Source organism: Heloderma suspectum, chromosome 8 (assembly GCF_057233095.1).
Source record: "Heloderma suspectum isolate Gila_16-S chromosome 8, 16-S_ref, whole genome shotgun sequence".
Lineage (NCBI taxonomy): Eukaryota > Metazoa > Chordata > Lepidosauria > Squamata > Helodermatidae > Heloderma > Heloderma suspectum.
The window spans coordinates 40,333,159-40,477,337 of record NC_139465.1 but is presented as its reverse complement, the minus strand read 5'-3'; the positions used below and the strand labels follow the sequence as shown (position 1 = coordinate 40,477,337).

Genomic DNA, 144,179 nt, shown 5'->3' with positions numbered 1-144,179 from the left:
TGAATAATACTTTTAGAAGAGCCAGTAGAAAAATAGATCAGGGTATTATGTGGACTAAACATTGAGATTTTTTTTAAAAAACCTAATCATGCCAGTTGAATGTTTAGGGGTTTTTTCTTTGACAGCGGAGTCTGAAGCAGGGCTATCAAACCTCTTTCAGCCCAGTGTCTGAATTCCATTTCAGAGAAGCTCTCAGGGCCACATTCCAGTGGTGGGCAGACCAGGGCAGTGCAGAAGTCAAGAGGGGGCAGAGGATGCCTTCAAACAGAGGCCTGTCCTATGTAACATAGGACCCTTGTTTGCCCATATCCATGCTGACGTGCTGTTAGCTGGTTTTGCAGTGCTGGCCATGGCTCCTTTTCTCTTCCCCCTTCACTGAGAAGATGGGTTTAAGGATCAAGGGAGTTTTGTAGGCCCACACCAGGTGAGGTACAGCCGGTGGCTACTGGAAAAATTGCCTTTTGGTGGTGGCACCCTGGCTGTAGAATGTCTTCTCCAGAGAGGCTCTCCTGGTGCTTACCTCAATGTCATTGTGGCACATTTTGATGCCTCCAAGTCTTTTTAATCGGTGCTAGTTTTCATTGATTGTTGGATTCACCCTTCTTCCAAGTGGGAAGAAGTTGCAAGGGTACAGTAAGTACCCCAGGTTGATTACTTTTTAAAGGATGGGATCGCAGAACACTTCTGGTGCTTTCTCAAATTTGAGCTTATGTATAAATATGCAGGTTGAGCATAGGTGGAGGCAGAGAGCTTAACACTTCCACAGACAGCCAAATTACCGGCGCCACCTCCGATCTCCAGAGACGCAGCCTGTTCTCTCCCTCCGTGACTCTCTCAGTCTGTCTCATTCCCCAACTCAGAGCTGCCGTCTCTTTTGTTTCTTTTCACACAGAGACCTAGCTTGCATCACCCATAGCTGGGGAGAGGGAGGTATACCCTCTACCATTTGTCTGTTTGATTTTTTCCTATTCAAAACATCCCAGAAGTGTTCCCGAAGAGGCAATCTTCTAACAGTTAGCTCCCATTGAGAGACATTGCCTGAATAACCTTGGTTATTAATCTTCCTTTGAAAAGTCAAGAACTCTGGCCAAAGATGTGTTGGATGTCAATTCCCACTATTTCCAGTCAGCAGGTTTACTGGCTGGGAATGCTGGGAGATGCAATCCAATACATTTGGAGGGTAGTTTTTCTGAACTGCTCAGAGAGCTTCAGTATAGAAATGAAATGAAATGAAATGAATAATAAAAACCACGTTGGGAATAGGCAAGTGATAGTCCTATTCTCAAAAATCTGCTAACAAACCTGTAACACTATGGGTTATCTTTATCTTTGCCATATGTTTTTATGCCGGTCTCATGTTTTCTTCTTCTTTTAGTTTGTTGTATAAAATGTTAACCTGTTCTTAACTTTATTATAAGCCATCCTGAGAACCTGGTTATAGGGCATTCTATAAATACTGGAAATCAATCAGTCAGTCAATCAATCAATCAATCAATACCTCCACCTCACCCTTCTTCAGCTAGGTAGGTGGCTTGATGTTACCACATGTCTCACACTCTGTGAGATATATCTGGCCCCATCTTGACTGTGCTCCAGATAGGGGGTGTGCCCTTGGCACACTGAGAAGCTGTCAGGATCTGTGCCAGCATGTGCCATATTATTCCTGTTTAAATAGGAACCATTTATTTAGCTGCTCATATCTTCAGCTCCAGCCAGGATGGATGGAAACATGACAGCCCTGCTGCAATCAGATACAGAACTGGCCTGACAGCTATTTGCCTCCTTTCATGCTCACTCTCATGAGTGTTGAAAAGTGCACTTATTGCAAACACATGTGCATTGTTTTAGCGCCATTCTTCTGGATGCCATTTTCTGTCTTCTTCTTTGCCCTCACTCTCTTCAGCCCCATTTGCCCTCATGGCCATTTTGTCCTACTGCCTCTGGCATCCTTTGTGATTTTGTCCATGATACGACACCTTCTCTGTCACGATAATATCATGGATGCTCATAAACAAAATCACATAGGTTGGCCAGGGGTGCAGAACACAATTGGTCTGGGGGGACAAATTGCCCCCCACCAGAACCTCTGTGGGCTGGATGATGTCAGTGGGTGTGGCTACACCCACCAACATAATTCCCCCCCCCCAGTATTTCACCTTTCCTCATGCTGGGAGAGGCATGGACTTCCATGGCTCTCCTAGCATGAAGAAAGGGACTCATCCAGCCTTGGGAGGAGAAGCCGCTCCTCCAAGTGTCTGCAGCATCTTGAGTGGGAAAGTTGGAGAAATATGCAACAGAATCAAATGATTTCAGATTTCTATGAATCCGACAAGGATTCTGCAGTGGACCAGCTTTTCCCAAGTCATGGATGTCGTGGACTTGCGGACCGGTTTTTTCACTTTCCAGAATTTTACACATTTACAAGTTTAGTCATAGAAAAATACGTAAAATAAAAAACACCAGAGGAAAATGTGCATTTCCCCCATAGGATAAAGCCTGAAAATGCATATTTGGGGGGGAGATTGTGCATTTGGGGGGATTTGCACATTTTTGCCAGGGGGAGTTGCGCATTTTGCAAGGGCAAATTTGCACAAATTCAGGCAATGGGGGGGAAATCCTATTCCATCAATATGGAGTGAAAGGCATTCCTTGGAATGAAAGGCATCTGACATTCCAGGAAACACAAATGGAGCAGATTTTACAAAATCCATACATCCCTAGACTTGAGTGGCTTCGCAGGGCACACACTGTCCCCATGGGGGATGAAGCCAAGGAGACTCCACAGGCCGGATGTGGAATCCCTATGTGCCAGATTAGGCTCATGGGCTGGAGGTTCCACATCCCTACTCTAGCCAATCAGGTTTTAAAATTTGGCAAATGAAGCAGAGGGCAGTAAGGGCAATAAAAGGGGAAATGGCACCATGCTGGGATGGATGGGCCGGTCTGTTTCCAGTCCATCTCAGTTTTGCCTGCATTCCTTCATAAATCCATTCCATCCCATTTCCAAACTAATCTACACATTTTAAAAGGAAAATCTCCAGGAACATTTGCATTCAGGTATTTTTGAATTTATCTTCTCACAAAATAAGCACTTCTAAATGTACTTCCTCTCAAAGTATGCGTTTCTAAACTAATTTTATCCTAAAATCTGCATTTGTATATGCATGCTGGTACCCGTTTAGAGTGGAAAACTGCATTGCAAAATTTGGCAAAGTGCAAAATCTTGGAGGCGTGGATCAGGTGAGTTCATATTGGACTTTGGGAAGAGCAAAGTTCCCAGATATCCCTATTAAGAAGCAGCCAAGGAAACAAAAGGGGGACCAACAGCATTGAAACAATGGAACTTCTTGGTGAAGGCAGGTTTGGTGTGGGATTTTCTTTGGTAGTACATCTTGCAGTGTTGAATGCGCTACTTTCAAAATGAATATTCAGTATGTCCATCATCTAAAAGCTAATTAAACTATGTCCTCAGGACATTTTCTTTGTCTTTTATTTTAGTTAACCAGCAGCACATTCCCATGAAAAAGGGATGACCTTCTTCGCATAGGACCTGGGGATCTCGCTGAATTCAAGCCTGTTCCTGGTTCACTTGCCACCTTAGTATCCAGTGCATTTCAGCTGCTGCAACCACTTGTCTGCTTTATGGCTCCTTATCAAAGGTTTCCCTGGAATCCCAGTAAACTGTAGCAGATGCCAAACCTGGGATGTAACGGCTCAGGCATGCTGAGCAATGAGATTGTAACCTCTTTAACGTTGGTGCTGCAAACACATCAGCAACATATACTGTATGAATGGGAGAACCAGGGATGCTCAGGTTCACTGGGGTACTCCAAACTCCACTTCGAAGCTCAGTTCAACTTGCTCCCATTTTCATTTGCAACCGGCTTTTCTTTTTGTTTGAAAGGGGAGTGTGCACATTTTCAATAGGAACGCTGCGCATTTCCATGCACATCCTTTTCAAAAGTGCATCCTTCGCCACCCCCTTGCCCCCAATTGACTAAAGCGTGGAATGCATATTTTTAATTTTTCTGAAAAAGTGCATTGCTGTTGGTGTTGAAATTCAGGGTTTCGAATGGGGCAAAGTATGATGATTTGCAAACTGAAATGAAACTCTCATGCATCCCTAGTGTGAGAGTCCTGACGCTGGAGGCTAGGACCCAGTCTGGGGTGCTTAGCACTCAGGTGCAGATGAGGATTGGGGGTGGAGGGGAAACGCAGAGGGACTTTTCAAAGCAGGAGCACCAGGGTCATTGATGGACCCTCCTTGCTCTGGCCTGCAAAGGAAGTGATAACGTGGCTTTCAAGTTTTACCAGTGTTTGTAACAGTTTAACACAGAGGATGTCAGAGGCTGGATCTTTCTTTGTTTGGCCCCAGTTCTGATGCAAAGCCAGTTTGTAAAAACAATCTGTAACTGGTGATGGGTGAACTTGCCCAGGTTAATTTATTTCCTTGGAAAGTGACGAATTCACCCATGTGAGTTTGGAAGAGAGTTCTCCTTTAATAGGACTTCTTGTTCCATATATATGAGTTTTGTGCATGCACATTATCAAAGTGCACCTTAGGAGCTGTAGTCTGGAAATGCGTAGTGCAGTATGACATCAAGCGTCAGTGTGCATCATGTAGTCCCTTGCTGATTGGTTGTTTTCACTTGTGATGTTTACTGACCATTGTATATCAAGGGGAGAAGAAGGTGGATTTGCAGAGTCATCCTCCTTCTCTTCACGGAGCAAGACCTGCAGTGGCAGCAGTGATGAGAGAAGCAGATCATTCAAGGTTTAAACCAGCCAACTCTGCACATGTGCAGAAAAGGCATTGTTTAAATCCAGATTGTGCATGTGCCAAAGTTCACAATCAATTCTGAACTTAATAGCAAATTCATGATACAGCAATCCAGACTCACTACAAAGGTGAGCATTACAAATTGACAAGTTCCAACCAATAAGTCAACTAATTACAAAGTTCTATAGCATCATTAACACTAGCATCTTAGAATGGCCTGACTCAAATAGTTCGATCACATTAGTACAAATATGTATAGTCCATAATATCACTGTAATAACACTCTAATGAATATCCTTTAAAATTATAATCTGCAGTCTAGACTGTAGATTTTAAAAGATATTCATTGCTGTGTCATTGGATACAGCAATATTAAGGACTTTATGTAGTTGCACTGACAATAAAAGCATAGGGTTTAACTCCTTGGGGAGCACCATTGATTGTTTCTGCAGTTAATTGTGCTTTGCTTCAGAATTTGAAGCTCTTTCTATTCACCAGCTTTTCTAAGCAAGTTTACCCACATTTCAGCTCCTGTCCAGGAGTGCCTTTGGGCTTGAATTGCCACCCAGCCAGAATTTACTGGCCTGACCGGAATTTCTTCCTCTTGGACAGTTGCCAGCAAAGAGGATATAAAATCAGAGGGGGAAATTGTGTGTTCAATTGTTTGTCATTTCTTTACTTTCTATGAGATTTTTTTAAGGAAAGAAAAGGTCGGGGGCACTCTGTACATGCTTGAAGGAGCCCTATCCTTACGTGAATTTTTGCAAATGCCGTTTCCTGTCTGAAAAGAAAGGAACTCTGCATGTGTTCAGAAAACCTCTGCCTTTCATTTGTGGGGGGGGGGGTTGTATGTTCTACTCAGGCAAGGCATTCTGCATATGCTCAGAAATATTTGATCTGTGGTGCCAACCACTATATGTGTCCTTTTTTGTTTCCAAAAAAGGACACATATAGGAAGTGGAAAGAAGGCCAAGCAACAAAGGAAGAGTACAGGCAGGTAGCACAGAATTGCAGGGATGGCGTCAGGAGAACGAGCTGAGGTTAGCAAGGGATGCTAAAAGCAACAAAAAGGCTTTCTTCAGCTACATGCATAGTAAAAGACAGAGGAAATAAATGTTTGTTCAGCTATTAAATAAGGATGGCAAAATGATAACAGATAACAAAGAAAAGGCAGAGGTGCTCAATTCCTACTTTGGCTCAGTCTTCTCCCAAAAGAGAGTCTATGACCCCCCCGACAAAGGCCAAGTACAGGCTGAAGGGGCAGGACTGCAGCTTGAGATCGATAGGTATATGGTCAAGGAACACCTAATTACTTTGAAAGAGTTCAAATCTCCAGGGCCAGATGAACTGCATCCTAGAGTCATAAAGGAACTGGCAGAAGAACTCTCACAGAACCGCTGTCTATTCTCTTTGAGAAATCATGGAGGACGGGTGAAGTGCCAGATGACTGGAGGAGGGCTAATGTTGTTCCTGTCTTCAAAAAGGGTAAAAAGGAGGAACTTGGGAACTACAGACGAGTCAGTCTGACATCAATCCCTGGGAAAATTCTGGAGCAGATGATAAAGCAATCCATCTGTAAGCACCTTGAAAACAATGCAGTGATTACTCGAAGCCAACATGGATCTGTCAAGAACAAATCCTGCCAGACGAATCATTCTGATCTCATTTTTTGATCAAGTCACCTCCCTTGTGGACTGTGGGAATGCTGTAGACATCATATACCTCGACTTCAGCAAAGCTTTCGACAAAGTGCCCCATGATCTCCTGAAGAGCAAACTAGCTGAAAGTGGGCTAGATGAAACAACGATCCGGTGGATCCACAGTTGGCTACAGAATTGGACTCAAAGAGTGCTTATCAATGGGAACTTCTCAAACTGGGGAGAGGTAATGAGTGGGGCACCGCAGGGCTCAGTCCTGGGCCCAGTGCTCTTCAACATTTGTATTAATGACTTGGAGGAGGAGGTGCAGGGAATGCTGATCAAATTTGCAGATGACACAAAATTCCCCAAGCAAATTTGAATATGAAGAGTTTGCATTTTTGTTTTTATTTTGCAAATTCATCCCAGTGCTCTCACCCCGCTTGTTCACTCCCAGCATTCTGCGCTGACTGTGGCTGATGGGAGTTGAAGTCCAAAATACTTGACCTAAAGACTGCAACCTTCTCATCCCTAAAGGCCTGCAGGGTTGAAGCAACATTTTGCAGCCTGCAAACTGAACAGAAGAACAGAAGAGCCATGTTGGATCAGACCACGGGTCCATCTAGTCCAGCATTCTGTTCACACAGTGGTCAACCAGCTGTCGACTGGGAGCCCACAAGCAGGACATGAGTGCAACAGCACCTTCCCGCCCATGTTCCCCAGCAACTGATGCACATAGGCTCACTGCCTCTAGTACTGGAGGTAGCACATAGCCATCAGGACTAGTAGCCATTGGTAGCCTTTTCCTCCAGGGATTTGTCTAAGCCCCTTTTAAAGCCATCCAAATTGGTCTCTCAAGAGAGACAGGAAAGTCAGCCCATGTTCACATTTAACCATAAGCAAGGAATCCTGGCTTAATAAACCATGCACGCAGCCCATTTGCTTCTGCTTACACATGAGTGAAGGGGAGAGCTTCACTGATATCCAAACCCAGGGTTATGGTTAAATGCACCCAAATAAGCCAGAATTCGTAAGCTAACAATAAACCATGGTTCAAAAGGATGTTGCTTTTCTGTATCTGGTAATCTCTGGAAATAAAATATAGAGCAGAGAGATAGTACAATGTTTAAAAGTTGCCTGCAAATACCTCTAGGCAGCTATGGCACAATTCATCAGAGACTCAACGTATCAGTGTAATATATATCACAAAGCCCAACTAGATTGATAGGAGAATACATTTCAGTGATGTTCATCAACACCCATTTCTAAGTTTTAGGGAAATGCCTTTGATTAGCATTCCTGAAGTTTAAAGAACTGCTATTTTAGATTCTCACTTTTTAATGTTGTTCAGCAATGAATAGAATTCCGTGAAGTTTTTGAGTGCACATTTATGTTGTAAATTGGGCTTTTTTCTCCCCCCCCCCTCTTTTTTCTGTTCGTATTCACTGTGCTGAATATTGATGAACACTTGGGAGTTAATAGAGGTTATAGAAACCTTGAATGGACTCCTCTTATTAAGGTAACCCGATTCGGTTGGTGCCCAAGTTTTTCCAATAGAAATTGTGGTATCATTTCAGAATAGGGATGGGTGAACAAGTGACTGGGAAAATCACTGAGAATCTCTAAACACCTCCTTGAAGTTCAGCTCATCTTGTATCCCAATTCTGATTGCATTCTTTCCCCAGCTTTCCCCCTGTTGGGTGGATTCCACAGACGTGCAGACCAGTTTTCTAACTTTCCTGAATATTGTGCACATTTCGTCATAGGAAAATATGCAAATATGCAAAATTTAAAAAGCTGGCCAAAGATGTGCATTTCCCCCATAGGCTAAAGCATGAAAATGCGCATGGGGGGATTTGCTCATTTTGCGTGCACATTTGGAAACAGGAAAAATTCGATTCCATCAATGGGCGGAAGATAGAATGAAAGGCACCTGACAATCCATGAAACACAGACGGAATGGATTTTACACAAACTGTACAACCCTAGGCTCTGCAGTGCAGGATGCACCCCTGACACATGGCAGCTATCCATAAGCATTTCCTTTTTAAAAACAAATGTTGAACTATACAATGGATCTGGATGTATTTGTTACAGAATAGCTGAATGTCAAACACATTCAACAAAAATTTCCCCCCTGGATCAGTGCCTATTGGGGTGAGGGATAGAAAAGAAATAGTGTGCTGGTCTGTGCACTGGGGCTGAGGGTGCATGCTGAAACACGCTTACGAGGGAGACGGTCTCAGAGAACACAGCAGGACTTGCTTCTGAGTAAACATGCATAGGATTGTGCTGGACGAGCATGTTGGTACATGCTACCAGCTTTTTTAAGAGTATCCCAAATATCTCTCCAGTAGGCAGAACAGGGGCAAAAAACAGGGATTAGCCCTGGAAATGAAGAGAATGTTGCTCAATTAGGGACGGAGTAGAAATCTATTTGGTTCACATTTTAAAGTAAATTTACCTAATTTGACACTTCCAAAGCATTACATGAACCAAAACTCAGTTATCCTTCAAATGTTGCACTTCTTTGAATTTCCCCATTTTTAACTCATCCCAAAATGCATACAAAATGTGCATGTTAGTGAAAATAGGGTTCACAAATGCATTATATTGGGGAAATTGCTTGCAAAAGAAAAATGTGTCTATGAGGCAAATTGAGTACAAAAATGCAAGTATTTGGAGAAATGCGCACAAAAGTGTGTAGAAATATTCCGGTTGTTGTTGTTGTTGTTGTTGTTATTAATTCTCAATGTTCAGGACAAGCTGAACATAAAACTGGGAAAATAAATAGCTGGGAGAAATTGAAATGGACAGACTCGTCCATTCCTAAGCTCAGTAGCAAAGCATGGACTTTGCTTGCAGAAAAATCCCAGGTTTGATCCCTAGCATCTTCATTTTGGGAGACACCCTGGAAAGCCGTGACAGCTGGAGTCAAAAATACTTGGTGGACAAATAGCCTGACGGGGTGTAAGTAAGCTTCCTATGTTCTGGTTTGTTCTGGATGTCCTAAAATCTGGTTTTTAGGATATGAACCATAACCCAGTGGTAGAACACATCCTTTGCATCCAGAAACTCCAGTTAAAAAGCATCAAATAGTAGGTGTTGAGAAAAACACTACTCTCTGTCTGAGTCCCTGGGGAGCCACTGCCAGTCAGTGCAGACCAATCTTTCCCAGCCTGTTGCCTTCCATATATGTTGGACTACAGCTCCCATTATCCCCAGCCATAGTGGCCTAGATGGACCCATAGTATAATCTGGCATAAGGCAGCATCCTAGAGACAGTTGGGAGGATAGGCTGTCGTTCGATTCGAGAGCTGAACAAAAGAACGGCCATCCACACCCACTAAATAAACTTGATTAGGTCAACAGTGCAGAACCTGTAGGCAAATATGTCTCTGACAAAAGGCGCCTGGGAAAAAAGTTTGGAGAAACTGCCGTTGCCAAAGTCACCGAAACAAAGGAATATTGTGTGCACACCTTTAAAGTCACAACAAGCCACAGAGCACAGGACACCGGCACCGACCACTATAAAGAACGTAAGAAAAGCCCTGCTGGATCAGACCAAAGGCCTCTCTAGTCCAGCATTCTGTTCACACAGTGGCCAACCAGCTTCCTGTGAGAAGCCCACAAGTAGGGCAGGGGTGCAACAGCACCCTTCCGCCCATGTTCCCCAGCAATTGGGGTACATAGGCTCACTGCCTCTGATACTGGAGGTAGCACATAGCCATCAGGATTATAGCCATTGATAGCCCTCTCCTCCAGGAATTTATCTAACCTCCTTTTAAAGCCATCCAAATTGGTGACAATCACTATATGTTGCGATAGAAAATTCTATAGTTTAAGTATGAGCTGTGTGAAGAAGTCCTTCCTTTTATCTGTTCTGAATCTCCCACCAATCTGCTTCATGGGATGACCCCATTGGGTTCTAGTATTATGAGAGAAGGAGAAAAATGTCTTGCCATCCACTTTCTCCACATCACACATAATTTTGTAGACCTCTACCATGTCTCCCCATATTCTCCTTTTTTCTGAGCTAAACAGTCCCATATGTTGTAACCCTTCCTCAGCAGGGAGTTGCTCCAGCCCTTTGAGTTTTGGCGGGTGGAGGAGTGGATACTACAGGCCATTGTTCTTTTACATACTTCTATTTCCAGTCCCCATTTGAAGAAGAACTTACAGAACAGAACAGAGCCAGAATAAATTCACTGATTAAAAATGGATAAAAATTAAGTCATGCCAGGGATGCTTTTTTTTATATTCAGGGTGGGGATTCACAGTGTAGATGCAAAAACCTGCTCTTAAAATATAATGAAGATGTGTTCAGTGCAATCCTAAGAAGGTTTACTCAGAAGAAAGGCTCTCTGAGTTCAATGGGATTGACCTCCTAGTTTAGCATGCACAGGATTGCAGTCTAAACTGCTAAAAAGCTGAGTATTTCAAAAGCTTGGGTTAGAGTTGCTTCTATACTACATGACAGCTATAGCACGGGCTTCCAGACAGGATGTCCCTCCCCTCTTTTACTCCTTCTTCTTTAAGGAAAAGAGGTTTGTTTGTTTTTTGGCATGTTTATCTAGTGTACAAGGTTTTAAACAGTACAATCCTTTCCATGTCTACTCAGAAGTAAGCCCTGTTGTGTGTAGAGGATTGCAGCCTGTTTTATAGCAATCGTGTGGCGATCTAGTCAGCAGGCCACAAAGGTGGCTACTCCTGACAGATAATCACCTGGAGTCTGAAATTTAGGACAGGGTTGCTCTCCTGCCTTTCCCAAATGGTGCCCCTGTTCCGTAATTATGGCTGTCCGAAACCAGCTAGAACATCAAAATTATAATGGCTGTAGAGTGGCCAGGTGTCCTATTTTACAGAGGACAGTCCTCTATTCAGGAGACCTGGCAGAGGAGAAACTTCTATCTGAAGGTACCCTCTATTTGAACTGGTGTCCAGCCTTAGTCTTCTTTAAAGTACAAGAACCATACGGAGGGTGAGCAGGCCAGGACCTTGGAGTTGCCCATCCGCATACCTGGACTGCGCAGGCACGAAGGTCACCTGATCAGTCTTCTCCACCATGGTGAGATGTATTGTATTTCTGTTTAAACTATAGTTATTATTTCTACATTTGCAGGTACACATATACATTTACATATGTAAAGTTATGCAATTCTAATTCTTCTTCTTCTTCTTCTTCTTCTTCTTCTTCTTCTTCTTCTTCTTCAGCAGTGCATATATGGCCACCCTACCTGGGCCTGATTCTATCATTACAGCACTGGTGCAATTGCCACTGAAAGCTATTTCCAAGTGGCAGGACTCCACATGCCTACTTTCATTTGGGGGCCTGCTAGGCGTTTGACCTCAGGAATCAAGCCATAAGGCTGAGAGCCTCACTTTTACTGCTGGAATTGGCATTCTGCGCTCCAAGAGAGAATTGGTAACATCCTTCAAATGGCAAAGTTCCACCCTAGCCTCTTTTTATTCCCCTCCCCAATTCTCTGCAGCTAATTAAAACCACATTTTTCTTTGTTCTCCCTCACACATCTCCTTTTCTGCCCTGTGGATGAGACACAGACGAACGATGAGATAACATTTTGTTGCCCAGACAAGGCCAGTTAAATTGGAGCTGGCTCGGTAGAGCCACAGAGAAACCTTGAGTCATTGTCTCCTTTTCTGTGTTACTGGCACCTGAGAGAGGCAGCTCAAATTGCCTCGGATTTCTCAATTGATGGCAGCAAAGCTTCTGACCTGAAGCTTAAAGATCAGCAGGAAAATATTTACAGAAAAACTCCTCTGGAGACCCTGAGGTAATGAGTCATGACATCCCCCAAAGCTCCATCTGCAGTAACGCCACAGTGGCACCTCTGCTCGACTGATTTATAGCTGGGGGGAGGCCTTTAAGTTTCAGCACACAGTTAACTTGCACTCAAAGGCAAGATTTGCCATTCGCAAGATTTGCCCTAGGGAAGGCTACCACATCAACCCTGTGGAGATGGGCCTGACATGAGCAGAAGAATGCCCTTCATTGACAAAGATTTGTGAATGGGAGCAGTCATGTGAACTGGAATAAATGGCCCTCAAATACACAACCAAATAAAGCAGGTGTAACTGAAGCCCATGAACAGCTGCATGTTTGATTTTACACTAGAGGTTATAGCTCAGTGGCAGAGCATATATTGTGTGCAGAAGATCCAGGGTTCAATTTCTGACTTAAAATCAGAATTTCTGTCCGTAATTAAAATTCTGATCCAGGATTCAATTTCTCTCCACTTAAAGCAGGGGTGTACAACCTTTTCAGCTCTGAGGGCTGCATCTGGCCTCTGCTGTAGTGGTGGGGGCTGCACGTGTGTGCACACAAATGCACACACATATACACACATGCACATACAATGCGCACACACACTTCCCATTCACTCACTCACTCAAATCCTACTCCTGTATGGCACCTGCTTTGATCAGATAAAACCAGCGCTCCTCCCAGAAACCTCCATTCTCAAACCACCAAGGCTTCGTGGCTCTTCTCCTTCCTCTAATCCACTCTCTTGCTGAAGGATCCTGGCATCTCTGTTACTGGGATCCTTTTCGGAGGGTGGAGGGAAACCTCTAAGAACAGGTTCTACGGTTCTTGCCATAGAAGTCCCAATTCCTAGAGCATCCTACAAATCAGGCAGGAGCTTCCTAAAGGACACTCTGTGGATGCTCTAGGTATGAGGCTTCTATATCAAGAACCATAGAGCCTGTTCCTATAAAGGTTGTCATTCCCCCTGCCCTGGGGTTTTCAGGAGGTAAGGGGGCCTCCAAGCAGGGCTTGGGGTTTTCACTTTTCACACCCTTGACTTAAAGCATTCTAAGCAGCAAGGCTGGAAAAGACCTTTGCCTGAGGCTGGAGCTCATACCAGCACTAGGTGGGGCACAGCAAGGGGGGAAAGGGTTAAACTTCCTTTCCCCACATATGCCAGTCCCATTGACCCCCTCCACCTGCTATTATTATTATTATTGACATGATTTGAAGTGATGCGTTTAATTTGACCCTAAGACTTCACTTATAGTTCAGTCCTATGCATGTCTTAACTGGAGATTAAGTCCCATGGAGTTCAATGGGACTCACTCCCAGGTAAGTGTGTACAGTCTTAGTCAACTAACTGTGTCTATATATGCTCAGACCGCATCACTGCTGCTCTACAGGATGACCCATCACTCAGACAATTATCCAAATTTGTTAAATGCTGCTGGCCAGGATTAGAGCTGAGCAGAAATTTCTCAGAAGGCCTTTTTTTCTGACAGCATTTCTCAGATTTATTTTTTTTTTGCACACCGCAGTCTGTGAAAGCTTACGCCATGATCCATGTGTTAGTCTTTAAGATGCCAGAGGACTTTTTGTTGTTTTTACCCAATGGCTACCCCTCTGGAAACTAGAAAAAAGTGACCACTTTGCAGAATATTCGCTGAATATTCCCCACCATTTGGGTGTGTGTGGCATTTTTGCCCTGCTGTGCTCCAGAATGATGCTAGGTCCTGAGCATTGTGAAGGATGCAAAATGGTGGGAAAAAATGCTGCAGCTACTTGCAGTGGCATCAAAGGAAGCAACAACACACCTTAGGAAAAGAAAGAAAGAAAGAAAGAAAGAAAGAAAGAAAGAAAGAGCTGTGCTAATGCCACTGCTCATGGTGACCCCACCCCTGAGAAACTGTTGAAGAATTTCTCCTCCACCTGGAGAAATTCAGTTAAATGGTCCCCCCCCCCCATCCCAATTTCTCTGCCCGCAAATAGGGTGGAGAAATTTGCTGTTGGCACACAGCTCTATACTAGATACATTTGAAATATCATCAGCCCTGAATCTTGCCCAGCGATGCTGGATTTCTTTCTTGGCTCGAGAAATGGCTTCCTCTGGGTTGCAACAGGCATGCAGTGAGAGTTTACATGCTCCAGTTCAAGGAAATGTGGAGCCATCATTTAAGCTTTGTTTAATCATGGGGGCGGAGAAAGAGATTGTGCCGAGGATAACAGTGGGGAGCGCATGAAAATAAATGACATTTGGAACAGAAAAGATAAGCAATTGTAAAAGAGGGGGAGAAACAGCACCCACCCATCAGACACCCCCATGTAAGGGCAACCCCACCCTGCACCCCCAATGCCACACTCAGGAATGCAACATTGCAGTCTGCAGATTCCAGTAACTGCAGTTTAGGTTCCTGGGTCTACTTAATAATTCAGCTGCCATTGCCAATAGCATCTTCTCTATAGCTCTATTATGGTTTTCCTCTCTTCTTTGTTATGCGTAAGTCAAAGCACAGACAAAGAGGCACCATGTGTATATTTAAAAAAAAAACTTGCCACATCTTGCCCTAAGGCAGCAAATTTGAAAAAGAAAAAGTTACAGAACTTGCCACTCAGCATTTGCTTGCCGTGATCACATGAATGCCTCACAAAGTCATAGCATCTGGGTGCATTCAGACCCTTGTTCACTTGACCCAAGCAAAAACATGTAGTTGGAACAAATCTAGATTGTCCCAAGGAGTAAGGGCCGGGCGGGCTGTGAACACTGAGACATGGGAAAGGATAAATTATCTAACATGGTGCAATGATGAGCTTGTTAGACTTGGATCAGGGAGACCTAAGGAACATAGGACACTGCCTTATACCTCCTCGGACCCTTGGTGCATCTAGCTCTGCATTGCCTATGCCACAGGTGGGCAAAGTCTGGGGGTCCTAGGAAGCAATGTCCGTAACTGTGGAATCCAGTCATCTGGGGGCTCAACGGACTTCTGGTGAGTACCCGACTCAGCTCGTATTTGTGGGCCGAGTCACAGGGATTTTCCCAAGGTCTGCAGGGGGGAATTATTTACGTAAATAGAGATGTGTGCAAATAGTGGGGTGCAATTTGTGTGATTTACGCAAATTTTGGCCATGAATTGCATGATTTGTGAAAATGTTGGCCAAAATTTGCACAAATTATATGAGTCGTGGCCAGAATTTACGTAAATCATGCAAATTGCGCCCCACAGTTTGCACACATTTCTATTTACATAATTTTTAAAAAACAGGAAAGCAGATTGCGTGGGGCCAGGTCGCAGGGAAATGAGCTGAAGTCTGGGAGGCTGAGCTGATGAAACCTCAGCGAGCTCCACCCCCCCCAGCCAGATTCCTCTGACATCCCTAGTCCAAGGGCCAATCCCCCCCCCCCGCCCCACAAGAACCCAAGAAGCTTCCAGGTGAGCCATTCTGCTTCAGAGCAAGATATGTGCTCACTGCATGCCTTGGTTTAAAGAAAAATGCCACTTTGGGGCAGTGGGGAGGGAGCAGTGGGGGCACAAAAAGGGCCAGGGTTGCATTGGGCCATGAGTCATGTGTTACCCAGCCCTGGTGTACACCAACTGACAGCAGCTCTTTAGAGTTTCAGACACAGAACTTTGCTTCAAAACAAGGCTCCCTGTGCATTTGTTGTTGTTTTAAGCTATTTGCCAGAGCACCACCACAGTTTGGTGGCAAATTCAGCAACAGGGCAGGGGGCAGTCCAACTCAGCAGCTTCTGCAGGGGGGAGGAGATTGGTCTTTGGAGGCCCAGACTTTGCCCAAGCCTGGTGCAGACAATGCAGAGCTAGACAGAGCATGGGTCTAGCCCCTAGCACTGCTTGGGGATGCCAGGAACCGAACCTGGGCAAAGCAGGCGCTCTGCCACTCCACGATGGCACGTTTGGCAAAGCCTGAAGCTGCAACTGCATGAAGTGCGTTGAGCGGCATTGGGTCAGCTCGCATCTCCCTCAGCCTACCATACTTCGCAGGGTTATGATGAAGACAAAAAAAGGAGTGTGTGGCCCTGAGTTCCTCTAAGGAGGGATTGGTTGCAGTTGTGACAGTGAGATAAATGTGAGAGAGAGCTGAAGAAGGAGGGTCAGGGGAGACATGATAGACGTGCACCAAATTAAATTATGCATGGTATGGAGAATGTAGATAGGGAGACATTTTTCTCCCTCTCTCCAAATACTAGAACCCAACAGGGTCATCCCATGAAGCTGGTTGGTGGAAGATTCAGGACAGATAAAAGGAAGGACTTCTCCACACAGCGCATAGTTAAACTATGGAAATTGCTGCTTCAAGATGTAGTGATGGCCACCAATTTGGATGGCTTTAAAAGGGGGTTGGACAAATTCCTGGAGGAGAAGGCTATCAATGGCTACTTGTCCTGATGGCTATGTGCTATCTCCAGTACCAGAGGCAGTGAGCCGCTGTACACCAGTCACTGGGGAACATGGGCAGGAGGGTGCTCTTGCACTTGTGCCCTGCTTGTGGGTTCCTGGTTGATGGCTGGTTGGCCACTGTGTGAACAGAATGCTGGACTAGATGGACCCCTGGCCTGATCCAGCAGGGCTCTGCTTATGTTCTTATGTTCTGAAGAGACTGAAGATCGCGCCCACTAGATAGGATGCTGCAAAATCAGGTTTAGACATTATATTCACCAAAGGGTTTGACACATCAGTGGTTGGAGAGACTCTCCCACAGTGCAGCAGATTGTTCTAAAAATATTTCCCTATGCCATCGGGGTTCCCAGTCACAGGAAGAATTCAATGCGTTTTCAGATGTACACAGAATGCTGGTGTGAGGAACCTCTTTCAGCACAAGGGGCACATTCCATTTCAGAGAAGCTCTCGGGGGCCACATCCCAGTGGTGGGCGGGGCCAGAGGCAAAAAGGGCGGGGCCAAAAATGCCAGCATATTGTAGCTTAAAGTTCTTGCTGCCTGGAACTGTGTAGGGGCTGTGGCTCAGCGGTAGAGCACCTGCTTTGCGTGCAGAAGGTCCCAGCTTCAATCCCTGGCTTCTCCAGGTAGGGCTGGGAAAGATCCTGCCTGAAAGTTTCCCTCAAGAGCCACTGCCAGTCAGTGTCGACAGTCCTGGGCTAGATCAACCAACAGTCTGACTCTGTGCAAGGCAGCTTCCTGTGTTCCTAACTAAGCCTTAGGAAAAGCATTTCAACCTTTTAGAATGGGGAAAAAATGCCACTAAAGCTGGGAAAGCCCCAAAGAATCATTGCTCAGGGTGTGGCCATCCGGGAATCCCCAGAAGGCTAGATTAGGACTCCGGAAGGGCCAGGTTTGGCCTGCAGGCCTCAGGTTCAACACCCCTGACTTAGAAGTTATTTGAAAAATGACTGTGGCCATGATTGTGTGTGGGATGGTAGACAGACTATTGGACTTGTATGGAAAATCCTAAGATGCTTCCCAGGTAACTGTGGACTACTCCTTCTTTCTCAGCCTAACCTACTCACAGGGCTGTTGTGAGGGAGGGGGGATGAGAAAACCCAGCAGTATAGGCCACCCTGCGCTCCTGGGATGAAGAGCAGGATATCAATATTAAACCAAATTACCAGGTTTAAACAAACACATTAGGGACAATTTGCCAGATTTCTGCATACCCTGACTTGTGTCATAGAATAAGCTGCAAAGAGGAAATTGGAGGTTCTTTCGTGAAGCCCAGTTTTCAACATGGTGATGCTGTTGCCTACACAGCTTCCCAGCTGTTTCCAATGGAGATCAAATGCTTGCTCCGTGTCCCCAAAATCAGCACTGACACACAGTTCTCCGTTCCAGGAAAAGCTTATAGACATTTCAATTACTGTTTTCTTTATGGCCGAGGGCTGTTTATGGAATGCAAGGCAGCTAGCCAAGACCCAGAGCTGAGCACAGACTTTAAGGAACGGTATGGCGTAGGGTGGCCTGCCACATCGCATGCACTTTGGCCCAGAAGCTGACACGGGCCACGCTCTCCCGGTGCTTTTCCTGCAGCTACTGTACACTTTGCTGCAACCATGCGAATTGGCCTTTAAGGAAGGCAGATGTAGAAACTCCTGGCCAGTTCACACAGGTACACACATCGCTATGATTTCTCATCACTTTGATGACTTGCAGCTCAGTGTGTGAACTAGGCGATGCAGTCACCTCAGGTGGCAGATGCTGGGAGGCGGCAGCAACATTTTGGAGGAGAAAGCTCTGGGGCATGTTGCCTGCTCTGTGACGCCTAAGTTAGCTTGCTGCCTTCCAGTGCTGTAGAGGACACTGTTCCATCATCAGTATCAGGCCTGGCATCAAGGGTCAGCATGGTTGGGCACCTGCCGAGGGCCCACATTCCAGCACAGGGCCCACTGACAAGAGCCCCTGGACTGCTCCTCCTCTTCACCATTGCAACCTGTTTGTTCCCCCGCCTCTTGGTTTCCCCAGACAACAGTGGTGGGGTGGAGAAGGAGCAGTAGATGGCAACATTCTGTGCCTATTTGCTCACTGGCTCTCTGCCTGTCAAACAAGGAAGTGGCAGCAACGATGAAGAAGAGGAGCAGCAGCAGATGACAATGCTGATGAGAAGCTAGACTCACTGAGGGAGAGGGGCCCATTGAGGGTGTCTTGCCCAAGCGCCCTCCAAAACCTGGAGTCGGCATTGCTCAGGGTTAAAGAAAGATTCATTTGCCAGCCCAGTCAGCTTTCATGCATGGAATGGGAGGGGCACTACTGTGTTTTTCATGTCAGGCAGCAAGATGTCTTGGGCCAGCCTTGGAAGCTGCCTTTTACCAGGTTAGACTTCACCCAGTATTGTCCAGTCTGCCTAGCAGCAGCTCTCCAAAATCCCAGGCTGAGGTCTTTCACATCACCCGATCCTGTTTAAAACAACAACAACCTGGAAATGCCAAGAGTTGAATATGGGGTCTTCTTAAAAACTATGTGCTCTACCACTGACCTACAATCCTTTATTTAATTTATTTATGCATTTATTTATTTACAATATTTATATACCGCTCCATATCTAGAACAGGTTTCGGAGCGGTGAACATAAGAAATAAAACAGCAAAAGAATAAAAAGATTAAAACACCACATTAAAATTATACTTGTTAAACAAAACAAACATACAGTGCCAATAGAAACTGTGACTGGTCAATTAAGGAATGCCTCCTGAACAGTGCTGTTTTCAGGAGGCAAGGGAAACAGCACAGTGTGGGTGCTTGCCTGACCTCCAGGGGTAGGGAGTTCCAAAAAGGGGGGGCCGCCATGCTGAAGGCTCTTCTCCTGGTGGACTTCGATGGACCATCCATGTGGAGCCACCAGAAGCAAGCCCTCCAATGACCTCAATGACCGTCTCCATTTTATGGACCCAGCTACCTTTAGATCTTTTATTTCTCCATTGCTATCAATGGGAATTTCTCTGTCAACCACGGGGACATTTAAAATATCCTCTCAGTGTGAACCAGGAACTGACCTATCCAGATGTGATTATTCTACCGTGTGTGCCTACGTATCCCTCCCCCCTCCTTTTCCAACCACTCCATTCTATTCCCCCTCCTACCTGGTTATAACATTTTTTTCTTCTGAGTCAGTCAATGTTCTGTGCCACTGAGTTCTTATGGGGGTGATTTGTGAGTTTCTCCACACCCTATGTTTTTTTTTTCCTAATGATTTTTTGAGCATCTGCAGACTATAAATCTTGGGGTACCCCCCAAGTCTGCCAGTATGGGCATGGGTGGTGTAGTTACGGCTATGTATGCACAAGCACAGGAAGACTTGAATCAGTATTGAAGGAATGGTTATTATTCTTCGGATAACACATAATTAACATGTGGAGTCCACTGCCATACAACATGCTCATAGCCCCTAGATCAGGGGTGCATAACTTCAGACCTAGGAGCCAGATTTGGCCCACTTGGGGTCCCAATCCTCTTGGGTACCCTAGATGTCCATGCCACATTTACCTGGCCAAACCTGAATTCAGCTCTCAGGCTGAAATAAATTCAAGACCCCCTGCACTACGCTGTAAGGCTTTTTTTAAAGGATTAGACAAATTCATGGAGGATCGGTCCACCTGCCAGGAATTAGCCATACTAGGTGGCATCTCAGTGGTCAGAAGTGGATATCTCTCTGTATTACCTGGTGCTGTGCTGAAAATTTCATCCACATTTCCCCCCAACCATTCTTGTTCAATTTGATTGAAAAGAAAATGCTTTGGGGGGGGGGGGATCAAAGGAGAGGACAAATTCAGTGAACTTGTTGGAGGCATGCAGAGATTTTGCACTTACCTTAGTTACGCAATGGCTGAGGGATGTAAGTGACTGTCCTCTTTCACTGTACAATCCTCTCTTCAATGGTCTGCAGCCTTCCTGGATTCCCATGGTTTAGTTAAAGCCCAGGGGAGGATGCCATGAATAATTCTTCCCATGAAGCTTTCGCAGATCAGGAAGTGTGGGCAGCCAGGGAGGCTGCAGAGTTGCAGAATGACAGAGAACAATGTAATGGAAAAGCACCCAGCACCCTCGGCCATCTTGCAATGATAAGGAAAGCTCAAAAACACCCACCCACCCACCCAAAAAACCTTTAAAAGAGATCCTAAGCACCCTGAAAATGATAAAGAAAAATGGAAGCCTCTTCTGTGAGGGAAGAAAACTTTCAGAATATTGGAGGAGAGCACTATAATTACCAGATGCTGGAATAAAATGTAGGGAAGGATATCACCATGGGATCCTCTTAGTGGGCAGAGGTATCTAGATAGCCATTGCTGGAGACAGACCGCTGGACCAGCAAACTAATTTTCACATGCTTAGGTTACGGTCTTTTGGAGGAAGCAGTGATATGACATATCTACCATTGCTGCTAGGATGTTGAATCTCTTCTCTTTCACCTTCCGCCTTTCTTTCTTTAGTCATTTTAACGTCCCTGCATTGTAGAATATTCTAGAAGAGCTCATAATAAGGTTGGACTGTTTTATTTTTAGTCTGTTGCTAAGCCAATATTTCAAAATGAGGTTCCCAGCGGACCTATGGGGTTGGGATAGAAATAAAGAGAAGATCATTTACGAGAGAACAAACTTCCACTCCCATAGCAATTGTTACGACTGCAGTCGACACACTTAGAACTAGCTGCCAAATGGACTCACACAAGAAAGCTGCTGTCAAAATGATTCCAGTGCGGTGTGTATCCATAAGCAAATATGACACATTTTGCAAGGAGCATGCCACGTCTTCTTCATCATCTTGATACACGTTGATCCACTGTTGGTTTTATATTGACAAGAGATTTATATACTCCCCTCTCTTGGGGCCGGGGGGAACACCAAAGGTTCTGACAGCTGTCTATATAAATTGTGGAGTGTAGTGACAAAATCGGTGAGCATTTTTTATTGTAATTACATTAAGGCCTCCATCCTAAGCATCCGCTGCCATGGTGTCGCGGAGCCAGGCGCTCGGGGACAAAGCACTCAGGCTTTTTGATTAGCAGGGATGACGTCATCTGCCACCCCCTTCAGACTTCCCTGTTCCTTCAGCGTTTAGCAGCGATCCTCACAGTAGCTGGGAAAGGATGTGGGGAATGGGTTTTCCCCAGCAACAACATATTGTTGTGAGCTATCCCTCTTGTGATGCAAAATATTTGGGGGCAGAGAAATTGGAGGGACAATTTCACCAAATTTCTCCAGTGGGAGGAGAAATTCTCCAACAATTTCTCACAGGTAGGGCTTGCTACAGCCAGAGTTTATTTATTTATGTATTTATTATTTACTAAATCCCTTAATCGACCATCTGGCCAGTCACCCGGCCACTCTGGGTGATGTACAACAGTACAATTTAAAACAGTAAAATCACACAATAAAACATCATCTAAAAATACCCTAACCCACCCGAAATGCCTGCCTGAACAACCAAGTTTTCAATGTGTGGCAGAAGCTCATTCAAGAGGGGGCATGGCGGAGTTCCCTAGGGAGGGAGTTCCACAGAGTGGGGGCCACCACAGAGAAGGCCTTCTCCCTCGTCCTCACCAGCCTAGCTGTCCTGGCTGATGGGACAGAGAGAAGGCCATCTGAGTCTGATCTTGGTGAGCGGCCTGCCTGGTGTTGCTGGAGGTGCTCCTTTCCTTGTCTCTTTTTTAATAAGGGTTTGTTGCTGCTGTTGTGCAGTGCCACCTCAAGTGGCAACAGCAGCAACTTTGTTGGCAACCTGGCCCCCATTTTGCATTCTCCACAATGCCCCATACCTAGCATTGTTCTGGGGCATTGGTGAAGGGGGGAGAGGGAAGGCAAAACCCACCCAAAATTGGGGAAGAAATTTTAGGGGGATTCTGCAAAGTAGCCTTTTATTTCTAGTGGGGTAAGAAAAGAAAAATCTCAAGACATTTCTGAGAAAAATGTCTTCTGAAAAAATTTGGCTCAGCTCTCCTTATCATTCTTTAGGGTTCAGCATGTTCCTCAGGATCTTCCAAATGATCAGTTTCTGAGGATTGACTGTGGACTCATCTTGTCCCTAATTCAGGTGCAGAGAGAGGATTGTACAATGAAAAACAGGTCACTTGTACACACTCCTCAGTCACCTCATAAGTAAGGTAAACACAAGAACCCTGAACCCAACCCATGAGAATTTCTCCGAAATGTCTCCTCCTTTGAATTTCTTTTCAAAAGCAATTTCTCTTCTGTCAAATTAAATGAAAATTGTTGAAAATAAGGTGGAGGAAATTTTTGGAACAGCATTAATTAAAACTGCCAGAACCTGCTTGTTGATATGGATCAACACAGGTGCTAGAATTCTTAGACTCTCCCCCAGTGTGTGGCTGCAGAGACTGTCATGATGAGTGTCTTAACTTCAAAATTTTCCACTACACTACTGATCTGCCAGAGTTTTGAAAGCAAGGCCACTTGAGAATCACCCAAAAGGAGGGCAAAAACGGACACCGACTTGCAGAACATTTGCTTATGCTAAGTTATACATGCACACGCACATTCATGGCACAATCCTATACATTTTTAGACAGAAAGAAGTCCTACAATTCCCAGCATGCCCCAGGAAGTTGTAGGACTTTGTTCTGTCTAAACATGCATAGGATTTCACCCTTAGAAATTATTATTATAATTTAAATAGAAATACAGTGCATCTTACCATAGTGTGGGAGACTGTGGCCAGGTGACCTGTGTGCCTCCCTGCAGTCTGCTGGCCAGGTGCTGCTGATGGGCAACTCCCAGGCCCATCTCTTCCTTCTGCAGAAGCACCTTGGAGAGCTCCTTTAGAGTTCTGACAGGTTCTGACTGAAATCTGCAGCGAATTCAGCACCCCGCTGACATTGGAGCCACCAACCTTCACTGGAGTTGCCCATCCACAGTTAGCACCTGGAGAGCAGATTGAACAGGCACATATGGGTCACCTAGTCAGCCTCCTAACACAGATTTGCATAACGTTTGCAGGTGCTAGTTTATATGTGTAGAACCATACACACACCCCAAAAGAGGGCAAAGAAGGACAGGAATTTGCATAATATTTGCATATGCACGTGAGTGCAACCATAGAAATACTATCCTTTAAATAGAAATCCAATATATCTGATCTTCATGGGGAAGACTGTGGCCAAGGAACCTGTGTGCCTCCCTGATCAGTCTGCTGTCCAGGTGCGAAGTATGGATGGGCGACTTCAAGTCTCCTGCACTTTTTACGGTTCTATATCTTTAAACTGTTGGGAATATTGCAATCTTGTCTGCAAGTTACAGGAAGGGGGCTGTGTTGCAGTTAGTTAATGCATGGGAACTTTGGGCACAGCTAGCCTTGGGATCTCTATAGCCTACAGCGTGGTTTCCTGCTCCTCCCCCACACCTTCTCCACTGCTGGGAGCACATGTGTTTGCTCTCTCTCCTGCCAATATTATAGAACACAAAGAAATGGACTGAACAAACTCTGATAGAAACTATATGCCATACCTCCATTTTTCCGCAGGAAATTGTGAGTAAACCAATTTACGTTTTCTTCATTAAAGAAGGGCATGGCCTCTCTTTTTTAGCCTTGTGTTTATATGGGATTTGTAAATGCTAACTCTGTTCTGCCTTTTGTTTTTCTCTGCTAACTGCCTTTCTAAAAGGAGGCAGCAATACCAAATAATTCCCATCATAAACAAGCTTTGGACTGAACATCCCTTCATACAGTGGATTGTCCTCTGATGGCCCTTCGAACAGAGAACTGTCCCCTGTAAAGTATGACATCTGGCCACCCAGGATTCATGGAGGAGGTGTTTAGACCCCATTGAGCTTCCAAGGATGTCACCAACAGAGACTGAATTTCACAATAGTGCTTGGGGTGTTGGTGATGGGAGGAAGAGGATTCCTGATTATTTGGAAAATAGGTCACTTTACTGATCCCAATTCTTGATCAAGCTAAGGGGAGTCTGCCAGTTACCAGGCTGAAGTAAATGCTTTGGGGATTAATAAAACACTTTATTGATTGTCGCTTGCCAGGTTGAACTCCTAGAGCCGAGAGTAACAAAACACTGATCAGCTTCAGTTATTCCACATAATTTCCTGTTCATTTTCCTGCAAAACATGTCCAGGAGCCTTCTAGATGCTTTGGGAAAGTGTTGGATCCATGTCAGGGTATTTTTCTCCTTGAAAATTCTCCCACAGGACACTTTGAAAGGCTCTGCATGCCCAGCCCTTTGTGCAAACAAATACTTCCTGAAAGAGACCTCTGGGTATCTCTGGGCAAGCCAGCTCTGCTGAAAATTATAGCAGTTATATTATTAGACTACCCCACCTAGGCAAAGCACCAGGTTCAGGTAGCCTAATGGGGGGAAAGATTTTTTTAAAATGGCACTCTTGGGATCTCTGCAACCAATTATTAAGATTATTAGGCTTGTTCACTCATGCATTCAACCAAAGGCAACTCTTTAGAACTCCATGGTCTAACCAATTCCTCTCCTTTGCAGCAATCCAGATAAAACTCCACACCTATGTGCTTCTCCTTTAAGCCCACACCTCAGACAACCCTCAGCACAGGGTTAGTTTGGATGGCACTGGGCCAGTCAGATTAACATCAACCAATTTAGGCAGAGTCTTCAAAATTGCAGACAACCTTCCCAAGCATGGCATGTTCCCATGTACTGATAAGCAGCAGGGCTCTCACTGACTTGAATAGGACAAGAGCCAAGCCTCCATTTAATTCCATTGGATTCCTTTAAAAAAAAATAAAGACGCCTTTTTTTATCAGGGGTGTTTCAGTTGGGTTGTTCTTCTGGTAAGAGGATCCCTGGAACATTTCCCACTTCTTTCCAGTTAGTAGCTAAGCTCTAGATTTATTTATTCTGGTGATTCACCCAGAAGCAGCTTATTTCATAAAATACAGCTAACTGGGTAGATGATTTCAGGAGCACTGGAAGCTGATTTCTGCCTGGTTTAGGAATGGGTGAATGAGTCAGTTTCGCTTTCTCCCACATTCGGGGTTTTTTTTTGTTTTTTTTTGAAAGCTCAAGTTCTTTCTCTCCCAAATATGAAGAACTTCATAAATGTTGGTAAATTCTTATCAGAAATGGACTGATATTCTCATCCTTCTTCACCAGCCAAATTCAGACAGTACAGCTATTTCCAGCATGGAATGGACCATGTTCTACCTGCCTGCCATGCAGTTGTTAAAGATGAGGAGCCTGTCAGAGAAAAGAGGTGGTGACCCTAATTCAGCACTAGTGTGCTTGAATACACTGGGGTTCAAACCCAGACTTTTAAGGGCTAAGCACTCAAAGCCTTGGGCCTGGATGGACAAATATGTCAGTTCTGGGTTCTCCCACATTCAGAAGTTTTTGATCTGAAGTTGTTTTTGTCCTGAATATGGGGGAGTTTGCAAATGTTGGTACATTCTTATGAAAATCAAACTGAAACAGAATTCTTACCCATCCCTACCCTGGCTCAGTCTCTAAAAATCAACTGTTATTTGGGTCTATACTTTCAGTATCAGTCTGGGTATCCCATGTCTTTGCCATTCTGGTAGCATTGTGTATTAATACTAATAATAATAATAATAATAATAATAATAATAATAATAATGTTTATATACTGCCCAACAGCTGAGGCTCTCTGGGCAGTTCACAGCAATTAAAGCTATAAAATACAACATGTTAAAACATAATATAAGGCTTTACGAGTTAGAGGGAGCCATCCTATGGCCGCTAGTCAGCGGCTAGATGGCCAGAGGATATCTGGTTTTCTGGGAACTGACCTCAGAGACCATGCTCCTAGTCAGTGGCTAGATGGCCAGAGGATATCTGGTTTCCCGGAGAACCAAACTTCCCCCACTTCCGCTCCACCTCACAGGCAATGCAGAGAAGCCCAATGCTCCGTGCTTGCAAGAGGAGCGCGAAGTGGCCAAAATGGGGTGTTTCAGGGGGCGTTCTGGGGTGGGGAGGGCGGAAATGCTGGTACAACACATCCAATGTGTCATCCGGCAGCCTCCTGCCCCGCTCCACCGTCCCATGGCTAGACAGCCAAAAGCGGCTATCTAGCCAAAAATGCAGGGCAGGAGGAGCATGGAGGGAACAATCCCCTCCGTGCTTCTCCTGCCCTGCATTGGATAGGTGGTTGCCTCCAAGTTTAGAGGCAGCCGCCTATCTGCATAGGATTGCTCCTTAAAAGTAGCATGTAAAATCAAAGTAAAACCCGACAGCAGTTTCAACCCAGGGAAAGCCTGGGTGAAAAGGTGAGTTTTAGGAGGTGTTTGAAAGATGCCACATTTCCTGCCTCCCAAACTGCATGGAGGAGGGTTTTCCAGAGGGCAGGTGCGGCTATAGAGAAGGCCTGCTATTGGGGTTTTTCATGGCAGTGTTCCTTCCGTTTTGCCATGACCAGCAAGGCCTCCTCTGGTGATCTTAGATGTCACCTAGGTATATATATGGGAAGGCAGTCTGCTAGGTATCCAAGCACCAAGTTGTTTAGGGCTTTATATGATCATAACATAACCTTGTACGTGGCTCGGTACCTAATAGGCAGCCAGCACAGTTCTTTTAACACAGGTGTTATGTGTGCATAGCTAGGTGCCCCAGTGGTGTGTGGTATTCCTAAATAACATAGCTACTTCCCTAAAATCACTTACATGCTGGTTTTTTCCCTCTGATATGAATCCTTGTAGAGCAGTGACATCTAAACTTTGCTGTAATGCAGGGCAGTGTTCAGGTTTTCTTGTTTTCTTGCTAGGATGAATTTAGTTTTAATTTAGCATCCATCACTGTTTCCTCCAATTTTGCTATGACCTTGGGAACTGCCAGCAGTCAACAGATCAAAATGTTAGAATCTCCAGGTTGGATCCTGAGTAGAAATGGACGAATCTGTGCAAAATTAGGTAACTTCACATTAAAAAGCCAACCAAATAGATTTGTCCCTCATCCCTAATCGAGACCTAAGCTACTTGAACCTCGGTCCCTTGAAATCAATGAGAAAAGTTAGTCATGACTTAATTTTTAAGTCCCACTGATTTCACTGGCAATGAAGTTCAACTAACTTAATCTGTATACAACTGGCTGTTACGGAATTAAGTCACTCTCATTACTGTTCCCTATGATACCACATTAGAACTGAAAGTAATTCCCCCACATTCAGAGAAATCCTCTCCAAATTACCCTCTGTGAATGCTGATTGCGAATATTCTCTGGGTTTGCACATATGCATCTATCAAACGTTTGGTTGATATTTGATCTTCAGCACTTGACATGCAAATATTCTTTAGTAGCAGTTAACACTGGACCACATAGGACAGCTGGCTTACAGTAGGAATTAGAATTTGACAGGGCCTGATTTCTAGCAGTCAGTGTCAGACTATATTTGACAGCTGTCATGCAACACAAGCCAACATTTAATAGTAATTTCTGACAGCTGGCATGAAATAGCGGTTTGAATTTGACAGGACCTGGCATGTAACAGTCAGCATTGATAATATTTGGCACAAGACCTGCAGAAGCAATCAGTAATTCACAGCAGATTTGCCACAGAACTTAGTCAATGTTACCTTAACTTCATTTGTGCAATACAAATAGTTGTATTTTGAATTTTGAGTTCAGATTTCAACACTACATTTAAAATGTGAAAATTCACCCACTTTGGGAATTGGGATATTTATTTATTTATTTATTTATTTTTATTTCTATACTGCCCAACAGCCGAAGCTCTCCAGGTGGTTCACAAAAATTGAAAACAAAAGGTGAGGCATAAAACAGTATAAAATATGAAAGCTTAAAACCACAATATAACAGTATGAACAGAATAAAACCTAGAAGCAATGCAGAGATTTAAAATACAGATTTAGAAAACCTAGGGATGTGTTAACGTACCCCTGCCCGGGTTCTCTGGGCACCCACCCAGCCCCTGCCCCTGCTCACCAGTCCCCGGAACATGCTCAAGCCCCTCCCATGCTCAGCGAGCAGCCCGCACTCACCCCAGCAGCTTCGTCGAACTCTGTGGTTGCCATTTTTTTAGAAATAACATGGCGATTGCAAAAATACTCATATTTGTGTGTGTGTGAAAATGCGCATTTTGCGAATATGCATTTTGTGTGTGTGTGTGTGTGTGTGTGTATATATATAATATTTGCATAGGCAAAATGTACATTTTTGCGAATGCGCATATTTGTGTATTTGCGAAGTGCGCATTTTTCCAGAAATGCGAATTTCACGCATACACAAATATATGTATTTTTGCAATCACCATTTCATTTTTTGAAAAATGGTGACCACAGACCTCAACAAGGCTGCCAGGGTGAGTACGGGCTACTTGAGGAGCAGGGGCAGGGTCTTGGTGAGCGGGACTCAGGGGCGCGAGCAGGGATGGAATCAGGGATAGAATCAGGCACCCGCGCCATCCCTAAGAACACCAGAGCTAAAAGACTAGGAAGCTAAAATGCTAAAATACTGGGGAAATAAAAAGGTCTTCACCTGGTGCCAAAAGGAGTACAACATAGGTGCTAGGCAAACCTCTCCAGGGAGCTCATTCCACAGCCGGGGTGCCATAGCAGAAAAGGTCCTCTTTCTGGTATCCACTCACCTCACTTCCTTTGGCAGGGGCTCCCGGAGGAGGACTCCTGAGGATGATCTTAGGACCCAGGCAGGCACATATGGGAGGAGGCGATCCTTCAGATAACCTGGCCCCAAGCTGTTTAGGGCTCTGAATGTTAATACCAGCACTTTGAATCAGGCCTGGGAATGGACTGGCAGCCAGTGCAGCTAGAAAAGTACTGGCGTAATGTGATCTCATTGGCCAGTCCCTTTTAACAATCTCGCTGCCCTGTTTTGGACCAGCAGAAGTTCCTGGACCGTTTTCAAAGGCAGCCGTTTTTCAGTCTATCTCTGAAAGCACACTCAATAACTTGGATGCTGGCTAGTTCCTTAATCCCAGATGCATGTTGGGGAGCTGTGGTTAACCAGCAGGAAGGGAAACACAGAGGCATTGTATTGTTGTTACTCTGCATGTATAGAAACCTAGGAAGCTGCCTTATACTGAGTCAGAACATTGGTTCCATCTAGCCCAATATTGTCAACACTGACTGGCAGCAACGGCTCTCCAAGGTTTCAGGCAGAAGTTTTGCCAACACTACCTGGAGATGCCACGCACCAAACCTGAGACCTTCTGCATGCAAAGCAGGGGCTCTACCACTGAGCCACAGCCCCTCTCATAGTACTCCAGCCGGTGCTTCTCAAGCCCCATTCCAACCTCCTCCAAACATTTGCCTGGTGCTTGTTTATAGTCTCACATTCCTCTAGCAACGACGCCCTGAAGAAGTGTGCCAGCTCGCCCAAGCATGGCTAGCCCACCCTTTTCTCTCAGGCTGGCTGTGTCTTTTCTCTCCCCAGGGCAGCAAGAACTTGTGAGAACAGGGGTGGCAACGTGTTGGTTAAGAGGAGAGATAGACAGCAGGCATAGCAAACCAGCTACAGACGAGGCGCCGTAGGAACTCATCCTTGGAGTCAGGGCCAAGGTCAGTATCTGGCACCCTTGGGTCCCACCAGGCCCACCGCTCTGGGCAGCTGGGTGTGAGCCACCCACCATTTTGATTTCCCACAATGCCCCTGAGCACACACTACTTTGGGGGCATTGTGGGAAAATTAAATGGCAGGCCCCACTGGGCCAGTAGCCCAGCACAGATCACAGCACTGCTGCGATGGCTTCCACTACAGATAACCCCACCCGGGAGGGGTCCCACCACCAGATGGCACTGGAGACTAGCAGCAGTACACAGGGCTGGTCCTACCATTAGGCAAAGTGAGGTGGCTATCCCAGGCAGCAGATGCTAGGGTGGGAGCAGTGGGTGTTGGGAGGACAGAGCCGTGTGTGTGTGCCACACGGGGTGCCCTGCGCCCCCTAAGCATGCCTGGTGCTCCCTGGTGCAGTGAAGGATGCTGTCCTGTCCCCAGTGATGAAGTAAGGCTCGACTGCAAGTCTGATCGGCTATTGCCTTGGGCAGGCTTTGCAGGTACAGAGGCCAATGGGGTGGCTGAGTCACATGAAAGAAGGGAAGTGGCAGCTCCAGAAATGAACCCAAGTGCTACCTCTTTCTGTTACCTTTTTCAGTAGTTTTCCCATTGCTCTTTCATCTCCATAATAAAGTATTGCCATCACCCTTTGAAGAGAGGAGGGCAAAGTTTTCGGTTACTGGACAGGATCCTTTGGGGAGGTTCCCACAGCATCTACCCCCTACACCAAACTGACCAGGGAACATCTCTCCCTTCTACATTCCTTCCCACCTCTGTGGCACAAGCTGCAGCCACCCTGTTACAGTGGTGCCATGCATTCTGGATATTTTTCAGGCACAATAAGCTCCTTTAAGGAGCTGAGCACCCCAATGTGGTTTTCATTCCATGTTGCTTGTGGTTCTCAGCAGACAGGAGGAGCCTGTGTGCCAATGGTTCTGAAGTCTCCTCTTGTTCCAGCTCTGCTGAAAATGGGCCATCCTCCCTGCAGGGTGAGATTGCTGGTTGATTTAAAGGGGTGGTTTGTGATGGTTGTAACAGCCTGCTTGATGAAGCCAAAATGCCTTAGAAAGAGCTAGTCTGGTGGAGTAGTTAGCATCTCAGTCTAGGGCTGGGGAGACCCAAGTTCAAATCCTGGCTTGGCCATGAAGCTCACTGAGGGGCCATTCACATTCTCTATTATCTTTACCTACCTCACAGGGTTGTTGTGTAGATAAAATGGGTAGGGGCAGAACCATGTTTGCCAGGAGCAGGGGACTGCTTTCCTTCCTGAGGGCCAAATTCAAGTTCAGAGCAGCTTTTAGGGTCGCATTCCAGTGGTGGCCAGGGCCCTAGGCAAAAATGTGTGTGGTCAAAATTACCAAGAATACCCCCCCAAAAAAAAAACCCTGACTGCTGTAGCTTAAATCTTTTATTGCCAGTAACTAACCTTTAGGAGAGGCATTTCAACTTTTTAGAATGAGGAAAAAACTTCACAAAACCCGGGATATCACCAAATGATTGGTGGTTGGGGAAAACAGGGTGGGGCCAGGGGAAGGGGCCAGGCAAGGGGAAGGGGCCATCTGGGTAATGCCGGAAGGCCAGATTTGGTACCGAGGTGAAGTTCCCCACCCCGATGCCCGATATTCTGAGCATTGCAAGAAGGGCAAGTTAAACATGTAATAAATTGAAATTGAGGACAGATGGCATAAAAGCAAAACCTTTCAGGAAAATAATGTATAAAAAGGATTCTTTTCCTACAGCTAGAGACAGTTATTGTGTGGGCTGGTCAGGGGGTGTTTGCTTATTTCTTTTGTCTCACTATTGTTTCTGGTTAAACAGATTGGGATAGTGCTTTAAGAACCTGCAAAACCTGCTTAACCAAAGACAATAGGCTGAAAGAAATGTGTGTGCATGCTCAAAGAATGCTCTACCCAGTCAACTTTAGCCTTATGAAAAACTGACTGCATCTGCCTAACAGAGGTGTCTTCCAATGGTTTTGGTCTTCTGTTATATGGACATGGTATGGACCATTGCAAAGGACCCGGGGATCATTGGAGGCTGCCATGGGAAAGGGGCCCAAGCAGGGGAGGTCAAGGACTCGGCCTTTGGGAGTGGTCAGAGGAAAGTGTGTTCAGGGGATCCCAATCGCATGGCTAAGCATGTTTCTCGAAGAGTGACACACATTTTTATGGCCAGTTCCTCCAGTTAGGGCAGGAGTGGACAACCTCAGGCCTGCGGGCCAAATCTGGCCTTCCTGAGGTTCCAGTTTGGCTCTCCAAGGTTCCCAGATGGCCACACCCCCTTCCACCAGCCCCGGCCCCTTTCACCCAATCCCCGATGGTTTGATGGTTTCCCAGCTTTTGCACATTTTTCCCATTCTAAAAAGCTGGAATACCTCTCCAAAGGTTCAGTTACTGGCAGCAAGAGGTTTAAGCTACACTGTGCTGGTATTTGGGGAATACCACTGGAATGCAGCCCCTGAGAGTTTCTCCAAACTTGAATTTGGCCATCAGGCTGAAATAGGTTCCTTGCCCCTGAGTGAGAGTCTGGCCATTTCCAGTCATAGAGGGGAAGCCACGCAACCGAAGTCTCCTGACTGTCACCACTCACCTGCCAAAATGGAAAGTTACAAGCCAGTATATACAAAATGTGCCTATCAGGGTTCCCCTTATGACCTGGACCCCCTGAGCAACTCTTTAAGGATCTCTTGCCTCCTTAAGAGACCCACCTTCCTTCTTTTACCTTCCCCTTTCCAGTAACGTGGGGTTTAGGCTGTAGACATGGGGTGGTTGACACTCTAGACACAGGGTTTAACCACAAACGTTTACTGGTAAATCAATAAATAAAGTGAGCAAATCATAAAGGTATTTGCACAATCTACCTGAGTGATACAAAAGCCATTAAGAGAGAACAAAAGTTGCAAAAAGCAAGTTCCTTTACCCTAGCTGTACTTAGACTTCTCCAGGCTGCTGCTTCCTGCTCCCTCTTCAGGCTCTGGACTCTGCTCTTACTGGCTCACTCTCTCTCTCTTTATATATCCTCCTCCCTCAAAACTGAAAGTTTCAAACCTAAAGAAATGAAATTTAACTGGAGAAATGAAACTGAAACTTAACCGGGGAAATGAAACTACTCCTCTCAGGGATACCCCCTCCCAACAAAAAACTCCAAACCCCTAAGCCTGACCATTTTTCCCTTTGCCTCCATAGGCCTCAAACCTTCACAGTGCCCCAAAAAGAAAAGCACAGAAAGCTGATGTCAAGAATGTTTTTATTTATGAATCTCCAGCTCCTGGTTGTAGACACCAGGAATCGAAATTCAGATGAGAGTTACTGTATATTGTGCAGCCAAATAAATAGATTGCAAATGATGGCAGCGGTAGAGTTGCCAAGAGGAAGCCCGTGCTCAGGGCTCCATGGTGTGGACAGTTTGTCCAGGGTTTAGGAGGGGCTTAAGCCACCCCGTCCAAACTCAGGCATCAGGAGCAGGTTGGCATCTGAACCTTGGAAAGAAGTGTTGGTGTTCTGGGAGATCTTCTCCACAACTGATGAATGGAAAGGTGGCTTAGTCTTATGGGGAGCATCTAAATTGGACAGGGCCTGCTGGAATCCAGCAGCGTATTTCTGGAGGTCATTATTCAGCCAGTTCGCCACACTGGCTTCCTCAGAAGAGCCTTGCTTGAAAAGGCAGACTGTGTTGATGGCATTGTTCCGTTCATTGTCCTTGATGACAATGACATCTTTCTCTTCCAGATTCTCCAAGGCCAGGTCAAAGTCGTTGGAGGAAACGGAAACAATACTGGACTGGCTAGTGGTTTTCTTGGCTTTATTCTGATCTTTCTCCTTCATGTTCAGGGTGGACACATCGATAAAGCAAACCACTTCGCAGTTCTTGTCTTTGGAGACATCGTGCTTGTACAGGTCGACATGGCACAGGCCCGCTTGGCTGTTTAACCAGTCAATTTCCTGAGCCATCTTTGTGACTTGAAAGTGGAACGATAGATGCCTGGGGCCCTAGAAGTGTTCTTCCTTCAGTTGACTGGCCTAGGTGACTCTGCCAGACTTAAGAAGCTGCCTCCTGTCTCTGCTTTCTCTGCTGCTCTGAGCAGAGGGCAAATTGTTCCCTTGGGTGGACACATGATCTCTACAGCAGCAGTGACATCACAAACCATCAGTATCCTCCACCAACCAATGATGTGCTGGCAATGCTTGAACAAGAGGGTGCTGTACCATTTTGTTCCAGAACCTACAACCAGTAAAACAAAGGCCAGTGACAAAATCCTATATACCTCAGGTGGACAACTTGTGGCCCTTCAAATGTGTTGATCGTCAGTGTCCATCAGTCCTAACCAGCATAGCCAATGGTGAGGGATGAGGAGGAGTTGTAGTCTAAAACATCTGGATGGCACCAGGTTGGTGTGTGTGTGTGTGTGTGTGTGTGTGTGCGTGCGTGTGTGTGTGCTGTAGAACACAGTAGTACACTACTCTGGACAGTGTGCTAAAGGCCCTTTCCTAGAACTCCACTGACTTAGTACAAGAATTGGTCCTTGGCCTCTTGGACTCAAGACATGTCAAAGACAGTTGAAAAACTAGTTGTGGAATTCTTCATTCCTCCCCCCCCCCCCAGTATATACCAGGCATCCCCAACCTGGTGCCCCTCCAAATGTGTTTGACTACAACTCCCAGCACCCCAACAGCTGCAGGTGCAGTTTGAAAGACACCATCTTAGGAGGCTGAAGCATAGCTTGAGGTCTGAACAGGAGTTTTACTAGTGAATACTGTTTCTAAGCATTCTGTTGGGCTTCTGTAACAGTCTTGGGACGAATCCTGTCCTCTGTGTGCTTAGCTGCCTAGAGGAAGGGAAGGCACTATCAGTTGTCATGCTGGATCGTGTAATGTTTGAGAAAACTTGATGATTTTCCCTCAAAGTGAATAGGATTACAGCACTTAGATTTCTCACCTGAGAACCCTTTGGAGCAGCTAAAAAGGTGTCTCCGATTAATCAGGCAACATGTTCTTTAAAATCAAGTTTACTATAACCACTGCAGATGTTGGGCACTGTCTTGAAAGGATCATGGCTCCTGGTATCACATATACTGTAGGAGGGAATGCCTGTTCTAAGTCAATCCCTCCTATGTTACATACATGTATCACCTAAGGTCAAAGAGAGAGTGCTTTTTTCCCATCAAGACAGTTGTTTTCTCCATATGCAAGCATATGTAGATTTAACTGATCATTTAACATTCATATGATCGATTGACTAAGATTCCTTTCACCAGGTGAGAACCTTACCTTCAAGGACTAAGACATTGTTGATTCAGCATTTATATCTCCTCTCACGGTCCACATCTTCCTAACTTAGATTTGTCGAGATGTTCATTTCAAGGAAAGCATTTCAGCTCATCCATCGTCTGCTGCTTTGGGCTTCTGAAAATATTTCCTGAGACCAACAGAGAGCTGGAAAACATTATATGCACATTACAAACCAACTGTGTCTTTCTGCATGTTAAAGATACATTTGACAGGGATGGAGAAGAAAAATTATTCAGTTTGCATTTTAATACAAACTTACCTATTCAGACTTTCAAACCACTATTTCAAAAAGGGGGTGCCGACTTGCATAACATTTTCATATGCTGATTTGTATGTATGAATGCCAATTTCAACATTATGGCTATAACTAAAATAGAAATACAGCACATCTCACCATAATGGGGAAGACTGTGACCAGGCAACCTGTGTGCTGCTGCTCAGTTTGCCCATCATCAGTTAGCAGCTGGACAGTAATTTCAGGGCCCCTCCATGTTCTCCCTTCTCACGCTTCATTATCTTTAAAGCAGACTTGGGCTGATCAGCCTGCCAAAAAGAGGGCTATCCTCTGTAAAGCAGGACTCTCAGCCACCCTGATACCAAGGAAGACGTCGTCACTTGCTGTATTTCTGGCCAGCCTGCAGCTGTGAAGGACACAGGGGACTTGACAGAGAGAAGAAGATGACACTAAAATGTTCTGCAGTTCTAAGGACCTATGCCTCACAGATGCTAAGTCCTCCCCCTGAGTAATGAGGCAGCAGAGACTCACTGTGCAGTCCACAAACACTTTATTCAGCTAATGGCACCTCTTCACCTCTGTAGTGACTACAGAAGCTTAGAGCTGTCTTCTAGGCCCAATGTGCAACGTAAATCTTTTGGTAAGGATGCTACTGAAAGCAAGTGAGTTGCCCTTCAACTCCGGATGGGTTTCCCGCCGGGCTCAGCTGGATTTTTCTGAGCTCCTGCCTTTGGGGAGGATCCTCCTGACCCAACTTCTGACGGACAGCCAATCCGGTGTGATGCCTCCCACCTCCTCCTCTCAACTCTGCCTGCTTAACTCAGCAACGAGCTGTGGCATCTGTCAATCCCGAAGCTCCCTCCCCCTCTGACAGAGCCTGGGTTCCCACGGGGAGGGGGGAAGAGAATCTCTGAGCCTGGTTCTCCTCCTCAATAAGCCCTCGGGAAGGTTCTTCACTGGCTCCTGAGGAGTCTTGTGGAATGTCCTCCCCTACAGCCTGTCTCTGCTGGGCTTCCTCTAACTCCATCTCCGAATCCGCATCAGAGTCCGAAATCAAAACAGAAGGCCTGGGCTTACTCCTGATGCTAAGTGACTAAGCATCCTATCAGTTGCACCCTCACTGCTCGGAAGCCTCTGAACCCGGGAGCTTCCAAGATCTAGGTTGAAGCCAGCAGGGCAGGAGGAGGAGCAGAGGCAATCTTCGCCTCCCGTTCTCTATCTTTGGCAGGTTTCACTAGATGGGCTTTCAGCCGGTCTAATAAGGGTGCTTTGGAGGGGGAGGGAAGGAGGCTGGAGGAGGCTCAGGATATCTCGTATCCTGGCCTCTCTGATCTCCTCTCCTCCCCTCCCCACCCACCGTATCGCTCCCTTTTCTCATGCTCCAAGGTCATTTCTCTGACCTCAGAGAGGCAGCTGGCATGGTTCGCTCCATGTTGGCTGTGCAGGGGAGGGGGTCGGATCTCTGACTCTCCCTTCCAAGATCAGGGTGCCTTGGAAGAGGCACTTCCAAAAACCTTGGAAGAGTTTTTCCACACAATCCTATGGTCCCTGGGAGAGCGTCCCAGGGACCATAGGATTGCTCTCTGAGAGAAAAGTGAAAAGTAAAATAAATAAAGGTAATTTTTTTAAGTGAAATAAAGTAAAAGTGAAATATAATGAAGTTAAAATAAAATAAAAGTTAAGCAAAATAAATAAAAGTTAATGTTAAATAAATAAAAGTTAAATAAAGTAACATGCCACATCACAAAAATACCTGTGTGTGTGTATGTGTGTGTGTGTGTGTGTGTGAGAGAGAGAGAGAGAGAGAGAGAGAAAGAGAATTCTCTTCAGATGAATACCAGATGAATATATTGCCAATCAGGTGGAAACAAATGGCAGATGGGCTGAGGGCCAACACCTCTAGGAAACAACAAGTCTTATAAAGTACAAAGCTTTGCTCAAGGCAGACTGGGGGGAAAATTGCAGACAGAGCGTCGAATTAATTGCACTACAAGAGACGGCGTGGGTTTGAGCCACATCTAAAGATAAACTACCTGAACATGGAGCCAATTAAGATGAGAGAAATGCCTCACATATTAAAAAGAAAAGCATTAAATACACACACACACGCACACACACCACCACCATCTCTAAGAGAGCTCTGTTTTCTTGAAGGGAAGACTTATTTTGTAAATGAACACAGCAGCACAACAATGGCTCGTTTTGTCGGAAGCCCAGGGGTGATGACATGTGGAAACCTGTGGATGCTCAGGGTTGGCCCCAGACTAAGTTAGTTGCATTTAGGCCCCATTTAAGTCTAGGGATGGGTGAGAAATTTGTTTCAATTCGTTCTTCTTTGTGGTCTCTGTGCATCACACATATGGTTTCTACACCTGCACAGAGATTTTGTTGGAACTTTCTGGAGTGGAGATGTTTGAGTGGGAAGCCCACCGTACCGCCTCACAGGCATGCCCCAAAGGCAAGCCTCCCGCTTTCCCCTCAGTTTCTCAAAGGGTACCTCAGTAGCAGCATTGTTAAGAGCTTTCTCGTCTAAATCGTCTCCTGGGAGGTGACTGGGTTGTGTTGTCTTTCTACTTCTTATTCTATTTGTTTCCCCTTTCCTTGTTTTCTCATGTTATTTCCCTTTTTTTGTTTTGTGTTTTATTTTTGTCTGACATGTTTGCCGTGGATACGCCTTTCCTTCAACAGCCTATGACCCTCTGGGCCCCATTCCATAAATGTGTGGATTGTGGAAGAAAATTCTCTTTTTTATCCAGTCCACATCTCCCAGAACTGAATGTGGGCCTGTGAAGAAACTGAGGTAAAACTGAGGTAAAAATTTAATTCTTATGTTTTATTTCAACCACTGTTCCCCAGGGTTAACAGTAGAAGAAAAATGTATGGTTTTTACTCAGGGCTTGGGCCTGAGGGGCGTTACACTGTAGATATGGGGTGCTGGCAAATTGGCAGTTACTGTTAGCACTAGAAGGTGAAAATGAAGCCAGGTTCTCTCTATTTATATGGAAAGGTAGGATTGAAATTGGTACCATCTGATTGGGGAATCACTGAACATTCTGAAGATGCCCATTGGTCAGACGTTTACCCAGAGATGGGGTGATGGAATGTTGGACACCCCAAAGCTGATTGGCTGGTGGGTTCTGACTGGAACGAATATAAGGAGCTGTGGAGAGTCTGACAGGGGAAGTCAGTGTCTGACAGGAGAATCTGTCAGGAGGTGTCTGTGCTGCTGGCTAGGGCTAGTGGGAGTTGCAGGCCAAAACATCTGGAGGGCCACAAGTTGCCCACTCTGGTATTATAGATAGAACATTAAGGGCACGATCCTATACATGTTTAGACAGAAAAGAAGTCCTACAACTCCTCGTATTCCCCAGCCAGTCATGCTCGCTGGAGAATGCTGGGAGTTGTAGGACTTTCTCTGGGGCTCTCCAAAACCTGAAGCTGGCATTGCACACACTAGCTGTTTGTAACTACTCAGCAATGAGGGGAAAGCACTCTTCACCTGCCCAGAGTTACCCTTTTCTGTAAATATTACTCAACATCTTCTAGGACTGAGTGCTGACATTTTAAATGGGTTCCAAGCAGAAGCCCTGGTGAGCTCAAGTAATGTTGAAAGTTCTCTTCACACCCCTGTCCATTAAAGCCTTTGACTCTGGAAAGATTCCTGGCTACATATTCCAGGAATGGGGCCACCACCAGGAGGTCAGGTAGGTGAGCTGCTTTTTAAGGGATCCCTCAAAAAATGTATCCCTATCAAGTTGTATCCCTATCAAGGCTGCCCACTTCAGCTTAAAGGAGAGATGAGGTGGGTGAAGTCTGTGGAAAGAATACTCTTTCAGAACCTGATTTTGTTCCTCCCCTAAAATGCACAAAAGAAGAACAGGATCTGCGGTCAGAAGCTTGGTTAGATTAGGACTTAAAGTTTGAGTTCTGTGCCAGCTTTCCCCTGGGTAACTGCCCAAGCTTAAGTTGAGTACTTCCAAAGGAGTTTAATGATAGATTTCTGATCCATGGATTCCCCAAATAGAGCAAGTGAAGAAAGGCAACATTACTATGTAAGACAAGTCTCTACAAAGCTTTCCGCTGAATATGCCGTGATGCATGCTATGTGAGGTTATAATAACATATTACCAGTCCCCTCTCAAAACCCTACTTTTATGTGAAGCTTGGCACAATCCCCATTTCCCATGTCCTCCAGCTATCTCCAAATATGTGCCCTCCAGATGTCTTGGACTACAAATACCATAATTCCCAGCTAGCATGGCCATTGACCTACAAAGCCTGAAATGACTTGGAGCCCAGGAATCTGAAGGAACACCTCTCCTTGTATCAGCCCGTATCATGCCCATAGATCTCGTCCCTCCATTCGGGGGGACCCCCCATTTCTTTCTAATTCTCATGGTTACAGAGGCACATCTAAAATGCAATGATGGGAATCCACGAAGGAGTAGAATGATGGTATAGAGCAGGAATAAAAATAACCCTAAATTCATGGAACTCTTCCAAGAATTGGAACCATCCATGTGTGCGCTGGTGATGATATGTTAGGATCTTGTACGTATCAGTGCTGCCCCATTCACTTACATATTGGGGGATGTTCTACAGCAGAGCTGCAGAACCTGAGGCCCAGGGCCCAAATCTGGCTCTCCTGAGGTCTCAATCCGATCCTCCTTTCCCTCAACCACCAGATGGTTTCCTGCATTTGTTAATTCATAGAAGAGACACAACAGGCCCTGAGCAAGTGGCACATAATGCACATAGCATTGCCCTTGCATGCATACAACAGCTGCTAAATTGGTTCAGTTGGGTTGGATCCAGATTTAGTCATATTTAGAATAAACCCACTGAAGTCAATGGCATTCATGAAATTAACAGCACTCATAAAAACATGCGACTAACCCAAGTCTCGTTGATTTCAGTGGTTCTGCACTAAGTATGACTAAATCTGGATCCAACCTGCTGTTTCCAATTCATAGTTTGCAAATTCAGGAATCTAAGAACCACCGCAAAGCAGTCCTGCCCATACCTAACTCCGACAGACGTTCCAGAAGGATACCGTGTGTCAGGGTGGACACTGAGCCCATAGCATCCCAGAGTAGTTCTGATTCGGAGGAAGAGCAGTCACTCCTGGGAGAGGAGCGCGCCCCTTTTTCCCAGGGCCCGCAGCTGACAGAGATTCCTCCCACCAACATGCCTAGATTAGAAAGCAGTCCAGGGAGTGACCTAGCACCGATAGCAGACTGGTTGGATGCGTGGCGCAGACGCAGAGAGCGGCGCCAAATGGAGAGCGCGGAAAGGAGGCGTAGCGCCCGGTTGGCGCTCAAAGAACGGTTGCGCCCAGAGGATCCAAGGGAAAAGGGGAGGGATTCTCCCTAGTCCTTATATTCAGGGGTCTGCCAGTAATTGCCTTTCAAACAGGGACCAGCTGTTCCAACTTAGGGCATAGAGATGCTGCTGCTCAGCTCTAGTTGCTACCTGTAGAGTTGTAAGTTGTAAAAGAAGAATAAAGCTTTGAAAATAATCCCTTTGTCTGCGTCTGGACTTGGCTACTGGATTAGACTGAGAGATCCCTCCAAGGAGCCCTTGACACCATGGTTGATGGTATCAGAGGTCAAGGAGAATCAACAGGGTTATACTCCCTGTCTCTCTCTTGACTAGGGATGTATGAAAGTCACTTACCTTTTCGATGGGGTGATTTGCGGTGGGGGGGAGGCGCTCTGCACCTCCCCCCGAAATCCTAACTCGGCCGGCTCCGCTCCGCTCCGTGGCAACTCTGCGGAGCCGCCGGCCAGGTGCATTCGCAGGGGCCGTGTGGAGCCTGTGGACGCAAATGGTGGTGGCTACAGCGGCCGCCATTTGCGTTACTGTTTTTTTGCCGTGATAGGCTACATAAATATTGATGTAGCCTATCACGGCCTCCGCAGAGATGCAAATGGCGTCACTGCATTAGCTGTGATAGGCTACATAAGTATTTACATAGCCTATCACGGCAAAAATAGGGAAGCGAATGGCGGCTGCAGACGCGGCCGCCATTTGCAAAGCAGCGCAAACGGCACCAGGTAAGTGTCCTGTTTTGCACGCCTTTAGTGGGGGGCGGCCCTTTGTTCCGCCATGGATTTCGGGGGGCCGAATGCACTGGCATTCAGCCTCACCAAGATCCATGGCGAAATTCTCTGACATCCCTACTCTTGACAGAGGTCATCCCACAGGGTGACCAAGGCTGTTTCAGTGCCATAACCAGGCCTGAACCCCAACTGAAATGGACTCAGAAGATGATTTGCACATTCAAGAACTTAAAAGTCCTATCCTATACATGTTGATTCAGAAGTCCCACTGTGTTAAATGGGGCTGACTCCCAACAACTAAGGGCACTTAAGTCTGTAGACACTTAATAAATTAGACTTCATTCTGAGTATATTGTGCAGGAGTCCCTGGGCATCTGATTAAAATCATTTTCCACCAAGTGTCCTGGATTTTTTATGTAAATGTCCTTTAAACTGGGGTGGAGGTATTCTGCCTTCTGGCCAGGGGTGTTGCTAGGGTCTTAAAAGATCCGGGGCACAGGCCCATAACACAAATGTGCATATATGAGCCTAAGCGGACATCTAATATGTGTGTGTGTGTGGTGTGTACACGCAGTGTGCTTGCATGTGTGTATAGATTACAGACAGACAGACAGACATTTGAAGTATGCACTGACCCCCCCCCCCACCCCACTTAAACTCAGACCCCAATTCAGCATTTTGGAAAACATCCCGCTTCTACTCTGGCCAATTTGTAGTCGGACCACTTCAGCTCAGCACCAAACCTGAGTCAAGGTTTGAAAAATGAGGCTTTATGCTTCCTGTTGACTACCATGGGAAATTAGAAAAAAACTGTAACTTTTTTCTCTGGGTCAGAACTGGATGATAATTTCAGGCATAGTAGCCCTCTAGAAGGGGATTACACCTGCCACATGTCAGAAAAATAGGTGTAGGGTTTATATTTTGATTTTCTTTTAAAGGTAACTGCCAATAACATTTTAATTCCTTGGAAGAATTGGATAAAAATTTTGGGATTCATTGCCCCATCACAGGAGATCCTGTCTGCCAAATTTCAGAATGCTAGCCACAAGGAGTTTTGTGCAAGAGTGGCCTTGACATTGTGAGGGCATACTTATCTCCCCATGTTCCTTGTGGACCATTGTTCTGAAAATTACAGACAGCCTACAGTTGCCTCTACGTAAGAAACCAGCAAAGTTTCAGAAGGATAGGTGCAGCAGTTCATGTGGAAGGGGAGTTCTCCAGTTTGGGGGAGGGAGTGATTTGCTTTCCCTTCCATTCACCCCTTCTCCAATAGTTTTTGGGTAAATTTGTATGAAAATGCACAGGTCATTAGAGGTGTCCCCCAGGCAAGAAACCTGCAAAGTGTCTGAAGGATATACATGCATTCTAACTTAGAATTACTAGAATTTACATTTCACCAATGTTAGCAGCAGGGGAACATGGGTGGGAAGGTGCTATTGCACTCATGTCCTGCTTGTGGGGTTCCAATAGGCATCTGGTTGGCCACTGTGTGAACAGAATGCTGGACTAGATGGAGCTTGGTCTGATGCAGCACGGCTCTTCTTATGTTCTTAAATAGAGATTGCCTCTGAACATATGAAGAATGTTCTTATTTCACCACTGAGCACTTGCATTCTCCCCCTACCAATTCTATTCCCCTCCATACAACCATCCCTCCTCATCCTACCATCCTCCAGCAACTTTTCATAAAAACAGATGTCTTGTTTTGTGCAACTCCTCTCTATGCACAAGCTCTCATTGTATCTTCCTCCCCGTAGCCTCATTTGTGCCAAGACTTCACCAGGATTCAGCCAATGAGTCTGTTTTCAAAACTAGGGCTCAGTTATGGAGAAACTCTGAGCGTGCACTAAGTGCCTTTCTCTCACCACTGAAGCTAGAGTTGTTGCAAAAAACAAAAAACAAAAAAACCCACCAAACCCACAAATGACAAAACATAGCATAGGACTGAGCTGAAAGGGTAGTCAATTCATTAGACGGAATTGAGTAGGCACTGTATTAAGCTTGCAGTACCATGCTCACAACTCAGGACTTATTTCTGAGTAAACATGCAGAACATCAAGGTGCAAACCTCCCTGCAAAAATAACTTGTGCTGGAATCCTATGCACACTTTCTTGAGGGTAAGCCTCATTAAACATAGTGGGACTTCTCAGTAGGCATACATAGGATTGCTTAAATTAGCAATATTTATCTCCCCTCCACTTAAAGCAAACAAACCCCGAACTCCTATTTTTTAATTAAAGCTTTCTGTTCATAGGAACATAGGAAGCTGCTTTATACTGAGTCAGACCCTGGGTCCATCTAGCCCAGAATCATTGACACTGACTGGCAGCAGCAGCAGCTCTCCAAAGTTTCAGGCAGGATTCTTTACTTGCCCTGCCTGGGGATGCTGGGGATTGAACCTGGGACCTTCTGCATGTCAGGGTGGAAACTGAGCCCATAGAGCCCCAGAGCAGTTCTGATTCTGAGGAGGAACAGCAATCCATGGGAGAGGAGCTCACTCATCTCTCACAAGCACAGCAGCTGGCAGAGATTCCTCCTGCCAGCATTCCTGGGATAGATAGTGACCCTGGCAGCGAGAGAGTGCTGGAAGGGGGCTTGCTGGACGCTCGGCACAGATGCAGGGAGCGGTGACAGATGGAGGGCGCCGAAAGGAGGCATTCCACTCGTTTGGCACTCAAACAACGGTCGCGTCCCGAGGACCCAAGGGAAAGAGGGAGGATCTCTCCCTAGCCCATAAGTTCAGAGTCTTCCCGCACTTTTCCTTCAAATGGGGACCAACTGCCTTACCTGGAGCTTAGGCTACTCTGCTATCTTTCCCCAGTGCTGTTCCTTGCTTAGTCGCTAGTGATTAGTATCTGTAAGAGTCATAAAGGAATAAAGCCTTGGAAAGAATCCTCGTCGTCTGTGTACTGAGTTGGCTATTGGAGGGGACTGCAAGAAGCAGCTGGGGCGCTCCTGACACTGCTTGCCAAGCATGTGCTCTACCACTGAGCTACAGCCCTTCCTATTGCTGGATAATGGCAACTGACAAACAAAACAGCCCCAGATTTGTTTCTCTGCAAACTGTGTGAACCCACTCTTCTCAAAGACTTGAGTGAGAAGGAGAAAAACTAACCACCTTGTCTGTTTGTATAAAGTCAAATACAGTTCAGAACTCCTCTTGCCCACCAAAGAGAATTCTCTTTAAGAATTCCACAAGATATGCTCTGGGTGGAAGAAAGAAAGAAAGAAAGAAAGAAAGAAAGAAAGAAAGAAAGAAAGAAAGAAAGAAAGAAAGAACAGGGGAGGGGAGGGGAAGGGAAGGGAGGGGAAGGGAAGGGAGGGGAAGGGAGGGGAGGGGAGGGGAGGGGAGGGGAGGGGAGGGGAAAAGAAGAATGGTGATTGGAAATGTGCATGTGGGTGGGGGTAGAGAGAATTCCCTAAGCCAAGTGGCTCCTTTCAGAGAGGTCGTACTTCAGGGGAATTTAGGAGGCTGTGCAGGATTTGTAAGGACTGCACGTACTTAAATGAGCTTTATGAGGTGAGGTGGCTGAGGGATTTTTCTAGCTTTTTTTAAAACTGTAGAACCTATTTAGAAGCCCCCACAGTTTCTTGATCATGATGCCACATAGTCCTAACCCTCCCTTTGGGATTATTTGAGTCCTACAGCTATTTAGGAGAAATTAAAGTGGAGGGGGAGAAAGAAGTTTGTGGCGGCTGATTGGATCCTTTGCTGTACTGAAGCTACTAAACTTCTGCAGAATCCAAAGGTTCCAGTTTGGGCCAGTAAAATCAGATGCTGTGTGAAATACCAGTATCTCACATGGAGCTCTTTCTTCCCTTCCTTCTCCCTCTTCAAAATTTCATTGCAGGCAAGCTCCCAACAGTGGGCATGTAAGAGCAGAAAAGAAAAGTAGGGGGAGAGAGGTTTTTTGCACTTCAGAAAAAAACTTACACCAGAGATTAGGGATAGTGACCTCCTAATGGTCACCTTAAACACCTTCTGATTAGGATCTCTAATCCCCTGGGTGACTTGACAGTTTTTACATTTTGTTTTAGACTTTGAGAAAAGGAAACTTTATGCATGGCTAGTGCAAAAACCACTGGACCTAACTGTCTGAAATTTGGTAGGTTCAGTCAGCTCCACAGGGCCTGCTAGGTCCCCAAATTCCATGCATGTATGTGGAAGCACAAATAAAATATATCTCTTTGCTTTAACACATTTTCTTGAAAATAGCAAATTTTAGCTGTGACCAGCACAAACGTCACTGGACATAACTGCCTGAAATTTGGCAGGTTCCATCAGCTCCATGGGGGCTGCCAGGTTTCCCAATTACATACACCTATGTGGAAGAGCAAAGAAATTATAGCTCTTTGCTTTGACACATTTTCTTGAAAAAAGCAAATTTTACCTGTGGCTAGCACAAAAGCCCCTAGGCCTAACTGTCTGACATTTGGCAGGCTTAGTCAGCTCTATGGGGGCTCTCAAAATTCTATGCATGTATGCGGAAACACAAAACAACTATAGCTCTTTGCTTTGACAGATTTTCTTGAAAATAGCACATTTTACCTGTGACTAGCACAAAAGCCACTGGACCTAGCTGCCTGAAATTTGGCAAATTCAATTAGCTCCATGGAGTCTTCCAAGCCTCCAAATGTCATGAATTTATCTTACAAACTAAAAAAAGTTATGGCCATTTTTGTTTTCCAATGCAAGTCAATGGGAATATGTAAAAAAAAAAAAGGCAATTAGGATAGCTCAAAAGATCCAGGCACAGCTCAAAAAAGATCCAGGGCCCGTGCCCAGGTAGGCCATTTTATAATGACACCCCTGCTTCTGGCTAAACAGGAACAGAAAAGAAAGGTTAAAAAAGCCTGATAAATGTGAATTTCTGACAAACAAACCCGTTCTCTCACCTACCTCTCCGATATTAGCCACAAGTTTAGCTTGGATCAACGTCCTCAAACCAGAGAATATTTTTAGACATTAATGATCTGCAGATATTTGCAGATGGCCAAAGGGGAACAAGATGCAAAATAAGGCACAAATATAAAACAGCCAAACAACTCCTGCTTTTAGGTCTGTTAGGAAAACAAACATACACAAACGGCACAAATTATATTTCACTATATTTGGAAACGCAGACATGGTGTCCACCACGGGCTGTATCAGGCTGGCAGACTCCCCACCCTGATGAAATGTAGACCTCCTGCCTGTGCTGGAAACTGTCCAGCTATCTGAATTTATGGCAAACCACTGACCACCCCTTTCCTGGCAATACGGGGAGGGAAAATGATGGTTTCTTCTCCTTGTTGCATTTGAAATTACTCCAAATGGCTAATTCAATACGGGTTAGGAAAGGAATGGGTTAGGGGGAAATGGATAGACGGGGGGGGGTCTTCTCCCCTTCACATTGACACTAGAACCCAATGAAATTGATGTGCACTAGGTTCAATACAAGTTGAACCTGCAACTAAATGTTGCAGTGTCTCCGCTCCCTGCCCCCCATCACCATTCTGTGGCCACTTTAGCACACTCAGCCTTTATTGGACTGTTGGGGGGGGGGGCTAAAGGTTTTTTTGTACTTTTGTGATCTTTGGGGTTCCACCACACCTGCTGATGCCTCTCTCTTGTGCATGGGCGGTGCCATGTTGGCTACTTAATCAATAGCACTCACTGCCTGAACATCAGAAACAGAGAGAGAAATGAAAGCACTTCTACACACAACACATAATTGACATGTGGAATTCAGTAGCCACAAAGTGTGGTGACAGCCACTAGCTTCAATTGTGTCTTCCTCCTCCTCCTTCTCCTCGCTCCACTAGGGATAGACAGATGTGTCATTCTCGGTCTTGCTGAGACTATCAGGGTTTTTTTTAGGTCAAACTCATTTCATCCTGTTTCTGCACAAGCTTGTGATTTTTTAAAAAAAAGATCTGTGTGAAAACTCATACACTTTTTTCATGATGTACACATTAACGTATGCATTTTTGTGTGCATTTTTAAATATACACATTTTTATACACATGCACCCATTGACTAAAGCGTGTTTGCGCACATTTTGAAAATGTACACAATTTTCTTTGCACATTTTTCAAACTGACTAGGAAGCCCAGCATCATGGAGTGCAAATCAGCAGGCGGTTCTCCTGCATGAGCCCCATCGAAATGAATAGGAGCTGTGTGGGAGCATGACACTAGTGCAACTAACGCTTGATGGGGGTTGCTCAAGAGCAATTCCAGCCCTCCTTAACCTACATGCTGTTTTAATTAATTTGGCATCCTTCAACTTTCTCCGTTCCAGCAATGACAACAGCATTAATGTGAGAACTAATTAGCACACTCTTTCTTTGAGAGCATGATTGCTCTCTGCGTTAAACCGTGTGCAGTTCCCTCCCTGTGCACACCCCAGCCTCAAAGGAACACTCTGTGCTCGCCTCATGCCATTCTTTGAAGGCGTAATTTATCATTGGAGCAGATCAAAAGCACAACTGAAATACCCTGCTCTTAAGAAATGAAAATCTTACACGCACACACACACATGTACACACACACACACACACACAGAGTGTGTTTAAATGCCACGTCACTACTTCTAAAATATAGATTCCGAGATGTTTCCGTACAAAACAATATGGCACCCCTTAGCAAATCCAGGGTTGCTCCCTGGTTTAATACAGCCAGTCATTCCTGGCCATACCTTTCTTTTGTTGGGGAGATTAGCTGGCAAGTCATTAGGATGGCTGGATGATGTTTCCTCGATGGGAGAAGCTATGGGGAGGTGACACACTTTTCTACCCATCCCCCCATCTAAGGGGTGGGTTGCTGATCTAAAGTTTGTGTTGTGGGAAGAAACTGCAGGAGGGAGGGAGGGAGGGAATGCTCTGGAAACCACCTTAGTCTCCAAGTACCTCTCTCAGGGAAACTCATGTGCAATACCAGACCTACTGCTAGGAGTGCTTATGCTATTTGCCTCTACCCATGTTTCACTGGTATATATGCAATGAAATCAAATATTTCAGAAACACCATACACCTCCAATAAGCCAGTGCAGACTGGGGAGACCCGGGTTCAAGTCCCCTCTTGGCCATGAACCTCACTGGGGGACTTTGGGCCAGTCATTGATTATCAGCCCAACCTACTTCAAAGGGTTGTTGGGAGGATTAAAATGGAGAGGAAGAGGACCATGGAAGCCGTCCTGGGCTCCTTGCAAGAGGAAAAAAGGTGGGATATAAATTTAACAATAAAAATAAGGATGGACAAATCTGTCAATTTTTGTTTCTCATTTTTCCAATCTTAAATACATTTAATCCTGTTTCCAAATCAGTTTGCTTTTTTTTTAAGGCCTGCACGAACATTGGTATGCATTTTTGTGTGCATTTTCCCTAACATACACATTTCTGCATGCAACTTTGACTAATACGTGCCTGTTTTGCAAGCGATTTTCCATTATATCATGCATTTGCTATATTCCCGAATATACACATTTTTGTGCACACTTTCCCCTAATATACACTTTTCTTGTAATTTTTTCTCAAAGAGCACTGCACTGCAAAATTCAGAGAGTTGCAAATACCGAAGGAGAACTGTGTTTTGGTTTAAGTACTGGTTCAGGAAGTGCAAACTGAACGAATTCTTCCCCATGCCTAGGCTCCGAGGTTCCAAAGGGAAACCAAACCAAGGTTGCACAGCCCCTGGAATGTCTCACTGCTTGAGGACGTGAGGAGCACATAACACTGTTTCAGTACAAATAGGGATTTTGTCAGGAATGAATCTGAGCATGCGGAGATGTCTATAATGTCACGGCTATAATGAAGAAGTGAATGGCGGCCGCAGATGCGGCCGCCATTTGCAAAGCAGCGCGAACGGCAGCAGGTAGGTGCTCAGTTTCACATGCCTTTTGCAGGGGGGGGCGGGGGGCTTCGTTCTGCCACAGATTTTGGGGGACCGAATGCACTGGCATTCGGCCTCACCGAGATCCGTGGCAGAATTCTCTGACATCCCTAGTTCTAGTACTGAAAGTAAGGCAACCTGTTCCTCCATTCTGAGTGTATGCGTAGGCCAGGAGTGTTGGCCCACCTCTGGGGTTGCCCAGATAGCCACCCCGTTTCCCAGGGCCCCACCCCTTTCTCCCAACCAATCATTTGATGTTTTCCCAGCTTTTGTGCCATTTTTTCTCCATTGAAATGCCTCTCCTAAGGCATTCGTGAATGGCAGTAAGAGCTTTAAGCTAACATTTTATTTATTTATCTATTTGTGATATTTATATACCGCTAAATATAATGAAATCCCTAAGCAGTCCACATATACATATTAAAATCATATTTAAAATGCAATATAAAAAAACCATAACATTAAAAACAATTACAATTACAATAAAAGCAATGTAAGGCTCAGTAAGATGGAGCAGCATGATTAATTTAATTACAGCCCAATGAAAGCCGGGTTGAACACGTGTGTTTTCAGGAGGCATTTAAAAAATGCAACATTTTCTGCCTCCTGAACTGCACTAGGGAGTGTTTTCCAAAGGGTGGGTGCCACTACCAAGAAGGCCCACCGTCAGGGTATTGCATGGCAACATTCCGTTACTTTCAGAATGACCAGCGCGCCTCCTGGTGATCTTAAAGGACGCCTGTGTACGTATAAGGGAAGGCGGTCTGCTATGCTGAGGTGTTTGGCATTTTGCCCCACCCCTTTTCACCTTTGGCCTTGCCCCCTTTGGTGATGAGAGGAAGAAGCAGGTACATCCCACCACCCTTGCTGAAATACCTTTTTTCCCTCCTCTTCCCTCCCTATTCTTTTTTCCTTGTGCTGTGCCTTTTTAGATTGTAAGTCTACAGGCAGGGACTGTCTTCCTTTACTGATTATTTTATTTGTAAACCACTCTGGGAGACTTTTGGGCTGAGGAGCGGAATAAAAATACCCTAGACAAGTGAATAAAATAAAATACATTAGGCCAAAATCTGCCCCCCTCCCCACTTGTATTTCTATTTTGTTACTGATAATGGCTTAAGAAGCAATACAAAATGAGCTTGAACCGATCACCATCAATTCTGGACTGCCCTAAGCAATTCAAGTGGAGGAGGAAGGGCCATAGCTCAGTGTGAGAGAGCACATGCTTGGCATGTGGAAGGTCCCAGCTCGACCCCTGGCTTCGCCAGATAGGGCGAGGAAAGAATCCTGCCTGAAACCCTGGACAGCCGCTGCCAGTCAGTGTCGACAATACTGGGCTAGATGGGCCAAGGCTCTGACTCAGTATAAGGCAGCTTCCTGCGCTCCTCTGTTCCTAAGTGTTATCTCCATCCCTGCGTCAGCATGTTGTCGAATGGCCTGCTGTTTAATCGTTTTCAGTGTTAATGTCTATGGCACCTTTACTTCCTCCACTTTACATCTGTGCCTATATCCTGTGCAGCTGATGGAGACCAGAAAGGGCTCTGGAATGCCAAGCGTATCGTCCAAATGCCAGGCTGCTGAGGAGACGCTGTGCGTCTCTCCCACAGCGCAGTGTCTCTTGCTCCAAGACATTTACATAGCTAAGGCAGGCATCCCTGGAACGTTGGCGCCCCGGGTTGTTGCCTGGTCTATCTCCATGCAAGGGCCAGCCCTGTATCAATTCTACGTATTTGCACGTAACTAGCACTTGTTTCACGATTCCTGCAATTTCTAAAGCATTCCAATCTTTTCTGACTTTGCAGGAATGTGAATGTAATAGGGATGTACAGACTGCGAAAACTGCTCCGTCTGTGTTTCGAAGATTGTCAGGTGCCTTTTGTTCTGTCGTCCGCCCACAGAATAATTTCTTTTCGTCATGCAGAAAAATCTGCAAATAATTATGGAAGTATTTACTGAAGTATTTACATAATTTTCCTCAGTAGGTAACATTTAGCGTATTGTCCCCCATTCCATTCAGCAGAAACTTGCGTATTTTCCTACAAATATATATGGGTAAATTTCGGGAAAGTAAAGAAATCATCCCAAAGTCCACGGACTCAGCACGGATTCTAGGGATGTACGAAAGGTACTTACCTTTCGGGGATTATGCTGATGGTGCAGGGGGAGGTGTTCCGTCCCTCCCCCCGGAATCCTCACCGGGGGGGAGGCGCTCCGTTCCTCCCCCCCCGGAATCCTGGCCGGCCGGCTGTGCTCCGCAGCGATTCTGCGGAGCCGCCAGCTGGCTCCGCCAGCAGCCGGACGTCCGGCCGCTGGCTAGCAGGGACGCAAATGGCGGCGGCCATAGCCGCCGCCATTTGCGTCCCTGCAGTCAGCTGTGATAGGCTATGTAAATCTTTACGTAGCCTATCACGGCTGATTTAAAAAAAAACAAACGCGCGTACGCAAATGGCGGCACCCATGGGCTCCACCATTTGCGTTCCTTATTTTGGCACGTCTTAGTCTACGTAAACATTTACGTAGACTAAGACGGTGAAAATAAGGGGAACGTCTACGCTATTTGCGTTCCCCTTATTTTCACTTTCTTAGTCTACGTAAATGTTTACGTAGACTAAGACGTGCCAAAATAAGGAACACAAATGGCGGCGCCCATGGGCGCCGCCATTTGCGTACGCGCAGGGGGGGTTGTTTGTTTTTTTAAGCCAGCCATGATAGGCTACGTAAAGATTTACATAGCCTATCATGGTGTTTTTTTAAAATCTAGCCGTGATAGGCTACGTAAATCTTTACATAGCCTATCACGTTTTTTTGTTTTGTTTTGCTTTTAAACCTGGAAATGGCGGCAGCGGCAGCCGGTCGGAAGACCGGCTGCCGCAGCCGCCGCACCACCACCACTGGAGCCACCGCCACCAGGAAGATCTGCCCCAGGTAAGTCCCGTCCCGGGGGGGTGGCGGGGGGGTGGGCCGTTCCGCCACCGATTTCGGGGGGCTGAATGCGCTGGCATTCAGCCTCCCCGAGATCCGTGGCGGAACTTTCGTACATCCCTATCGGATTCTAAGAAATCCGAGCTCATTTTAGTCCATCTCAAATTTCTCCAGCATCCCTAGTATGTAACATGGATCATAGGTACGTGAAACAATTTTGCATCTTCGTGTTTTTGTGTGCATTTTAAAGCTGTATTTTTTTAATGTGCAATTATTTTTTTAAAATTGAAGAAAAAAGATTTGCTGGAAATAAAAAGAACGACTGTACTCCCTTTGCCAACATACACATAAGTGACATGGAATCATGCAGATGGATTCTTATTTACCTTTTTTGCCAGTTCCAAGAATGAATAACGGAGGGAGTCAAGCTGCTTGTTTGGAACATCTGTTAACATCCGGTAGCGTTCATTCCATGTTGCATCATCAGGAATGAATAGCCAGTTCTGACATTCTCTGGGCTTCGTTCCATCTCAGAGGTTTGGGGGGGGGGTTAGTAGGGCTAACAAGCTTTCATCGATGAATGACACTGAGACCACCTTTAATTGCAGGTATTAAAAAGCATAACGGTTGATTCACTAGGTTTGTGCACAGACTTGATTTGTGCTCCAGAATATACCAAGCCGACCCAGGCCTCTGACTGTAACTCCAATAAGGAGGGGGGGTTTACTAGATGGGGATCAGAACCAGGCGATCCTGGATCTGGCAGCTTCCACAAGACCAAGTGCAGGGAACTCTCAAGAGGGAGCAACCCCAAGCTTCGCCTTCAATTTCCTAATGGTGACCAAAGGAATAGGCAGGGTGGCCAAAAAAGAGGACACCAATTTATGTAAAGGTTGCAGCTGCTGATTTCTATGTATAGATGCACACTTAGAAATAATAACTATAATTTCAATAGAAATAAAATACATCCTGTACTCCTCCCAGTGCCGTCTGAGTCCTTCTGTCCAAGCCAGGCTTCGCCAACCTGGCTCCCTCCAGATGTTGAGGAAGGGCTGTAGCTCAGTGGTAGGGCCCCTGCTTTGCATGCGAGAGGTCCTAGGTTCGATCCCTGGCTTCTCCAGGTACGGCTAGGAAAGAATTCTGCCTGAAACCCTGGAGAGAGGCTGCCAGGCAGTGTCAACAATACTGGGCCAGATGGACCAAGGATCTGACTCAGCATAAGGCGGCTTCTTAGGTTCCTGTGTTTTGGACTACAGCTCCCAGCATTCCTGCCCATTGGCTATGCTGGATGGGGCTGCTGGGAGTTGAAGTCTAAAACGTTAGGAGGGCTGTGAAAGGCTGCTCCATGCTTTCTCCAGGTCCCTTTCTCCCAGCACCAAGAAAAGCAAAATGCGTGAAGCTATGATGTCAGTGGCCATGCCCACTGACATCATCCGGCCTGTAGAGAGCCCAGGGGAGGCAATTTGGCCCACCTGAATTGTGCTCTTCACCCCAACCCAAAGCAGGCTATCTGGCAGTGGAGGCTGGTGGCTCCTATTCCAGCGGGGCAATACATCCGCTCTGGGTTTCAGTCAGAACTCTAAAGGAGCTATCCAAAGTGCTGAACCCTATCCCCAAAATGGGTTCAGTACCTTGGATAGCTCTTTTAGAGTGCGGACCCAGACTAAAACCCAGAGCAGATTCACTGCCCACTGAAATAGGCACCACCAGCCTCCACTGGTCTGGAGGGATCCCTCCTGCCCAGAGAGAATTCTGCTGCAGCTGCCAGTTCCTCTGGGGCTGCAGAAGTGAGGGTGCCACTCATCCGCCTGCTGCCCCTAGAGCTGCTAATACTGAAAACTGACCGGAGCCTAGGGATGTTACAGAAATTCACAATGGAATCAAATGAGTTCGGATTCCTATGAATCCGACCTGTGGATTCCACAGTGGACCAGCTTTTTCAGAGTCACATGGATTCTGTGGATTTACAGACCATTTTTTCGGGGGGGGGGGTGTTTGCACAAATTCACACTTGTGCTCATGCTAGGGATGGCAGAGAATTCCGCCACGGATTTCAGTGAGACCAAATGCACTGGCATTCGGCCCCCCGAAAACTGTGGCGGAACGGCCTCCCACCCCCCGCGGATTCCCCCCCGGGACGAAGCTTACCTGGGGTGGATGTTCCGGCGGCAGCAGCTCTGGCGGCGGCTCCAGCGCTGGCAGCAGCGGCTGGTCTTTTGACCAGCTGCTGCAGCCACCATTTGCATCTGCTGTTTGCCGTGATAGGCTACGTAAGTATTTACGTAGCCTATCACAGCAAGCAAAAAACAACAACAGCGTACGCAAATGGCGGCAGCTACGGCGGCTGCCATTTGCGTTCCCTTTTTTTTTGCTGTTTTAGCCTACGTAAATATCTACGTAAGCTATTATGGTGAAAAAAAAGGGGAACACAAATAGCGTAGTGGGCGCCATTTGCATTCCTTTTTTTCGCCACAATAGCTTACGTAAATATTTATGTAGGCTAAAACGGCAAGAAAAAAAGGAACACAAGTGGCGCCCACTACGCTATTTGCGTTCCCTTTTTTCCCCGCTGTAATAGCCTACATAAATATTTACGTAGGATAAAACGGCGAAAAATAGGGAATGCAAATGGCGGCTGCCGTAGCCGCCGCCATTTGCGTATGCTGTTTTTTTTTTTGGCCTGCCGTGATAGGCTATGTAAATACTTACGTAGCCTATCACGGCAGCCTGGCTGGACGCAAATGGCGGCCGCTACAGTGGCCGCCATTTGCGTCCGCGGCAGCCCATCCACGGCCGGAACTCCGGCTGCGGACGGCCCTGGCCAGCTGCTCCGCGGAGCTGCCGTGGAGTGGAGCCGGCCGGGCAGGATTCTGGGGGGGAAAACCAGATCGCCTCCCCCCCCGTCGAGGATTCCGGGGGGAGGGACGGAGCGCCTCCCCCCCCACCGCGAATCACATCCGTGAAAAGGTAAGTGACTTTCATACATCCCTAGCTCATGCACATTACCGCTAGTGTGTATTTGCACAAATGCGCATTTGCGCAACTGGAACAAAATTCTTGTACATCCCTAAAAAAAATCTAATTTTGTCAATGAACAGATGACAGAACAAGAGACACCTGAAAATCCAAGAAACACAGATGGAATGGATTTAATACAATCCGTACATCCCTACCTGAGCCACCCCGAGTCACTAACAGTGCTGCAGCAAGCCGCAATGGAAGGCTGGCAGAATGACTTACAGGTGAGAAAACGGGCAAGAGAGGCGAGGAGGTTCCGCCTGCCCTTGCAGATACTCATAGGGTGTGGTTATCTCAGCCATTCACCCTTTGTATGATCGAACGACTGAGCCCAAATGTACAGGCTTTAGATGGGCGGAATGAATTTCACGCTCCCTGCATGTAATTGCTCTTTGCAAATAACCTGTTGCATTTGACTGGATCTGTGAGTTACGAGTGTGCACATGCCTCTGGGATTAGACTCCCGCTTCAAATGTCACCCATCAGTGGTTTAGGAGTACAGAGAGACACCTTGTTGATTTTCCTTTATTCCCATTGATATGTGTAATCCTCAGTTCATAGATCAGGCAAGACTATGCCTGTAGCAGGTAGTTTGAATGGAGTCATCGAAAACTACACCTGGGAAGATGGATTGGCCACCCCACAGACATACACAATTTATGGAAGTGTCTGCAGTGAAGCCAGACTATTATTATTATTATTATTATTATTATTATTATTATTATATTTATATTTATATCCCACCTTTTTCCCAGTACTGGGACTCAAGGCGGCCTTACAATGTTAAAACTGCTACAACAAAGACCTATAAATAGAAATAGAACTACAACTGTAAAAAAGTTAAAAGTATAATTAAATCATCAATATTAAAATTGTAAAGATATTAAAACATTAAAAGACAACCAGAACAACAAAAATGGTATCCATACGTCGCATTTTCCCAGGTCCAGACTAGTTATCCCCAAAGGCCTGCTGGAACAAAAGTTTTTGCATGCCTGCGAAAATATATCAAGGAGGGTGCCACTCTCACCTCCCTGGGAAGGGAGTTCCAGAGCCTTGGGGCAGCCACCAAGAAGGCCCTCTCCCGCGTTCCCATCAGGCGTGCCTGTGATGATGGCGGGATGGCGAGAAGGGCTTCACCTGAAGATCTCAGGGCACGAGTAGGCTCATAAGGGAGAATACGGTCTTTCAGATAACCTGGACCCGAGCCGTATAGGGATGAAATAGGATGAAACAATAGGGATGAAATCCATACGAAGCTGCCCACTGTGATCTCCTCTGGCTAGTAGAAAGGTTTGCAAGGCAATGGGACTTTCCCAGCCTAACAAACGGAGATCCTTCTTTAAAATAAGACACCAGGGATAGAACCTGGGGCCTTCTTTGTGCAGACATCCACAGGGATGTCTGCAGAAAGCACTAAGCCAGAATTCTACAGAAGCCTAGCTTACCGTTCAAGAGCAACCGTGCTGGTGAACACTGCTCCATTGCTTCTCCTTGGGTTCTTCTGCAAGCAGGAATGGCTAAACTTAACCAGGGACTTGCCAAGGTGAAACAGCTTACCGCTATGTCCAAACCCAGACTCCTGGTTTGTCACTCCCCTAACCATCATCTGAGTCTCAAACCAGATGAGTAACACCAAGAACATGTAACACCAATGATCAAAAACGCTATATGCGAAATGTTACCTATACGTTGCAATGAGAGTAGTACGTGATAGCAGGCACGATCAGGTCATGTTCAGCTTTAAAACATTTAGGAAATATAAGGCACGCTTCAGGCTCCACACCGGATGTGAGAGCGGAAGATGTGATCTACAGCATGTACAAGCACTCAGAAGCAAGGACCCTCGTTCACTCCAGAGTAAGAAAACAGCTTCCAATAGGTCAGTGTTTGTTCAAGAGACTAAAAGCTGATGTAACTTTTCTTGTGTTTGTTAAAAAGTCATGTAGCCATGGGAGGGTTAATGCTAAGGTAATCTCTTGAGTTAAAAGATATTGTGTGAGAGTTTTCTGTATTGTCTAAATGGTAATTGCTGTTTTGTTGAGTGGCCTTAGATGGTGGAATTTTAACGTTTTCATATGAAAAGGTTGTATGAAATTTTAAAATATAGGAACAGGGTGCTATTTGCAACACAGCGTTTCTAATGTAAATGTTTGGTTTAATTTATAGCTCCTGACGAAGGAAGGAAACCTTCCGACACATGTCAAGCGTAATAAATATTGTTTTTGTGAGCACCGGAGTTCGTCTCCCCCTTTTTTCACTGTTATTTACGGTGCTCTTTCCCTCTTCACCTCCACCTTGTCACTCCCCTAACCATCATCTGAGTCTCAAACCAGAGTTTGGGGTCTGTTTCCAGATCCATCAAGCCAGACTCTGAGTTGAGACATAACATTTATTTATTTACTTACTTACTTACTTACTTATTTAAACATTTCTATCCTGCCCTATATCATTAAGATCTCAGGGCGGTGTACAGATAAAATCAAGTTAAACAGTATAAAACAATAAATAATTTAAACACCTAAAACATATTAAACTATTAAACAAGCTAATACCAGTTAAAATATAAAACAATAAAACAGTTAAAACAATGTGCTAGGGAATGCATTTAGCCCTCAAAGCTTTGATAAAAAGCCACATTTTTACTTGGCTCTGAAACGAGACCAATGTCTGTGCCAAAAGGACCTCCAAGGGGAGGGCATTCCACAACCGGGATGCCACAGCAGAGAAGGCCCTCTCCCACGTCCCACCATAGTGTATGTCTCGTACTGGTGGGATGCAGAGGAGGGCCCCTCCAGCAGATCTCAGTTCTCCGGCAGGCATATATAGGGAGAGGCACTCTCACAAATACTGAGGCCCCAAGCCACTTAGGGCTTTAAATGTAATCACCAAACCCCTGAATTCTGACCGGAAGCATATTGGCAGCCAGTGCAATTCCTTTAAAACCGGTGTTATATGATTTTTACGAGATGTTCCAGTCAGCAGTCTAGCAGCTACATTTGCACTAGCTGCAACTTCCAAGTCATCTTCAAGGGCAGCTCCACATAAAGTGCACTGCAGTAGTCTAATCAGGAAGTTACCAGTGTATGTATTACTGTGGCTAGGTTATCTCTGTCCAGGAAAGGCAGCGGATCAGCCAAAGCTGACCCCAAGTACTCCAGGCCACGGAGTCCACCTGGGGCTCCAATGACAGGGATGGATCTAGCAGTACTCCCAAGCTACGCACCTGCTCCTTCAGGAGGAGTGCAAACCTGTCCAGGACAGGTCGCTTACCCAATTTCTGGACTCGGGAACCACCAATCCACGCAGCTTCTGTCTTGTCAGGATTTAGCTGCAGTTTATTGGCCCTCATCCTGCCCATTACAGCCTCCAGGCACTGGCCCAGCACCTTCACCGCCCCAGATGACTCCGACAACAAGGAGAAATAGAGCTGAGCATCATCAGCATACTAGTGACACCCCACCACAAAACTCCTAATGACCTCTCCCAACGGCTTCATATAGATGTTGAACAGCATGGGGGATAGACTAGAACCCTGTGGCACCCCACAGCTCTTCTACTCTGGTAAGTTCCTGGTTTGTTTAGCTGCTCCTGCTTGCAGGAGGAATCAAGTGGGAGAGATCAGCCAGCTTGCACCAGCACACTCACTTGTGCACGATAAGCCAGGATTGTGAAGAATCCTGGCTTAGTGTGTTGTGAGAATGTGGGCTGTGTGTTTGACCTCTGACCTATGGTCCTAAGGGGAAAAGAAGCAGCAACTTTGCTTCAAAATAAGGCACACGAGGAGTGTATATCTTGTTTGGAAGCAGAACTGTGCCCCTAGGAGCCTTCCGGGAGCACAGTTAAAGCAAAAATCACCATTTTTTGCCATCACCCCACTAAATTTCAGTGGCAAATTCAATGGCATCTCACAAATACACACACACACATACACACACACACACACGCAGTGCTGGCTCCAGGTTTCTGAGGGCTTTTGGACAAAAGCCTACCTTCTTACCACCATTGTCACCAGCTGCAATTGCGCCTCATCATCCTCTTTCTCATCACTGATACCAGTTGTTTGCTTGGCAGGCAGAGACCCAGGAAGCAAGTAGGCAGTGGCATCTCCTGCTGCTCCTTCTCTCCACCACCCTTGTCTAGGCCACAGTGAGAGGCAGGTGAGCAAGCAGGTTGCAGTGGTGAAGGGGAGGGGCAACTCCAGCAGGCTGTTGTTGGTGCGCCCCTACAGTTCTGTGCACCCTTGGCAGATGCCCAGCCATGCCTTGATGGCAGCCCTGTGTATCTGGCAAATACTTGCAGTTACTCTTCTCAAAGGCGGATCTTGTGTGAAAAAGGAAGGACAAATGATGACACGTTGAGGATCCATGGGTTTGTTCATAGACACCTTTTAATTCCAGGGGTAACTGATATTTCACATAAATTGCTGCACAGCGTCGTCATCGTGTCGCGTCCAGACCAAACTCCGCTCCGCCAAAATGTAGCCACCGCCACACCGCCGAGCTGTGGTTCAATCAGGTGGTAGAAGGATTAGCCGGCGCAATGCACTGTTACCAGGGTACGCCTGATTGTACAACCATCTTCGAGGAGGCTCCTTCCGTGTACCCCACTGCTGCTGCACAGCAATTACTATGCAATTTACAGGTGTAAAAGTTCACTTCTGTGTGCACTGTGGTTCTTTGCTGAAGTTGTCAATCCTGCAGTATTTCCCTCTTTGCTTTGAACACACAAGCCGTCCTGGGAAATTTGGCACTCGGTGTTGAGCAGTGGACAGTGAGTAGAGGGGGGGGGAGAGAGAGATCCCAGCCACCATGTTTCCTGAAAGTGCATGCATGTACACTGTGATCTCCCATTCACATTAGCAGCAGTAATCTTTGGTGTGATCTTCAGGTGTACAAAAACATGAAACAAGAAGGCCCTACCTAGATTAGGGATGCAGAAGCATTTTTGACCTGAGGCCGAATTCCAATCTTGGAAGGGTCTCAGGGGCCACATTCCAGAGGTGGGTGGGGCCTAAAATAAAGAGAGGAAGGCCAGCATCTCTTCTCGATCATCCCAGAGTGCAGGACATGGAATCATGGGCTCAAGTGACAGGAAGCCAGATTCCGGCTGAACATCAGGAAAAACCTCCTGACTGTTAGAGCAATATGACAATGGAACCCATGACCTAGGGAGGTGGTGGGCTCTCCCACACTGGAGGCATTCAAGACGAGGCTGGACAGCCATCTGCCAGGGATGCTTTGACTTGGATACCTGCGTTGAGCAGGGGGTTGGACTCGATGGTCTTATAGGCCCCTTCCAACCCTACTAGTCTATGATTCTATGATTCTACAATAAAAGTGAGCAGAGCCCAAGGGGTCAGAGCCTACTGAATTTTAATTTTAAAAAAACACCCAAATGGTAATGTTTTGATTTTGCCTATACTTACATTTAGGTATTACTAAATATACTAAATAGGTTTTACTAAATATACAGTAAGGAAATGGCAGTAGTTCACACCGGGGCTGGAGGAACACGCTTGCTTTCCTCCCATCCCCCCACAATCCCCACATCTTCTAGCTCTTCCCAAACATCTCTGGAAACATCCAGACATGACAGAATGTCTGCAACAAACTCTTTGCAGAAAGTCAGATTGTGTTCCAGGTCACTAAAAAATAGTTTTTTAAAAAAAGAAGACAGAAAAGGAGCACAAAGGAGCAAGGGACCAATTGGTGATTGGATGAACAATCCAACAGTGATCAATGACAAGTGGGCGTGGTGACCCGGTGACATCAGGAAGGGGTCATGGTGAACTAGGAAAGCTTTCTGGGCCACATTGCGGAACCCCCCACAAGCCAGGGGTTCTGCATTCCTGGCTTAGAAGGAAGACACTTTGTCCAGGATGTCCCTTTCCTTAATCTCAGATATTCTGAAGCTGGCTGTGGCTATATCATGCAAGAGAAAGCAGTTTGTACGTTTTGAAGGGTTTTCCCTTCTTTTTTCATGGTTAGCATAAGATCCTGAGGCCTTTTTGACCACCTCATGATCTACTTCTAGTCACCACTTGTCGGGTTCCCTTTATCCGAGGGGGGGGGGTCTCTCTCCCTTCTTCCAACCAGTACCTATGCTCCTGCACTGGCGAGGTTCTCCCCAAAATCCCCCTTTTCCACACACCCCTGGATAACTACAGAACTCCTTGCCACCAGGTCTGCCTTTCCTAGAAACCAGGTCAGGAGCTTTGGTCAGTGTCTCCCCTCACACTGCCACCTTTAGGCTCTCACCCACTACCCTCAGTTGGTGTACTGTGATGCTTCCCCACTCTCTCCATTGCTACCACCAATAACCCCCCTTTTTTGAGCGGTTTTCTCCCTTTTTGGTAGCATAGACCAAGCAGCCGGCACATGGAGGGTGATTCCACAAAACCCTCCCTAACAACAAAAAAGGAAACTGTCTTTTAATTTTGAAAACAAAGGTTTATTTGGCACAACGGGATTGGAAACAGGAACGGGCTTGGGATGAGGAAAGGATATCAAGAATGATGATGAAAATAAGGCAACACTATAAACTGCACAATATAACTCTTGCTTTTAGTTTTATATTCAGAACCCTTCACAACCGCTCTCACACTACCTGACACACTCTCTAACCCACAGACTATCTCACTAGATGCTCTCTCTTTTATCTCCCAATCTAATCCCAGACTTATCTGGCTGTTCCCAATCTATCTTACTCCCAGACTTACCTGACTCTCCAGAAGCAATCTCTCCCCCTTTTATGCACAAGCTCTCATCCAATCACACTGCATCCCATTCTCGCTCAGCCACTCTTGCCAAACTGTTCTTCTTGCCCACGCTCTGCCAAACCCCGCCTCGCACTCACCTCTCACTCATTCCAGATACATACCAGCCACCATACATTTATACAAGCCTTTACTATTTACATATTGTACATGTGGAATTGCCACAGTTAGGAGCCCACTGACAGCTTCTCACCCATAAGCCCATAAAAACGTTGGAGCCTCACCTGCCTTTACTATCTTGCAACAACCTTGGGATACAGAAATTAGGAGTGTCGGGAGGTGACAGCATAGAAGAAGCAGTGAAGGATAGAAGCTAAGTGCTGGGGCAGGGGACCAGCTTCTGGGCAACTAATCTAGGACCACATACACTTTCCATTCATGCTACAAGGCTACAGTGAATACTGCCAATTTTAGGGGGGAGGAGGGGGACTGGAATCCATGATGAGAAAATACAGAATTTTCAATAAGAATTCTCACCGTGCTGGTTTCTCTGAGTTTCTCTCTGGATCTTTACTAGTAATTTGAACTGACCAGGTGCGCAACAAAGAATGGGAACTTGCTGGGAGATTTAGACATCGAAGACATTAAACAGCGCCACCTAGTGGCACTTGCTACATGATAATTTACACCCTTTCGGCATAAACCAAGGTCGGGCAACTTGTAGCCCGCCTGATGTTTGAGCCTACAACTCCCACCATCCCTCACCCTTGACTATGCTAGCTAGGGCTGATGGAAGGTGTAGGCCAAAACAGTGGGAGAGCCACACGTTGCCCCAAGTATATAAGAATGTCTAAGTCTTTACTTACTAGCAGTGACACAGTTACATTTGATAAAATCTCCTCAGAAAGCAGGGGGGAGTGTAAAATGCCTTATTTTTAAAAAGTTATTTATTTAGAGCATTTTTACTTTGCTCCCGAGGGGCCGGTCCTACCATTTGGCAGTGTGCTGTCCCGGGCGGCAGATACTGGAAATCAGGGCCGGCCCAAGGAACTTGGCTGACTGAGGGAAAGGACAAGATGGCGCCTCTTTCCATTCATGTACAAGAGCTGACTGAACTGGAAGTTGAATCATTCTTCGATACTGGCAATGGGGCAGCATCCTCCGCCACACCCGAAAGCAGCATTTCAGCTTATGGAGCACGGGGCAGGCTGCATAGCCCACAGCAGACTCCAACACCTTGCTGTCGCCTCACAGCATCTGCCACCTGAGGTGTCAGACTTACTCTGCCTAATGGTAGGGCCGGCCCTGCTGGGGGTGGGTGAAGGGTTGCAATGGACAGAGGTGTGTGTGTGCCATGGAGCCTGCCCTGTACACACACACACACACACACGTACACAATCCTACCACCAGCAGTACTGTTGAAGTAACATTCAACTGCTGATCTGGGCAGCTTCTGTACATGGAATGGAAGAGGCACCATCTTGTCCTTTGCCTCACACAGCAGTCTTTGGCCACTTGTTCCACTCTTTGGCTGAAAAGGTTTCCAGGGTGGCTTATGCGCGATCCACTGCAAACAAGACAATCCTTGCTTGCTAAGTCAATGGAGAGGCTGTGCAGTGAAGTTCCTGGTCCCCCTGTGCTGCAGCCACACTGTGTCAGAACATTAAAAAAAAAAATTCCTGCTCTCTTTCTTAGAGGCAAAAACCTCATAATACTGGGAGTGGAGAGAGAGAGGGAGAGGATGCTTCTTACACTGCTCGTGCCTACAATGACTTTGTCGATCTGGTTGTCTAAGGGCACAATCCTATGCATGTTTAGAGAGAAAAAAGTCTGACAACTCCCAGCAATCTCCAGCCATGGTGGGAGTTGCCGGGCTTTTTCCTGGGGAATGTTGGGGGTTGTCGGACTTTTTTCTGGGGAATGCTGGGGGTTGTCAGACTTTTTCCTGGGGAATGCTGGGGGTTGTCGGACTTTTTTCTGGGGAATGCCAGGTGTTGTCAGACTTTTTTCTGTCTAAACATCCATAGGATTGCACCCTAAGAGCACAATCCTATGCAGGTTCAGACAGAAAAAAGGCCTACAACCTCCAGCATTCCCCAGCCAGCTATGCTGCAAGCTGGCTGGGGAATGCTGGGAGTTGCAGTACTTTTTTTCTGTCTAAACGTGCATAGGATTGCACCCTTAGACCCTTATCCAACCATCAGATTCTTCCACGAAGAAGAGGTAGAACACGTGGTAGAAGAGCAGACACATACTACAGAAATGGATCTCTACATGAGTGTGATAGGAAGGAGGAACCTCTGACTGTTCCTCCACCACACTGACTGGATGGTTGGCTTGAATAGTGTGTGTGAACGAGGTATGTACGAATCAGGCAATATCAGGTCCATACCCATTTTTCATGTATTCAGTCAAAAATATGTTCTGTCTGATTTCCGTTTTATTCTGCAGATATATTTTTTAAAAAACAGACCAAAACATCCTATTTACTTTCTACTATACGTAAGATGCACATTTTGCACCCAGCTTTTCCTAATATATGCATTTTTGTATGTACCTTTCCCTAATATATGCAAAAAAAGTGTATGTTGGGGAAAGTTGCATACAAAAATGTATATGCAACTTTTTTTTTGTATGCAACTTTCCCTAACATATGCATTTTTCTATGCAATTTTTAGAGTCGATAACTCCATCACAGAATTCGTAGAAGAGCAAAATCCGGAGGATAACTGTGTTACAATCTGGATAGTAGTGCAAATTAGGTCATTTCACTTAAAAATGCATACCAAATGAAAGTCTCCAGCAATTCTAGTTTGAACGGGGCCGATGCCACAAAGCAATGGAGTGAGACTTAAGCATGACTAACATAAGTGCCATTGTTCTCAATGGCATGTGGTTGCCATTTATTTTGCTGGATTGTGCCCAAAAACTTTTTTGAGGAGATTGAAATGCTTAAAAGGATACACAGACAAGAAGGGCTGTGTCTACTATCAAACCAAACATTGCCTGTGAGCTAAAAATACAGAATAAATAGCATGTTCCAACTGGGGTTCTCACCTTGTGGGTATCGGCATAGAAAAGCGCTCCATGCGTGCACAGAGATACTATAGCTAGCTCTGAGGTTCCACACGGACACTGGATTCTTAATCATGGCCATGGTGCCTCTGGATGAAATCTGGAAAGCAAATCAGGCAAATATAAACTCCCGGTTTTGACATTGGCATCAGGGCTTGCTACTATTAAGCAGAGACAATGCTGAATTTGGTAGATTATGTAAGTTAGATGGGATCACACAGAGTGATGATGGATTAAGGGCAATCAAGACCTGGCTGGATCTCGAGGATGAGAGAGAGATTGGCAGCTCTCCTGAAAATGCCTGCTGTTAGCACATAATGGTGATCCCATTAGGGTTGGACATGTCTGTATTTGCTGTTTAAAATATCTAATTATTCCTTCTAAATAGGTGCAGACCTGGAGTACAACTGAATTTCAGAGCAGAAATGTATTTGTGCTTGCCAAATGCCCTCAGTTGCTATTTTAAGACAAAAGCCTATAGCCAGAACTACACACTACGAGGCAAACCCAGGGCTCCTGAACTCATGTTTACCTGATAATTAGGGATGTCTGTCACTGGGAAATCTGGTTCTTTTTGAGTCAACGAGTTCTGTGGTGTGTATGACTCAATTTGCATTTGTGAGCTGAGCTCTGGGCTTTTCCCCAAACTCCAAGAACATTTTTTTTGCACACAGGTTCTGCAATCTCTGCAGATGTTTGAGCAATTTGTGCAAATTACAGCCAAACCTGCGTAAATTCGGCCATAAATTGCGCAAATTGGAAGAAATTTGTGTAAATTGCAGAACCTAAGAACAAATGCGCAAAATGCCCAGAAAAACAGCAAACTGGCCCAACTCACTGCGGACCAAGTCAGGCGCCACAAAGGAAACTAGAACGAATTCGGCGGGGGACAAACCTAGGAAAACGCATCAAACTCCACCCCTCAAATGGATTTCTCCATCATCTCTACTGATAATACCAATGTGGAGGAAGGGAGGATTTGCTGGGGGAATCAAGAGGCAGGAAGGAATGCTTAATCCTTACCCACTACCCCCTCCTCCCCACCACCCTCCCTGGTTGGTTTTCTCCCAGCCAGATATAACAGCTTTTGGGGAAAGCATCTGGACTCTTTAAAACTAAAGGAACAAGTGAGAAAACATTCCAGCCAACCTGACAACCTGAGTCTTAAACCAAAATCCATCTACTAGAACAGAGGAGGGCAGACCAGACTGAGCTATAGGGCCTAGCAACTGAGAGGGGGGTTACACTGATTGGAGATAACAGTGGAGATTCCTCTCCCCACTGTTCTTCAGCAGGAGGGGCTTCAGGAGGGGCCTCATCCAAGGCTCCACAGGCCAGATGGGCTGGTCTGGTGGTGCCCATGTCACCCCTGGCCCAGAGGTGCCCCATGCCTGCTTTAGGTTATAACACCCAGCTGTTCAGAATTCATTAGAAGTGGCTCAACAAGCTAGTGTCAACTAAACCTGCACCTGAAATGTGTTTGTTTTTTTTAATGAGTGGGGAGGAAATGTGTTTTTTTAATGGATCCAATTGAAAAACAAAATCAAAATAACATTCTCCAGGGGTCCTCCAGTGGATCGGTAGATAGACTTGTGGGAAGCTGAACAAAATCACCTCGCAGGCCAGTGTCACCTTATGGGCTATGAGTGGTCCATTCCCGACCGAAAGCATCCTTTATTTATTTTCGTCTTTTCTGAGAGGACGAGTGAGGTGGGCTGGGATGCTGAAGTAGCTTTCCAAATTTGCTCCAAATGTGCAAGATGCATACGAAAGAAAATCCTTCCCATTTGGTTTCTCACACTGAGAGGTCGAAGGGCAGCACACGAGTGGCGAGGTATGTCCCCATAGGAGACTATAGACTGAGCCATCCTTCCCAACTCATGGAAACTTTTGTCTGGTCCAACTAAGGGTGTTGGCTTTGTTTTTAAAGCAAAGCATTCCTTACAAATGTCCCTGCATTATGCTTGCATAGAAGGGCCGTAGGTGCCCTCGAGCGGCAGAGCAGAAGGGAAGCCTTCGCCATCAGTGGGCTCTGCCATCAGTGAGGGTAATACAAGCCGCTGGGAGGTTGTGCCCCCGTCTCCCAGGAAGAATAGCACAGCCCCTTCTCCAGTGGCTGGTTGGCCTGGGATTGTGAAGACCGGGAAGCACACTTTGCCCCTTTCCATCGGCCAGAGAGACAAGGCCCCTGGGGGTCAGTGGCAGCACCTCTATCCAAGCCAGTCCACCAACAAGATCAGCCTGGCCCCAAAGGGATATAAACGCCTGCTTACCACTCACCCCTTCATTCTAGCATTCCCAGACTGAGCAGCCTCCTGTCCCTGTTCCCTCAGCTCCACTCCACTCTCCTTCCCTTCGGTGTCTCGTCTTTTTAGTTTGCAAGCCTGAGGGCAGGGCCCGTCCCTTGGGTTTTTTAAACTGATGCACGTCTCTTTGGAAACTGATATTTTTCTGCAAAGTGGGCTTAGAACATAATATGATCAAATAAAATAAAAACAGAGCAGTGGAAGAGGACGTGGTTGAGAACGCTGGGCTAAACGGAACAATTATTTTGTAAGAACCTAGGATGCTGCCTTATAAGAGGTTAATCTACTTGTCTGCCTAGTCCGGTCTTGTCTGTTTTGACTGGCAGTGGTAGAGAAGAGTCTTTCTTATTCCCTTCCATCTGGCCCTTTTAACTGGAAATGCCAGGGATAAGGGTGGGTGAATTTGTTTGCTCCATTTTTTTATAAGAACTTGCCCAAATTTGCAAACAGAATGGAAGGAACTTAAGATCAATGGCTACTAGTCCTGATGGCTGTATGCTACCTCCAGTATCAGAGGCAGTATGCCTATGGACACCAATTGCTGGGAACATGGGCAGGAGGGTGCTGTTGTGTCCTGCTTGTGGGTTTGCCGTGGGCAGATGGTTGGCTGCTGTGTGAACAGAATGCTGGACTAGATGGACCTTTGGTCTGATCCAGCACGGCTCCTAAGTTCTTAAGGGTTTTTTTTTTTTAATCATCAAATGTGGGTGAAAGTGGAACTGGCAGATGTATCCACCTAGGCAAAGGACTTTTGAGTTCAAAGCTCTAAAAAGACTGAGCTTGAATCCATGTATATTTAACCATGTTCGTGGTGTTGCATTAGGGTTGCCTTCTCCCCCCCTCCCCCCTCCCTCTCTGTTTTTTTTCTGGTGGGCTCATCACGTGCAACATCCCTCTGCATTGGAAACAGCTGTACCTACTCAATTTCGCCAGTGCAGTTGAGGATTTTGTTTGGTTCGTTTTTTGATAACTTGCCAAAATCCCCAAATTTCTTCATAAACAGGAGGGAAAGCACTGAATGTGGGAGAAAGCGAAACTGACAGATCCACCCATCGCTGGCAAGGGATTGGACCCGGACATGACTTCTGTGCCCTGCCCCTAGCCTTGTTATTGGGAGAGGAGGGTCTGTAACCTGTTGTCCTATATGTGCTTGTAATAGAGACAATCACGACTCTTTCCAGAGTAAGTTCTTGAAAATTCTGTATCGCCCATCTGGTACATCTGTAGTAACCTTTATGCTACAAACAGCTGAAGGTGTATTTTAATGCCAACCACTTATATCATGGGTGTGCAACCTTTGGCCCATTGGCCTAATCCAGCCTGGGGAGACTGTCCATCTGGCCTGCAGAGGCTTGGCCTTCTTCTGTAGGTCCCAGCCCACCCCCACCCCTCCCCTGGATTTGAGGATACCAGGGGAGTTGGGAGGAGGCGGGGAGAGGAATTCCTTTTGTATCTCCTATCACAGAACTGAGATAACGAGGGGACTGGGGGAGCAAAGCTTGTTCCTGGTGGACACGCCGGAAGGATAATTCTCCCGAAACACCATCAGGGCCCAAATGACATAATGGAGTGTGGGCATACTCCTTTGATTTCAGGGGGCCCCTTTGATGCCACTCAGCCCATGAAGGGCTGGGGGGGTCATCGAGACCCACCCCCTATTTGTCCCTGACTAACATCATGTGAAAATTCAAAGGCCTATTGATTAGGTACCACTTCACCATGTATCAGTCTACCCCAAAACAAAATGGAGAGCGTGAACAATAAGTACAGGGATGCTGGGCGAGATTTATAGGTGGGTACACATACCAGACATCTCTCCCATTTTTTGTTAACATCATATCCTACATATTAATAGTGAACTCATTCTCTGAGTGTAGATCCTTATGTAACCCAAATGGCATCATCCATGTACGTAAGGGAGGTATTCGCAGACGTGGAGGAGCTCCAAGGTTTGCAGAAACAGTTAAAATGTGCAGGCGGGGGGAACCTTGAGGGTACCCCTCAAGAACAGGCCCAATGAGGACTGAGCAGAGCACCACTGGAGAAGGGAAATGGAACAAAATATCCTGAAAGAGGTTAGCTCTCTGGCTGGCAAAACTCTGAACAGGAGCATTCCACACTGCAACATTCTGTTGTAGATCCTGTTTGTAGGGTGTATAATCTCACAATGGATTGCATTATATTGATTATAGAACTCAAGACACATTCAGCACAGACAGTTATGTGGCAATGGAAGAAAAGCAGCAGCGTGCTGGTGTTTGGAAGTCAAGATACATTGGTTCCCTGTTCAAGATTTAATTCTAAAGACCCAACAGACTAGGGACCACTGTTTTACTGGGAGCAGTTTTCAGAGAATGGGAGCTGTCTCTGGTAAATAGGGACATTAATAGTGCAACCTTATGCATGTCTACTCAGAGAAGTCCCACTGGATTCAAAAGGACTTTCTCCCACATAAATATAGGAGTGCAACCTTACACTAGATTTCATGTAGGTCTAACTCTAGTTAATGTCTATCTGCTCTCAAATTCATGTTTAGCCCTCCTAACCTGCCAACTTTAGTTCTTGCTTTATTTTTCCATCCTGAGCCTTCCCCAACCTGGGGCCCTCCAGATGAGTTGGGTTACAACTCCCATCAGCCCCATGCTGGGTGGGGGATAGTGGGCATTGTAGTCTAACCCATCTGGAGGGCACCAGCATCAACTTAGTGAGCTCAGTTAATGACATTTAAGATTTTTTGAGTCAACACTTTAGAATTTCCTGACATTTCCCACAGGCCTTCTAAAATTTAAAAAAATTACCAGTGGCAATAAATGTCAACGTTCACCAGGTTTCTTTGCTATTTGCCATAACATACACAATGGCCAATTTTTCTGTTCACCTCATCTGAAGAAATAGGCTGTTGTCTATGAAATCCCAGGACAGAATAAGCCCATTAAAATATTTCGATTTGATTTTCCACATCAGAGCTGAGCTATGACGAAATCATTTTAACCCCACCAGCTACTCAACCACGAGACTGCATTGCTGGGAAAACACAATTCATCCTCAAGGCAGATATGTTTGATATCCAAGCCAGTGAAAAGTAGAACCTTTTTATTCAGAAGCAGCATTTCTCCCTGTCATCTGGGGACAAAGATGGGATAGCCATTTTCCACCTTAGTGCTGCTCCGGTGAGCCTCCAGTCGGCAATGGGTGGAACCTGAATTTGATGGATTAACTCGCAACTTGGCAACATTTTGGTTGGTCCTAATAAAGATATTTATTTTTATTTAATGTATTACATTTATATCCCACCCTTTTCCCTCTTGCAAGGAAGCCAGCTTAGATGATCGTCCTGCTCTCCATTTTATCCTCACAATAACCCTCAGTGACTGGCCAAAAGTCACCTAGGGAGCTTCATGACAGAGTGGGGACTGGAACTGGGGTCTCCAGAATCCCAGGTCAACACTCTAGCCACCTGGCTCTCCTGATGAGCACCTGCACTTCAAAACAGACCACTCTAGCAGAGGTTCTCTCTCTCCCCTGCAGCCCTGGGCATTCCAGGAAGGGGGGGAAATCAGGTCTCTTTCTCCCCATAACTGGTGCATCTGCCAGAGATGCTGCTGCCACACATCCCTACCCTAAGGGGCCAACACAGCTGCCCACAGATGGACCACCTTTGGTTTGCTATTTAGCAGCGAACAACCCGCCCCTGCAGCCCAACGAGGACGGATGCACGCTCAGCCCAGGCGGCCTGCCCAGTAGCCACGAGGGCTTAAAAGGGGCTGATGCTCTTGCTGCTGCGGACTGCCCGCTTGCAAGCAGGAAGCCGGAAACCGAGGAGACCACTGTGTGCGAGAGCGTGATGTGCACGCTGGTGCAAAGGGGGGTCGGGGGTTGAAATGAGTGAACTCCACCCTCTTTCTTCCGCCCCCCCCCCCCTTTAGCTGCACCAGCAACAGCGCGAGACCTCCCGCCGCCTGCAAGCCCGACCCCAGCCGCGTTCACTCGGAAGCAACCCCGTGTATTCGACCCGGGCTGCTTTTGCCAGCAAGACAACGTGCGTAGAAGCTGAGCAGCCCGATCCCACGCACGGTTACTCTCAAGTCAGCCCCCTTCGGTTCACCGGCCCCCAAAGCCACGTTAAGAACCCGATCCCACGGGCGCTCGCGCAGAAATGCCGCGGGGCTGAATGGGGCTTCCTCGGCAGTATGTGCACGGATTGCGGTGGCCACACAGCCCCGATCCTACACAGACTTGGGCCGTGCCCACAAACCTATCGATTTCAGCGGGCTCAGGCGGGGCAATCGGGTCGGGGTCTTTTCCCCCCAAGGAGGCTAAAAAGTCCGTATATTCCAGGATCTCCCCGGTGGCCTGTACCGCGCCGGGCGCAAACGCAGGGGCAGCTGGAGCTCACGCTTCCTGTCTGCAAACATCGCAATAGTTACTTGCGAGTTAAAAAGCCCGTCGCGGCCAGCGGGGCCTACTCGCGAGGCAGCACACATCGGGTCGCGCCGAAGGGCGGCCGCTGCCTCCGCGTGCGTGCGCCCTTACTTGCAATGCCTCGAGCAAGCGGGTCTCTCTCCCTTCCCAGTAAACACGCCCCACATCGCGCTGCGAAGGCTGCATCCGACCCTCGCGCGCACTTCCTTGCGAGTGAGAAGCACCCGTTGAGCCCCGCGGGGCCGCCTTCTGGCCAAACGTGCGCCGGATCGCGCTGCCCAGGCCGCGCGCAACCGCGCGCGCGCGCGCGCGCCTCCTCGCGAGTAAGAAGGACCCACCGACCCCTGCGGGGCCGCCTTCCCCGTAAACGCGCGCCGGATCGCGCTGCCCAGGCCGCCCGCAACCCGCGCGCGCGCCTCTCCTTGCGCGTGATGATTTTATTTACTTATCTAATTGCTTATTTATTTAATTAATCAACTAACTAACTTTCTTAATCGCCCGTCTGGCCGGTCCCCCGAGCCGCTCTGGGCGATGTACAACGGTACCATTTAGAACAATAAAACTGTGCATTAAAACGTCATTTGGAAATACCCTAACCCACCCCGAAGTAGAAACGCAATACATAAATAAATAAATAAATAAATATGCCTGCCTGCCTGCCTGCAAAAAAGCAACCCCTCCCCACCCACCCATTACCCCGGGGTTGACTGCCAAGTTGTTGTGTGCGTCTTTTGGAGGGGGGGGTGGGTTAAGCCCCTAGGGCCGGTCTGCCGCTAAGACGCGTGGCCCCCGGGGAAGCGGCGAGCCCGAACCCCGGGGAAAGGCTGCGCGGGTGGCGGGCGAGATGCCCGCGCCCTCGCCGTTCCCGCTCCCCTCCCTCCGCTGGGGCCGCGGCGCATGCGCGCCAAGCCGGCCCGTCAGCGGCAGGCAGGCAGGCAGGCAGCCCCTGCCCGGGGAGTTGTGAATGGTGCGGCTGTTTGGCCGGAGCACTTTTTTTTTTTTTTACGGGCGAGGGGAGGGGGAAGCCGGCGCGCGCTGAGAGGAGGAAGCGGGAGGGGGAGGGGGAGGAGGAGGCCGGGCGTCTCGCGCTCTCCTCCCCCCTCCCTCCCTCGCCGTCTTCTTCTTCTTCTTCCCTCAGCGGCTGGAGAGACGCCTCAGCGGCGCTGGCCCCGGCCGTTTGCCGCTCGCCCCGGCGCGCTTTTTCTCCGGGCGTGAGGGAGAAGAGGAGGAGCGGCGGCGGCGGCGGCGGCGGCGGCGGCGTGAGGGGGGGATCTCCATGTATATCCATAACCCGCGAGGCTCGGCTTAGGCGCCGCCGCCTCCTCAGCGACGGCGACAAAAGCCGGCTTCGCCTGAGGTAAACGAAGTCGACGGAGGCGGAGCCCGGCTGAGGGAAGTCGGTCGGCCGGCCGGCCGGTCGGCGAGCGAGCGGGTCGGGCGGCGGCGGCGGCGGCGGGTCGCTTTCGCTTCTCGGGGCCGCCGGGCTCGCGGGCCGCCGCCGCGCCATGCCGCGGGTGGTGCCCGACCAGCGCAGCAAGTTCGAGAACGAGGAGTTCTTCAGGAAGCTGAGCCGCGAGTGCGAGGTGAGGGGCGCGAGGGGCGCGGCGGGCGGAAGCGGGGCGGCGCGGGCGGGCCGAGACCGCCTCGGGGCGGCTGGCGGGCGAGGGGAAGGCGCCGGAGGGGCGGAGACGGGCGGGCGCCGGCGGGGCCGGCCGGCCGGCCGAGCGGCCGTTTCCCCGGGCGGCGGGGGAGGGCGGAAGCTTCGCGCCGCGATTCTGCTGTGTCGTTCGCGAGGCGGGGGGGGTGGGGTGGGGTGGGGTGGCGGGGCAGGCGAGCGCCGCTCCCCCGGCGGCCCCGCCGCGTTTTCGGCGTGCGTGTTTACTCGGAAGTAAGCCCCCACTCGCGCGCCGCCGGCTAGGGCTTCCCCGCGAGTCAGGTGCGGCAGCGCCGCAGCCCCGATCCCGAAGGAAGTGCAGCGCTGGCCGGGTGTCGAAGCCGAGCCCTGCCCAGCTGGGTCGGGGCGACGGGCTTAGTTCCGAGCCAACAGGCTGCATCGCCGGGAAGAAAAAAGCCCCATTAAACTCGGGAAACGGGCGTGCGGATCGCCGCCATCCTGTACACGCCTGGGTGTATAGGATTTCAAACCGGGTGTAAGGTACGTATAGGGCTTCAGCCACTCGACCTTATGCCCCTTTACCTGGGAGTAAGCCCCATGGAACTGAGTTGGAACTTATTTCTTGGGACACGTATAGGGTTGAGCCGTGGGTGTCTTCACTCGAAAGTAAGCCCCGTCCTGCAGTTTATAGCACTTACTTTTGAGTATGGAGATGTAGGATCGGGCTGCCCTGTTGTTGCAGTCCTGTGCCACACTGTCCAGCTATAGAGCCTCAGGTTGCATGGATGGGGCAGGATCCGAAGTCTTCATACTCAGAAGTAAGTCGTATTGAATTCAGGAGTAGACTGACTTCGGAGTAGAAATGCTGAAAGGTCTTATTGAGTTCAAGTAATACAAGTCCTTCCTTGCTCCTCCTCTATGCACGCTACTTCAGTGGGGCATCCCAGGCTGTCCCTTCTTATCTTCAGTGCCCCATAACAGAAAGAGAAAGTTACTTCTCTTTAAAAAAAAGTTAAACTATACTATCACCTGTACCTTGCTTGTATTCTGAAAATGATTAATTGGGATTGGGCATAATGACCCTCTTATCCTGTATTCCCTTGCTAATATGGGTTACTATCCACCCATAAGCACATGTTGAAAAGAGCTGGGAAGTCTGCCCTTTAGACAGCTTAGTTCTGACCATGACAACGACCAGGGTAAGAAGCAACTATGTTACAGTCAGACAGTAAGTGATACTGAATATTTGTAGCCCAAACCATGCATTAATAAGTGAGGGGAAATCCACCCTCACCTTTGTCCTGATTTTGAGTTTGAGGCCACTGGGGTGTAGGCATTAAGCCATGTTGTGATTGTGTCTTGAGTATTCACCATAGGATGCTGTGTCTCTTCTATCCCTTTATGCTCGTCCAAGGAAGGGATTGGGTGGGGTGGGTTTAGGGTAATAAAAAGGGGTGACTGAGAGTTTTGTGTTTCTGACATAGGTTTACGCAAGATTGTGTGCATTAATGATGCCTCTAACCATCTTTTCACATAAATATGATGGTTAAAGAGTACTTTTCTTTCCTTTATTTTAGATGCTTACTTTTAAGTAGCAGATGGAATTCTAAATATTGTGTTCGTGAGTGTGTATGTGTGTGTAGAGCTAGGCAAGCAGTACTTATTCCAGATTGGTTAGTCCCAACTACAGGTAAATAACCTTGCATATGATTGCTGTAATATGCATCGGTTAGCAACAACATTGTGCAACCAGACCTTTTGTTCCCATATACCAGATATACAAGACAGCTTTGTGCCCAGAGCTAATTAGACACTGTTCCACTTGAGAGTGGTGTGATTTTAACATTTGTAATGACAAAGCTGTGTGTGTTGAGGGAGGGTCTTTATTAACACTTCTGCAGTACTTTTCAAGGTGTGATCTTGTATGTCCCCCCTTTATATGGGCACATGTTTTCCCCTGGGGCTTCCTGAATTTGGAGCACACGTGGCAGCTCTTATTTCCCCTTTTTCATTGTGTGCTCACAGTGTCCAGCTCATCCATGGCATTTATTGCCTCACATGCTACTAATACCATTAAAACAAAAGTTCAGCTTCCTATTTTTAGGCTGGAGCAGTATATACACAACAGTCTAATTTCTGCTGCTGAATTCAATCTTCCTCTGTTCCTTCCTCAGTGTCCCAAAATGGAATGGTAGATTCTATGTTGAATGGTGCATTCGATTTTGCCTTATACTCCGTGTGTGCCTATAGCTGTACATCATAGAAACGTATTCCTTAAATGCTTGTGCGTTTGCATCAGTTTCTTATACATAGCAGTGTACACACAGAAATTACCGGATCTCTGATCTCCATCACCTACTGCCATCTGGCCAAACTACTTTAGAGTGCATGATTGCCATTTTTTTTCAGATAAAAACTGATTAATTGGAGAGCATTTAATGCCTCTCCTCCACCATGGGTGTTCTTCGCACGTTCATGGTATGGGGAATCAGCTATTATCTTTGTCTTCTGTCCTTCCTGTGGAGATGTTGAACTTCTGTTTTTCATAAGCGCATTGCCTCTATGAAGTACTGCAGTTATAGAAAAGAAACCTCCCTTCAGGTAATTCTGCTCCTGCACAGACAATATTAATGCCTCTCCTTCTCCCCCACCCCTACTAAGATTTCCTTGCCTGTCTTATTTCAATAGCTGTGAACAGTTTGCTTGAATACCTGTATGCCACGATAATCAAGTAAGAAGCTACGAATCATAATGTGGCTTTCAAAATAATGTTGAATCGTATAAAGAAATACTTTTCTTTAATTAAAAGCTTTGGGAGGTAGTTCCATGCTTATACTTTGTTGCATCTATTTGGGAGGACTGTCTGCTCATACACGCAGGAAGTAGGCTACTTGGTTTGTGCTTCAGTGCATGATCTCTGCAGGCTTGTCCTTATCTCTTCCCTAGTATTGCAAGACAAGCAGGATTCAGTTTTTGATTTGACTTCTGTTCTTTGCAGATTAAATACACTGGCTTCAGGGACAGACCGCATGAAGAAAGGCAGGCCAGGTTTCAAAATGCATGCCGGGATGGACGGTCTGAGATAGTAAGTATATGTGCTTACATCCTATACTTTTGTGAACTTTATTAGTGTTTCTTGCTCTGCTCTAGTCAGCTTGGAGATGCAGCTGATCTCACTTCAAGAAAGGATAAAACTGCAAGATGCTTAGGAATGCATCCGATTTCTTTATGCTAGCACGCCAATATGAAATAAGTGTTCTGGGCTGCTAGTTCTTAAAGGGGTTTCCCCTTCCCATCTGCTCCCTTCAGAAATGTATGGGAATTAAAGTATAAACTAGATAACTAGAGCAGCCTTTCCAAACCTGGGGCCCTCCAGCCCTCTAGATGTTTTGGACCAACTCCCATCAGCCCAAGCCAGCATGGCCAATGGTCAGGGATGCTGGGAGCTGCTGTCCAAAACATCTGGAGGGTACCAGGTTGGGGAATGCTGAGCTAGAGGGTAGATTAATAGACTATGAAACTTCAGCTCTTCACTGAATTCAGATATTTTGCTTAAACCGTTATTTAAATAGCTGCAGACTCAGTGCCTAATTAACCAATGCATCCTGCTTTTAAAACAAGCATGTACTGTTTCTCTTGGAGAGCTTGATCTCTGAAGGAACTGCTTAATACTAAGTGAGAACAATTGACTGATAGCTTGCATTACTGATCACTAACTTCCTTCTCCCATGCCCTTCCCCTGAGGAAGACATGTTGTAGAGTCAATGTTTGGCTGTTCTGTGACACTTAAATGACAAACTGTCCTGCAGTTTAGAAAAGCTTCCCAGCCTGGCTGCTTGGAGGTGATTTTTGGTCACCCAAGGTCAATGAGTGTTGTTTGACAAACCTGACTAGGCTCTTACATTCTTTACATGGCAGTTTTGTCACTTTATGAATGAAAGTGCCTAACATTACTAGATGCTATACAGTATTTTTTTAAAGACAATTTCTTGCCCACAGTATCACAGTCTAATTGTAATGAGCTACAATTTAGTGTAAAAAGTATATATAAATTTTAAAAGTGTGCTTAAACTAAGGGTTCATGCTTACAGTTATAAACACTCCTTGATAACTATCTCAGCAGGAAAAGCCCTCAGAATTAAGTATTGCTGTGCAGGAAAAACTGTAAGGCTGTTAAGAGATAAGTTCAAACTCTAGCCGTTCAACTTTTATGCTAATAAAGCATGTAGTTAAATAGAAAACGCATTTCGATGCAGAAGACTACTACCATCTTCTGAACAAAATCAGCTGTGTTTTATATTAAGTTTTATAGCTAAAAATATTTGAAAGCTTGCTTACAGTAATGGTAGATTCCTCAAGGCTATATTATAGTAGGGAGTAGATTGCTTGCTCATATCACTGCACTCTAATGCAACTTTGATATGTTTAAAGAACTATCTGGAACTCGTTACCTGATGACAGGTGATGTACATGGTTTGGTAACTTGAATTTCCTCGCTTAATAAGATATCTTTGTACCCTCCATTGTCTTCAAGTGTGTTGCTTTTACATGTCATGAAATTAGCAGAGGGAGTTCTATGTTAGTGTCCTGAAGGCTTGTATAGCATAGGCAGCAAGCACATGCATTATAGTTGAAGATCTTAGATACAAAGAGTGGTGGCTGCTAGATATGCTGTTGAGGACCTATGATTTTAGCCTCATAAATGATCACAATTAACTAGCTTGTGCAGAGTAATAGCATTCCCATTGCAGCCAGCTCATGTCATGAGCCCTGTCTGTCATAGCAAAAAAGTATAGTTATCACCTGAAGTTATTGCATTGATGTGAGACCTCTTGATTTTTGACCTTAACAAGATGTTACCTCTAGGTAGATCACATTGGCTGAATTTGGATGTCGCAGTAAACAATGGTATATGGAACAAGCCTAGGGCTTGCTCACATGCCTTCCTTTCTATTTTAGTGTGGCCACAAGGAGAGTAGTTGGTGATTAACTGCAGTTTGTTTTGTCCACACCTGACAGGCTGTGGTTAATCTTCTCTTAGCCATGATTTGTTTGAAGCAAACCAACTTCAAACCATGTGTTACGAAGTTGCCTTGTTTAAAAAAACTGGAGTTAAGATTAACTGGAGTTTAGCATTCAGATGGAAGCTTCCAGTCTCATTGCAGTTACAAAGGGAGATGGGGAATGTGTGAGCTTAAGGTTTGGCTAGGCTTATTCCCATTATGATAAACTATGGTTTATCATATCCAAATAGAGCCATTGCATTCCACTAGAAATTATACAACACTCACCTTGCTCTTGAAACTTGTACTTGTTGGTCAGCTATGTTAAATTTTGAATAGGGTCCAATTAAATAAAGGGGAAGGGCTGCAGATACTGCTGTTGCAAAGGCAGGTAGTTACAAACATAGTCTTGCTACAGATTAAGGATTTTTCTCATTTTTGGAAAGATGTTTTCTGTTTTATGATATCTTTAAAGTACAGTTATGTTAAAATGAAATTCACTTGTTTTTAATCACACACACAAACTAAATATGAACTTGTGCATGATAACTGATATACAGCTAGTGTAAAAGTGTAGACTAGATTAGTGTTAAATGTACAATATAAATATTCATAATCCTTAGTAAGAAGTCACAGTTGGCCACCATCAAGATGTTCTCATGGTAAGCTGTTTTGTGTTGGTTTGGAACAGTATTGAGGATGATAGTTGGTTGTCCCTAGGCCCTTTAATAGGTATGAAAAGGTGGTTGGCAGATGATGATGATGATAGAGAGAGAAAAAAATAATGCCTGTGACCTGCTCCCATGCACATGCTGTCATTGCCATCAGTCAAGCTCAAGTATGTTAAGCCTATTCAAAGTTGCCACAGAGGCCTAAGACAACCTTTCTGTTGATGAGGCATGTGGGTGGATGTAATTTGGTTGAATGGCTGTCTAATACTTTAATTAGGATTCTGTTATTTTAGGGACAAACCTCCAGACTACATGTGGTCAGATGATATTAATGCTATTCATTGACTCTTTCATGGTGATCTTAATGTGGAATCCTTGGTAACATAGTCTCCAGAGGGCAGCCACATTAGTCTATTAAAGCAAAAGAGAGTCTTGTGGCACCTTAAAGACAAACACATTTCTTATCACCTAGGTTTTCATGGACTGTAACCCACTTTATCAGAAGCATGGAGTATTATGGAGGGTTTCAAGTTTATATGTTGTGTGTGGCGGCGGGGGAAGAGAATTGTAAACACTGAGTGATGAAACAAACATCCTGGCACTAGGTAATTGAATTAACACATGCAGTGTGATTTAAAAAATCCTTGAAGAGGCCGTTGTATCTATCTAAACTCCAGGCCTCGTGGCAATAACACCTGGCCAAATTTTTGGACTTTGTTTCTTCCCCCATCCCCTGCTTTTTGTACCATCTAGCCTGATGAAGAATGCTAGAGAACTTGAAAGCTTGCACAATTTTTTGGAATTTTGATTGGTCGTAATAAAAATATTTCCAAACTGGATTTTGGAGTTCCTTCTCATGGACTAGCATGGCTACCTTTGTTTTTTATGTGGTTTGATGTTGCAATACTAAATTCAATATTTAGGTCTTACAGGGATCTGTAACAAAATGTTGCAGTGTATCCCCAACGTTAAACAAGGAAATTCCCACTCAAGGCTCTAGCTAGACTGGGGCAGGAGCCTTGTGCTCTTTGGGCTTATAGAGGACCTCTTTTTTTCTCTCCTCCCTCATGAAACCTTCCTCGCTATGCCACATAGTGCTAAAGTGTTCAAGCACCTGAGTTCTTCATTTTTAACCATACGGCACACATCTTTCCCCTACTCTAATGCTCACCTCTATGAACTAGAGGCTCAAGCAGGCCACATCTCCCTTCCTCTCCCCCACATCACCTTTGATATTGCTTGGCTCAATTTCCCTCAGCCTTTGGCTTCATTGATAGGCTCACATAGCCTGCCTTGCCTCTGGTTCCTTTACTACCATCACCACCCCTATTTTAATTTTCCTGGGGCAGAACTGGCCATAGAAAACAATGAAGGATTCCAGGGTTTTAGTGTAGCTGTTCCTGGGCAGCATCATATCCCTTTCTCCTCCCCCTACCCAACAAAACAGCAAAAGGTAGCAGCAAAGACAGGAAGACACTGGGTGCAAAGTGAATACCAATGATAGAAAATGATCCCACTAGACAAGGAGATTAATTACTCTAGTATTTTCTCTATGCCCTCAGTATTTCATAGGTTATGAGAGCTTATGCCACTGGGGGTTTTTTAAAGTTCTTTTGAAATTATAAAGTCATATACTTCTATGTAGCTATGGAACCCCTAGTTTTGTGTAGCCCCATTTTGCTTCCATACAGGCATTCAGTCTCCTGAGTTTACTATTCGAGGAGATGATTTTAACATATTGCAGATCAGTGGTGCAAATATCTTTTAGCACTGGAGAGTCTACCCACAAAATTTTGTAAATATTTTACTTAACCTAATTTTTTTAAAATATATACTGGATCAGTTAAACAGAAACTGTCTGAATTTCTTCTTTGCGCACTTAATTATTTTCCTAAAATTGATTTTCAAACTTTAAAAAATCAAAAATTTTAAAAAATGATTTAATGTAGACTTTTATAACATGCAACAATTCAGCATAAGAGTTAGGAGAAAGCTTTAACAATATTGTGTAGAAATGAAAACGTCAACTTTAGATGCATGAAGTCTTGTTTTGATGATGATGGAGATATCCTTGGTATCCTAGTGCTGATGTAGTAATTGTCATTTGTTCCCCTGTTGTTGTGGCTACATAATAAGGGGTAGACATTACATGGCCACTGAAGATTATTGAATAGTCAGTGCTGCTGCTTTATATCTCAGTTTGAGGTGTGAGAATAACCTCAATTGATGTAGGATGGAATATTTCTGGTGATTGATATCAAATGAAGCTGGAGCATAACTTGAAAACTTCATTAATGAAGTTTCTAGTTCCCATCTTGTACCATAGCTGAGTTTTGGAAACAATTGCAAGTTCTCCACTAGCTTCCTGTAAAACATCTTCTCTGGTTAGGAGCTATATAAATGTTTTTAAAAGGTTTCCAGTATTTAAAGAATATTGAATATAGTCAAGGAATAGCTGATATTTAAATGTGAACTATGGATTCTTACAGTAGTCTGTGATTGGGGAATTGGTTCTTTCACTTGGCGAACATATTAGGTAAGTAGAAGATGGAAGAAAAGAGGAGATTAATCTGTTTTTAAAAATACAAATGGTGAATGAAAAAATATTAATGCACAATCAGAAATACACCCAACATCAGGCAACCAATGCTAATGCGATATAGAACATTAAATATTTTCTTCAAATCCCTCTTCAAAACACCTTAATCGTCATTCACAACTGAAACAAAGCCCTAAATATTTGTAACTGTCTTAAGTATCGATTGTAAGAACTTTGAAGCATAGGTCCATTGTTTCCTTATGTTGCTTGGTAAAGCATCATGTATATAAGTTACATGGCAATTTGTAGTAGCTTGTTTTTATTTTGGGTATTGATTTTGTTGTGTTATTAACAGCATCCAATTTTTGAGCAAAAAACTTACAGCCGTTTATAAAGACTAGCTTCTTGAATGTAATAGAAATGGTTAATAAATACTTCTGGTGGCATGTCTGAAGCTGCAACATTTAACTCAAAAACATATTTTCAATATCTGCATTAATTTTCCTTCCTACTGCTGGAGTTCCTCCAGTGAATTTGTATGATGTACATTGTGTTCCTTCATGTGTTGTTAGTGATGGAGACAACTTAAAGTTGACAAATATTATTTTCAGTTGAACACCCACAAACTTTTACTTGATATTTGGTTTCCCACATTATAAAAACTGTGCAGAGCTAAGGCTTTCTATTCATACACTGCTCTTAAAACAGCAGCTTTCTTATGAAATTGTTTAGATTAGGAAAATGCACCTCTTAAAACATTCTAACCAGCTAGTAAAGTAGCATAAGTTTCTCAAATCATACTCTGAAAAAGATTCTAACGTCTGCAAGAACAATTTCAATACAGTATTGATTCTCTGTGTAGCTTATATCTGAGGCAGCCAATGGCAGATGTTGTCAAAATGAAATCAGATGTTTGTAACTTAATACTTAAGAAAAATGATGAGTGCATGTTTTTGACTTTGAGTATTCTCTATGCTGCTTGGCTTTAAGACATAAACTGATGTAAAAATAAATGACTGACTGCATAATTTATGTAATGTCTTGCTCCCTGATCCTGTTTGTATTGATTTTTCTAAAAGGCTTTTGTGGCCACAGGAACCAATCTGTCTCTCCAGTTTTTTCCGGCCAGCTGGCAGGGGGAGCAGCGGCAGACACCAACCCGAGAATACGTTGACTTTGAAAGAGAGGGAGGCAAGGTAAGGACAAAAAGTATAAATCATGGTTGTGTAGGTATAATTTTCAGAAGTTTTAAAATAAAAGCTAGAAGTTATGATGTGGAATGACTTTGCTTTAGTCATATAGTGTTCAATTTTTTAATGGCGACCAGTTAACTATTGCTTGATTAAAACCCTGTGAAAAGTATATCATATTATGCATGTTATCTAAATGTAGCAACAGTCTAGTGGCTCTTACATGGATTCTGCAGAGGGGAAAACATTTCTCCTTGTATGTGTAGAGCTGCCCCCAATCTTGCAGTGACTGGGGAAACCCTCACTTGCTGGTAGGTGTATATGTATCTTGACACACTGGTGGTTCAGTGGATCAAGGTGGTAAATTAGTATAAAATTGGGTCTATGTTTGTGCTACACTTACTTTAGCTGTGGCAATTCTAACAAATATTACATACTTTCTGCAAAACATTCTTCTAAAGTCCTCCATTAGCTTTTTTAGTCACAACACTGCAGATAAATGACTATACTTTCTCTGAAAATATTTTTTTTTATCTTTCAGTTTGTTCCATGCCATGGTATTTCTATTTGGGTCTTTGAGCAGGGTTTTTTTTTTTTTTTTTTTTTGCATAGGGCTTTATTTTAACAGTTTATTTATTATAATTATTTTTATTCTAAGGAAGAACAACAATCCTTTCCTATATAATCCTCCCTTAGCTGAATAGAGAAACATGACATGACATGGATTTTTTTTTCTGGGAAGGGATGGTGATGTGAGGGTACAGGAGAAGAACTGATGAGAACTTTTTAAGGGAGCTAACTTCAGGAGTTTTCCACAGTCTAGAAAGCAAAAATTGAAAATCTTGTAATATTTCCATGAAATCTCTACCATGGAGAACAGAATGAAGTACTGTTACTCCTACTCAATTCTTTCATAATCCTTTCTAATAGTATTCAAATGTAGATCTCTATTTTTCAATTGGTAGTCCTGAGCCACGTGGCACATGACATTTCTCCAACACAGATGTAGGAAAGACCTTGTACAACAAAAGTACACCATGTGTAGAAGTGTCTTTTGTGATTATTACATGTTATTGGAAGATACTAGCAGTTTTCATAAATCAAGGTGTACTTGTTTTGTATAGTGATGTGGGTTTTCTGGAAAAATTTCCTATGCATACTAGGGTAATTTGCATCAGAAAATTTTACATTTGCTTTGGAAAAAATTTGGATCCCCAAGGAAGTGTTTATTTCACTTGTATTTAGTAAGCAAGAAGGCTTTTAAAAAGTGTCCCATCTTAATTTTTGTCCCAATTCTCCACAAGTATTTTACCTGAAAAATTTGAAGGGAAAAAAATTAAAACACACTTAATGTGATTTAAATGTTATATTATCTAGACTTTTTAGTGGAATACTTGTAAAAATTGGAAGACAATAGCAGGCATTTCCTGTACATTATTTAATTTAAAAAACATCAACAAAGATAATGAAAACTACTGACAATCTAATAAGTGATAGCAACCCTAAAAACTGTGCATGATATGCTGACAACCACTCATCTATTTCAACAGAGCTCAACTTTCTTCCACTGAGATTGTTGGGGCATCTTCTGTATTGCTGTCACTTCTTATAAGTTCCATTTAACACTGAGACATATATGTATTTCATTGACATTAATGTATTCTCTCACATACATGCTAGGGATAATCACCTGAAAAGCGTCAGTTACAACTCTGAACTTATGAAATGAAAAAATTTCCATGGAAAAATAAAGTACTGGAAAGCACTGCCCCACATCATTGGGTCTGGACATTCTTCCTACACCTGTATGTGGAAAAAATGTATGAACCAGCCCTTCAAATAACACAGTGAAAATAATCAGGCAAAGGAAAATTGGGGCTGCATGTGCATTTACAAAAGTCTGAAAATGTATACTGAGTCGTTACATGTCCAGTTTTGTCTACAGTTATCAGGTTTATGTGTGTATTTGGTATGGTCACATTATTCTAGATAAAATCTGCACTTTATGGAATAGATTAGATTAGGGCAAGTTACACTCAGCCTACTCCACCACACAAGAATGAAATGAAATACTGCCCTATGCCTTTTAGTGCTTTGCGATAGGAAAAGGTGAATGTGCTTGAATATATTTTCCATTAGCTACTCTGCAACAACCTTCCCCAACCTGATGTGTCAGACTAGAGCTCCCATCATCCCTACCCATCAGGGCTACCATGCTGGCTAGGGTGATGGGAATTGTAATAGAACGTATCTGGAGGGCACCAGGTTGGGGAAGGCTGCTTTACGAACTTGTATGTCTCTTCTATCTGAATGTGAGTGTAGATCTGTTTTATGTAGTCTTTGTAAGCCCAGAGGAAATAAAAAGCTTGTATTGATAATTTTTTTTATTTGTAATATTAATGTGATTTTTTCAAATCATTGAAGTGTTTACATCATTTTTACACTCAGTTTTATTCTGTTTTGTTTCTGCTTTCTAATGGTGGTTCTTATACTGACTTTTAATGCTGTATGCCAGCTTGATTTTTTTTTCATAAAGAATGGCTCAAACATCTTTTAAATAAAATTAGCTGTCTGTAAGTTTTGTCTAAACTGAAATTTAAAGATGAATCGTGGGGTTCCTATGTGGACAAAACATCTGAGGAGTTTTCAAGGAAGCAAAAATTCTTCATCACTAAGGATTAAAACACCCTTGCCTTTGCTGTAAGCTAGCGTATTTAAACTTCAAGTAAAGAAAAATACTAGCATTTATGTTAATAACATTTCATATGTAGTTGTTGACCAGATGTATAGCTGGGCAAATAAGAGTACTGAAACTTCTGGAGCAGGCCATTGTCGGAAACAGTGATCTAGGTGGACTAATATTCTGACCCAGTATGGCTGCTCTTGCATTCATTGTCTCTATATGAACAGTTCTGTTCAGCTAAGGCTTTGTGCTACAATAGGTACATTGTGAAGTGTTAAATAAATCTCTACCACTTGTAAGTTTCCATATTTTAGTACAAAATCAGTGGAAGAGGGGCAGGGTACTTCCCGTATGATGAGACTCCGCTGGCCTGTGGTAAGGAATCTTTATCACAGTATCATCCGAAATGTATGTATCTGTAGCTAAATAAAGACTTTGGTCAATAATACAGATTTATTCTGATTTTTTGCCCTTTCCATATAGAAGGTACTCGGTGTGCAATCAGATTTTACAGCCGTCTCACTGCAGCCTTCCCCAACCTGTTGGTGTCCATATATTTTGGATTTCAACTCCCATCAACACCACCCATCTTGACCAATGGTCAGGCAGACTGGGAGCTGTAATCCAAAACATCTGGAGGGCATCAGGTTGGGGAAGTCTGCCCTAGTGCATTCCTTTGCTTTCCAGTGAAATGAACTTAATTATGGGACACCGCCAAAAGTGGCCCAAAAGGCTGCAATTTCCAAATCTAGAATACTCTAGTCCAAGAAAGTCTCCTGCCTGTCCACATTGCTAATTTTGGGCTGACACATGCTATTTAGTTTCCACAGCAGGCTTCCAAAAATGAGCACAGGACAGTCCTGGGAGGAAAGGTACTTCTATTTCCTGTGACACTTCTGTACTACTGATTGTGCAAGCCATGCAGACATGGCATTTGAATGTGAATAGATACTGCATTTTCTGGCTTACATATCCTGAAGTACTAAAACTGACACATGTGGCTAGATGTAGTTGGAATTATGCAAGGAGATAAGTGATAACTCCTTTAGAAGGGTAGTGAGATGTAACCACTTGCTTGGAGACTAACTCCTGCTTTATGTTCAGTTAGCTGATGATGGTGGTAAGGCAGTTCTGTTCCTATTTCCTTATTCTTTTACATGTTTCTGTATCATCTCATCTCTTTCTCCACCGGTCCTTCCCCACGAATGTATAAAGTTAATGGGATAATCAAGAAGATTCTGGCTGGTATAGTTAGACTGTGACATAAGAAGGGGAGGGAGACTTTTAGGGAAGTATTGCATTACTTGCCGATCTTCTCCTTTCTTAAAGCTTGAATTTCCTATGACACGCAAAGGGCCGCTCTCATCATCTTTAAAGTTCTTGCCTTAAGTTTTAATGAAAACGTAATGTAGAAAGGCTACACATGTATTTAAAATTAATGCTAGAAACATCCATAAGTTTAAACTGCTGGAACATTGGAGCATGATGAACAGTATGACTGCTTCTAATATTGGATGCGAAACATCAGAATGGGAAGTGCATAGCAATCTTTTTAACTTGGCTTTTAAAATCGTTAAGGTTTTTAAGGTTGCTTTGAATGTGTTTTTATTTGATGGCTTAAGCCAGAATCCCAGCTTAGTGTTATGTATGAACCAGAGATTGTGGATGAAATCAAACTCTGGTAAATTTAACAAGCCAGCTTCACAACCCATGATTCATACATAACACTATGCTGGGATTCTGTGAAACTGAAACTAACAGCTACAAAAGCCCTTCTGGCTGTGTAGAAGGAAAACAAAGTACTAAGTGATCCACAGGTTTTCATTGGGCTTGTTGCAGCTCATACACATAGTGCTGGTTTAGCGTTATGTGTGAAGCAGTTTCTAGTTGTTTCAAGTTGTCCTGTAGACTCTTCATGGTCTTTAACCCGGTTTAACAGCCTATGTCTGTCAACCTGTTCTTTCTTTACCTTCAAAACTTACTTTAACAGTCATTTGTCTTTATAAATTCTTCCTACTTCTTTTTCAGTGCCAGTTCCTGCCTTCATTTTTGTTTTGTATGTTCTATTTGGATTGGATTTTTGCAAGTAGTATGGTCCCTAAATTTGTTGGTGATGAATACTGTTTAGTTCATGAAAGAAAAGCTTTTTGAAGTGTGACCAGCTCAGTGTGCCATTTATGTCTTATTTTTGAAAACAAAAACCTTTTGATTTGCCAATGTTGAGACATAGAAGTATAATCATTTAGCAAAAGTTTGCCAGCTCTTTCACAGCTTTCCAAGTTTCTTCTCATTTTCATCATGTATTTGATTTAAATTGCTCTGTTTTCTTGCTCTGTGCAAAGTAAATATCAGACAACATAGAGGGAAGAGATCCAAATTGCAGCAGTAGCTATAATCGTTAATTGCTACTCTTGTCAAGTCGTTGCGTTTCTCCTAAAGATGCTGAAACAGTCAGAACACCATAACAATGACCTGTTACTTGTTTTTGGATTCTTAAATCTGTACAGGAGTGTGTGCTTTGGGGAGGGGAGGCTAAAAAATAAAGCAGGGTTCATTACAATTTACCATGCTGTTGATTAAGGTGCTATTTCAAACTTCCTTGAAAGAGTGGTGAGACACTAGGGGGACAGTGTTTTGGCCCTTGGAGGGAAGAGGGAGCATTTTGATATTCCTGCTTATTAATGTCTATGGTTTCTAGCAGGCATAAATATGATTTCTAGTAGACATAACCTTATCAGTCAGTTGAGTCAAATGTCCTGCATACCAGCAACTTTGGATAAGGTGGTGGTACAGTTATGCATAGAATTCTTGAACAGACAGTGATATCAGTTTTTTGCAGACTTAATCATAGCCCATTGAATGGAAGAGTTTGCATCTGCAAAAGCACTGTATTAAAAGCACTAAACTCTAGAATAGTTAGTCTCTTACCACATACAAATTGTTTTAATTTAAATTCAATTCTAAACTGTGCACAGAAAAAAAGCTTACTGATGAGAAATGTAGTTTGCAAACACAGATGCACAATTAATCAAAGCAGTTGGTCATAACGAATAGCATAGCAAAAGCATCAGGTCCGTACTGTCTCAATACTCAGTTACCCCATGTAGAATTGTAGTGGCTGAGCTACTGCATTAAAAATTTGGTGACAATTAGGGATGTCTAAAGTTCTGAACATGAAGGTTATACAAGTTACAGTGTGGATGTGACTGACATAATATTGATGATTTCATATTGATAAGAAATAGATGAGAGTTTTGGGTGTACAGTCATGGTTTAAGTGAGCTAAGATTAATGGATTCTTAGAACACTTTATACTTTAATGTTTTGCCAGCTAACTGATTAGTTGATATACTTGCACAATGTGTAATGTAGCAACCAACGAGCTATAGCAACCTTTGTGATAGTGTGGTCCAAAACATAAAACGTACTGCAGATTGCAAAAGTTGCCATGTCTGTAAACCATGAGCTTGTGGCTTTCATGTTAAATAATTCACATGAGTTGATAAAAGCTGCTCAAAGTACAATGTGAGTTAGCTCTAGAACATCTGAGTAGGAGCAAGTCAAAATAACACATCTTTGTTAGGCCAATCACTTTAATCTGAGAGAAAATGCAGGCAAGCTGCCTTGGAAGGGTGAATATAAGTGATAAATTATGCTATCCTTTTTGGGTAATGGTGGCATTAAGCTTTGTGCCCAGTATAATGTGATCCTGGACAGTTCCACCATGATCTCATGAAATATGCAGGTACCAAAATATCTTATCAAGGCCAGCTATTAGATTACTGTAGGAGATTGTCGATACCTAGGGGGAAATGACTGCTGGGAGACAGGTAACAGAAGCCTGCTAGGACACCTACAGGAATATGGCCGCAGAACATCCTTGTGTCTTTTCACCGTGTCTTTCAGTCTCTTTTCAGATTGCCTCCTGCATCTAAATACATACATATAAATGACTTTGGTTGGATCTAGACTTATTCATACTTCACCAGAGGTAGAAATACCCCCAGCAATTCGACCATTTTAAAAATGCAGTCAAAGTCTGATTTGGGGAGAAGGAGATGCTGCCAACACTGCATCATTCATTTTAAAGGCACATAGCTGGGCTATGTTTCCCCTATCCTTGCTTCTATTTTTTTCCCATGTAACTTAAATATTAACCCTTCAAGAACAAGAACTAGCCTATTTATATATGATTGCTGTTTGGCATGCGAGAGAGCAAGCTGTAAATCCACAACTGTCTTTGGCAGACAATGAGCTCTGGAAAATCCAGGGAAGCAAATAGTGTTTGACATTACTCTTGGCAAATTCACTTGCATATATGTTTAAATCCACATTTGTCTTGATAGGCTAGTTGAAGAATAGATACTGCCACTGGGAGACAGTTAGGGTTTGGTGGTGAAATGATTTGTCTTTGAAGAAACATCTTTTAAAATGGGTAGGCGACCTTTGGCCCAAGGGCAGCGTGCAGCCCTTGGCCTAATTTCATGAGGGTGGGGAAGCCCAGAGGAAGAAAACAGGATAGAAGGGCTAAAGAACAGGAGAAAAAAACAAAACAGATGGAGCAATGGAAGGAGGGGGCCTGGGAAATCTCTCCACATGTGATCAGCTCAGACCTCTGGCAAGAGCCATCTGTCCCCCCGCCTGTCCCCCGTCCCCCCGGCAGCCTGTTGGACATGGAGAAAGAGAGTGGGAGAGAGAAGGTGGGTGTCAAAGAGAAAAAGGGTGATCTTGCCTGGTGCTGGCATGCAGCCCCTGAGGGACTGTAGCCCTTATGGGGGGGGGGGGAGCTTCCTCACCCTATTCTAACACATTCTTGTTAACTCTTTTTAAGATCATTTTACTTCAGAATTTTTACTGTTTTGAGACAAGATGCTCTAACAGTAGTTCTGTCCTCTAGGAACCCCTCTGCTGTCTTTTCAGTGTAGAAAAAAATCTTCTATTCTTCTAAATCTTCTATTCATAGCAATCAAAATGTCATCTCTTGAGTGACGTTATTCCAGAGCTGTGTAGAACATTGGCTATTCCTGTGTGGTTTGTTGTCCAGATGTATGGCAGAATGCCAGTTGGCAATCATGGTGGTCTTGCCATGAATAAGCGCTTAAGGGAAAACATTGCAATTCATCTGTAGAGTTTTATTCATTCATTCCCCCTCCCCACCTCACTGGGTTACGCTATTCCATTTATTTATAGATTAAAGGAGGGCCTTTTAATAGGTTTTAATTATAATTCTATGTTACACTGTTCTTAAAAACTCAAAAATTAATTGCATTTCCTTGCTAGTGACTGTACTGAAATATCTATTGCAGTGACTAACAAACCACTACAACCCCTTCAGTACCTCTGCCTACCTCTGTCAGTCTTGTGTGCGCCCCCCGCCCACACACACACACACCAAACAAGTATTTACAAGTATGTGGCAAGTTGTGATAGTAGATCATGATATTGGGGTACTGGAATTGCTTTTGTTCTGCTGATAGAGATAATTTAACAAAGACATCTACGTAGCTATTTGGGTTTTTATTTGTTACATTTATATCCCATCTTTTTTCCTCCTTAAGGAACCCAAGGCGGTGTACATAATCCTCCTCTCCATTTTATCCTCACAACCACAACCCTGTGAAGTAGGTTGGGCTGAGAGGCTGTGACTGGCCAAAGTCACCCAGTGAGCTTCCATGGCTGAGTGGGGACCAGAACCCAGATCTCCCGACTCCCAGTCCAGCACTCTAGCCACTACACCACACTGGCTCCTTTTTTGTTTTTTGTTTTGTTTTTTGTTTGTTCTTGCACTCTGCAGCATGTCTCACCCAATAGCTTAAAACTTTCAAATATGTTATGTATCTACATAAAACAATGGTAAGTGTCCCAAAACCCTCCTCATCATCTCTGCTATCATCTCCAATCATGTATAACAAAATGCCTCGATCTGAAAGTCAGTATTAATCATACCTCTTCTGTTGCTTAACCTCAGTCACCAGCTGACCACACAGAGGTGTCTTAAATATGCTCAGGCTGGAGCTCTAGAAAGCATCAGAGAAAAAATTCCCAAAATGTTAAACTACCAAGGACTCCTCTGTGTGTGCCCTTCATGTTTGATTTTTGTTTTGTTTTATTAAAATCACAGTAAAAAGTTTAATAGAAAAAAATTATCTCACCTACGATCTTCTATCAGGAGGCACATTTTTAAGGAGAATAAATACTTCTTAAAATAAATACTGGCAAAAATACTCTGCACTCTGTCAATTGCACCAATATCAACCTAATGTTTAGAGAGAGGCTTTCCAAAAAAGACCCCTACTTTAAAGGCTCGGTTAATAGACTTGGACCCAACCCAGAGTGTCAGTTAAATAAGAATTGATAGGATTTACACCTGACCTTCCCTCAGTTGTATCTAATGTTTAGATCTTACATGAATTGGCTTAGGGCACAATCCTATGCATGTTTAGACAGAAAAAAGTTCTATAACTCCCAGTTGGTTGGGGAATGTTGGGAGTTGTATGACTTTTTTCTGTCTAAACATGCATAGGATTGTGCTCTTAGTGACTAAGCCTTAGTCTCCTAGAACTCAACTGTGCTACTGATCATCTTGAACTCATTTTGGCACAGGATGAAAAACATTTCCTTTTTTAAAAAACTTAGTTAATTGCCTATAATTAGTGACGGATGGACTCTCCTTATCTTGATTTGGAGTCTGCTCAGTAATTATAAACATTCCTAAGAAAAAATCTTTTTCAGCAAGATCTGTCCCATCTCATATGTTGGCCCATCTATGCTAATGGTGCTGTGTGTATGCATATTGTTGCCCACTGAGAATTATAGTTCACAGCACTAGTCATGTCTGAAAGCCACTTAAGGCACGCTCCTATACATGTTTAGACAGAAAAGGTCCTACAACTCCCAACATTTCCTAGCCAGCAGTGCTGGGGAATGCTGGGAGTTGTAGGACTTTTTTCTGTTTAAACATGGAAGGGATTGCATTCTTAGAAATATAAGTGCTATTTCCCCCCCACCACCACCATTACCACCAAAATACACACACCACGGACAATAGCAGGAACAGCAACCATATGAAATGTTTAGCAGAAATGATCAGGAAAATTGATATAAAAGCTCTGAATTGATATAAAAAGTGTGGTCACAGCAGTTGACAAACAGTTCATCAAAAGTAACAGGTTAACACAGAACTGAGCTGAAATTTCTCAAGAGATTTTTCTAAGATTTTTCTTGTTCTCATTGTTACACAGGTCTCTTTTTGGGTTCAAGTGTTGGGAACAGAGGGCTTATTTAAAAAGGGAAGGGAAGGGCGTAAACTTTGGTTCACAAGCAGGCCTGTTTTTTCTTGAGGGCAGAAAACATAAGACCATAAGAAGAGCCATGCTGGATCAGACCAAGGGTCCAGCATTCTGTTAACACAGTGGCCAACCAGCTGCCCACAGGAAACCCACAAAGCAGGACATGAATGCAACAGCACCCTCCCACCCATGTTCTCCAGCAACTAGTGTACATAGGCATACTGCCTCTGATACTGGAGGTACTAGAGCCATCAGGACTAGTACTCATTGATAGCCTTCTCCAGGAATTTGTCAACCCCCCTTTTAAAGCCATCCAAATTGGTGGCTATCACTATGTCTTGTGGTTTTGCTGCCTGGAGTCTGATATGTAGGCAGTCATGCTGACAAAACAGTGGTCAAGCTGAAGAACAATAGACCAGTATGAGAAAAGGTTATAATGTTTGTTACTCCTTGCAGCTAGCAGCTTCATGAGTCTGGAGTGTTCCCATGTTTCCTGATAAGGCCTAGGGTAACATCAGCAGTGTAAAATAATGAGAAAATGTCCCTGCAGGTTTCTGCTCCCTGAACATGTAGTTCACTGATGCAGGACTAAAGTTTCCAGTTGGCAACTAGGAAAAAGGCCAATTAAAAAGCAGAAAAATTGAGGAATGTCAGGGGATTAAAAGAAAAGGAACTGCATCTTGTTAGAAAAACTCACGTTTGTTCTTCCCTTCCTTATTGAGCTTTACCTTTTGCTCAACTGAGCTTTGTAGCAGATTTTGTTGGGGCGGGGAGGTTGGCCTCAGTGTGGTTCTTGCCTTCTTTTGAGAGAAGGGGCTTCCTTTCTCTTTTTGAACATGTGGTTTCTTTGCTTTGAGACTATTTTGGGTGATCTCCCCCCAACCTAGTTTTTCTGAGCTGGATGCCTGGCATTTGATTTATATAAGCTGGACATCACAGTTGGGACAAATTCATATTCCAAACTAGATAATTGCAATCCATGGCAATATCTTTAGTTGTTGTAATAGCAGTAGGCCACAATAGGGGATCTTGTCCTCTACTTGTAGCTCTGTGTTGTTGAATTTTTCATAATGCCACCAAGAATTACTATATTTTCAGTATCTGGCTTTTCTCTTTGCATGTAGTGCAGTTTGAGTGAGATGCATATCCAGTTAGCCAGTGCAGCCATCAAAGCTCATGCGTCTGTGAGCCATGAGAGCCAGGCAGAAGTGGAGTTCAGAGGCAGAGCAAGATGTGGAATGAAAACCCAAGACAGGGAAAACAGGGCTGTGGTAGACATAGCCATGGGACAATGAAGAAGACAGGGAAGGGTTAAAAGCTGAGAGTGAACGTGAAGGGGGTGGAGTCAGTGGACACAGCAGTTACCATGTGCCCCTTTTCTATGCACGTATACCGCTACGCATATATGTGTTGGGATCTTTTACTTAGAGTCACAGTGCAGTATGACAGAAGCTTATTCCCCTCTTTGGAAATACAACTAAGAGGCCATGAGCCAGAGTATAAAGGTACTTGGTTTATTACAAAGATAGGCGAAATAGATGCATTGCATTTAGATTAGACCAGCAACATTTGGATTAAAACCAAAGAGCATGCAAGTATGCATGTCTTTTGGCAGACGAGGTGGGAAAGAAGAGCAGGAAATTTTGAGAAATGTGAGAATTAGAAATACTTTCCCCAGGGAAATAGAGAGAAAGCACAAGAAGGGGTTGAGGAGAAAAGATTGTGCTTTTGCACAGTGAACCTTCAGTATCAAAGAAAGAAAGGTGATGAGAGAAAGGAGGTTGTTGTGGTTTAAAAACGCTGAAAAAATAGGAAAATGAAAAGAGGAAGAGAATGAATGTAATAGGACAAGGGGAATAATTGTTACCATCCATGTTTATTCTCTGTCAGAACCCTGCAGAAGGAATCAATGAAAGAAGGATAAAGGATATTGTGGGGAGTTGGGGGGACACAAGACTCCAGAGAGAACTGCAAGAAGGAAGGGAACTTCAGAGTAAGGGGACATGGGATGATGCAGGTTCCAAGAAAAGGGGAGCACTCTGGTATATCAGAGCAGTTATAGGTTGAGGTGTTGGAAGCCCTTACAAAACAATGGGGAGGTCCTAGGAGGGTGTTTCCCAGACACAAACAAAAGAAAGACAGCTATCTTTGGCTTGGTTAAGAAAAATGGAATTGTAGGTGAATGGTTTTTCTATAGTGTGTATCGTACTTTCTTGTACAGTGCCCTTTCGTTTTCAGAGCTTTATGCAGCCAATTCAAGGTGTGTTATGAGACTGGAAGCGGGTGGAGAGGTTGAGTGTTTATACACTCGAGTTCCCATGCTAGTGTTGCTTTTTAGGCCTTTGTGTCCAGTCTTGTGCTAATTCACCTTTCCAGGCTGAATAAAAACCTTTGAAGTCAAGTTGCTGTGGAAATGCTCAAAATGTCTGGGGACCATTCTCCCTTGGCAATACAAGATATAAAGGAGGGGCAGAGAAATGGAGAGGAAGGGCTGTTTATATAATTATATACAAACTTCCGTATGCAAAGAACTAGAAACACTTTCCAACCTATAGAACACTAGAATAAAAATCCTGCCTTCAAAGCTCTTAGGGTGGCATTCACCCTAAACAGTCATGTTAAGTAGTTTAGGGGGAGAATGATTTACCCAAGATCACCCAGTGGACATCACAGCTTAGCAGTGTTTTCAACTAAGTCTCACAGCCTAAGTATTGATTGTCATGCCCCATCTGTGGAATGCTGTCTTCAGGGTCGGCTGCCTGTACTAAATCTGATGTCTTTCTGGCACCAGGTGAAAGTCTTTTTATTTGTCCCAACCTATAGCTATATAATTGTTTGTATTGATTCTGCTGGTTTTTACTTGTCCTACATGCTGTGCTGCTTTTTTATGGATTTTAATGCTGGGTTTTATTATATTGTATTTCTTTTATTATTTTATGTGAGCCACCCTGGGAGGTTTTAAACTGAAGGGTGGCATATTGTAAGTCTTTTAAATACATGTCCAACATTCTGCTGCTAGGTTTTTCTCTATCCACATTGTAATACCATATTTTGTGATTCTTCCCAGTTATTTCTTATTTCTGGGAATCCATTTCTCCTCCTAGCTGCAGCTGCTATGATATAAATAGGGATTACAGCACAACACTGGTGCAGACAAGGGCAACCAAAATGATCTGGAGCAACTCTTATGAATAAAGGTTATCATGTTTAGGGCTTTTTAGCTGGGAAAAGCGAGTAATGGGGGACATGATAGAGATGTATAAAAGTTTGCTTGGTGTGGAGAAAGTGAATAGGGAAAAGTTTCCCCCCTCATAATAGTCAAACCCAGCAAATGATGGGAGACTTGGGACAGACACAGGAAGTATTATTTCACATAGCTCATAAGTTAAACAATGGAATTCACTACCACAAGATGTAGTGATGGCCACCAACTTAGATGGCTTTTTAAAAGAGGTTAGTCTTAATTTCCATGAATTTGACTATCAATGGGTACTAGTCATGATGGCCATGTGCCTTCCAGTATCAGAGGCGGTGTGCCTCTGAATACTAGCTGCTGGAGAACACAAGTGGAAAGGTGCTATTGTGCTCATGTCTTGCTTGTGGGCTTGCCAGAAGCATCTGGTTGGCTGCTACGGGAACAATGCTGGACTAGATAGGCCTTTGCTCTGATCCATCACCACTGTTCTTACGTTATGTCAGGTAATTAGGGAAGAGCTCAGCTTCATACTTCTAAAACTCCATCTAATGTCCTTCACCCTTGTTGCTAGCAGAACATTATGCCAAACGAAGAGCTGCTTCCATCCCTGATCTCTCCCTGTCCCACAAAATCCATTCATGAAGTACTCCTGTACTACTAAGAGGGTTTCCTTGGCCCTAGAGAAGGAAAGGCTCCTAGCACTGGAATAAGAGGATATTTCCTTATATCTATGCTGATGTATTAACATCTGTGTTCTGCTATTGTAGAGAATCAGGCTGATAATTAGTAAGGATTTGTTCTAACAACCTTTTAAAAAGAAATCTTGATTTAGTAGCTTCTGGCAAGAAAATTCAGAACGGAAATAATCTTTTGAAATCTGGGTGTTAAATTCATTTCCTCACCTGTTCTGTAATGAAATTCTGATGCAACTGTCCATAATATAAATGTGAATCCCTTACATGCTACTATGTTCAGATTAATTGTTTGCTTGCTTCCTGAGAGAGTGGACTGTTGCCCCAAAGGCTAATGGCTCAAACCTTCATCAGTGTATTAAAACCAATGAAATTCAAAACATCCATTTGCTAAATGCTCTTATTTTAGTCAAGTTTCTTCCCTCTCCCACATGGTTGGAAAGTGAAATGTTCTATATACTGAAGCTACCATTTCAGTAGTTGTGTCACTATTGATGTACCTAAAGAATTAGGGAACAATCCTATGGAGATAGTCAGCTGCCTCCGACCTCAGAGGCAACCACTTATCCAATGTACAACAGGAGGAACACAGAGGGGATTATCTCCTCCACGATCCAGCCACCCTGCATTCACGGCTAGATGGCCGATTTAATCTGTCTAGCTTCAGGACATTGGACCGTGGGGTGGGGAGGCCAGATGACACACAGAAAGTGTTGTACCGGCACTTATGAATGCCCCCTCTCGCCCCACTCCGCGCTGCTCTTACGAGCGCAGAGACGATCTGCACTGCCTACAAGGTGGCGGGGGAAGGGGTGGGGAGGTGGTTCTCCAGGAACTGACCAATCCTGTGGCCTTCTAGCCTCTGTGTAGCGGCCATAGGATTGCGCCCTTAAGCAAGGAGATCAGTTTCTCTTCTCTGCTGTAGATAAATATACCAATGAATTTGCCCTCCCAAAGTGTAGCATGTTGAACTTCTTGAGAGACCTATACATTTATTAGATTATAAGCCTGTGAGCAGGGCCTTATTTATTGTCGCTTGTGCACGACCTAACCATTGAAGATACTTTATATTAATTAATTGCTTACTTATAAACATTGAAAGTGAATCACCTAGTAAGTAGGGAAGCTTTAGAAGCAAGGCTGGTAGGCTATGTATATACTTATACGTAAGTATAAATATATACATACTTCTGAAAGTAGTAATGGCAGTTGCTTTGTTTGAAATAACTGATGGCCAAGCTCTGCCTTGGAATATTTGAAGTTGGAATAGAGGAAGAGGAGAATGACAGCACCATCAGTTCTTGACGGTGCTTTGAAAGGATTTCCTCAAAAGAGGTCAGAATAGCCAGCCATTAGTATGTCTGACTATACCAAGTACTCCTGACTAATATTGGTTAGTAATAAGCCACTCTTAAACTATTCTAGACTGTTCAGTGCTGTGGGTGATGTTTAGAAAAAAAAGAGGGGTATTTTAGTTTAGTAAAACTACGTCATTGGAAATAAGAGTTAGCATTTAGTGACTGGTATGATTCAGGGGCAGGTGGGATCAACACTCAAACTTAATTGCTGTACTTAACAAGGAGACAAGCGTTCCACTGTGTACTTACGAATAGAGAAAGTTGTATATGATGAGTCTTGGGCAATGACTCACACCTGAGTGTCTTCTACAAGAATGCATGATAGGCATGTTTGCTGGGAATATGATTGAAAACAAATTCCACTGCTGTGGTATGTTCTTGCCATTCTGTTTCCCTGTGGTGACTGTTCATGTGCTGACTCACAAAATGATGGGTGGTGACTGGTGAACTACATGCAGTTTGTTGAGGTAGAAATTATTCAGTTGTCTTAGAAACAAAAGCTTCTGTGTTAACTTTTAAGAAATTGGGATGAAGTGTAGTGCTGTCATATTCATTTCACATGTTTCCATCCTACCTTTCTATGGGAAATAATCAAAGCAGCTTACAAGTAATAGATTAAAGTGCTAGATTAAGATGTTAAAATATGAAAGTAGATCTTGTGTATGTTCTTTTGGAGACACTATAAAATGCAGTTGGTTAATGCATTGTAGAGTATGTGCTCAGTGGGATTTGAATAAGATAAATATGCAGTCTGTAAAGTATTTGGGGGTATGATTAAGGGAATGGAATATACTAGCTTTGTTTCAACATAAATTAAGGACATCAATGTAGATTTAATTTGCATGACCAAATATTGTTAAAAGAACTGAATCCTTAATAGAGCTAAAGTCTGTGTAATTTATAACAGGTCATCTTAAATGGGCAGGGGCTAGAATAGACTTGTAAACTATGGCTCCATAGTTCCAGATTGCTGACCTGGCTTGAAATGAATCTTCTATCTGTTTCAAGCTGCTGCTTGTTAATAAATAGGCATCCAAGAAATCAGTGTTGGGGGGCTGAGTATTGCAAGACCTTGAAACCTTAATTGCAAAATGCACCAAGAAATGTCCCTGTTTCATTTAAGAAATTTTGGTAAGTCACCATCTATCCACCACTCGATAGACAAAAGGGAAATATAGAATTTAAATTCTCTTAGGGCACAATCCTATAGAGATAGACGGGCGCCTCTGACTGCCTATCCAATGCAGGGCGGAAGCAGCATGGAGGAGAGGATTCCCTCCATGCTGCAGCCACCCTGCACTTCGCCTTGGATGCACATTTTTGCGCATCTAAGTACAGCTTTGGGGAGGGGGCAGGAACAAGGCTGGAGACCACATAGGAGGCTGTCCAAAACTGCTTCTGTGGTCTCCTCCTATCTCTGCCCCTAGGTACGCCCCGTTTTCTCCCCTCTGTGCTCCTTGTTACAAGCATGGAGGTTGTGTGGTTCTCTCCGCACGAGCTAGCGGGGTGGGGAGCACAGTTTCCCAGCTACAAGCTCATAGTGCTGTCTACGAGCTAGGACCTGGGAAACTGAAAAATCCTATCTCCCCAAGACGTGTAGGGCACGTAGGATTGCTCTCTTTATATGTAATACATAAAAATCTGTTTGGACTTGAGAGAAAAACAAGTTCAGTGAAATAATTATCTTTCCCTCTTAATCTCTTCAGAGTTAAAGTAGCTTAGGATTCACAGATATGAGTATTAAGAAATGAGTCAACTGTTCTACCAGGAATTGGATCTCTAAATCATAACATTCCAAAGACAACCTGGTACTTGTAGCCCATCCTAGGCCCTGTAGAGGCAAAACCACTTTACCTGGCAGGAGAAGGGAGCAAGCCTCTACCTTGTATGTGTTCTTTCCCCAAACTCTCCCCTCCTAACCCTGCGGAGGAAATAACATATGAACTAGCATGGTACCTGGGCTCATCTGTATTCAAGATCTCCCTGAAGTAAATTCTGTGCCCTCTTACATTATGTATAAATGAACCTGATATTGCACAAGTTCATACTTTCTACCTAGGTTGAGTACGGTAGAGTATGGGGTAAAGGCATGTACAGGCCCCAAGACATGTCCCCTGCCCCCCCCCCCCATACCAAGTAGGAAAATGGTTTTCTGAACATAGCCCTGGTGATTGCCAATAGTAGTTTCCAGCCTCAGAAGTATGTTTTGGCTCTTGTGTTCAGTATGTGAATTTAGTTCAGTGAAGTTTGTATTTGACATTTGTTTTCTCCCTTTTGTACTGAAAAAAGTCATATTTCATGTTTTTCATTTCATGTTTCGTACGTAATATTTCTAAAGCTGACTGAACCTGAAATGTGCTAGTGCTAACAAAATGCTTTTCTTAGGGCGCAATCCTATCTAGATAGACGGCCACCTCTGAACTCGGAGGCGACCGCCTATCCAAAGCAAGGCAGGAGAAGCACGGGGGGGGATCGTTCCCTCTGCACCTCTCCTGCCCTGCTTTTTCTCCTAGACAGCAGTTTCCAGCTGTCTAGCCACAGGAGGGCCGAGCAGGAGAGGAGGCTGCTGCATGACACATAGGATGTGTCATACAGGCAGATCCACTCTCCCCGCCCCGGAACGCCCCCAGCCCCACCCCTTTGCAGCCACTCTGCAGTCCTCTTCTGAGCACAGAGGATGGGGTTTCTCTGCGCTGCCTCAGAGGCAGCGCAGACATGGGAGGAGGTCAGTTTTCTGGGAACCAACCTCGGAGCGCAGGCTCCATGGTTGGTTCCCGGAAAACAGCATATCCTATGGCCTTCTAGCTGCTATCTTGCGGCCATAGGATTGCTCCCTCCACTAATTTTCATGAGGCACCAAAATGGTGCTACTTTATTTTAGCAGTAACTGTTGTGAAGTGGCATACAGTGACTTGGATGTCTGTTCAGGTAATTTTATTTGATAGCTAGTTTACTTTTAAAACGTTAAATTCTCTTGGTGGATGATATGACAGCTATAAACCAAAAATAGGCTTAGAAATAGAGAGGAAACCATTTTTATCTTAAAAAAAGGAAATGTGGTCAAACGACTTCAGCAGGCAGTTTGTACCAAAATGTGGCCCTCCATATCTTTCCCTGACAGAGGAAATAGCACTAATATAATTTAAAGGGAAGTTTTGATTAAGAAAAATGCCAGAGCAAAGGGCCACAGGTGTTGGAAGTGCTTGCTACAACTGGTAAGAAATTTACTGTACTAGGAGCCATTTCAGTTGCGGTTGGAGCCAAGCAGGGTAAGCAAGATTTGCTGCATGATTCAAAGGCCCATTCTGCAATATGTTTAGAACTGTAACAATATTATCAGGTTTAATCAGAAAATATTTGTCTTTCAGACATAGAAGTACAAGAAAATGTATGTAAAAATCAGCACATAAAACAAAACACGAGTTTGTAAAATAGGATTTAAAACAAATTAAAATATGTAAGATATTTAAAATTGTAGGCAAGACAAACATCTTCATTTATTTTTTATTGTGGGGGCTGCGCAAAAGCTAAATCGGCTATAGACTTTATGATGATGATTCGGTAGCTTTAGAGGCCTATCTAGCCACTTCGTTGCTAGCGCTTGTCCTTTGGGCTGTGGCAACTGAAGTTTAGTTTTACTATTGCTCTGCATTTTCAGCTGTGCTTATTATCTGTAGTTAGCCTTATTATTTTATTGATGTTGTGAGCACCAAAATCTTGCCAGCCCTAAATTCAGTAAATGGGTCAATTGGGCTCTGTCTAAATTAGAATGAACATACGCTCTACAACAGAAGTGTATAATTCAGTCTCTAAGGTCCAGTTTTACATTTTATTAATTGAAGACAGCCATACTGCTACATTTAATTGCAGGAAATCATTTTTCTTAAAAGTTTTGTGTTTGTGTGTTCCTTTTAAAAATCATTTTCTGCTAACCCCCTTTGCTTGCATTCTATGGTGCACACTCTCTTGAACCCTCTCTGTTTTGTGCTTTCTTCCTCATTACCCATCTGCACCTCTGCAGGCTTTTACCTGCAGGAGGTGCAGATGGGTAATCTGAGGACAGACTGAAGGAACTGGGCATGTTTAGCCTTGAGAAGACTGAGGGGAGATATGATAGCACGCTTCAAGTACTTGAAAGGTTGTCACAGAGAGGAAGGCCAGGATCTCTTCTCGATCATCCCAGAGTGCAGGACACGGAATAATGGGCTCAAGTTACAGGAAGCCAGATTCCAGCTGAACATCAGGAAAAACTTCCTGACTGTTAGACCAACACGACAATGGAACCAATTACCTAGGGAGGTAGTGGGCTCTCCCACACTGGAGGCATTCAAAATGAAGCTGGACAGCCATCTGTCAGGGATGCTTTGATTTAGATTCCTGCATTGAGCAGGAGGTTGGACTCGATGGTATTGTAGGCCCCTTCCAACCCTACAATTCTATGATTCTACCTCTGCTTGTTGCCCCCTCTTGTTTCCCAACACAGACGTCTCTTCTCCCCCCCCCTTTTTTTATCATCATTCTCTTTGCTCTGTCTTCTCCTGTCTCTCCTCCTCTTCTTTGCTGAGTTTAGGAGAAAGAGCACACACAGCTTTCACTCTCCAGCAATTGACATGTTGGTGCAATCAGCGACCCATGCCACTTGGCCAACTACAACAGGCTATTAAAAAATGTGTACCTCTACCATGTGCCTCTTCATCTATGAAGAGGGACAAGCAATGCACAATACTGCAATTCTCCTGTTTTCTTTTCCCCCACTGTTGATGAGCCTGTGCAGGTTGCTGATGTTCCCATAAAGAGGTGGGAATGGTCTGCAGGTAATTATTTGGGATGCCGTGGTGGGGTTGTTGGCTCACAGGCCTTAAAGTGAAGGCCTGGTTTACAACAACCAGTAGAATGATGTATTATTTATTTGATTTGTGCCCCGCCTTTCTACCAAAAATGATGGCTCAAGAAAAATAAGTAAAGGAAGCATGGTTTCCTCTTCCTCTCCCCCCACCCCAAAACCTTGCTGACACTAAGTGTAAAAGTTCTTAAGTCATAGCATCCTTTTCTTTTTAATAACTTCCCTATGGAGAGAGGTATTCTTAGAATGGAACAGCAGTACTGAATCCTTAACTTGGCAAACCCTTATCCTCCTACTGGCAGCATCGGTTTCAAAAGCAATCACAACTCATTCTCTAAGCTGTTCTTCACAACTGTTGGAAAACAATACAGCACAAAACAGGGACTTAAATCCAACCCCAAACAAATAAGCTATAATCAGTATAGTACACCAAGATCTCATTTCAAACCCCTTAGTAAGAGTTGTGACACTTCCCTGGTTTCAAAGGCATGAATGAGTCAAAGGAGAGTCTCAGATGATGCCGTATACTTGCTATACTTGTACTTAATTGTTAGACCTCCCCATTAATGCATGTATGTACTTCATACCCCTATGCATGTATGTACTTCATACATACATTAATGTATGTACTTCATACCCCTATGCAGGTGTGCATCTGAGACCACATGTAGTGCAGGATCAGGTTCATGCTGCTTGTCTCCTGGCCCATAGGATGACCTGATTGCTACCTCCAGATTTTGAGTGGTAACAATCACACAAATCAGGCCTATTTATGTTGGGCTCAATATGTATAAACCCGTATTTGAATGTAACCCCAGTGCGCAAACATTGCAGTTATATGCTGTGAGAGAGTAGCTGTAGCACTCCAAGTCTGCTATATTTTGAATAGCAGGTTTCGGAAATGCATCTATATTTATTTATTTATTTATTCATTCATTTCATTTCTATACCACCCAATAGCCGAAGCTCTCTGGGCGGTTCACAAAAATTAAATCCAAACAACACACAATAAAACAATTTAAAATATACAGAACATTAAAACCACAATATAACAATACAACCACAATAAAACCTAGCAGCAGTGCAGGAGTTTAAAATACAGATTTAAAACAGCAAAGATAAAAATTTAGAATGCTAAAATGCTTGGGAAAATAAAAAGGTCTTCACCTGGCGCCGAAAGGAATACAATGTAGGCGCCAGGCGAACCTCACTAGGGAGCTCATTCCAGAGCCGGGGTGCCACAACAGAAAAAGCCCTCCTCCTAGTAGCCACCCGCCTCACTTCCTTTGGCAGGGGCTCACGGAGAAGGGCCGCTGACGATGATCTTAAGGTCCGGGCAGGCACATATGGGAGGAGGCGATCCTTCAGGTAACCTGGCCCCAAGCAGTTAAGGGCTTTGAATGTTAACACCAGCTATCTGTTAACACTATCTTCTCGGAGAGAAGATAGTTAACACTATCTTCTTGGAGGGTTGGATTTGATCCTGGCAAATCATACCAGCAAACATTTTCTTTCACAGTATTTGTATGCTACTGTTGACCATAATGATTCTGAGTGGTTCACAATAATATCAGAATTATTGACAGTGATATTGCCATCACAGTGATGAATCCCATAAGACTAGGGGTGTGTCAAAAATTTGTTTCAGTTCATTTTTATCAGGATTTACCCTGTTCGCTGTTTCTGGACCAAACATTGACTCAGACACAATCTGCAGTTGAAGTCCTTACGTTCCCAAGTTTGCAATGAAATTAACAGACCGAACAAAATGAGTTCGTCAGCATGTGTGCATTTGAAAATGCACATAAATGCATTTTAATCAATGGGAGAAGAATGTATACATTTCAAAGATATGCACAGTTGATGCATACATTTGAAAAAATATTCATAGATTTTCATGCAGAAAGGAAAGGACAAAGATCGCAATCTGATACAGACATGTGACAGAATGTGCTTCATGGTGGAATGGGAGAACTTCAGTAAACTTGAGATTTGCTTGCACGGACACCCCTACATAAGATAGGCAACATGTAGCGCCCTTGGCTTTTTTTACATCCCCTACCATTCCTGTGCTGCCAAATTTGCCACTAAAATTTTGCGATGCAGCAGCAAAAATGTTTCTTTTTAAAACAAAGCACGGGGGAAGTATGGTCCCTTGTGGGTTCCGAAGGATGGGAATTGGTCTGTGAACCCCTGGAAGTTGCCCAGCCCTTCCATAAGACTTATACAGGAATTAGAGAAGATAATTTCTGAATGTTGTCTTGCTGGTCTTGGAGAATTCTGAGAAAAGAGAAATGAGCTTCCCACTCTAAGCTTTCAGTGGTATAAAATAAATACTGCCATTTCTCCTTCCTTTGGTTCTCTTTAAAGGGTGGAGGTTGCAAAATAAGGTTCTGGAGGCAATATCTAGTTTCTCTCCCTTTGATTCAGCCTGATAAAAATGCAAAGTGTAGACATTAGTGTTTGAGAAGTTTTTGAGAATCTACATGTGTAGAGATAGTATACTTCTAAATACCAGGTGCTGGGGAAAAGCAGGGGATGGCTGCTGCCTTCCTGTCCTGTTGTGAGAGCTTAGAGTGGCATCTGGCTGACCACTCTTTGAAACAGAGCCTGGCATCCAAAGGACGGCTTTGGTTCTCACAAGGAGCCAGTGGAATTCTTGACTATTTTTTATTAGACCAGCTGGTCCCAATGCTTTATAAGCAACCAGTTCTAAAAGTCCCCTTAGATTCAAAAGCATGTTTGGGAATGCTGAGGAGAAACAAACCTAATCCCTGATGGGCTCACAAAATGTACGTTTCATGGTTTTTAGGATCTTGCCAGAGTGCTGGACTAGATGGACTCTAGTCTGATTAAAACAAGCCAAATATGTTAAGTTGTTTTTCCTTCTCCCAGATGAAGCTTAGGGTAGCTTAGCCGTGTCACCTTGACTGTTTCTCAGCTGTTTGGAGCCAGCTTTAACAAGCTGTTTCTGGGAACATCTTTTATTGTGCCAAAACCTCATTACAACCTCTTGAATAGTCATGATCTGAACACTTTGGATGAATTTAATGTCCAAAGAACTTTCTGGTATACTTCCCTAACAAGCAGTTGCTTTATTTCATGATTCATGTTTACTAGTAAGAATTCTTTTACGTTAAATGCAGTGGGCAAAATTACATGAACACCTGTATGTACAGAGCACATACAGTTGCATAATATTTGCAAGAAGTACGAACCATAAAATCAAAAACTTGTTGGCTTTTGAGTGTCAAGTTTTAGTGCTACCACATTTCTCATATTTGAACCTGACTTAGAGTTGCTGTTTTGATGGTAGCTCCACATGTAGAATACCAGTATGAAAAATTAAAGAGTTCCATGTATCATTATGCAGGATAACATGTTTTGATCTCTGTTTCTTGTTGGCATTTCAGAGTAGGAATACTATGTCAGGTTAAATAATATTTGCATATAGTGACAATGGGAATACCTACTTAAGAAACATTAAAGGATATGACCATTGTTAATGCAATGGACAACTGGGCTGCATAGTCTCTTTTTCTCCCCTGCTCCCAGCAGTTGTTCCCCTCTAGCATGCAAATTCCCCCACTCTCCCTTTGCTACCCTTAATTATGATTCATTGTTATATCTGCTCACATTTTATTTCTGTGGTGGCCCCCACTCTGTGGAACTCCCTCCCTAGGGAACTCCGTCATGCCCCCTCTTTAATGAGCTTCTGTCGTGCATTAAAAACGTGGTTGTTCAGGCAGGCATTTGGGGTGGGTTAGGGTATTTTAGAAAATGTTTTTATTGTAGAATTTTATTGTTTTAAACTGTTTTATTGTATGTTGTACATCGCCCAGAGTGGCTGGGTGACCAGCCAGATGGGCGATTAATAAATTTAATAATAATAATAATAATAATAATAATAATTTTAATCATGTTTAACACTAATCTAGGATTTGAAGCCAACTTCATTGTACATAGTTGAGAAATATATTCAAAATAATTTGCGCGTACAAATGATTGGCTTAAATTAGCCTTCATGAAACAGTATGCAATGCTGAAAGGACTGCATTATAATGGTTAGAGCAGGATGGTTGAAAGAAGACCTCCTTCCCCACTTTTGCCTCTTTTGTTCCTCCTCCTCAGTTACCATACTTTTCCTTTGCTCCTCTTTCTTCTCCCCCTCCTCATAATCTGGTCAATTTTATTATGTTCCGCTCTTCCCTCTTATTTGTCAATTTCTTCTTATACCTCTTTTGTTGCCACTGAATTAGCAACTGTGCTGAAGTATGTGTGAAAAGGTCTAGAGGTACGACCAGCCCTCCCCAACCTGGTGCTGTCCAGATGTTTTGGACTTCAACTCTCATCAGCCCCAGCCAGCATGGCTAGTGGTCAGGAATGCTGGGAGTTACAGTCCAAAACTGCACCAGGGTGGGGAAGGCTGAGCTAGACAGCTTCCTCTTAAGAGGCTGCTTTAGGCACAGTCTTGCCCAGGATGGCCCTGCCCAAAAGCAAGTTCCATAGCAAGCCAGCCATTGTCATCTCGGTTGGACTTTTCATATGTCACTGGAGGTGGTAACAGTTGGCAAAGGAATTGGTACAAGGGAAGAGCAAGAGTGACAGGAGAATAGCAGAAAAGGACATGAGAACCTAGGACTTGGTGGTCTGGCCTTGCCAGAAGCATACTAGTTTCAGGTGCTTGAAGCTGCCTTGTATCCAATAGCTTAGCCTTCCCCAACCTGGTGCCCTCTAGGTGCTTTGGACTACTACTCCCAGCATTGCTGGCCTTTGGCCATGCTGACTGGGGCTGATGGGAGTTGCAGTCCAAAACATGTGGTAGAGCTCCTGGTTGGGGAAGGCTGCACTAGCCTTTTGGTGGGTGTGGGGCTTGTTTTGGCTCTGAGTGTGACAAAGGGATAAAATGCTGGGAACTGACTGTTCTGTTTATTGGATTTTATATCTTACATTTCAGTTGCGGCATTCTCAAGATGGCTAACAAAATCACAGCTGCACATATAGGGAAAGATAGTAATGGTGTAATACATTAAATCTCTGTATTGATTCACTTGTATACATACAGTCTGCATTATGAGTATGTGTCTTCTCATATTTCAGGTCTTCTTAAAAGCGCCCATGATTCTTAATGGTGTTTGTGTTATTTGGAAAGGCTGGATAGATCTCCAAAGACTGGATGGCATGGGTTGCCTAGAATTTGATGAAGATCGGGCACAGGTAAGGAAAACAGTTTCAAACTTCTTAAATATCAGTGCTTTCATGCACTAAAATGTGTTATTTTGGTGCATACATCTTTATACCTTGGGAGTGTCATAGAGAGAGAAACTGAAAACACAAGTATAGGACCACTCTTAAGGATTTAGGTATAGCAACTTCAATCACATGTGATCAGCATCTTTGGACCTGCCTTTTGATCTAAGGGACAGATCTTCCTGCTGTCCTCTGTCTTCCTTAGTTAAAAGAAAGGAAGACGGTGGTGATTGGGAAGACTTCTGTCCTGTTTGTGTGTGCTTTCAGTTTCTCCTTTTTAGGGAGTCTGCCTTCGTTCTTAGCTTCTGTAATGTTTTCCTCTTGAGCTTTTGACATCGGTATTCCTTGCTCTTATTTAAAATATCCATAATTTAAAATACCCATTTTTGTTTTCTTGTTCCTTTGTCATTCTACTGCTTACCCCATAGGTCAAGAGAGGGCTAGTGGAAACTTGCTTGTACTTGTTTGGGCAGCAGGGGGCTCACATGAACGTGGGGTACTGAGGGGTTTTGATGCATTTCACTGGAATGTTCCTGGGCTGTTACCATGACATCCAAACCTGAAACTCTGGATTGTTTAGGGACAATTGTCAAAGAAAGGTTTTTAGTTTTCACTGGTAAATTATCAGTTAAGGTAAAAAGGTAATGGTGTCCCCAGCCAGTCATGTCCGACTCTAGAGGGTGGTGCTCATCTCCATTTCTAAGCCGAAGAGCCAGCGCTGTCCGAAGACGCTTCCGTAGTCATGTGGCCGGCATGACTGAACACCGAGGTGCACGGAACGCTGTTACCTTTGCCGCCGAAGCGGTACCTATTTATCTACTTGCAATTTCTTGCTTTCGAACTGCTAGGTTGGCAGGAGCTGGGACTGAAGATGGGAGCTCACTCCATCATGTAGCGCTCAGGTCTCGAACTGCTGTCCTGCCAACCTTCCAGTCTGCAGTTCAGCGTCTTAACCACTAAGCCACCGCGGCCCCAAATTATTATCAGTTACCATAAGACAAACACAAAAATGGTTTGCATTTGTCTTTTGGTAACTGAAAATTTGTTATCAGTGAAAACTAAACACCATTCTTTGACAATTGTCCCTAAACAAACCAGAGTTCCAGGTTTGGATGTCATAACAGCCCAGGAACAGGGCATTCCTGGGTTGTGCATTGAAAGCACTAGTGAACTATTAAACAACCCATAATTGGCTGTTAACATGCGAACCAGATCAGTCTCTTCTTAGCATTCAACTTGTATAAGGTTTTTCCTTGGTGCCTCCTTCTGCCCACTTTACTTGAATCTGACTTCTACTCCAACCCTCTTTCTTAGATGTATTTGCTTCGTTCACTTTTCTATGGCTTCCTAGCTTTCACCCACACTACTAGCCTGACATTCCTGCCTATGCACCTCTCCTTACCCACTTTTCACCCCATGTAATGGCAGATGCTCCAACAATGGCTAGGAGCAAGGCTCACAGGTGACAGCCAGTATTTAACCAGTTTAAGCATATACGAATTGTTGGAGTTGGATTCACTTGGTTCAGAATACTCCTGTTATTCAAAACGTATTGTTTACTTAAACCAATAAAGTGGCCGATAACTGAAATTATGGATTATTCTCTAATGTAAACGGTAACATGGTTTTTATTACTTAGTGGCCTTTTAGTGAACATCCTGCTATCACCGGATTGGGTCTTTTCCTTTGAAAGAAATGAGCACTCCCTCCCCGCCCACCCCCATTTTTGCATATTGGGAAGTAATTGTGTTTTGTACCAACATAAGAATTGTCAAGGAGAGCCTGATCTACTTGAAAGCCAAACTTAATGGCAAATTTGCACATTGCCCTTTGGTGCACTTTGCTGGGGATGTAGCTGACATTTATTGATTGACAGATGTTTATATTAAACTAAGCAAGGCCACAGGGGGCACTCTTTCACATCATTTCACAAAATAGCTTCAGGGTACAGGAAGTGCCCTAGGCAAAAAAGGCAATTTGACATTCTTGCACTACAGACATCTTACTTTAAATTTTAATTTTAATGTGCTTAGTACCCCTGCAATTTAAAATGTAGCTGGATTCTTGGAGCAGGTTGGAGGGTTTTAACTGTGAATCTTAGGAAAGCCTTACTATTAAAGGGATACCATCAGACTAAATGTTGTAGGTGTGAGCTTTGACAATTGTTGTTTACGCATTTTGATTAGTATAAAAGTAAAAAATATTGAATGAAGAAAGGCTGTCATTCTGCCTAGAAAGAATGCAATAGAATTGCATTTTTATCACATACTGTTAAACATTGTTCCTCAATATAGGCCAGTCATCTGGGAAACCTGAGGAACCACTCCACTATAAACTTTCAGAAAGTGATGTATTAGAAGTCTTTTCAAATTATGTAAAGCATTTCTCTTCTGGGAAATAAAAAACACCGCGGTTACTTGTCTGTTTAATGCAGTGTAGGAGTTCATCTTTGTGAAGACAAACCAAGATGCCTACTTGAGAAAGTTTACAGTTTATTTGAAAATATTATATAACTTCGTACAGTATTTCCAGACTTGTTCCTTTTCCACCTTGTTTTGTATATTATTGTATTTCATTTTTGAAGCAAATTATGGTGACATGTAGTTTGTAATAGTTTCTAATGGCCCTTAGCTAAGCAATATATTGACAGTAGAGGATAACTAATATACACTGATATCTATAGAGCAAGAAGGTGTGATATGGCTCAATAGAGCCTCCCACACACACACACTCAGAGTGTAAGTTATCTCCCGTTCCCCATAATAGTTTGGTGTGGTGTCTGCCTGCACATCGAGGAGGGGAAGTCAGGCTTATGAGAATCCACATGTGGTTGCCACAGAGGAACTGGATCATGCCCACATTATATAACAACTAATCTTACAAAACTGTCTTTTAATTCTGCCTTCCTCAACTGCATGACCTCCAGATGTTTCAGAGTACAACTCCCATCATCCCTGCCCGTTGTCCATGTTGGCTGGGACTGATCGGAGTTGCAGTCCAAAACATCTTGAGGGCACCAGGTTGGGGAAAGTTTAAATGTATATATAGTGATTCAAAGCACAATCCCATGCATGTTTAGACAGAAAAACGTCCTGCAACTCCCAGCATTCCACAGCCAGCATGGCTGGCTGTGGAACGCTGGGAGTTATAGAACGTTTTTCTGTCTAAATATGCATAGGATTGCACCTTAAGAGGAGTCAGGTTATATGTTGTTCTTTTAGAATACTTTGTTTGCTAATTTCACATTTACAAGCTAATTTATTTATTTTATTTATTAAATTTATTAATCGCCCATCTGGCTGGTCATCCAGCCACTCTGGCAATACTACCTAGAAACTGAAAAAATCAATATGTGGTGATGGTTCTGCTATATCAGTAGTCTATCTCTTCACATTGTCTTGTTTCCTCTTACCCACTTTAGTCAGCTAAATTATGACTACAGTCAAGCAGCCATTCATTGTTGGATTCAAATGCTGCTTTCTGCATGACTCTGTTTCTGGTTCATAGCAGGAAGATGCATTGGCACAACAAGCTTTTGAAGAAGCTCGGAGAAGAACTCGTGAATTTGAAGACAGAGACAGGTCTCATCGGGAGGAAATGGAGGTGAGAGTTTCACAGCTGCTGTCAGTTACTGGTTAGTACTCTATCAAAAATCTAGATTTTTTTCAATATATTTTCTGTCTAGAGCATGCTATTAAAATTCCATTTTATTGTTTCCATTTTAATCAATCCTGTTTGGGCAAAAAGCATTACCTTAGTACTTTAAGACTATAGACTAGACACCCAAGACACTTGAGATTGGAGGTTTCTGTCCGTCCTATGCCCTGCCGGGCTGTTGCTGGCAGGGCAGGAGGGGCAACAGAGGCTTTGTTAGTCTCACTGTCCTCCAATACAGCAATTTTTAATTAGACAGGCCTCTGAGCCTGTTTAACTTGCTCACTCTGCCATGGACAGGGGTTGAGAGGCCATTGGATCCAGTGGATCTTCCTCTCCCCTCCCTGCACACTGGCCTGCGCCAACACACCCATTTCCTCCCTTCCCAAGGTCGGAATCCTGACCTCAAGACGGAGCCACCACGCAGCTTTCCATGGTGGCTAGCTAGAAGGGGCTTGGCAGGGTTGCTGGGTGAGATCCATAGATTTCCTCCTCCGAGGTCAGAGCTCTGTCTCCGGCCTCAGAGGGTGAGATCTGCTACATCAGATGCTATCTAGGAGCCACCAGATTGCACGCTAAGAGTTAGAATTCTTCTGTCAAAGCAAGTTTGCCACTTGAAATAGAGAGTTGCTGACCCCATGATTCCTAAGCCAATTAAGTATTTGAATTTAAGTTGATTTAGTATAGCATTGTTAACATCTACTGTCCTCTTAGAGAGAACGCCCTATTTCAGCATGTGCCACACGAATAGCTACATGTGGTAGAATTCTGCATTAAACTATGTATATGCATTATTTAATAAGAAAGCAAACAGGATATTTCCGTTTCCTGGCTCCAAGCTCAGAGACAGGGCTCTGAGCTTGGAGCCAGGAAACCACACTCCCCGCCCCCTTGCAGCCAGAGCAGAGAGAACCACACTGGCTGCTGTTATGAGCTCGCAAACACAACCTTGTACAGGGTTAAAGGGGGCATTCCTGGGGGAGGGGAGGAGAATACAAGGTATCCCCAGCCATCCCCAGGCTTCTTCCCTCTCCCGCCCCACAGCCTGTGCTAGACGGGCAAAATCGCCCATCTAACTTGAACGCAGAGTGGGATAGCTAATACCCTGAAAGACAGAAACAAAATTCAACGTGATCTTGATGGGCTGGAGCACTGGGCAGAAAACAACAGAATGACATTTAACACGGATAAATCCCAAGTTCTGCACCTAGGAAAAAGAAACCAAATGAACAGTTACAAGATGGGCGATACTTGGCTCAACAATACTACAAGCAAGAAGGATCTTGGAATTGTTGTAGATTGCAAGCTGAATATGAGCCAGTAAAGTGATGTGGCTGTAAAAAAGGCAAATGCTTTTTTAGGCTGCATTAATAGAAGTATAGCTTCCAGGTCAATGACATACTAGTTCCCCTCTACTCAGCACTGGTTAGGCCTCATCTTGAGTACTCTGTCCAGTTCTGGGCACCACACTTTAAGAAGGATGCAGATAAACTAGAGAGGGTTCAGAGGAGGGCAACACAGATGATCAGGGGACTGGAAACAAAGCCCTCTGAGGAGAGACTGAAAGAACTGGGCATGTTTAGCCTTGAGAAGAGAAGACTGAGGGGAGATATGATCGTGCTCTTCAAGTACTTGAAAGGTTGTCACAGAGAGGAAGGCCAGGATCCCTTCTCAATCATCCGAGAGTGCAGGACATGGAATAATGGGCTCAAGTTACAGGAAGCCAGATTGCAGCTGAACATCAGGAAAAACTTCCTGACTGTTAGAGCAATACAACGATGGAACCAATTACCTAGGGAGGTAGTGGGCTCTCCCACACTGAAGGCGTTCAATATGAGCTTGGACAGGGATGCTTTGACTTGGATTCCTGCATTGAGCAGGGGGTTGGACTCGATGGTCTTGTAGGCCCCTTCCAACCCTACTATTCTGTGATTCTACTCATAAGCCTCCAAGTTCAGAGGCTTACTGAGTACCTAGGGTGGATCTCTTAAGATTGTGCCCTAAGGAAATGAAATTTTATCACATTTTGCCAAATGAAATAGTATTGTAGATTGGCACATGGGGCAGTGGGGATAAAGAGGCAAATGTGTTGCAGATCAGTAGTTGAAATATGCATAACATAAGTGGGAGATACTATGGTAAAGGTGATGATGCTTCATAGGAAATTGCTTGTGCTGATTTGCTTTACTCAAATTATGTACATTGTGTTGCTGCCTAATACTCTGTATACATATTTTACTGCATTACTAAGATAGAAGAGTTGCCATTTCTTGTTGGGATAAGAGTGAGGAGCAAACTTCATTTTAGAGCAATGAATAATACATATATTTCTGACTTGCATAAAAGCAAACCTTTACAACTGCAGAGACAGCAGCAATTCTATTAAAAGGAATAGCATACATGGGGTAAAATAGGAATTGTAGTTTGCACTAGAGACAATGTGTTCACTATACTGCTAAAACCAATCCTCATTTTTTGGGAAACAATACTAGTTTTGAATATAGGGATAATCTTGCATAATCAACAGTAATAAAATACATGGAAACCAAATTACATATTTTCCTCTTGTTCACTTTTGCTCAACTTACACATTTTTAAAAGTAATCTTCATTGCGGAATATGTGAAAAGAGGACCAGTGTTAATTTGAGCATGGAGGGAAGATGTAGAAAATGTGTTTGTCTTTTTAAAAAATTAAAAAAAAAAACTAAACCAAAAGCCTTATATTTTCACATCACAGGGTTATTGTAAAGATACAAGTAGAATGCTTAAAGATTGGAATGATGAAGATTGAAAGTTTCATTGTTAGAAATGTATACCTTGGGTTGCTGCAAAGTCTGCATAAAATATTTTTTTAAAAATCATGCATAGCTTAAATGGTTTTAATAGATACCACATTTGAGCTCAATAAAGAGAAGTCCTTGCAATACTTGGTCTGCCCCTACCCAAAAGAGAGGCGCCAGCTCTTTGGAAGCATTCAGCGAAACCTTAGCAGCATATGAAAATGATCATAGATTTTATTCTTTATTTACACAACTTCTTTCCTAGAAGAGACATTCCTTTATTTTAGAACATGCTGTGCAACTTTTTTAACTATAGGAAACAAGTAGATCATTGCACGTGCAAAAATAGAATGCAAAATCCTTATTAAAGCCTTCAAACACACTCTGTATTCATATTTTGAATCTGCCTTTTGAAGCATAAAAATAAGCAAGCTAAGTGGCTCTAGAAGTATTTGTAGCTACTATTAACGACAACACTTACATTTAAAATCATTTTCGTGTTCTTGCTTAAATGAAAGATTTCACAAATAAAATTACTTCATATCAAGAGCATGTTCAAATCACTCTATTAAAAGATATTTTAATTTATAAGCACTACAAACATGTGCTTACTTGAAAAGGGAGAAACAAAGGTATGCAGCATTAGAAATAACTAGAATATTGAAACAAGATAAGGCACATGGTTTGAAATGTCATTTGAAAAACATTAGTAAATTAGGGCAGTCAAAAGTTTTTCAGAACAATTAAGTTATCTAGCTGTTAGCTAATTAATTGATTTAAAAAACTTTGTAAAGGCATCTGCAGTGATCATGAAGGAAGGGATGCAATGTTCTCATTAGTGTGAGAACTTGCATAGGTTAATGAATAAAATGTACCACTCACTATTAGAAAGAAGCCATCTTTCATATTACTACTTCCTTCAAGGTTGGGAATATGAAACATTACTGTTAACAAATTAGAGCAAATAACAAAGAGTTCTAAGAACTACAATGTAGCAGATAGCAACTGTAGGGCGTAAAGGGGCAGTTGCAGTTTTGAGGTTGGGTGCAGAGGAAGCAAACTTACAGGACCTTTCAGGAGTTAGAGGAAAGAATGGTATGTTGGGATTGGGTGGTATTGTAGCTAGAGTCAGGAGGCAAAGATTCATAGGAAGAAAGGATGTTGCATACCATGTGGCAACATCTGGAAAGTGTTGCCTATGTGGGGGGGGGGGGTTGCATGGATAGTCAAGCGTCTCTTCCTGCTTGTAAGATTGTACTGATGATGTCTGCTTTAGAATCATAATTCAGAGTAAAAAAGTAATATATGCAGTGTAATTGCTAGATCTCTAATGACTTTTTTTTTTAACAAACTCTTGTTAACATATCAATAATTTAGGGGTACTGGTGCAAGACTCTAAAATAATGCAAAGTTTAAATCCGTGTTATCATTCTGAAACTATCGCAAATTGCAACAAATGAAATACAGTGAAAAACTGTCATGGATTCTAAGCCCTCCCACCACTCACTGTGCAATCCACACACTCTTTCATTCAGTTAATAGTACTTCTTCACACCTAAAGTGACTACAAAGCCTGGGAGCTGTCCTCGGGGCTTAATTAGCTAAATAGAGCTTTGACTAAGAAAGATACTGAAAGCAAGGCAGTTTTCTTTTCAACTAGGATGGGTTTCCTGCCCTGCTGGGCTAGCTTTTTCTGAGCTATGCATCCTCCCAACCCAGCTTCTGACAGGCAGCCAATTTGGTGTGATTCCTCCCACCTTCTCCTCTCAACTCCACCCTCTTAACTCAGTGGCGAGCTCTAATATCTGTCAATTTCAAAGCTCCCTCCCCCTCCGACAGAGCCCGGGTTCCGACAGGGAGGGAGGAAGATCGTCTCTGAGCCTGGGCCTCCTCCTCAATAAGCCCCTGGGAAGGTTCTTCACTAACTCCTGGGGAGTCTTGTGAAATTTCCTCCCCCACGCCCTGTCTCGGCTAGGCTTCTTCTAAGTCCATCTCTGAACCTGAATCAGAGTCCAAAACAGAACGCCTGGGCTTAGTCCTGACAAGAACCAAATTCCCTCTCACCAGCCTGACAGTAAGGCCTATAGGTACTCGATGCTAATAGAATTGTCATTCCATGCAAAGAGCTGAGTTCTGCTAGTCCTATGAAAGAACTATGAACTATGCAGGGCACAGACTTCCTGCCCACCAGAAATTGTACCACCACTACCATTTGTTGGCAGAGTCAGAGCTAAAAAAATTGTTGTGGTTTTATGTTAAATGAAGCTGAAATTTTTCAGGCTCTGAATTCTGCAGCTGGTATCGGATTCAGCTGCTTTTCAGCAGTTGTACACAAATACATAATAGATGGCCCCAAACAAAGTCCTAACATTTTTTTAGAACCAACGCAAAGTAGAATTTCATAATGAACACCTTGCCTGGTCTCCTGGGAATTTCAGCCTTTGTAAAATGCCTGATGAGAGTTCAGAAGTAGGGCAGTGGGCTGAGTAGAATTTAGAGCGCTTAGAAGTCGGACTTCAGTGCTTTGCACAGCTCTCTTCCCTTCCTTATTATCAGTGTAAGCAGAATAAACCTGCAAAAAATAAATTTTTTACATTTATCTTCTTAACTTACATAATTTATACAATTCATAGAATCAAGATTTTCTTGATGCAGAAGGAGAAGTATTGGGTCCTTGTGCTATTACATTGTGACAAAAGGTTGACATTTTGAGAGTAGTGGAGAGTAATAAATATAAACGGCCAAACAATCTTCAACAAAGCATCTTTTGATTCTTCTTTACTAGTCCATGCTTCAATAAGCATGATATGGAAAAATGTGCAAATCAGTTCAAACAAGAACATTACAAAGACTCTGTTTAGCAGATACACTTTGACTGATGTCATGGACAGGAGATTGCCAGTGTGCTTGCTGGTGTTCTTGTGGTAGCTCTGTCTCCCCACAAGTTCTACCACAAAATGAGGATTTCACTAAAGGCTGTGTTCTGCATTGTTGGAACACAGTGCAAATAAGTTTTGCACCAAAGTTCCAAAAACATTTTTCTGTGCTGAACAGGCACTATGTCTTCTATAAATTCAGAGTTTTACTTAACTAGAACTAGAAATAGAATTCATGGCTTATATGCCTCTTTATTGGACGAACTGTGCCTAGGGGAAGATAGTAAGCTTTCAAGTTGTGTAGCCTGGAGGCAGAAAAAAGAAGAAACCTGTCCTAGGTATAAATAAAAGAAAGAAATGTGCCTTATCCCTTCATGGGTGGATTTCTGAGGTGTATAAAGTGGTGGAGGAGGAAGTGACATAACATCAGAGTATACGGTCATGGAAAAGTTACTTTGCATGCTTTGAAATGTTGAAATTGCCGGTTAAATCTTGTTAGTCTTTCCTTTAAAAGGTAAAATGAAATTACAGCTTCTTGACAAACTTTAAACTGGAAATGGTATCCTAACCAGCTAACACTACTTTCAGTTAGCCAGTATCATATCTCCATATACGTCTATGGATGACAGCTAAAAATCCTAGCTTCTTAAGGATTCTGTCCATTAGGAAAAAAGATGCTTTCAGTTGAGAAAGTATTGTTTCATGGCTGGCAGAGATGCTATAAATATATAATTACTATTGATCAGTGTCAGTCATTGCCTTGCTGTTGCTCAGCCCCTTTGTAACCTGCATTGACTGAAAGAAGAGCATACATTACGGTATTGCTTGACTTGCAAAATTGACCTGCTCTATGCTACACTCAACATTGATTCTGTGCAAAACATACGTTTTCTTCATGGTCTGTGCATTCACTGGCACTTTCATAGCCTACCATTTGCTGCTGAGTGGCAGTAGTAAGTCCCAACATGTTCAGTGTGACTTACCCCTAGGAAAGTGTTAATAGGATTGTGATGTTAAACAAGACTGTGATAGTCTGTTGCCTATTACATATGAGAGAAAATAAACATTGATTCTGCTTAAATAACATCAACGCTTCATTTTCCATAGGGTTTTACAAATAAAACTCTAAAATGCTGATATATGTTGCTTCATATTGTATTCCTGAAGACATTCACTCTGAAATTTCTGTTTCCAGAAATATTAAATTGAAATTTCTCATGTCATGACACTATTCAGGCTATTTGACAGTTAGCAGTTCAGTCAGATTCTAGTGCACTTAGCAAAAAATCATCCATGGTTCTGGTCTCTGTCTCTTTTTTCCATTGCATTTTGAAAAAGGTTTCCTTATATGGACTGCCTTTCTACTCATTTTCTCCTTGGCATTTCTCCATTTATTTATGAAAAAGTAACAAATCAATAATAAATACAATTAGACTATCATTAATATTTAAAATTCAAAATAGAAAAGCTGAAACATTTTATGACAAGACTTACAATAAATAATGATTAAATCATGGAAAAGAAGACATATGGTAAAACCCTATCATGATACTTAGTATTCCCAGCATTTATTAGAATGCCTGAAATTATCCATTTGTTTAATCAGTTCTTCATATGAAATTATATGATTACCCACCAATAATCTTTTAATATTGACCAAGTCCTTCAGTCTCCATTTTGACATGTCTCCTATATTTTGTTCTAAGTAAGTTGTTTTTTTCATTATGTGTAACAGATGTTAATGGGGAGAACCCTGGACCTAGATAAATCTGAAATTTATGCCACATTTTTAGAGTTTTTTAACGGGAAAAAAGCTCTTGGGTGTTGTATAACAAGCTGAAGTTCATACCCAAATAAATCATAAAGGTTTCCTACTTGTTCCTGTTCAGGTTCAATAACTTTTATCTGGTTTATGCCAGTTTAAAAGTGAGGCCAATTTAGCTACCTAATGGTAATCGGTAATATCAGGGACACTAACCCCTCCATTTTTATTTTTCTGATATGGGGCTTTTCATGAAAACCTACGTGATTTATCTAACTAGAAAAATTTCATAATTTTTGCCATTTATTCAAAATTAATGAGGATATTGCCAAAGAAATATTAGTAATTAAAAATAAAAATTTCAGCAGGATGTTCATTATTACTGTAGATATTCATCCAATCCAAGAGAAGCCTAATGATCAATATACTATGTCTTTTTCTACAGATAACTGTAGTTTTTCATGATTAAGTTCAACAAGAGTACCCAAGTCAGATTGGATCCAGATCCCAAGGTACTAAATTGGCTTCACCTTCCATGGAATATTACTTACACAAATGATAACTGTGTTTTTAATTCATCAGGCATATTTAGTGCTTTGTATCCAGATACTGTACTAAATTTGTCACAGACATTTAACAATTATATAAATGATTCACTTGGTCTTGTCAAGGTTAAAGCTACATCATCCACATAGAATGATATCTTAACTTTCTTTTCCCAATTATAACTTGATGAATGTTTCTATTTCTGAGTCATAGCTAATGATTCAAGAAATATAGCAAATATTAAAGCTGAAAGTGAACATCCTTTCCAAGTACCCCTTTGCAAAATAATATAGTCTGATTGATATCCATTAATTGAAATTATAGCTGTAGTATTCTATTACATCAATGAAATTCAGTCTTTAAACTGTGCCCAGGGTTCAGTTAGCCTAATATTTTGTATGGAAAGTTCCACTCAACTTGATCAAAGGCTTTCTTGGCATCTAAAAAGTTATAGCCATTTGTTGAAAATTATTCTGCACTACCTCTAAGCAATCAGCCATCTGATATTAGATGCCATCTTTTATGAAGCCAGTTTGAGTTTGTTCAACATGAGAAATTATCAGGTTATTCAACCTCTCTGCAATAATAGAAGACCAGATTTTAAAATCCTGATTAAGCAACCATATCAGTATGAATTGTGTGTCCTCTGGTCTTTCCCAGGTTTTTCTGTCACAACTATTTCAGTTTCTGACCATAATCTAGGTAATTTTTAAAATTAAAATAGACACATGAATAGTTCAAATAAATGGTCAGCTACATCCTCCACAAAAGTTTTATAAAATTCTTAAATAAGTCATCAGGGCCTGTGGGTTTATTATTTCTTAATGTTTTTAATTACCTGTACTGCTTCTGTAAATAGTTCATCAAGAATATCTAATCTAATATCTAAGATTGATTAAATTTTGATAATTTTAAATTTGTTAAAAAGAAATGTTTACTAAATCTAATAATGGATCTTGTATCCTATTTGGAACTTCATAATATAACTTAAGTTGATAAGAAATTTCTTGCACTGTTTAAACTATTTTACCTTGAATGGAATCAGGTTTTTTCTGTCACTCGCTTAATACTTTATCCAATCATTTTGAAAGTTCGTTACCAAATTCAAACCATTTTTGTCTAGTAAAATGAATAGTACTATCCAATTTATAAGGTTGCTTTAATTCCAACGGCTCTTCAAATAACAATATTTTCTCATATCCTTTTGTTTGCCTCTTTATGTTTTTGCTACAAATCTGAAATGAGTTTAATTTGACATAATTCTTCTTGTTTTTTTAATGCAATTCTGATGATTGTTTAAGTGAAATGCCCATTATATATTCCTTAATTGTATCCCACATAACTGGCCAAGCTATATCAGGTGTACTACTTAACTGAAAGAATTGAACCAATTCTTGATTGATGTCTTCACTTCAGTATATAATAAAGTTTTATTTTAAGTTTTATTCAATTTCCAAGATATAGCTTTTTCAGTATTTATTACTGTAGTCAGAGATATGTGAGCATGATCAGCGTACATCATAAGGACATATTTGTCTGCAGTAATGTGTTACCAAATGTGGAGTAATTGGAAAGAAATCAATATGAGAATAAGAATTATGAACTGTAGAGAAAAATAAATAGTTTCTTTCAAGTGGATGTAAAAAATCTCCATAACTCAATCATTCTTTAATATATTTAAATAATATTTTTTGGAAGAGATTTACTAGTGTCTGATCTGTACTCAACAGAAGCAACACCTTTAAAATCACCTCCAAGTCTAACTCACCCCTAGCTTTATTATTTTTTATTTATTTTATTTATTTCATTTATATCCTGCCTTTTTTCCTCCAAGGAACTCAAGGCAGCATACATAATCCTCCTCCTTCTTCCATTTTATCCTCACAACAATAACCCTGTGAGGTAGGTTGGGCTGAGAGTCTGTGACTGGCCCAAAGTCACCCAATGGGCTTCCATGGCTGAGTGGGGACTAGAACCCGGATCTCCCGACTCCCAGTCCAGTACTCCAGCCACTACACCTGATTAGTTTAAAATAGAGATCTGAGAAACTGGGCTTGTTTAAATAATGGGGAGTAAACACAAATGGAAGTATAATCATATCAATATATAGAAACATTTACTATAATTTAGTTACTTGTCTCATCTACAAAAGTATCCTGAATGAAAAATGAAAGTTTTAAAATTGCTACTGCTTCTTGTTTTGAATACATTGCAAGAAGCAAAAACAGTCGCAGATTAAGGTGATCATTTTTATGTGTTTCCTGAATGAAATACACCTCTACTTTCTCGTGTTTTATTTATTGGTTGGTTGATTTCTTTTATTTGGAGAATATAATCTTTTAGAGTTATTTTTATTTTTGTATTTTTTATTTTTTTAGCGTTCACTCTTATTTCTAAGTTCAGTTGCTGCAGTTGATTCCATCTAGTCAGACCAGACAAAAGTGTCTGGAAAGCATTGTTTAACTCAATAGAACTGAAACTCAGGGTGATTTCAGACAAAACTTCTATCAGAGACTCATCCCGCCTCATTCACCCTGCCTCATTTTATGGGGTCCAGATGTTGTCGTCTTCATCTTGTAACCCTCTTGGTCCCGCTGGTTTTTTTTTCTTTCCACAAAAAAATCCAGTATGGAGGAAAAGATTGTATAGCTCCACCATGTATTTTAATTGGTAACACAAGGAATCTTGTCTGAAAGCACCTTTAGTGTATTAATATGGGTTTTTCTGTTATTTGCTTAGCTAATTTGAATTGCTAAACAATGAATTCCTTTTTTTTTTTTTCAGTTTTTCTTTGATGTAGGCAAGGCAATTAGTATGCAGGCTGACATTTAATTTTACAAAGCAGATCATATGACTTTAAACCTTTTACCATTTTTAAAAGCTACATTCATCATCATCCTTAGTATATTTAGGGTATGATCCAGCAATAGCTGAGTTTTAGTTACAGTGCAAGTGCTTAATCACAGCTGGATTTTACTCTTCTCTCCCTCATCCCCATCCACCCCACATCCCATTTTCTGGCAAATACTGAGGACAGATTCATAGGTGATTACCAGTCCCCTGTCCGAAACTATTTTCCTTTGGAAATTTCCTAGCTGACTTTGTTCCATTGGTATGATGCATCCCACCAGACCTCGGGTGAACAACTTCTTCAGCACTAAGAACCAAATTTTGTCACGTATTTTAACACTGGTCTATGCTAATGCTGAGAGGCTTTTCTTGTCTTTTGAAGTGTGATAGTCCTATCTTACTGTATAGTCCTGTATAATACATTCAAAAGATGTTTTACTGTATATGTGAATGTATAATTATTAGTATATCATAATATCCTCCCCCTCTTTTAGTGATTTTATATGTGACCTGTTCCCAGTAAAAATAGCTTTCATAATGTATCTAGCTTGCAAAGCTTTGGCTTAAAAGTATAAGTGTGAAGCTAGTTGCTTGCTGGAAATTACTTTTTCACTGAAATGGCTACTCAGCTTGAGGTTTCTGTTTGTATATGTTGGAATATGGCATTCAGTTAAAGCATTTCTGTTTTCTATATGCTTGCAAAATTAGAAAATACAAACTGTAGCTCAGTGTTCCCTACAAGGCTGTCTGCTGTAGTGAAACATAGATGACTTGCCTTTTTATTTGAACAAAAAGCTCTATACTTTGATCATAAGAAATAAAAAAAAAAAATTCAAATGATTCCCCATGCAAATTTTTTAAGTTTTGCCTCTTACTGAAATGTGGCTATGTTTGTGAAATGAAGAAACACTATTTGATCACATGTTTTCATGATTATTGAAACACTTTACTTAGTGCAGCCTAATTCCATTTTTTTTTTATTTAGAAGGTGTCAATCCTAATGTTGCCTGGTTTCTTGGCATACAAATCAATACGCTGATGTGAACATCTGCCTGAATTAGAACTCGCCATTTTGGGTGTGCTTTGTCTTTGATACACATTAATAACATTCTGTTTTTGGAACGATTGGTTCTTTAAAAAGCACATGAGAGTCATTTCTGAATATTTATAGTGCTTTTTCCATCAAGTTGTGTTAAGGCCCTCTTCATGTGACTCTCCAGTATTAAAGCTTCCTTAGCTTAGGCATTTAACTGTCCATGAAAAAAATATTGGAAAGCTTTCAGCAAAAATGGAGAAGAGGTGAAGACAGTAGAGAGAAACATCTAAAGTTAGAGGGAAATACCTTGAAGCCTTCTGAGTTGAGATTAACGTAAGTGCCATGGAATCTGCAAAATTCACAGGATAAACTGCAGAAGAAATCCATCCCACAAAGGACCTCTTTTAAGGGGAAGGGGGGGCTTAACTTCTCTTCACCCCTGAGGTGCATAAACAATTCCCAAATTTGTGCAAATTTCCAAAATTGGAAATTTCCCCCATAGACTAAGGCCTGGGTGATTTAAAATGTGCACATTTTGAGAAAGTTGTGAATTTTTCAGTACACATTTTGCAAACATGAAAGCAAGTTTGGGAATTTGCAAACATTTTCAGAGAAAATGCACTCTAGTTTGCATTCAGGATTGCAAACAGGGCATTGTTTTAGTGATTTGCAGACTGAAACAAAATTCTCATACATCCCAAGGCCCAGTTCACTTGTCACAATAATCCAGGATTCCAGAGAATCGTGGCTTATTGTGATCAAGGAAGTGTGTTTATGCATGCTGCCTGAACATTTCCTCTTGACTCCCCCTGCAAGTGGGATCAGCTGAACAATCCACACACCCTCCACCTGTGATTTATTGTGATGTCCAATCCTGGGATTCTGGCTTGTCTCTTCCCCAGACAAACCAGAGCTGTGATTTGTTACTGACTTATAACTGGCTTGTTTGGAGGAGAGATAAACTAGAATCCCCAGTCAAAACATCACAATAAACAAACCACAGACAGAGGGTCCATTTAGCCACTCTTGCTTGTGGGAGGAGCCAGGCAGGAGAGATTGATCAGCATTAATAAGCATGCTTCTTGATCACAATAACCCAGGATTCCCCTTATTTGTAGGGAAAAGTGCCAGAGTAATTGTGAGTGCCATAGTGGGGAAGAGCAAGGGCATGGGAAGGAGAGAGGGGCTAGCAACTGTTTTGTCAGCTATTCACAATGCTGTTTTAGAATGTCATTTGAAACATTCTTTTGCTTTGCTTTTAAAATGTTACAGACATTTTTAACCATTTTCCTTCTCCTTTTGCCCCTCTTTCCCTCCCCATGTTAATTCAGGCAAGAAGACAACAAGACCCTAGCCCTGGATCAAACCTAGGAAGTGGTGATGATCTCAAACTGCGTTAAAAGAAGCAACTGCTGTGCCATGCGTGTGCTTTTTAAACTTGTCAAATAGTGGAATTAACAGACCAGAAACTGTGATAACTGGGTATATACTATAGTCTATTCCCTGACCTGTGGCAGCCAAACTATCATGTCCTGCCGTGGTTTGCACTATGTTTGTGTTGCATTATCTGCATTTCTGTTCTTTAAGCATGTCACCAATGGGAATCTGAAATTCTTGTTTTTCTATGCAAGCTTATAATTCTGTTGGCACTACGTTAGTGAGGAAAGTTACTTTTATGCAGCTATAAAACAGTTCCTCGACTGGCAAAATCTGTTCATTTCAGTGTAGGTCAAAACATTGCAGAATAAAGTTTTTTGTGTCTTTTTAAAAAATCAAAACTTTCTAAACTAATTTTTATATGGGATTTTTGGAGGTTAGTTTGTCACTGTGTTCTTGCTTTTTAGACATGCATTCTCCGTGGTTTTGCCTTTTTTTTGCACTTTTTTTTTTCTCTAAACTTGCAACACATTTTATTCTTTTTTCATTATGCAACCAAAAAACAAGTAACAGTGTTGTCAATTGATTTCTTGAATTACTTTTTTTTAGAATCCCATGATATTGTTTAGCATTTAAGTTATGTTTCAGATGGCAAAACATCTAAAGAGATTTTAATCTGTCAGCATGCAGATTGTAGGTTGTAGATTCTATTCTGCACTTACTAGTTAGCAGTTAATGTGCCCCCTGTTCAGATAAACCTATTGAAACTCATTGCAGACTCTTTGATTTTAATCAGGGACTCCATAAAATAGATCTAAAACAGGGCACCAAAACTTTGTAGGTAAGTTTAACAGTATGCTAGGCAGAGAATAATGGTGTTACCTTTACTGCAATCATGTTGAAAATAACTGCTTAAATTGTTATTATATCCTGTTCTTATTTTAACAACTGGAAATATGAATTGAGGCATTTGAATTGTATGCAGGAAGTCTTGTACTGGCTGAAAAATACCTTGGTGTTCTTATTAACAATTTTGTTACAATTCTTTCCAGTAGGGTAAGATTTGAGGCAGAATAAATAGTTATTGTTCAGTTTTGCAGATTATTCCCTGCTTCGTTGGATCTGTTACTCAACACAGTACTGTTTGCTGAATGTTGTACACAGTAGTTTTTGTTGTTCAGCTTATTTTGTGGAGGGAATATTTTCTAAGTGATCAATTTGAGACTTTTAAACTGCAGAGTTCATTTTCTATATTTTTATGACTTGGGTATGGCCATCTGCAGGGGGAGGTTGCCCCCGCCCTTAGATTGAGCAGTAACCCTCAGAATCCCAACTTTCATTTAAAACAAGAAGTATCTAGCCCTTTGTGAACCTGAGGAATGAGCCAAAATGTGCAGGCACTATTCAGCCCGTTTGTATTAGGAGAAACTAGTCTCCCATCTATAGGTGTTTTAGCGAATGAATGAAGTCCTTGCTGTGATTAATATTCAGGAAAGAAGAGTTAGCTATATAGACAAAGTGCAGAGTAACACACCCATTATCTGGAGAAGGAACTTCCTGGCTAATTTTAAAGCTGGGCCGGGGCGGGGAGTGTCTTCCCTTGTGGAGAAGTGACTGCTGCCCCATAGCAAACCATTTAGAGAGCCAGGATTTTAGTGTGGCTGTGACTGGGAAGTAGTATGTCTACCCAAAAATAAAAGATAGCATCAAAAGCAGAAATGAATGGTCTTTTTAATTCAGATCTTATTTCATATCCACAAAAGGTGCTGTTTTCTTTTTGAGTTTGTAAACAGTGTAATTCAGTAGCGTATGACAACTCTGCAGTGTTATCCAGTCTCCTGGCAAGAAAACACAGGGGGACTATGGATTTGATTGTAGCAGCAGTGGGGAAGGGGTGATTGCTTTCCCACCTGTGGGAGGAAAATAGAGGGATTCATGGTGGAGGATTTTGCTTGCAAAAATAGCTCAAATCTTGCATCCCTCATAGTACCATTGCTGGCAGTCAGCTTTGCCCCCACTTCTCCCTGCATCTCCCTAAATTAGCATTTCCCAACCTGATACCTTTTGGACTTCAACTCCCAGCAGCCACAGCTAGCATGGCCAATGGTCAAGAATGCTGGGAATTGCCATCCAAAACATCTAAAGGGCAACAGGTTGGGGAAGGCTGCTTTAAAATAAACAAACCCTGAAATAACCATGTATAGTTTGATCCTCAGGTTTGTTAAACTGTGCTTTAAAATGCTGCAGTAGAAGTTATTACCACCCTCACCTGGTCATGTTGTCAATGCTAATTTGAATTTCCAGCCAATATACCCACATACATTGCTCAGAATAGCAAAGCAACTTGAAGTAAGAATGTTTGTTCAATATGAAATGTTTTATGCATTTAAATTTCCATTTGCATATTTTGTATTTATATACTCCACCCTTCTGAAATATTCCTGCAGATGCCAATGTGACTAGGATGCATTATTCCTTATTAATGATAATAGTTGAACTTAAAACAATTACAAATACTTTTACATTTTGAAATAGCTGATGAAACATCTCTACACAAGACAACTCTGAATTCTCTGTATAATCTAACACCTGTTCCCAAATAGGTTGCTGTCAAATCTCATGTTTTAAATTTCAATATCTTTCTGTGTATGTCTTCCTTCTTTAGTTAAGAAATGGTCCAAAATGTTTTTCTGTTGCTGATGAATTCTAACCTGGGGTGTTCTCTTCCCTTGTATTCTGAAAGAGTGTGGTGTTACCTGATTGTTTTCACCTACAACACTCTTCAACCCCCGCCATTGGCTATGCTGGCTAGGGCTGATGGGAATTGTAGGCCAAAACATCTGGAGGGCAGCAAGTTGCCCACCCCTGAGCTAGTGGTTCCATAGTACACAAATTATGCTATTGCGGATAAACTTTTGCTGTCTAACTTTTTTCCTATTTTCTAGAATTATGCTACTTAATTGCTATGTTCAGACAGTCATATCTTGGTTTAATAAGCTGAGATGTGAACAAGTCTTTTGCGTATGCATGTAGTCTTTTCATTCCTCCCTTACATGTGAGCAAACCAGAAAGTCTCTAACCATAATTTCTCATTTTGTCCAAACAAGAAAGCTATTGTTACTAACTTTGGGAACAAGCCAGAATTTTAAACCAGCTTCAAAATGTGGTTTAATATCCTAGCTTGTTCTGAACTTGGTTACTGTATTTTCCTGGTTTGGATTAAGTGGGAAAATGTAGTTAATAGGGGCATTCTGGTTTGATTGCAATGCAAAGAGAGAAGCAAAGAAGCTGCTTAAGCAGGCAAGAGGCTTGTTCACATCTCATCTTATTAAGCCAAAATATGATTGTCTGAACCAGATCACTATGTCTTAATGCTGGCATTAAGATCACAAGCCCTTTCCCTCTGCTAGTAAGTGCAGACCTGTTAAACTTAAAACATTAAGTTATTGATGCAATTTGATATTTTTTCATAATTCTATTTAAACAGAAGTTGCATCATCTTTGAACTAATCTCTTAAGAGTTGCCTTAAGTTTCAAGATTGCTTCTGCTATTTTTTTCTGTTATGTTAACCATATGTTCATAATAAACTTCTGTGTAGTGAAAAAAAGTGGCTGTAGTTTCCTTTCCGGCAGTTAGTGATCAGTGCTAATTCATGCCGTTGTATGTTTAGGGATTAAGAACAATTCGGCAAATGTTCCAAAGTACTGCCCTCTTTTGCAGAGTGGTGGATAGCTTACTGTTGATTTTTAAGAATTATGGTGGCATCCAAGGGCTATTTTAGTCCTTTTATTCCCTTTTTGTGAATACAGTCAATGCCCTAACATTACCCTAACTCTTAGTCAAGAGTTCAGTCATATAAATATTATATGAAAGTTAAATGTTTACATTAGGGTCTGGAACCTGGAGGAACCAGTTCTGACATCCAATTCTAATGAAAGTCAACTTCATTACTAATTTTCAGTAATACATGATGCACTTGCACACTCATGCAGAGGATCTTGACAGAGTTCAGTAGAGCCCTGTTCTCCCCCCACATCTCCTCCTACATGCAGATACATGTATAGTGTGAGTGGATAAGTGGAAATAGGTTGTCTGCGCAACTGTCTCATATCCCCATCCAACATTCCTTCCCCATTCCTGGCAAATTATTCATGCTCAGAACATGAGGAATTTGTTTCAAGCAGAGAGGCAGGGGAGCTAGCTTATGCAGTCTTATGCCCACTTATCTAAGGGTACACTCCATTGAGTTCAATGGAGTATTTCTGAGTTGACATGTATAATAGGATTGGTGAGTTAGGTTGTTAAAAGTGTGTGATACACATTCTTGGGGGGGGGGGAGGAACCAGCATTTTGTGGATGGACTTCCACTCATACAACAAGACTTTCTCCCTCTTTCCCCCCCTGCACCCCCACCCCCTGTCTTCTTCAGAGGATCCTTTACAGATGGTTTGTGTTAACCTTGTACAGCTCAATTCATCCACCTCTAGTTTCTGCTTTACTTTTATCTTGAAAGTAATTCTTACCTTCCTTGCTACCGAGGATTGTATTAAGCGTAAAATGCTGTCTTTCTGTGTCCCCACCTTCCTAATACATATGTTATAAAGAAGGCTATTTTATTTTAATGTGTATCTTCTTTTTGTTAATGTTACCAATATAAAATATTAACAATGGTTGCTGGCTGGGGATGGTGGTAGTTCTAGCCCAACACATTTAGTGGGCACCAACTTTGGGGGAAGACTGAAGTAGAACATTACCTTAACTTTAGGTGCCTTTAGTTGTAGTTCAGTGATCAAGTCTCCACAATAAAAATTAATTTTGCCATATTCTAGGAGGCAGAGGCTTCTTTAAGGGCACAGGGTGGGGGGTGGTGAGGAGACTTTTACAGCTTTTTGCAAGAGCAATAAACCCACTGCTGAACTACTTACAAATGTACTTGGATAAGTGTTTTTGAATCTATATGAGGGACACTTAACATTTTGTACTTCAATTCAGCTGGGATGCAGCTTTTATCATTTAACAACCCATTAAATCATAAGAAACCCAGTAAGGTAGGTCATGAGTCTATTATTCCTATATTATAGAAGTAGTGACTGAGGCTTGAGTCATAACTTACCTAAGGCAATGTAATGAGTTAATAGCCAAAACGAGAATTGAACTGTGCAGCTTCCTGGTTCACATCTCTCAAACACAATTGCTGTCATTTAGCAAGTTCTTGGGGCACATGCCAGAGATTTCACAAGTACGGCTGAGGCTTTTCCTCTGATTTGTGCTCCGGTGCCACACATGTGCTTCCCATAACTGGGGAGGTGGGGATGATGCAGAGCTTATAATACTGATTTGGGATGGTGTGTAGCATCAGTGTATAGTGAATGATTCCAGCTGCTTGTACTTCCAGTGAGAACCAATTCATGCTTTTTTCATACAATACTACTTGAAGAAATCCATTATACTGATCTAACAATGAAGCAGGTGAAATGGATTTCAAGGAACAAACAGGTGGAGGTATATTTAAACTGTTTTTGTAAAGCCTATTGAAAAGAGTTTCTATAGATAAATGTGTGTAGGAGGGACTTGCAGACACAGCTGCCTGTATTTCCTTTTCCTGCGTGATGATAATACAAAAGTGCTGTTCAGAAAATGGGGGAGGGGTGGTTGCTATATGTTTTCAATATATGGAGCTACTGGATCCAGTACACATCCCATTGAAGTCAGCTACTATTATTCTCATGTTAACAGTGTATTTGTATCCGTAGTCTTGTATGCTAATAGGTGTTAAAAGTAGCCAGAGGGCAGACAGGTGAGCACCAAATGAAATGCATGTGGCAGTTGCTAAGCACTAAATATTACTTTGCAGGGACCTGGGAGAAGACTAAATTTCTATAGGTCAGAGAACCCCTACAGTATGTGAAATCAAGAAGAAATCTTGTTTTTAGTCTTTTTGAAGAAGACCCCTTGCTACTAGAAGCTGGCATGGACCAAAGACTGCTTGCAAACTACTCTGAAAACAGAAAATAGTGCACAGGTACCTGCACAGCAGACGGGACCCAAAGAGGAAAGTTTTGAGGAGCTGATGTACTAGGGCAGGGATAGACAACCTGGTGCCTTCCAGATCTTTTGGACTACAACTCCCATAATCCCTCACTGTTGGCCATGCTGGCTGGGGCTAATGGGAGTTGCAGTCTAAAACATCTGGAGGGTACCAGGATGCTTATCCTTGCACCAGACAAACAAGCTATTGTATGCACATACATGCTGGATCAGGATGTGTGGACTAAAGCAGCTGCACACCCAGTTACAGCCTACCCATGCTTAGGAGGAGATGTAAGTCAGTGGTAGTTCACATGCTTTGCATATAGAATGTTCCAGGTTCAATCCACAGTTAAAAAGATCAGATAGCTGATAATGTGAAAGACTTCCCGAGACTTCAGAGAGCTTCTGCTTGTCAAATTTCTTTATTTGCAAATATAATAAATCAAAAAGAAAGCCACAAAAGAAAAGGGGAAGGCTATATCTTAAAGCCTATACATACACAAAAATCGTTTACATCACCCTTAATAAAAACGGAATAAAAAGATAGGGGAAAGGATTTAACACTTCTATTTTAAATATATGTAGTCCATGTATCTAAATAAGTACCCATATGAGATTGACAGTTGTAAGAGATATCAAATCTAGCAAGAGCAGTAAGATCTTCAGACCATTGAATGATAGGTGGTGGGTGTTTATCCTTCCAAGCTTGAATAAGTCTCTGCCTGTCAAACAATACTGGGCTAGAGGGATGAATGGTATGACTTGGTATAAGGCAGTTTCTGTGTTTCTACTTGTCATTTTTCTGGACCGCCTGTAGCTTGGTCATAGAGCAAATGTTTTGCATGCAGAAGGTCTCGGGTTCAACCCCTGGCATCTCCTGTAGGGCTGAGCAAGACTCTTGTCCTGGAGAGCCACTGTCAGGTAGTATAGACACTTCTGAGCAGAATAGAGCAGCCTTGGTAGAAACCATCTTCATGTGTTCACACTGTATTATTGCAAATTGGTCACAACAGACTATCAAGTGGTCCACATTTTTGTCCAGTGGGCTAGAGTAATGGAGCACTCTAAAAAAAGCTCTGTTGGGTGACTGCAGACACAATCGTACCAGAGAAGAACAATTTGCAACTGTCATCGCCACAGATTAGGCTTTCAAATGAGCTCAAGCCCCTGTTTACTTGGGCTCCTGACTTTTCCAACAGTGTCACTCTAATCGCTGTCCCCTTGTTTCACTACCCCCAGTTCCCTTGGAAAACCAGGACTCTTGTTTGACTCTTAACTCCGCAGGAGAGGATGCTCAGGAGATCGTATGCTTATCCTCGTATGCTTAAGGTGACAAGAAAATCCCCAAGAGCCCTCTGAAAACCACCTGAATCCATCTGAACCCATCAGCTTCCTGGGCCCGACCATCTTAATTAGTTCCCTATCCCTGTAGAGGGATGCAGAACCTTAGGCCCAGGGGACAAATCTGACCCTTATGAGGTCCCCACCTGGCCCTTTGGGTTCTCCTGAGGCCCATGTCCCTTTCCCTTGACCCCAGCCACCAATCATTTGGTGGTTTTCTAGCTTTTGTGAAGAAAATTTTTGTTTCCATCCTAAAAGGCTGAAATGCCTCTCCTTAGTTCCTGGCAGTAAGAGCTTTAAGCTAAAATATGCTGGCAGTTTGGCCCTATCCCTTTCACCTTTGGCCCTGCCCACCAGTGTAATGCCTCCTCCCTGAAAGCTTACCCGAAACTGAATCTGTCCCTCAGGCTGAAAGAGATTCTGTCCTGAACAGCCAGCTTCAGATACACACTCAAAACTGGAAAACAAGGATGAGGCACCTGGTCAGGAAGATAGAATCATCCCCTAGTTCTTGCCTACTACAACAGAGAACCCAGGTGAGCAAGGCTGGGAGCCATTTATTTCTCCAGTCTCACCAACAAGGTCTCTGTGATGCAAGCTAGGTTGGCATGATCATTCAGGATTAAGTCCTGGATGGCGACTGTTTTCCCATTCACCAACCTGGCATTCAGCAGCAGTACTTTCAACCTAGGAGGACCGCTCAGGCTCTCTAAAATGGGAGACAGCTTGGGAGCAACTAACACACATGTATTCCCTGTGACTACCTGTCTCCCACTGCCATATCTCCCTCTGCCCTCCACTGTTCCAGTGGCACCTCCCTGTCTCTTTTGAGATGCATCTCTTCTGCCAGCAAGCAATAACCACAGATCTAATAATAATATACAAAATAAATAGGCAGATGTACAGGCAATCACTTCCCTCCTCCCCTCTGTCCAACTAACAGGATGGCCTTTGTGAAGTGGCTCCCCAAACACACACACACACACACACACCAAGCTGATGCAAAGTGTCCGAAAGTTCCTGGGGGAAAGTGCAGAGTCACAGGCCTGATCCTTCAAGGAGATAGCACTCTGGCCCCAGGAATCTTTCTGGAGCAGCCACAGGCAGCAGGATGGTACAGCACACTCACAGTCCACCTGGGCAGGTAATCTCTTGTTCCTCTCCACCTGATCTGTTCTTGTAACGTACACACTGTGAAGTATATCTTCCCGGTATTTAAATGCATAAGCTTCTATATGAAGGATATGCATGAAAACTAACATGCAATCCCAAATTCCAAATTATTGATAGCTGGGTATTCACAGTGTGGTATAAATAGTAGAAAATGGAAAGTAATCCGCAACGGCAGTGGTGTCCGGAGTGTAAAGTGTATTGCTTTATTGGCAAGGGGATTGTAACTGGAGCATTGTGTGCCATACATGGAGTACTATGGTAGTTGGGCTGCCTTGGCCTTGCGCACATCGCCGTCATCATGGCTTGTACCTTTTACAACAGCCTGAGATCCAATGTGGAATAGTGGCTGTGTTGGACCAGGGAGATCTGGGTTCATAACTGCAGTTCAAGGATGCCACTCGCTGTATCACCTTGTGCTGATCATTCTTTGTCTAACCTACCCTGTAAGCCTGTACAAAAAAAAAATAAAAAATACCTGCACGTACTCTGAGCTTCAAGGTTTATTCTCTGTTTGGGATAGTATTTCCTCAAGTTAATAATAAAATCATAACAAGAAATATGAGGCATTAAGTAGTATTTCATTTCAGGTATACTTCATGAGGATTATCTGAAGAATATCTATGAAGAGGAACCTTGAAGTCTATACAGTTATTTGAATGTGTCCTTCCATGGTGACCCACTGGTGCTTGGTGATATCCTGTTGTCTTCGTTTTGGTTTAGAAAAGTGATAACTATCATGTTTCAAGAAAGTTCCATTTTGTGTTTTCGCTGCTTTCTGTTGTTTCATTAGTGTCTCCATTCATGCAATGTTTTATATTTGTTAGTGTCAGTATCAACACGTCTTTTTTGCCATTTTTGGCTATAGTGGCAACAAATACTTGCTTTATAGAAACCATTCAATGCTATCTCCTTGGCACTAGTTGTTCTTGAAAGATCATGAATTGGCTGATGATTCAGAATCTCTATACACTATCAGCATTATTAAAACATAACTACCCTCCTTTGTGGAAACTACTTTACAAAACTTTTCCCACGCTGGAGGAAGATCTGTTGTACAATTTGTTCAGTTTGTAGGGTGCAGAAGAAAAAAATGTGTGTTTTTGTTTTCTCACACCACAGTGTCACAGCATCCCTTAGTTTGAAAAGCCCATGACTCATTTCCTAAAGCTGTTTCTCTCCCTCCCCCCCCCCCCCAGCACTTCAGGAAAACTGATTTAAGTCTGAATGTGAGCTTTGGTCATGAAAACATGCTACTGTGGTTGATGGAAGAACTGGGACTAGTGTTTAAGTAGTGGGGAAACAAAGTATTTGCATGCAGTCCCATTTCTAATGTGGCACAAATACTTTAAGGCTGCAATCCTGTCCTCACTTACATGGGAGTAAGCCCCACTGAACTCAGTGGGATTTATTGCTGAGTAGATATGTATCGGATTGTGATGTTAAAGTGTTGACTCCCACTTCCAAAAATGTGTATTAGTGTCCATTTTAGTAATGCTGGCCTTATATCCACCTTGAGTGCCATTTTCTTGGTAGAAAGGCAGGGCATAAATCGAATAAATACATATCCATGAATAGAGGGGGAAATCTGTATTGCTCAATATTAGAACGCAGGGTCAAAAGTACAGTGTTCATCAACACTTCCACAGACCACCTGTTTGAAGCTCACAGACAACAGTTAGAGAAATCTATTACCGTAAGGTACGGCAGCCTTCAGATAGGCCAGCCCTATCATTAGCCAGAGTGAAGCAGTTGCCGCAAGTGGCAGAAGCTGGGAGGTAGCAGCAAGGTGTTGGAGGAGAGACCTTTGTGCCATGTGGCCTCTTCCGCACCCCCTAACTTAGCCTGCTGCCTTCAGGTGCAGTGGAGGATGTTGGCCCACCATCAATGCTGAAAACATATTAATCTGCTAGCCCAGTCAGCTTTTATAGGTGGAATGGGAGGGGGTGCCATCTTTTTTTTTGCAGGCAGCAAAATGACTTGGTCCAGCCCTGGCAGCCTTCCTCAGCCTGGTGCCTGCCAGATGTTTTGGCCCACAGCTCCCATAATCCCTGGCCATTTGCCATACCGTCTGGGGCTGATGGGAGTTATAGTTCAAACCATCTGGAGGGCACAAGGGTTGAGGAAGGCTGAGATACAGTAGTGGCCAGTAGCTTCAGTGACTAAAAAGAATAATAAAAAAGCTAAATCTATAGAGTACAGCATTCTCAATTACTATTAACGTGCTCAGAGGTAATGCACCTCCTACATAACTTCCTCTTACAGGAAGTAGAGGAAGGAACTGGAGGACTGGCTATCCTTGCCTTGATCCTAACCAACAGAGATGACTTGGTGGATAAAGTAGCAGTTACGGGAACTCTGGGGGAAAGCGACCATGTTGTACTTGAGTTCTTGACTCTAAGGGAAGCAAAAGCCAAGTGTAGTCAAACCCATACCCTGAATTTTAGGAAAGCTGATTTTAATACACTTAAAACAATGATAAGTAAGGTCCCATGGCAAGCGACGCTAACGAGAAAAGGAGTCCAAGATCGGTGGGAGCTTTTAAAAAAGGAAATTCTCAAGGAACCATTACAAACAATTCCAACAAGAAGAAAAGGTGGCATCACAAAAAGCTTAGAGATGACCTGAAAACAAAAAGGACACATATAGGAAGTGGAAGGAAGGCCAAGCAACAAAAGAAGAGTACAGGCAGGTAGCACAGAATTTCAGGGATGGCATCAGGAAGGCTAAAGCTGAGAACGAGCTGAGGTTAGCAAGGGATGCTAAAAGCAACAAAAAGGCTTTCTTCAGCTACATGCATAGTAAAACAGGAAAGAAATGGTGGTTCAGCTATTAAATAACAATGGCAAAATGATAACAGATGACAAATAAAAGGCAGAGATGCTCAGTTTCTACTTTGGCTCAGTCTTCTCCCAAAAGAGGGTCTATGACCCCCCTGGCAAAGGCAAAGTACAGGCTGAAGGGGCAGGATTGCAGATTGAGATTGATGGGCATATGGTCAAGGAACACCTAATTACTTTGAATGAGCTCAAATCTCCAGGGCCAGTTGAACTGCATCCTAGAGTAATAAAGGAACTGGCAGAAGAACTCTCAGAACCACTGTCTATTCTCTTTGAGAAATCATGGAGGACAGGGGAAGTGCCAGATGACTGGAGGAGGGCTAATGTTGTCCCTGTCTTCAAAAAGGGTAAAAAGGAGGAACTTGGGAACTACAGACGAGTCAGTCTGACATCAATCCCTGGGAAAATTCTGGAGCAAACGATAAAGCAATCCATCTGGAAGCACCTTGACAACAATGCAGTGATTACTCGAACCCAACATAGATTTGTCAAGAACAAATCCTCCCAGCCAAATCTGATCTCATTTTTTGATCAAGTAACCTCCCTTGTGGACCGTGGGAATGCTGTAGACATCATATACCTCGACTTCAGCAAAGCTTTCGACAAAGTGCCCCATGATCTCCTGATGAGCAAACTAGCTCAAAGTGGGCTGGATGAAACAACGATCCGGTGGACCCACAGTTGGCTACAGAATCAGACTCAAAAGAGTGCTTATCAATGGGATCTTCTCAAATTGGGCAGAGGTAATGAGTGGGGTGCTGCAGGGCCCAGTCCTGGGCCCAGTGCTCTTCAACATTTGTATTAATGACTTGGAGGAGGAGGTGCAGGGAATGCTGATCAAACTTGCAGATGACACAAAATTGGGCGGGATAGCTAATACTTTGGAAGACAGAAACAACATTCAAAGTGATCTTGATAGACTGGAGTTGCTGGGCAGAAAACAACAGAATGACATTTAATAGGGATAAATGCCAAGTTCTGCACCTAGGAAAAAGAAACCAAAGGCACAGTTACAAGATGGGGGATATGTGGCTCAACAACACTACAAGCAAGAAGGATCTTGGAATTGTTGAGCCAACAATGTGATGTGGCTGCAAAAAAGGCAAATGCTATTTTGGGCTGCATTAATAGAAGCATAGCTTCCAAATCCCAGGAAGTACTAGTTCCCCTCTATTCAGCTCTGGTTAGGCCTAGGGATGGCGGAGAATTTCGCCACAGATTTCAGTGAGGCCGAATGCACTGGCATTTGGCCCCCTGAAATCCATGGCGGAACGGCCTGCCCCCCCACCCCGCGGATCCCCCCTGGGACGAGACTTACCTGGGGCAGATGTTCCGGATGGCGGCGGCTGTTCTTCCGACCGGCTGCCACCATCACCATTTGCAGTCTGGTCTTTTTTTCTTTCTTTTTTTACCCAGACGCAATAGGCTACGTAAAGACTTACGTAGCCTATCACGTCTGGGTTAAAAAAAAAAAAAAAAAGCGTACGCAAATGGCGGCGGCTACGGCAGCTACCATTTGCGTTCCTTATTTTTCACCTTTTTAGTCTACGTAAATATTTACGTAGACTATTATGGCGAAAATAAAGGGGAACGCAAATAGCGTAGTGGGCACCGTAGCTGCCGCCATTTGCGTATGCATTTTTTTTACTTTTCTGTGATAGGCTATGTAAATATTTACGTAGGCTATCACGATTAAATACAGGGACACAAATGGCGGCAGCTATGGCCGCTGCCATTTGCGTCCCTGCTGCCCAGCAGCCAGATGCCCAGCTGCGGGCGGAGCTGGCTGGGCAGGACTCCGGGGGGAGGGATAGAGCGCCTCCCCCCCCACACCGTGAAGCAGATCCGCGAAACGGTAAGTGACTTTCGTACATCCCTAGTTAGGCCTCCTCTGGAGTACTGTGTCCAGTTCTGGGCACCACACTTTAAGAAGGATGCAGACAAACGGGAGAGGGTTCAGAGGAGGGCAACAAAGATGATCAGGGGACTGGAAACAAAGCCCTATGAAGAGAGACTGAAAGAACTGGGCATGTTTAGCCTTGAGAAGAGAAGACTGAGGGGAGATAGGATAGCGCTCTTCAAGGACTTGAAAGGTTGTCACAGAGAGGAAGGCCAGGATCTCTTCTCGATCATCCCAGAGTGCAGGACACGGAATAATGGGCTCCAGTTACAGGAAGCCAGATTCTGGCTGACCATCAGGAAAAACGTCCCGACTGTTGGAGCAATACAACAATGGAACCCATTACCTAGGAAGGTGGTGAGCTCTCCCACACTGGAGGCATTCAAGGGGAGGCTGGACAGCCATCTGTCAGGGATGTTCTGACTTGGATTCCTGCACTGAGCAGGGGGTTGGACTCGATGGCCTTGTAGGCCCCTTCCAAACCTACTATTCTATGATTCTATGACCTCACCCAAAAGTGAGGTCCATCACCATCATGCTCTGCTTCTCATGCCCATAGGCATCCAGCCAACCACTCTTCAAAACAGAATCCTGGACTAAGCTGACCTTGGCCTTATCCAGCAAGGCCATTCTAAGATGGAGGCAGGGTGCAGTCCTTGCTTAATGGAGGCAAAGTTTGCCCTTCTCTGCAGCACAGTAGACAAATGTTGTAACTGGGCAATCCACAGGAACACCCAATCATGCAGAAGTCTAGTCTGTGTGATTCTTCCCTGTTTAAATAAAGTGGAGTGTGTGGGTAAATCTTTCAGTGCAAACCAGGATTCTGTGCAAGTGCTGTTTCCCCAGGGTTCAGAACACAGTTACCTTTTATTGTTGCTGTGGAAGAGAAGGGAACAAAGTCGTTCCTCTACTTAGTGATGGTGATGCTGCCTCCTCCAAACATATTGTTAACTACTTAATATTACCCAAAATAGTGAGAAGACCAAGGGCAATGCTAAAGCTTTTAATTTCCTGTGGGCAAGCAAGAGCATAGGAGACTCGAGGCCCCTATGGAAGCAGGCAAATTCTCAGAAGCCAGCAACAAAAAGTCTCATTCCCAAAGAGGATCTGTACCCCGAAGCTGTTTCCATCTTGGTTAACTGCAGCCCCTTAGCTGTGTGTGTGTGTGTGTGTGCGCGCGTGCGTGCGTGCGTGCGCGCGCATTCAGACTGCAAAATCTCCTTCCTCCCTCACCGTCTCTTCTTCCAACTGTGATGGGCATGGTGTTCCAGATGCCAGAACACAGGAAGCTGCTTTATACTGAGTCTGACCCTTGGTCCATCTAGCCTAGATTTGTCAACAGTGACTGGCAGCAGCTCTCCAGGGCTCCAGGCAGGAGTTTTTCCAGCCCTGCTTGGAACTTGAACCTGGGACTTTTTGCATGCAAAGCAGGTGCTCTACCACTGAGCTACAGCCCCAGCAGCGCCATCAAGGAACTTCCAGCCCTTTTGTTAAGTCCCTCATCAGTTGATTTTGTCAGGCCAAACCAGAGGGATCAGCCCCTGTGTGCTAACCAAGACAGCTGCTTTCATATCAGTGTGAACTGAGCTGTACAGTCTTTGACCTCCCTATAAATTCTAACGCTGGAAAACAAAGGGGACATTTTCAGGGGTTAACTGGTGGTTAGAGGATGCTTAACCTTTCCCCCACCCACTGATTTCCCCCTGCAACTCCTCCCCACTGCAGGGTTTTGCCCATTTTCTTTCCCAATCAGGTCTATCTATCTATCTATCTATTTATTTATTTCTATACCGCCCAATAGCCGAAGCTCTCTGGGCAGTTCACAAAATTAAAACCAAACGGCGCACAATAAAACAATTTAAAATATATAGAACATTAAAACCACAATATAACAATACAACCACAATAAAACCTAGCAGCAATAAAAGGTGTCCCAAACCAGTCGTGTCCGACTCTAGGGTGCGGTGCTCATCCCCGTTTCTAAGCCGAAGAGCCAGCGCTGTCCGAAGACGCTTCCGTGGTCATGTGGCTGGCATGACTGAACACCGAGGTGCACGGAACGCTGTTACCTTTCCCGCCAAGGTGGTACCTATTTATCTACTTGCAATTTCTTGCTTTCGAACTGCTAGGTTGGCAGGAGCTGGGACTGAAGATGGGAGCTCACTCCATCACGTGGAACTCGGGTCTCGAACTGCTGACCTGCCGACCTTCCAGTCTGCAGTTCAGCATCTTCACCGCTAAGGCACCGCGGCCCCCTAGCAGCAGTGCAGGAATTTAAAATACAGATTTAAAACAGCAAAGCTAAAGTCTAGAAAGCTAAAATGCCTGGGAAAATAGAAAGGTCTTCACCTGGCACCGAAAGGAATACAATGTAGGTGCCAGGCGAACCTCACTAGGGAGCTCATTCCAGAGCCGGGGTGCCACAGCAGAAAAAGCCCTCCTCCTAGTAGCCACCCGCCTCACTTCTTTTGGCAGGGGCTCACGGAGGAGGGCCGCTGACTATGATCTTAAGGTCCAGGCAGGCACATATGCGAGGAGGTGATCCTTCAGATAACCTGGCCCCAAGCTGTTAAGGGCTTTAAATGTTAATACCAGCACTTTGAATTGGGCCCGGAAATGGACTGGCAGCCAGTGCAGCTGAAAAAGTACTGGCGTAATATGAGCTCGCAGGCCAGTCCCTGTTAACAATCTGGTTCAAGTTCTGAAACTGAAAAGTCCAGGTAGGACAGGTCCAAGATTTCTTTGCTGCCTGAGCTACAAGAGCAATCTCCACCCCACACCCAGTCCAGAGACATAGTAGGCAGGGTCAGCCAATCAACGCCAGCTCCAGGTTTTGGAGGGCCCTTGGGCAAGGCACCCTCAACAGGGCCCCTTCCTCAGTGAGTCTACCTTTTCACTGTCATCGTCACCTGCTGCTATAGCTCCTCATCCTAATCCTCATCATTGCTATCATTTGCTTGCTTGGTGAGCAGAGAGCCAGGAGGAATTAAGAAGTAGTGTCTGCTTCTCACCACCATAAGTAGTGGTGGTGAGGAGGAGCAAGTCCAGGGGGTCTCTTGTCAGTGGGCCCCTGTTGGGATGTGGGCCCTTGGCAGGTGCCCAACCATGCCTACCCTTGACATTGGCCCTGGGGCCAGTCACTTTGGCACCCAAGACAGAAAATCCTATAAGCACTTCTCCCCCTCCCTGGCAGTAAAAATGCAAAAGTAAAGCAATGGAGGAAGCCATCCTATCTGGGTCGATGGTCACCTCCAAGCCCGGGGGTGACCGCCTATCCAGTGCAGGCTAGGAGGAGTGGTGAGGAGCAGATCTCCTCACTCCCCCCGCCTGGCTTTCATGGCTAGACAGCTGATTTCGGCTGTCCGGCCATGGGACCTTAGTGCACGAGAAGCAGCAGCCAGATGACACATAGGATGTGTCGTACCGGCATTCCCGATTTCCCCACCCCAGCACGCCCCCAGGAATGCCCCATTTTTGCTGCTCCATGCTCCTCTTCTGAGCGTGGAGTGCAGGGCCGTTCTGAGCTGCTCACGAGGCTGCGCAGGAGGGGGTGGAGGTCCGAGGTCAGTTCTCTGGAAACTGACCTATCCTATGGCTGTCTAGCCACTGACTAGCGGCTGTAGGATTGAGCCTTAAATATCAATTGCTGCCCTCAGTTGCCTGAGCTAACCACTTCACTCCACCTAATAGTAGGGCCAGCTCTGATGCCAGGGTGGTGGACTCCTGGAGGTAGGGGCTGTGGCAGAGAATCAGTAGGTGGACCTGTGCTCCTACTTGCAAATACCATTCCCTCTCCCAGTAGGAGCAGTTCAACAATGGAACCAATTCCTCCAGAGTGAGTGGGCTCTTCCTCACTGGAGGTCTTCAAGTAAAAGCTAGGCATCCCTGGATTTCCTTTACTGAGCAGGGGAATGGACTAAATGGCCCAGAAAGCCCTGTCCAGTTCTACGATTCTGTGATCATCTCAGCCAACACTGGTTTGGGAACCCATGTTTGTCTGGCTATTGTGTAGCTCCACCCTGGGTTTGTCAGTTGCTCCATCTTAAGAATTCCTTTGCTGATGCCAACATTCACAGGATCTGCCTGGAAGCCTCATAAGTGCCCTTCTCAAATATCTTTACAATATTTAGTTTCTCAACTATTCCAGTTCAAGTGAACAGACAAACAAAGGAAGAAGGGCAGCGGGGGGAGGGAGAGAGAGAGACTGACTGGTTTTCAACTTCCTGCTTGGTACATGAAACAAAACCTGCCTTTGAGGGAGCTTGTTTTTCTTCCTCCTCCCGTGAACTGGGTATGGTATGCCTAAGTCACCCCCACCTGGTTCCTTTTAAAGTGATCTCGATGACGGGTAACAGCGTGGTTTGCTAAGTGTTCTCTCTTGGGCTTGAGCGTTGCACAGTACAATATATTGTCCTCAGTTGTGTGTGAGCGACAGTATTGCTGAACAAGCTAGGAAATACTGGATAAATCAAAGCTCAAAGTCTGAGATGAGGGACTTTTCCACCTTGATGACAACGCTGCCAAGTACTGCCCCTCCCTATCCATGCCACTGGCAAATCCCATTGGCCCTGGATGGCAGAATTTGTGTAGGCAAATCATGAGATGGAAGCAAGGCAGAGGGGTGGTCAACTTCCCCTCATCCATCACTTACCACCCTGTCCACTTGGCTAGAAGAAAACTGTCTGGGGGAAGAAGGCTACACTACAGGGAGGGGCATTAGCCACAGGTTGGGTTCATTTCTCCCCTCAATACTGGTCGCCTTTTGTGGTTAAAACTGCCACTCTCCCACGTAGCCATAGTTGGGGGAGAGCTGGGTTTTAACCAACTGCATCTGCTGTCATCACGTCTAGTTTGAGCTCCAGAATCTTAAACGGAGAGGGGCAGGCATCCATTGATTCATAGACCTAGTGTGGTGTAGTGGTTCAAAGACGGACCTGGGTTCAAATCCCACTCTGAGGTGAAGCTTACTGGTGACGCTGGGTGAGTAAAAAAAAAAATGACCCAAAATCACAAAAGTGCTTGGTAATTTTATACACAAGACCACAATACAATTTCTTCCTTTATGATTGTGTTTTGGATGTTTTTTTCTTTCTTTATAAAGGAGTAGGGGAATGAAGAATACTACTTGGGGTTTTGAGTGTGTGTGTGTGTGTGTGTTTGTGTGTGTGTGGTTTTAGAATCATGTGACTGACAAGGACCGTTTGACTAGGAAGCCAGATTCCGGCTGAACATCAGGAAAAACGTCCCGACTGTTGGAGCAATACGACAATGGAACCCATGCCCTAGGGAGGTGGTGGGATCTCCCCCACTGGAGGCATTCCAGAAGAGGCTGGACAGCCATCTGTCGGGGATGCTCTGACTTGGAGTCCTGCATTGAGCAGGGGGTTGGACTCGATGGCCTTGTAGGCCCCTTCCAACCCTTCTATTCTATTCTATTCTATTCTATTCTATTCTATTCTATTCTAATCACTGCAAGGTGGCCGAGGGTGCTGTGTGTGTTTCATCTTTCTATTATTCATCTCTCCGTTGCTCTGCAGCCTCCCAGGCTGCCTGCGCTTCCTGATCTGAAAAAAACCCTATGGGAGGAATTACCTCATTTCCGGCTGAACATCAGGAGAAACTTCCTCACTCTTAGAGCA

The 144,179-nt window shown here is 43.8% G+C and overlaps 2 protein-coding genes across 11 annotated transcripts; one reads left to right on the top strand and one right to left on the bottom strand.

Annotated features, from left to right (window-relative positions):
- Positions 1-33,358: 33,358 nt before the first annotated feature.
- Positions 33,359-65,419, bottom strand: LOC146339065 (A-kinase anchor protein 4-like). 2 transcript variants are annotated; one of them, XM_084812083.1, is made up of 4 exons: positions 55,682-55,748; positions 52,895-53,104; positions 35,396-35,560; positions 33,359-34,349 (listed from the first exon to the last, which is right to left on the bottom strand). In XM_084812083.1, the coding sequence occupies exon 4, from the start codon at positions 34,076-34,078 to the stop codon at positions 33,545-33,547; it is 534 nt and encodes a 177-aa protein (XP_084668209.1). In that variant the 5' UTR covers positions 34,079-34,349; positions 35,396-35,560; positions 52,895-53,104; positions 55,682-55,748; the 3' UTR covers positions 33,359-33,544. The 2 variants fall into 2 exon arrangements, with proteins under 2 accessions (XP_084668209.1, XP_084668210.1); XM_084812084.1 differs by lacking the exons at positions 52,895-53,104; positions 55,682-55,748 and adding an exon at positions 65,302-65,419.
- Positions 65,420-73,193: 7,774 nt separating this feature from the next.
- On the top strand, positions 73,194-130,081 carry CBFB (core-binding factor subunit beta). Of its 9 annotated transcripts, none has more exons than XR_014784613.1 (8): positions 73,194-73,630; positions 76,661-76,747; positions 82,955-83,071; positions 108,227-108,343; positions 111,884-112,010; positions 119,895-119,961; positions 123,831-123,921; positions 125,213-128,858. XR_014784613.1 is itself a non-coding variant. In XM_084812080.1 (7 exons), the coding sequence occupies exons 1-6, from the start codon at positions 73,553-73,555 to the stop codon at positions 123,882-123,884; spliced, it is 549 nt and encodes a 182-aa protein (XP_084668206.1). In that variant the 5' UTR covers positions 73,194-73,552; the 3' UTR covers positions 123,885-123,921; positions 125,213-128,859. The 9 variants fall into 9 exon arrangements, 6 of the variants coding, with proteins under 6 accessions (XP_084668206.1, XP_084668208.1, XP_084668203.1 ...); XR_014784615.1 differs by having other exon boundaries at positions 111,884-111,979; positions 125,213-128,857; XR_014784612.1 differs by lacking the exons at positions 119,895-119,961; positions 123,831-123,921 and having other exon boundaries at positions 111,884-111,979; positions 125,213-128,225; positions 128,566-128,859.
- Positions 130,082-144,179: the final 14,098 nt, after the last annotated feature.

Coding starts and splice junctions, on each gene's coding strand:
- LOC146339065 (XM_084812084.1), bottom strand. CDS start 34,078: ATGGCTCAGGAAATTGACTGGTTAAACAGCCAAGCGGGCCTGTGCCAT.
- CBFB (XM_084812077.1), top strand. CDS start 73,553: ATGCCGCGGGTGGTGCCCGACCAGCGCAGCAAGTTCGAGAACGAGGAG. Junction 76,748..82,954: donor GGGATGGACGGTCTGAGATA/GTAAGTATATGT, acceptor TTTTTCTAAAAG/GCTTTTGTGGCCACAGGAAC. Junction 112,011..123,830: donor ACAGCTGCTGTCAGTTACTG/GTTAGTACTCTA, acceptor TTTTTTATTTAG/AAGGTGTCAATCCTAATGTT.